This window comes from Panthera onca, chromosome D1, assembly GCF_046562875.1.
Source record: "Panthera onca isolate mPanOnc1 chromosome D1, mPanOnc1 haplotype 2, whole genome shotgun sequence".
NCBI lineage: Eukaryota > Metazoa > Chordata > Mammalia > Carnivora > Felidae > Panthera > Panthera onca.
This window is the reverse complement of record NC_138348.1, coordinates 110,272,907-110,394,675: the sequence shown is the minus strand read 5'-3', so window position 1 is coordinate 110,394,675 and position 121,769 is coordinate 110,272,907. Positions and strand designations below refer to the sequence as shown.

Below are 121,769 nucleotides of genomic sequence, written 5' to 3'. Positions count from 1 at the left end.
GTCAGTATATTAATGGGAAAAACAGGGGCTTTGAAGATATGCAGACCTTCTCTCCTCCTCTAAGAATATACCTCCATACCTGTCCTGACTCAAGACTCAAGAGGTCTTGACTCAAGAGGTCATCCAACTTTCTACAGGCCAAAATCCCATTCTTCTTACCTGTATCTGCTCCTTCCTTTCAGAAGGAATTTAGAAACACAATTTTAGAACAAAGGGTTTAATATCAAAGTGAGTTCAAAAATCCACTCACAAGCCACATGACCTTGGGCAGTTTACTTAAGCTCTCTAAGATTCCTCATGTGTACATTATTTTTATGGAGATTAATTGAAATAAAGCAAAGTCTTCAGTGCACAGTAGATACATAATAAATGATAGTTACAATGATACTCGGCTGTAAAACATGGCTTCTACCCTCAATAGTCTCATAATCTAGTGGAGGGGCACAAGATTTAAGTCGCACCACCCAGCCCAAGAGTGTGATGTTTTGAGATCCTTACCACCTAAAAATTCAATACAGCTCCTACTACTGTTAATCATAAGAGGGTGCTGATTCCAGTAGACAAAGGAAACAACAGAAAAATGGCAGTTTCATTTCCAATGAAAACTTCATATCAGTCCAGAGATGGTTATAGAAGCAGAATTCTGAAAATTAAGATTGAGGATAGTCCTAGAAAGCAGGCTTACAAGTGGGAAGGACACTGAAGCCCCATAGTTGAGATCAAGACCTGAGGCCTTAAGATTTACAAAGAATAAGAAACCATGAATCTCCTTCCTAGGACACAAAGAATGGGCAACAGGAGAACCAGTTGGCCTAATCATTTTATAGCCAAATGCTGAAGGATCGGAGAGACAAGGGTGGGGGAAAAGATGAAATCCAGTATTCCTATCATAAAAACAACAACAACAATAAAAGAGGTCTATGATTCTTCTGTGCTTACCCCAAGCTAAGATAGAGATAGGAGCCTCTCATTGTTCCTGTTCAACCCCAAGAAGCAATGGCTAAGAACATAGAGCTGGAGACACAAGGCAGCCATCTGGGTCCTGCACACAGATCATCTGGGGCAGACAGAAGGTACTCAATGGCTGCCATCACATGGCCACAAGATCTCCTTCATCTCCTGTCTCATGAAATGCTTCACTCTGCTTCGCCAGCAGTACTGACCCTTGCACACTAAATGTTATGCTCACTTAAGGTCATGGGATCCAAACATTCAGCCATGAAACAGTCCCAACAGAGCCAGAGAAGTGGTCCCCGAGGAGTGGGAGGAAGCAGTTCCCAGAAGCTGGCCCTGCAGAAGCTGCAACGCAGTCCCTGCCATGGACATCTGCACCAGATGGGATCAAGGTAGGAGGCAGGGAAGCAAGACATGCGTGTGTGTGCCCATGAAACACACTCATCATCATATAAAGCACATGCTCACCTCGATTTTACAGATCAAGAAGTTGAGGCTCAGATTGGTTCAGTAAAGAACCCAAGATCACAAAGGTAGGAAGTGAATAAGCCACTAAAAGCCAGGACTGGCTTCAAAGTGTACCCCTCTTTCTACGAGATGCCTTGAGGGTCCCTCTCATCTTTAACATTCTGGGGTTTATATATTGTTTGCTAATATTGACAGCACTTCATCCTTCCAAAAACAAACAAAACTTCATAGCTAATTTTAGTTTTTTAATGTTTATTTATTTTTGAGAGAGAGAGAGAGACAGAGACAGAGACAGAGCATGAGTGGGGCAGGGGCAGAGAGAGGCATAAACAGAATAGGAAGCTGGTTCTAGGCTCTGAGCTGTCAGCACCGAGTCTGACAGGGGGCTCAAACTCACAAACCGTGAGACCACGACCTGAGCCGAAGTAGGACACTTAACCACCTGAGCCACCCAGGTGACCTTGATAATTTTAAAACAAGCTTCTCATTTCTGCTTTATGGCACACACCCATAGGCTACAGAATTAATGGAAACCCTAGGCCGCCCTTTAAAGAAATGTCTGTAAATAGCCATGTCATTTTATTTACTTAAATATGAGGAAATTACATATCAATGTCAGCAATTAAATGATAGAGATATACACTTAATTACTAACTCTCTAGGCCAGTGGTTTTCTATTCTGTCTGTACATTAAAATCACCTTGGGGGGGGGGGGCGCCTGGGTGGCTCAGTCGGTTAAGCGGCCGACTTCGGCTCAGGTCATGATCTCGCGGTCCGTGAGTTCGAGCCCCACGTCGGACTCTGTGCTGACAGCTCGGAGCCTGGAGCCTGTTTCAGATTCTGTGTCTCCCTCTCTCTGACCCTCCCCCATTCATGCTCTGTCTCTCTCTGTCTCAAAAATAAATAAACATTAAAAAAATAAATAAATAAAATCACCTTGGGGAACTCTAAAAATACCAATGCCTGAGTTCCACCTCCAAATTTTCCAACTCAAATGGTCTGGGAGATCCAGTTGCTTCTAATGTGCAGTCATGGGTTGCATACCTGTAGTTTAAGGTATAAACATGATGATCAAGACCAATAACACTCTACAAACCTTATCTTAACTGAGTAAGTCCACATTAATGAGAACACATTCTTTATTCAAATATCAAGAGAAGTAAGCTTCTGAGAGGTGTTCATACATAACTGCCAAGTTTAACACAGTTCCATTTATTAACTATCACTAATGACTTATACTTAATGTGAATTTCTTAGATAAATAAAGAGCTATATTGCTTGAGGCATAAATAAAGGATGTTTAAAATTTCCATACAACTCAGTCCCGGGCACTTATGTCAGCAATGCTGGGACACATACATACAACATAACAGCTAGTATGACACTCCCTCTATGAGAGGCACTGCTGTAAGCTCCCTGCACACGAACTCCCTTGTTCGTCACATCAACAGCATGATGTAGACATGGGTGTTATTATTTTACAGGTAAGAGAACGGAGACACACAAAATTGAAGCTGCCCTATGTCACACAGGTAAAAAGAGGCAAAACCCGTACTGAAGAGTAGGTAATCTGCCCAGAGTCCAGGCACAAAGCCTCCAACCTACACTGCACATTACACTTAAGACTTTGGATCTGGTTGTACACTTTACAGTTCACGTTTTGTAACGCGTGCCGTGCCAGCGGATCTTCCACCAGTCACAGGGGCCTCCAGGGAAACAGTCAGGCTGGTGTTATTGTCACCATTTGACTGAAAAAGAACCAAAGTTAGAGATGTTGCAAGTGCTCTTTTGCAAACAGAGCATCTCTCCCCTTAGAAAGTGTTTCCAGTAAGAATTTTTTTTAACGTCAACACACAATTAAAGAATCACATGGATTCAAATTGTCGGCTTCTTGAGGACACATTTAAAAATCTTGACACCAAACCTGTATAGACAAAGAAAGACATAGGCAAAATCAGGAATAAAGTCTTGCCTTGGACACACGTTTCCACTCCTCCTCTCTCAACTCTTTGTCCTCCTCTGGCTCACCCCTTCCTTACACCCTGGGCATCTAATATCTTCATGCTGCATTCTGATAGGCTCAATCGCTACCATCATCATGTAAACTTCCTAAACAGGTCTCCAGTAATCATCATTGCATAATCTACTTCCTTTCCTCATCAAAATTTTAAATACCTTTAGTGCTCTTATCTCAGGTGGTGCTCAGAAGGAGTCATACCTCCATTTCCTCAAAAACTCGATCCCTGGTCCTAAGGTAGAGGATGATAAAAAAGGAGCTTCCCTACATTATAAAATATGGTCTGACCAGTAATAGTGGAATTGTGGTAAATAGGCTTATCAGTGAGAGACAAACTGGGGGCAGAAACCACTTCTCATCTAAATCACACCACAGGGACCTCCATGTTCTCCACAAAATTATTTCACATAGTAGTACATGATATGCCAAATTCCATCATTTAACATGACCAAAATCATAACGTGAGATACCCTATCTTTACGGCTAAGCCTGTAGACACCAATGGATCAAGTGAGATGATTGGTGTTATTAATAAAACTAGTCAAAACAATAAGTCACTTCTGACAAACAGCTTAACTGCTTCTGAAAGATATGTGATTGCAGTAATCATCAATCTTGCTAAATATGCAGACAAAATATTCACTTTTCCAGCCTCTGACTAAAGTTATTACATATATCGCCCCAGAGAGAGAGAGAGAGAGAGAGAGAGAGAGAGAGAGAGAGAGAGAATAGTGGCAAATTATGTATAAAACATTGAGTCAAGACCTCTGTATTTCAAGCCCAGCTGTGCTACTGATTTTTTATAAAATTAGCCAACATCTCTTCACCTGGGAGAAGGAAACTTTGAGGAAAAAAATGCTTCCATGTTCCCATGTGAAAAACACTTGCAAGAAGTTCCTAGTTCTCAGGGTCATTTGAAGTAAAGCATTGTCAAGTTAACCACTTGAAAACAGAGGGTCAGATCACACTGAAAACTCAACCATCTCTCAGGAAGCTTGGCAGTACCTTCATCGGCTATGTGGTGGGAACCACCTGACCCCTTTCATCAGCGACTTGGGGTGAGTCGCCTGTACCCCTCATCATTGTCCTGCACCCCTTCATTGGCGACATGGGAGTATACCACATGCCCCCTTCATCGGCGATGTGGGGGTGGGGGGGCCGCCTAATGCAACTGATTTCTGTGCATTGATTTTATATCCTGCAACTTTGCTGAATTAATGAATCAATTCTAGCAGTTTTTTGGTGGAATCTTTAGGGTTTTCCATATAGAATATCATGTCATCTGTGAGAAGTAAAAGTTTGACCTCCTGGCTGATTTGGATGCCTTTTATTTCTTTGTATTATCTGATTGCAGAGGCTAAGACTTCCAGTATTATGTTGAATAACAGTGGTGGGTGTGGATGGACATCCCTGTCTTATTCCTGACCTTAGGGGGAAAGCTCTCAGTTTTTCCACATTGGGGATGATATTAATGTTGGGTCATTCATTTATGGCTTTTATGATCTCCAGGTGTGCTCCTTCTATCCCTACTTTCTTGAGGGTTTTTATCAAGAAAGGATGCTGTATTTTGTCAAATGCTTTCTCTGCATCTATTGAGAGGATCACATGGTTCTTGTCCTTTCTTTTATTGATGTGATGAATCACGTTAATTATTTTGCGGATATTGAACCAGCCCTGCATCCCAGGTATAAATCCCACTTGGTCGTGGTGAATAATTTTTTAATGTATTGTTGGAGCTGGTTGGCTAATATCTTGTTGAGGATTTTTGCATCCATGTTCATCAGGGAAATTGGTCTATAGTTCTCCTTTTTCTTGGGGTCTCTGTGTGGTTTTGGAATCAAGGTAATGCTGGCTTCATAGAAAGAGTGTGGAAGTTTCCTTCCATTTCTATTTTTTGGAACAGCGTCAGGAGAATAGGTGTTAACTCTTCCATAAATGTTTGGTAGAACTCCCCTGGAAAGCCATCTGGCCCTGGACTCTTGGTTTTTGGCAGATTTTTGATTACTAATTCAATTTCCTTACTGATTATGGGTCTGTTCAAATTTTCTATTTCTTCCTGTTTCAGTTTTGGTAGTGTATATATTTCTAGGAATTGGTCCATTTCTTCCAGATTGCCCATTTTATTGGCATATAATTGCTCACAATATTCTCTTATTATTGTTTTTATTTCTGCTGTGTTGGTTGTGATCTCTCCTCTTTCATTCTTGATTTTATTTATTTGGGTCCTTTCCTTTTTCTTTTTGATCAGACTGGCTAGTGGTCTATCAATTTTGTTAGTTCCTTCAAAGAACCAGCTTCTGGTTTCATTGATCTGTTCTACTGGTTTTTTGTTTGTTTGTTTGTTTGTTTGTTTGTTTTTTGTTTTGGTTTCAATGGCATTAATTTCTGCTCTAATCTTTATTATTTCCTGCCTTCTTCTGGTTTTGGGTTTTATTTGCTGTTCTTTTTCCAGCTCCTTAAGGTGTAAAGTTAGGCTGTGTATGTGAGATCTTTATTCTTTGTTTAGGAAGGCCTGGATTGCTATATACTTTCCTCTTATGACTGCCTTTGCTGCATCCCAGATGTTTTGGGTTGTGGTGTTATCATTTTCATTGACTTCCATTCATTCTTTAGTAGGATGTTTTTCAGTCTCCTAGTATTTGTTACCTTTCCAAATTTTTTCTTGTGGTTGATTTTGAGTTTCATAGCGTTGTAGTCTGAAAATATGCATGGTATGATCTTGATCTTTTTGTACTTACTTAGGGCTGATTTGTGTCCCAGTATATGGTCTATTCTGGAGAACATTCCATGTGCACTGGAGAAGAATGTATATTCTGCTGCTTTAGGATGAATTGTTCTGAATATATCTGTTAAGTCCATCTGGTCCAGTGTGTCATTCAAAGCCATTGTTTTCTTGTTGATTTTTTGATTAGATGATCTGTCCATTGCTGTGAGTGGGGTGTTGAAGTCTCCTACTATGATGGTATTACTATCGATGAGTTTCTTTATGTTTGTGATTAATTGATTTATATATTTGGGTGCTATCACATTTGGAACATGAATGTTTACAATTGTTAGGTCTTCTTGGTGGATAGACCCCTTGATTTTGATATAATGCCCTTCTGCATCTCTTGATACAGTCTTTATTTTAAAGTCTAGATTGTCTGATATAAGTATGGCTACTCCAGCTTTCTTTTGTTGACCTTAGCATGATAGATGGTTCTCCATCCCCTTATTTTCAATCGGAAGGTGTCTTTAGGTCTAAAGTGGGTCTCTTGTAAACAGCATATAGACGGATCTTGTTTTCTTACCCATTATGTTACCCTATGTCTTTTGATTGGAGCATTGAGTCCATTGATGTTTAGAGTGAGTACTGAAAGATACGAATTTATTGCCATTATGATGCTTGTAGAGTTGGAGTTTCTGGGGGTGTTCTCTGGTCTTTTCTAATCTTTGTTGCTTTTAGAATGTATGTATGTATGTATGTATGTATGTATGTATGTATTTCTCTATCTATATATATTTTTTAATCTTCTCTCCCCTCACAGAGTCCCCCTTAAAATTTCTTGCAGGGATGGCTTACTGGTCACAAACTCCTTTAATTTTTGTTTGGGAAACTTTTTATCTCTCCTTCTATTTTGAATGACATCCTTGCTGGATAAAGAATTCTTGCCTGCATATTTTTATGATTCAGCACACCGAATATATCCCACCACTCCTTTCTGGCCTGCCAAGTTTCTGTGGATAGGTTTGCTGCAAACCTGATCTGTCTTCTCTTGTAGATTAGGGACTTTTTTTCCCTTGCTGCTTTCATGATTCTCTCCTTGTCTGAATATTTTGTGAATTTGACTATGATATGCCTTGTTGATGGTCAGTTTTTGTTGAATTTAATGGGGGTCCTCTGTGCTTCCTCGATTTTGATGTCTGTGTCTTTCCCCAGGTTAGGAAAGTTTTCTGCTATGATTTGCTCACAGAACCCTTTTACCCCTATCTCTCTCTCTTCCTCTTCTGGGACCCTGATGATTCTGATGTTTGTCCTTTTTAATGAGTCACTGATTTCTCTAATTCTTAAATGATGCTTTTTTGCCTTAATTTCCCTCTTTTATTCTGCTTCATTATTCTCTATAAGTTTGCCCTCTATATCACTGATTCTCTGTTCTGCCTCATCCATCCTTGCTGCCGCTGCATCCATCTGTGATTGCAGCTCAGTTATAGCATTTTTAATTTCATTCTTGCTATTTTTTACTTCTTTTATCTCTGCAGAAAGGGATTCTGATCTATTTTTGACTCTAGCTAGTATTCGTATTATTGTGATTCTAAATTCTGGTTCAGACATCTTGCTTGTATGTGTGTTGGTTAAATCCCTGGCTGTCATTTCTTTGTGTTCTTTTTTTTTGGGGGGTGAATTCCTTCATTCATCATCATGAAGGGAGAAAAGGAAGTAACGAGGTAGAAAAATTGAAATTAAAAAAAATTAAAATTAAAAAAATATTAAGATTAAAAAATTAAACACACACACACACACAAATTTAATAAATGATGTTAGATCCTAGGTGTGTTTTGGTGTGTGTGTTGAAGGTGGTTTGATAGATAAGAGAAAAAAAGTGGTGGAAAAAGAAAAAAAAAGTAAATTATTTGAGAATTTGAAAAAATGAATACACTGAAGTAGACTAAAATGAGATGATGGATGTAAACTAGAATTTGAAAAAATATACACAGAAGTAAAGAATATAGTAGAAAAAGCTAAAGAAAAATATTTTTATTAAAAATTAAAAATAAAAATGAATTTTTTCTTTTTCTATATTCAAGAAAAAGAAAAGAAATGAAAAAGAGAAAAAAGAAAAAAGAAAAAATGAGAAAAAGAAATCATTTGAAAATTTGAAAAACTGAATACACTGTATTAGATTAAAATAATATGGAAGTAAAATAGAATTTGAAAAAAATTATATAAAAGCGAAAAATATAGTAAAAAATTTAAAGAAAAATATTTTTAATGGAAATTGAAGGTAAAAATCAGTTTTTTCTTTCTGCATTAAAGCAAAAGAAAAGAAACAACAAAGAGAAAAAAAGAAAAAGAGAAAAGAAGAAAAAAAGGAAATCGTATGAAAATTTGAAAACGTGAATACACTCAAGTAGACCAAAATAAAATGATGTAAGTAAAATAGAATTTGAAAAAATTTACACAAAAGTGAATAATATAGTAATAAAAAATAAAGAAAAATACTTTTAATAAAAATTGAAAATAAAAATGAATTTTTTCTCTATCTGTATTCCAGAAAAAGAAGAAAAAAAAAAAAAAAAAGAAAGAAACTGAATAGATGGACCTGCTAACAGATTGAAGTAGGACTGAAATTACTTTGTTTTCCCATAGAAGTCAGCCTACATAGTGCTTTATAGTCCATAAACGAAGCGGGCAGTGAGACTCGCGTTCTTGAAGAGCGAAGTTGGCCCAGTTGGGCAGAACTCAGTGTAACAGCTCTGCTCTCCACTAGATGGCGCTGCTAGCCTACTGGGGTGGATTGTTGCGGTGGTTGTAGGTGCGTATGCGCATGCGCAGGAGCGGTGAAAATGAGCCACCCAGCTACCCTGTCCTCCCGGATCAGCAATCGTGCACCTGTCCTCTGTCTTCAGCTTTCGTCCACTCCCCGCTTTTTCACTCTCCATGACCAGGCCCCAGGCAGTACCTCTCTCCCGAGTTTTGTCTCAGATGCGGCTATTTTCCCTGGCCCCCTACTTCTGAAGACTGCGGCGTGGACCTGTTCCGCCCCTCTGTGGAACAGCCTCACTGAACAATGGCCGAATAAGCTATGGCCGAATATGGCTGCACCCAGAAACGCTTGCTGGACCGTGCTGCTGCCAGTGCCCTGAGACTACGGCCAGGTGCCAGCCCGCCACAGAAAAAGTTCGGAAGATAATATAGCAACAGCATTTCAGGGATTATGGAAGATCACATCACATCACACATCTGAAACCAGGCTTCACCTGTAACGACCTTGTTCCAGCACCAGCGAATGTGGCTGTTTTCTGGGGTCTGCTGGGACCAGGTGGCTTCAACAGTCTCTACCAAATGTCCTTCCAGCAGTGGAACCGCTTTCACCCTGTGGCTCAAGATCCTCCCGGACCCCACTCTGTTCCTGGGGATTCACCCTTCCCACCAGACCACCAGCAGGTATCGAACTGCAGAGTTGCAGACTGCGCTCTCCTTGTTTGCAGTCTTAATGGAATTTAAACTCTCTCCTTTCTCCCTTTTTAGGTTAGTCCCTGCAGCTGTTTCCAACTTTCCACTTTCTCTCCAGCTGCTTTTGGGGAGGGGTGCTTTTCCTGTATTCTCCCCCCTCCCCCAGTCTCTGTCCTCTCTCTACTTGCAAAAGCACCTCCCTTCCTGCACCTTCTCGCTCCCCAAGTTCACTTCTCCGCGCCACGTACCTGCTGAATTCTGTGGTTCAGGTTGTGCAGATTGTTGTGTTAATCCTCCAGTCGGTTTTCTGGGTGTGTAGGATGGTTTAGTGTTGGCCTGGCTGTATTTCATGGACGGGAGACACACAAAAAACTTCCATGCTGTTCCGCCATCTTGGCTCCACCCCTGTAATTTTTTTATTGGCTTAACTCTACATCTCCTGTTCATTAGTCTGCATCCGTGGCTTAACTGGTGCTGAATTCCTGACCAGACGTAACAATGTCCAAATAACCCTGGGGAATTTGTCATCCGACTTGGCACCTCAGCCTCAGGTTATCGGTTCTGCCTGTGGCTCCTCCCCTCATCTAAAGAGCTGCTACCATAACGTGAGCCTCACATCTTCATAGGATTGGGTCTAAAAGGCAGGAAATGTCTCGTTGTCATCCGTGAAGAGAACTTCCCAACAGACCCCACAATGTTTCCCGCAGCTTCTGTTGACTCAGATCAGACCTCTGACATTAACAGCCTCTGTGAGGAGTAGACCCATGGTAGGCAGCCTGACGAGGGTGGGGACGTGCCATTGAGGGTGCCCGGCCACTTGCCATCACAGGTCCGCATCATGTGCACCCCTTCCCATGCTGGACATTGTGACCGTGTGCACTGTTTACTATGAACACTGATGCAGTGAGTGTGCTCATGACCACATGTTGAGGCGCATGCTTATTCTCATCCTTAAGAGCATTTCTAGAAGTGGTTCACAAAGCTTAAACAGTTCTAGAGCTTTGAGAAGAAAAGGCCATGCGGTTTCCACCTCCAGCTAGTGTTACATGTGTGACCACCCGTACGCCCGCTACCTATGTTCTTCCTGGTCAACTGTACCTATTCTTCCCTTTTTTTTTTTTAATTTAATCTTTGAGAATATAAGTGAAAAATGATGTGTTGTTTTTAAATTTGTATCTCTTTTATTGCAGATGAGAATGATACATCGGTGTTGTTATTGGCTGTTTTTATTCCTTTCTTCTGAACCACTTGTTAATCGTCTTTGCCTGTTTTCCTTCACTAAATTAGCACTTAAAGTGGTAGCATAATATATAAGATGCCAAGACCATCACATCGATGACACAATCTGTTACACAGCTGTAGTGCATATCTTGGGGAGTTAAAGTCGTATTATTGTGGGATATCAAGAAGTGAAAGGATTTTATTATTTTTGTTACTAAAATTAATAATTGTAAATTGCGTAAAATTAGATACTTTTCTTAGTAAACAACACAATTGGAGTGTTTTGTAATTTTTTATTTTATGAAGCATGCCAAAATACTCCAAGCAGAGTAAATAATGTGTTTTTAAATGATCAAGTAATGTATAAAATAGGAAACCTTGTTGTCCCCTAGCATGAATGTAATAGTGATATGAAAACCTGTCATCTGTCTTGTCATGATAATAAAGCAAATAATGTTAGTGAATTTTTATGAGCCAGGCACTGCACTAGATTTCATGTTTTGTTTTTCTGTTTCTCAAAGTTACACATGGTTTACAGAGTCTAAAGGACATATAGGCTCGTTTTTCTGAGTGAGAAATACCACCCCTTGACCTCATTCTTCCATTTCCTATCCCCCAGAGCAAGCTCTTTTTGTTATCCATTACCATATCTTCGAATAACATGCTTCTGTTTTACTTGATTTTGCAATCATGGGCATTCTTTTAATTTCTAGTTTCAAAAGCTTGTTCTGTTTCCAGTCCATTATATATTCCCTTCCTGCCTCCTCTTCCTAGCATAATCACATTGTGATTCAGTTCTTACATTGTTGACTGATTCACAACTTTTACATTATTAAGATGTAAAGCTGTGCCCGCGGAGCGATGGCTGTTCTTGACCTAGACAGCAGTTTTCTTTCCTTGACAATTGACTTCGTTTGCATAGGTTTGTAGGCACTTCTTGCTAATGCTGCCCAAAACTCTACGAGATGCATGTTCACACATATCCGTGCTGTCCACTTTATCCTTTTTCTGGAAGACACCGTGTCTGGAGCAGTCTGTTTTGTCCGGTCAGGACTTTGTGCCTTCTGTGGCTGGTGCCCAGCTGGTGTTCCTGGAATCTCCTCTTACTGTCCCCCCAAGACATCCCTTGCCTCTCCCTCTGTTAGACTCCCTGGTTTCCCATTTCCTCCACCTCTTGCTTTGTAGCATATGCTGGTGTAGGGGACATCGGAGATGTATTTTCTGAGACTTTATGTGAGAAAGGGGCAATCCCCTTATGCAGGTGGTGTAAGGGATTCAGCTGCTGCTTACACAGATTACTCCATTCCCTGCCACTGAAGCCCAGTGTTTGGTCCTGACGATTGTTAAATCCTGGGCTGGGCTGCACAACAGTGCTGTTGCTTCATAGCCTTGTTTTGCTGAGTCCAAAATCATTATTTGCATTACACCATATACTGCTCAAGACAGCTTCATTGGTTTCTATGAATAGAAACTCATTCCCTGCATAGGAACTGACAGGTTGATTTGAAAAATGGATCGACATATGTATGTGTGCATATTCATATACCCATTGCAGTTTAGAGCTCAGGAATCAGATATATATTTTTTTCAATTAAATTTTAAACTATCCTTACTACTCAGTATCAAACTCAGAAACCCATAATATTTGGGTAACTCAGTAGGCCCTCACTGACTGAACTATTGTCATCTGAACTTGATAACAAAATAGGTTTATACATGAATACGTGGGTACATACATCCTTGGTCAAAAATATGCCTGAAACAATTCCATCTGCCAGTATTCAATCAAAGGGAATATAAAGGGAGCTAGTTTCATTTTATGGGGCAAATAAATATGCTATCATAGTGTCTGTGAATTAGCAAAGTCTTTGGACATACGTCCAATTAAGATCAAGTGGCTTCTTTGTCTTAGAGTATCTCTATTAGAATAGCTATCTTCCTTTGCAAGCACCTCACAAGTATCAAGCTATTCAATCCTCATAATGTTATAGAGTAGGTTATAGTATCATCCCCATTTTACTGCTGGGGCAAGAAGGGCACTGTGGTATTGAACAACTTGTTAAAAATAATGCATCCATTGAATAGTGGACTCAATATTTCAAACCATATAGGCTAGATTCAGAGTCTGAACTCCACTCTGCAAAACTCATTGGTAGGCTGATGAAAGTTTTAACAGCAAGCCATCCTGGGGCAGGGATGATGTGGTCTGGGAGCCTTTATATTGGTAGCTTTTGGTGATTTTGTGAAATAATGCCACATGTGTAACTCAGCTTCTAGGTTTAACTGCTATTTTGCCGTATTAATTTCAAATTGCCCCTCCTGCATGCATATACAGGTGTAGCTGAAGACCTTCCACCCCTGTCACCCCTTTGCCTTCCCTCTCCAGTGACAACCTCTGTCACTTGTAATTTTATTCACGTAACTACTTAAGTATGCATCCATCCTGGATGTGTGGTGTCGTGTACTTCTATCCTAGATTTTCCTATTGGGACTGAAACATCAGTTTGGGGTCTCTGTGTGTTATTTAAAGTGGCAAGGGTGTCGAATGAGGAGCTCACTGACTTCTCAGTGAGAAGACTTCTCAGACTTCTCAAAGGAGATAATAGATACCCTGAGGGGTAGGTGGTGCTAACAGTTACACCTGCACACCTTCTGGAGGCATTCATTTCATCTAAAGTTTGGGAAAGGCTCTTAGATAAAAGCAATACAGATCTAGTAAGAAGTGAACAAACTTTCCTACATTTTAAGACAGAAGGCAGAGGAGGGCTTCAGATGATTTTCCTTGCCTACAAGTATACAGTCACTGTTCTTCTAGGGTCTTTTTTTTTTTTTTTTTTTTTTTTTTTTGTGGAAAAGTTGGAAAGGAACCAACATGACAAAGAAGGAAGAGAACATTTCTGGGACATGGAAGCAGAAGTCGAGCTTAATACTCAGTGTGCTGTCCCTCAGGAGAGTGCCCAACGTGCTGGGAGTGAGGCCAGTCTTGCGGCCTTGACCTGGAGCCCCTGGGCTCAGAACCTGGGTGATCCTGGCCGGCCCCCACCTTTTTCTGTTGATACTTTGCACCCTTCCTGTGTTCTTGTTAGTGTTGGAGGGGCAGGGAACCTGTCCATCTGGCTACTCTTTCCCCCTTCTAACTCCATTCTCCACCTGCTCAGGACACCAGAAGCATGTTCACTATAGACGCTATCTTAATCAGAATCCCTTTTCCTTGTTGGTGTTGGCAAGTGCGAGGAAGACTGGGTGGGAAGGGAACTCTGTCAGGGTGTTGATTCCCTGCTGGACAGTGGTTTGGAGATGAGGCAGCAGGCCTTCTGTGCACTTCCCTGTGGCTCCTCTTCCTTAGGAAACCAGTGACCCTCCTGATGAATCCTCAGGAGGTCAGTAGGAGCCTCATTATGTCACAGTGCTCACCTCCCGTCAGATCCTGCTGTGGGCATTTTATCATCTCACATCCTGACAAGTGGAAAGTGAGTCTGATACAAGAAGTTCTGAGAAGGAGATCACATTCCCAGAACTTGTATCACCGTATCTTGTTTTAATTGTCCTATTTGATTGTTAGCTACTCTTATTGTTAGATTATTAGTTATTATTAGAAATGATTATTGTTCGTTTCTCACCATGCTTAATTTATAAATCCAACTTTAGCATAGGTATGCTTGTATAGGAAAAAACATAGTATTAAATTATCAAATTAAATTGTTATTAAATTCATTAGGTATTAATAGAGATTATTATCTCTAATTTATCAATCAAACTTTACATATGCATGTATAGGAACAAACATGGTGTCTATAGTCTTTGTACTATCTGTGGTTTCAGGCACCCACCTGGGGACTCTGGACATATCCCCATGGATAATGGGAGGCTACTGTAGTCGTATTCTGCTGCATCACAGCTCCACACATGACCCTCGTCTCCAGATAAATCTTATGGGATCAGGAACCACTTTCCTTGCACTTAATTCTTAGTGGAAACATCTTGCCTTTGCTTAGCGCGGCCGCTTTGCCCTCTCTACCATCTCCTGGAGGTTCCCTTAGCCTTCCAGCGATCTTCACTCACTGCTTGAGCTCCTTGAAGTAGCGAGTTAATGCGGTTCTGGCTAAATTTTCAAATGACAGCCAGTTGTGCTGAAAATGAAATCTGATGTAGCTGGAGGACCTGTGGATTCTGCACCTCTTCCTACCTGTCCAGTGCCTGCTTCTTCCCACTCCCTTGGTCCAGACACGTTGTTCTTCCTGTAGCACTGCAAACATGTGCACGCTCGTGCCTCTGGGCATTTGCACCCACTGTACCCCCTGCCTGGCCTGTCTTTACCCCAGATCTCCTGGCTGATGGGTATTCAGATGGTAGCTCCTCAGAGAAACTCCCCAAGTACGCTTGGTAAAGTCTATCAAATCGTGGTAAGAGGGATTAATGCTACTGGAAATTACTGTGTATTGGCTTAGCTGCCAGCTTCCTTCCCGCTCAATGGTAAGTGTCAATGAGGGAAGGGGTTTTTTAATGCCTGTTTCTCTGGCACCTACTAGGTGCTCAACTAACATGTTTTCCATATAAATGCCTCTTTCATGGCTCTGATGACAAGCCTTGATGTTGTCTTTGACTTCTCCCTCTCTCATTCCACTTCAGGAATTCTCCTCAAGAAATCCTGTTGGCCATTCCTTCTAAGAGCATCAGAAATTCAATTCTTGCCACCCTGTCCAAGCCACCACTTTGTCTGAATTACTCAGCAGCCTAACTGGGCTCCTTCTGCTTTCTTTCTGCACTCCAGTCTCTAGCAAGCCCTGACCATGCTTGGGGCTGGGTTGTCCTCTGCTATGGGGCTGTCCTGTGCATCACAGGACCTGGGGCAGCAGCCCCAGCCTCATAGAAGCTGGTAGCATCTCTGGCCATTGTCAGATGTCCCATGGTGGGGGGTCCTATCGCCTTTGGCTAAGCAGCCCTCCCACCAGAGAGCCTATCAGAGCATTTGCTCAGGACTCTTCAGAGACTTACATTAGCATCCTGAGCCTGCATCTGACTTTATTTTCACCCCCAATCACTCCTGTTTGTCCCTTGTTGGGTCACAAAGTCACAAGGTATCCCCTGGAACGTCCTTCTCTGGCTGACCCTCCACTCTCTGCTGTTACCTCTCTGGAGAGGCCTTCCTTAAGGTCCCATCTCCACTAGCTCCCCTTGTTCCATTGTGTGAAATCCATGGAAGTGGACTGTGACTGGTGCCTGATGAACCACACACCCAGGGCCAACCTCCCAGTCTCCCACTCCCCAAACTTCAGGCTTTGTGAGCCTGGCTTTTGCTCAGATGATCGTAAAGCATGCCTGGCACATTAACAACCAGGACCTGCCATCATCCTCGTCTGTCTGATCCCCACTCCATCTTTCCATTACAGACCCTTGCCTTCTCTGACAAGACCAAATCAGTCTATTAAAATCTCACTGCTCTTGTTTCTCATGTAGATTATGATGCAACTTTGTGTAGTTCTTGATCCTATCTCACCATGTTCATCAGCATGTGTTTGGCTTTGTTGCAGCAACTCCCTCTCATCTCCGTGGTTGGCATACAAAAGCCTAGCCCTCACACCACATGGGGAGGCTCGCTTGTCCTCCATCTGGTGGCTTGGGATCCAGGATGGTTCCACCAGTCAGTACCTGACTTCCAAGGAGAGTTTGTGTTGTGCCCAACTCCTGAGTGCTTCTGCCTAGAGAGGACCCCCTCACTGCCACTGAGGGCTTATAGGCTGAAACAACTGTGTATGCCCCAGCCACCTGAATCTGGAGGGGCTGGCTAAATCATGGGGGAGGGAGGTGATCATGGAAATCTGGCATCCATAAAAGACATTGAAACAGTCCCCACCTGGTGGCCTGAACCCCCTGGGACCATGCATCATGTTGGCCCTATTCTTTTCTGGGTCCTGTGTGCGTCGTCAGTGCTAGACCCATAGGTGGCTGGAAAATGATGTTTGCCTGGAGAAAGCCCCTCCCACTTTGGGCGGTGGTTCTGTACCCTGACTGCCATTTACTTTGTCATCTCAGATGGGTCTCTTCACCTTTTGTACCTTAGTTTTCTGTGGGCTGTGGGCGGTGTTACCCAGTCTGCAGACCTGTTAAGAGACTCAGATGTGAAATCCATGTGAATGCTTTGCAGACAGCTGGTGCACAGTGGGTGCCCAATAACCCACCCCCGACATGCTGGCCTTCAAAATGGCTCATTGCTTGTAGAATACACCGAAAACTAATGTGAATGCTTTCATTTGACAAAGTATAGGTCTTACTCGCCTGTGACCGCACACCACTGAGATCAGTATGTGATCATGTCAGAGGTGTGGACTGAGGTATAGGGAACTCCGTGCCCCCCCACCCTGGTAGTCTTGCATGCACACAGCACCAGTCACCTGGGGAGAACATGGGACACATGTACCACACTGAAATCCTGGCCCTCCTGCTTGCTTCTTGCCCTTGGACAAGTCTCTTCTCTGTAAAATGGTAGAAATGACCATCCCTAGTTCAGAGGTTGCTGTCAGCATTGTCTGTGCAGAGGGCTTCGCTGTGCCTAACACCTAGTAGGTTCTCACGTGGTGGTTTTCTTCTTTATTTGGGCCTAATGCTATTCTGGAAAAAAGTAGTGCCCCAGAGGGCATCCCGGTGTCCCTGATCCTGCATGGAGAGCTGGGAGCCCCTGTTGGTGACTGGGGGAGAGAGCTTGAATGCTGAACAGGGAACAGCCTGGGAAGGGTTTGGGAACCATTAGCTCTGGTTGCAACAGCAGGTGGCTCCACTAGTACTGAGGTTTTTCCAGCATGACCTGTACACGTTGCTTTCCTGGGTCAGTTTCCTGTCTGTAAACTGGAAGGGTGCGGATTGATGATGAATAGAAAGGATTTTGTACCATGGACCGCTCAGTAGATGGAACCTATCAGTTTGTATTCTTATCCTTCCTATTGCCATCATTTTTTCCTGTTTATAGCATGAGAACTGAAGATGTGCCCACCAACTAAGGACTGGACTGGGGGACCCCTGGAAAACTGTCCCTGCAGGAACAGAAAAGGACGATGGGATGGATCTGTTCACGGAGTGGAAGGTACCTCTGTGGGAGGGCAGGAGGGGGAAGTCTTGCATTATTTATGGTGATCGGATTCCCTGTGTAGCATTTCAGGAGGCTGAATGAAGAGCCGCCTTTTCCTACTGCCAGGACAGGAAGCTAGTTGGACAGATTTTCTACAGAGCGATGTCCTCTAGTAAGGTACCCACCAGCATGCCTCGTTTTCAGGCACTTGAAATGTGGCTAGTGGGACTGAGGAATAGTTTGAATTTTGATTAATCTAGAATTAATTTTAAAACCTGACACTCAATCTAGTTACTGGAAGACTTAAATATATTTGGGACAAAATGGGTATGTGAATCTTTTTCTACAGAAAATCATAGGAAACACAAAACCTTTCCATCAAAAGTTTAGCATCTGGATTGAGAGATGCTGTAAGTCTGAAGTACTAAATTTCAAAGAAGGAGTACTTTTCCAAAAAGAAAAAAAAAAAGGAGGTGGGGACATAAAAATCTTAATTTCATAGTGAGTTAAAATAACACTTTTGGTATATTGGGTTAAAGATATTAAAATTTTACTTGGTTATTTTTGCTTTTAACATGGTTCCTGGAAAGTGTTAAATCCCATATCTGGATGGCAGGTGTCTCCTGGGATGGCATTACTGTAGGCATCTGTCTTGCTTGATTTTGGGGCAGTATTAAGTATTACTGGTATTTTGACTTTGGTAGGTAAAAAAAAGTATCCAATTTGTTCTTTTCTTGATTTTTCACTTTCCATATTTTTGGACTTTATTGGCTTAGAATTCTGGCAACTCTTTTTCTGTTAGAGAATTTGTTTCTCACATTGGTGTGTGGAAGTCCTTTCTGTACTAAATATGCTGTCTGTTGCTTTTGAGGTTTGTTGTTGGCCTTATTTTGCCTCTATTACTTGATGTAAAGAAGATACTGTTTGGATTTGTATCTTTTTATTGTTTCATGTTTAGTGCTTGATTATTTCATCTGTGCTTTCTTTTAGAAAATGGTGTGAGGTATTGAACTCCTGGGAAATTTTAGGGAGAAAACTATTTTAACTATGTCTTTAATTACTCAGTGGGTATATACATTATCCTGGTGTGTGTTTGGGAGGGAGTCAACTGTTCTCTGTGTTGTTTTTTATAGCTTTCAGGGAACTTCTGCTCATGTTGTGTCTGACTCAAAGTGACCATAAAGGAGACAGGGTGGTGGGGAATGACCTTCCTAATGTATATAGTAATGATAGACTCGGCGATATAAATGGCTCACCCAGAGATCACCTGTTTAGAAGTGGGACTTGAATATGGGATTCTGATTTTTGTAACCAGACACCTGCTGTGTCACTGGGGACAAGAAGAAATGACACTTTCTTAGATCATGACCTTGAAAAAGAAGCATGTTTTACTCCTGACCTTGCTTTACTGGACTTAAACAGACCCAACCTCCCACATCTCCAAGTCCACTTCCCTGCTCCCATCCCTTGCCCATTCTTCTAGGGCACAAGCAGATACTTTTTTTTTTTAAATATAATTTATTGTCAAGTTAGCTAACAGTGTATACAGTGTGCTCTTGGCTTCAGGAGTAGATTCCCATGATTCAGTGCTTACATACAACACCCCGTGTTCATCCCAACAAGTGCCATCCTCAATGCTCATGGCCCACTTTCTCCTCTCCCCCACTCCTCCCATAAAGCCCAGTTTGTTCTCTGTACTTAAGAGTGTCTTTTGGTTTGCCTCCCCATCTGTTGGAAACTTTTTGCCCTTTCCTTCCCGCATGGTCTTCTGTTAGGTTTCTCAAATTCCACGTAGGAGTAAAAACATGTGATCTCTGTCTTTCTCTGACTACTTATTTCACTTAGCATAATACCTTCCAGGTCCATCCACATTGTTGCAAATGGCAAGATTTCATTTTTGTCGAGTAGTATTCCATTGTATGTATAAAACATATTTTCTTTATCCACTTCATCAGTTGATGGACATTTGGGCTTTTTCCATAATTGTGGCTGTTGTTGACAGCACTGCTATAAACATTGGGGTACCTGTGTCCCTGTGAATCAGCACTCCTGTATCCTTTAGATAAATTCCTAGTAGAACAGCATATATTTCTGAAGATCCCTGTCAAGATCTTAAACCTCCTGAGCAAGTGTGAGTTTTGAATCCTTTTTGACAACTACATTCTTTACAACCTGGATGTTCTAAAGTTCTCTTGGAACCAAAGTCCTCTCTGACCACTAGCCACCATCCAGACCTCCCATGTTTCCTTTCTCTTTTACTGGTTAAGTGTGTGGCTTTCCAGACATCTTTGTGTGGGCAAAAATCCACAGGATCCTGTTGTCAACAGTACCATCCTGAATGTATTGTTAAATTTCTTTCAACACTTATATCTGAGGTATACCAGTATACCAGTATGCTTAATTTCCTTCTTTGCAACTGCTGTGCTGTGGATAATGGTACAGATACACCAAGGTTTATCCAGCCATTCACCCAGCCCTGGACATTTGGGTTGTCCTCTAACTCACTTTTATACATGATGCGATGAACAGTGTGTTTCAGGCTTTCTGGCTGATGCAGGCTAATGTCCTTCCAGGGGAGACCCTGAAAAATAGAATGACTCCATCCTAGGTGGGCACACAACATTACTGCTGACGTGATCTCCAGTGTGGCTCTAGCAATTGACGACCAGCCATGCATGAAACTACTGTATTTCAGGGTTTAGCAATTTAATAGGTAGAAATGTTATTTCATTTAAATTTGTGTTTTCTGATAGCTAAGTAGGTTGAATGCCTTTTCATGTGATGGTTGGACACTTGCATTTGCTCTTTGAACTGCTTGCTTATCACTACTTTACACTTCTCTATTGGCTCATTTTTTGTACTTTTAATTTTTTAAATATTTAATTCCAAACATCTAGTGTAGTAATGGCCTCAGGAGTAGAACTTAGTGACTCATCCCTCATTAGTGCTCATCCCAACAAGTGCCCTCCTTAATGCCCATGCCCACACCCATTATCCCTCCAGCAACCCTCAGTTTGCTCTATTGAAAGAGTCACTTATGTGCATGCCTGGGTGGCTCAGTTGGTTGAGCGATCGACTTTGGCTCAGGTCATGATTTCATGGTTTGTGAGTTTGAGCCCCACATCGGGCTCACTCCTGTCAGTGCACAAGCTGCTTTGAATCCTCTGGCCCCATCTCTCTGGCCCCCTTCTCTCTGCCCCTCCCCTGCTAGTGCACTCTCAAAACCAAATAATTTTTTTTTTAAATTTACATCCAAGTTAGCATATAGTGCAACAGTGATTTCAGTATTAGATTCTGTAATGTCCCTTACCCATTTAGCCTGTCCGCCCCCCCACAACCCCTCCAGTAACCCTGTTTGTTCTCCATATTTAAGAGTCTCTTATGTTTTGTCCCCATCCCCCCTGTTTTTATGTTATTTTTTGCTTCGCTTCGCTTATGTTCATCTGTTTTGTATGTTAAAGTCCTCATATGAGTGAAGTCCTATGATATTTGTCTTTCTCTGACTAATTTCGCTTAGCATAATACCTTCCAGCTCCATCCATGTAGTTGCAAATGGCAAGATTTCATTCTTTTTTATTACTGAGTAATCATACACACACACACACACACACACACACACACACACACACACACCATATCTTCTTTATCCATTCATTCTTTGATGGACATTTGGGCTCTTTCCATACTTTGGCTATTGTAGATAGTGTTGCTGTAAACATTAGGGTGCATGTGTCTCTTTGAAACAGGACACCTGTATCCCTTGGATAAATACCTAGTAGTACAATTGATGGGTCATAGAGTAGTTCTGTTTTTAATTTTCTGAAGAATCTCCATAATATTTCCCAGAGTGGCTGCACCAGTTTACATTCCCACCGTCAGTGCAAAAGAGATACTCTCTTTCCACATCCTCACCAACATCTGTTGTTGCCTATTTTTAATATTAGCCATTGTTACAGGTGTGAGGTGGTATCTCATTGTGGTTTTGATTTGTATTTCCCTGATTATGAGTGATGTTGAGCATGTTTTCATGTGTCGGTTGCCTATCTGGATGTCTTCTTTGGGGAAGTGTCTATTCATGTCTTTTCCCCATTTCTTCACTGGAAATTTGTTTGTTTTGGGTGTTGAGTTTGATAAGTCCTTGATAGATTTTTGGATACTAACCCTTTATCTGATACGTCATTGGCAAATATCTTCTCCCAATTTACCAGTTGCCTTTTAGTTTTGCTGATTATTTCCTTCACTGCAGAAGCTTTTAATTTTGATGAGGTCCCAATATTCATTTTTGCTTTCATTTCCCTTGCCTCTGGAGATGTGTTGAGTGAGAAGTTGCTGCGGCCATGGTCAAAGAGGTATTTGCCTGTTTTCTCCTTGAGGATTTTGTTGGCTTCCTGTCTTACATTTAAGTCTTTCATCCATTTTGAGTTTATTTTTGTGTATGGTGTAAGAAAGTGGTCCAGGTTCATTTTTCTGCATTTCACTTCCCGCTTTTCTCAGCACCACGTTCTGAAGAGACAGTCTTTATTCCATTGGATATTCTTTCCTACTTTGTCAAAGATTAGTTGGTCACACGTATGTGGGTCCATTTCTGGGTTCTCTATTCTGTTCCATTGATCTCAGTGTCTGTTTTTGTCCCAGTACCATACTGTCTTGATGATTACACCTTTGTAATACAGCTTGAGGTCTGGGATTGCGATACTTCCTGCTTTGGTTTCTTTTTCAAGATGGCTTTGGCTATTTGGGGTCTTTTCTGATTCCATACAAATTTTAGGATTGTTTGTTCTAGCTCTGAAAAGAATGCTGGTGTTAGTTTGATAGGTATTGCATTGAATATGTAGACTTATTTGGGTAGTACTTACATTTTAACAATATTTCTTCTTCCTATCTTGGAGCATGGAATATTTTTCCAATTTTTGTGTCTTCTTCAATTTCTTTTGTAAGCTTTCTATACTTTTCAGTGTATAGCTTTTTCACCTTTTTGGTTAGATTTATTCCTAGGTATTTTATGGGTTTTGAAGCTATTGTAAATGGGATCGATTTCTTGATTTCTCTTTCTGTTGCTTCATTGCTGATGAATAGGAATGCAACTGACTTCTGTGCATTGATTTTATATCCTGCCACTTTGCTGAATTCATGGATCAGATCTAGCAGTTTTTTGGTGGAATCTTTCGGGTTTTCCATATAGAGTATCATGTCATCTGGGAAGAGTGAAAGTTTGACCTGGCCAATTTGGATGCCTTTTATTTCTTTGTATTGTCTGATTGCAGAGGATAAGACTTCCAATACTATGTTGAATAACAGTGGCGAGAGTAGACATCCCTGTCTTGTTCCTGACCTTAGGGGTAAAGCTCTCAGTTTTTCCCCATTGAGGATGATATTGGCATTGGGTCTTTCATATATGGCTTTCATGATCTCAAGGTATGCTCCTTCTATCCCTACTTTCTTGAGGGTTTTTATCAAGAAAGGATGCTGTATTTTGTCAAATGCTTTCTCTGCATCTATTGAGAGGATCATGTGGTTCTTGTCCTTTGTTTTATTGACGTGATGAATCACATTGTTTTGCAGATATTGAAACAGCCCTGCCTCCCTGGTATAAATCCCACTCAGTCATGGTGAATAATTTTTTAATATATTGTTGGAGCCGGTTGGCTAATATCTTGTTGAGGATTTTTGCATCCATGTTCCTCAGGGAAAATGGTCTATAGTTCTCCTTTTTTGTGGGGTCTCTGTGTGGTTTTGGAATCAAGGTAATGCTGGCTTCATAGAAAGAGTTTGGAAGTTTTCCTTCGATTTCTATTTTTTGAAACAGCTTCAAGAGAATAGGTGTTAACTCTTCCATAAATGTTTGGTAGAATTACTTTGGAAAGCGATCCAGCCCTGGACTCCTGTTGTTTGGGAGATTTTTGATTACTAATTCGATTTATTTGCTAGTTATGGGTCTGTTCAGTTTTTTATTTCATCCTGTTTCAGTTTTGATAGTTTATATGTTTCTAGGAATTTGTCCATTTCTTCCAGATTGCTCATTTTATTGGCACATAATATCCTCTTATTATTTGTATTTCTGCTGTGTTGGTTGTGATCTCTCCTCTTTCATTCTTGATTTTATTTATTTGGGTCCTTTCCTTTTTCTTTTTGATGAAACTGACTAGTGGTTTATCAATTTTGTTAATTCCTTCAAAGAACCAGGTTCTGGTTTCATTGATCTCTTCTACTGCTTTTTTTTTTTATTTCGTTTTGATTTCGATAGCATTGATTTCTGCTCTAATCTTTATTATTTCCTGTCTTCTGCTGGTTTTGGGTTTCATTTGCTGTTATTTTTCCAGCTCTTTAAGGTGTAAGGTTAGGTTTTGTATCTGAGACCTTTGTTTCTTCTTCAGGAACGCCTGGAGTGTGTGGTGCCTGGGTGGCTCAGTTGGTTGGGCGACTGACTTTGGCTCAGGTCATGATCTCACAGTTTGTGAGTTTGAGACCCGCATTGGGCTCTGTGCGGATGGCTCAGAGCCTGGAGCCTGCTTCAGATTCTGTATCTCCCCCTCTGTCTACCCCTCCCCTGCTCATGCTCTGTGTCTCTCTTTCTTTTAGTAATAATAAATGTTAAAAAGAGTAATAAAAAAAAAGGAAGGCCTGGATTGCTATATCCTTTCCTCTTATGACAGCCTTTGCTGCATCCTAGAGGTTTTGGGCTGTGGTGTCATCATTTCATTTCCATGTCCTTTTTAATTTCCTCTTGAACTTCTTGGTTAGCCCATTCATTCTTTAGTAGGATGTTCTTTAGTCTACAAGTATTTGTTACCTTTCCAAACTTTTACTTTAAAAAAAATTTAAAAAAATTTTTTTAACGTTTATTTATTTTTGAGGCAGAGAGAGACAGAGCATGAACAGGGGAGGGGCAGAGAGAAAGGGAGACACAGAATCTGAAACAGACTCCAGGCTCTGAGCTGTCAGCACAGAGCCCGACGCGGGGCTCGAACTCACGGATCGTGAGATCATGACCTGAGCCGAAGTCGGACGCTTAACCGACCAAGCCACACAGGCGCCCCTAAAAAATTTTTTTTAATGTTTATTATTGAGAGACAGAGAGACACAGAAAATGAGCATGGGAGGGGTTGAGAGAGGAGAAGACCCAGAATCTGAAGCAGGCTCCAGGCTCTGAGCTGTCAGCACAGAGCCCAACACGGGGCTCAAACTCACAAACTGTGAGATCATGACCTGATCTGTAGTCAGTCGCCTAAACAACTGAGCAATCCAGGCACCCCTCCAAACTTTTTCTTGTGGTTGATTTTGAGTTCCATAGCATTGTGGTCTGAAAATATGCACGGTATGATCTCGATCTTTTTGTACTTGGTGAGGCATGATTTCTGTCCCAGAATGTGATCTATTCTGGAGAATGTTCCATGTGTATTGGAGAAGAATGTATATTCTACTGCTTTTGGATGACATGTTCTGAATATATATGTTAAGTACATCCGGTCTGGTGTGTCATTCAAAGCCATTGTTTCCTTGTTGATTTTATGTTTAGATGATCTGTCCATTGTTGTAAGTGGGGTGTTGAAATCCCCTACTATTATGGTATTATTATCAATGGGTTTCCTTATGTTTTGTGATTAATTGATTTATATATTTGGGTACTTCCACATTTGGCGCATAAATGTTTACAATTGTTAGGTCTTCTTGGTGGATAGACCCCTTGATTATGATATAATGCCCTTATTCATCTCTTGTTACAGTCTTTATGTTGAAGTCTAGATTGTTTGATATAAGTATGGCAACCTCCGCTTTCTTTTGTCGACCAATTGCATGATAGATGGTTCTCCATCCCCTTATTTTCAATCTGAAGGTGTCTTTAGGTCTAAAGGGGTCTCTTGCAAATAGCATATAGATGGATCTTGTTTTCTTGTCTATTCTGTTACCCTATGTCATTTGAATGGAACATTAAGTCCATTGACATTTAGAATGAGTACTGAAAGATATGAATTTATTGACATTATGTTTCTTGTAGAGCTGGAGTTTCTGATGGTGTTCTCTGGTCCTTTCTAGTCTTTTTTGCTTTTGGTCTTTTCTTTTTTTTTCTTTTCAACTTTTCTCCTGTCAGCATTTTTGAAGGGCTCATTTAGTGGTCAGGAACTTCTTTAATTTTTGTTTATCTGGGAAACTTAATCTCTCCTTCTACTTTGAATGACAGCCTTGCTAGATACAGAATTCTTGGCTGAATATTTTTCTGATTCAGCACATTGAATATATCTTGGCACTCATTTCTGGCCTGCCAAGTTTCTGTGGATAGGTCTGCTGCAAACCTGACCTGTCTTCTCTTGTAGGTTAGGGATTTTTTTTTTTTTCCCTTGCTCCTTTCATGATTCTCCCCTTGCCTGAATATTTTGTGAATATGACTCTGATATGCCTTGTTTATGGTCAGTTTTTGTTGCATCTAATGGGAGTCCTCTCTGCTTGGATTTTGATGTCTGTCTTTCCCCAGCTCAGGCGAGTTTTTTGCTATGATTTGCTCACATAACCCTTCTACATCTTTTTCTTTCTCTTCCTCTTCTGGGACCCCTATGATTCTGATGTTGTTCCTTTTTAGTAATTCACTGATTTCTCTAATTCTTAAATCATCCTCTTTTGCCTTAGTCTCCCTCTTTTTTTTCTGCTTCATTATTCTCCATAAGTTTGTCCTCTATAATGCTAATTCACTGCTCTGCCTCATCCATCCTTCTGCCGTGGCATCCATTCGAGATTGCAGCTCAGTTATAGCAATTTTTATTTCATCCTGACTAGCTTTAACTTCTTTTATCTCTACAGAAAGGGATTCTAAACTATTTTTGGCCCCAGCTAGTATTCTTATTTTGTGATTCTAAATCTGTTTCTGATATCTTGCTTATATATGTTGATTAAGTCCCTGGCTGTTGTTTCTTCCTGCTCTTTCTTTTAGGGTGAATTCCTTTGTTTTATTATTTTGAAGGAAGAAAAAGAATTAATAAAGTAAAAAAAAATTAAGAAATTAACACACACACACACACACACACAAAATCAAATAAATGATGCTATATCCTAGGTGTGTTGTGGTCTGGGTGTTGAAAGGAGTTTGACAGATTAGAGAAAAAAGGGGGAAAAAGGAAAATGTTTGAAAATTTGAAAGAAATGCATACAATGAAATAGAATAAAATGAAATGGAAGTGAAATAGAATTTGAAAAATCTACAAAAAAGTAAAATATAGTAGAAAAATTAAAGAAAAATATTTTTAATAAAAATTGAAAATAAAAATACATTTTTTCTCTTTCTGTATTCAAGAGCAAGAAAAGAAATTAAAACTAAAAAATAAAAGAAAATTGAGTAGATGGACAGTGAACAGACTGAAATACGATTGAAATTACATTGTTTTCCCCTAGAAGTCCAACCCTGAAGTATTTTGTAGTCCGTGTACTAAGCAGGTGGAGAGACTCGTGTTCCTGAAGAGCGAGGTTGGCCCAGTTGGGTGGGCTTAGTGTAATGGCTCTGTTCTCCACTAGATGACACTGCTTAGCTTACTGGGGTGGATTGTTGTGGCACTTGTAGGTGTGTATGTGCATGCGTGGGAGGGGTTAAAATGGTGTCACCCAGCCACCCAGTCTCTGGTATTTGAACTCTGTGCTCTCCTGTACCAGTAATCGAGCACCTGTCTTTTGTTTCTGGCTTCTGTCCTCTCCCCACTTTCACACTGTCCATGACCAAGCCATCAGGTTGCCAAGTGACACTTCCCTCCTGAGATTTGTCTCAAATGCAGTTGTGTTTTTCAACCCCTCACTTTTGAGGGACCAGGGCTTTTATCCACTCAGACCTTCTGTGGGAGTGTGTCACTGAGCAATGGCCAGGTGACGACCACACCCAGGAATGTTTCTGGGACCATGCTGCTGCTGATGCCCAGAGACTGTGGCTGAATACCAGCCTACCTCAGAAAAAGTTCAGGCAATCGTGTAGCAGCAGCATTTCAGGGATTATGGGAAATCACAACACTCATCTGGCACCAGGCTTCACCCTTAATGACCTTGTTCCAGCACCAGTAAATGTGGTTGTTCTCTGGGGTCCACTGGCATCTTTGCTTGTGAGGGTGCCACACTGCCTCTCCTAACAGGGGAATAGCCTCTTCCAGTGTGTCCCAAAGACCCCCAGACTTCACTCTGCTCCTGAGGATTCACCCTTCTCACCAGAGCACCACCAGCTACCGAACTGCAGAGTTTCAGACTCTGCGCTCCCTCTTTATAGAGTCTTAATGGAATTTAAACTCTCTCCTTTCTCCTTTATCCCATTTTTAGTTCAGTCCCTGTGGATGTTTCTACTTTTCCCCTTTATCTCCAAATACTTTTGTGGGGGGTGCTTTTCCCATACTCTCCCCCTATCTCTGTCCTCCGTCTGCAAGCAAAAACAGCTCCCTGCCCTCTGTGGCTTCTCTCTCCCCCAGTTCACCTCTCTGTGCCACGTACCTGGTGAATTCTGTGGTTCAGGTATGCAGATTGTTGTGTTAATTATCAAATCAGTTTTCTAGGTTTGCAGGATGGTTTAGTGTTGGCTGTAATTCATGGATATGAGACTCAAAAAAAAAAAAAAAAAAAAGCCCCATGCTGTTGAGCCATCTTGGCTCCTCTCCCCAAAGCAAATGTTTTTTAAAAAACAAAGTGTCTTATCATTTGCCTCCCTCTCTTTTTATCTTCTTTTTCCCTCTCTTCCCCTATGTTCATCTGTTTTTTGTCTTAAATTCCATATATGTGTGAAATCATTTAAGAATGTTTTTTAATGTTTGTTTTTGAGACTAAGCAAGAGAGAACACAAACAAGGAGGGACAGAGAGAGGGGGACAGACGATTCAAAGAGGGCTCTCTACTGACATCAGAGACCCTGATGTGGGGCTCAAGCTCACAAACCGTGAGATAATAACCTGAGCCAAAATCAAAAGTTGGGATGCTCAATCAATGGAACCACTGAGGTACACCTAGGTGAAATAATTTTTCAACATAAGAGGCTTTCTCCCCTCCCCACCCTCAAATGAATGTGTGTGTGTGTGTGTGTGTGTGTGTGTGTGTGTGTGTGTGTATGTGTACGTGTGTGTGTGTGTATATAATGATTTTGGATAACTTGTCACATGTGTTAATAATTTCTGGGGAATGTTCCTTGCCTTTGAAAGTTTTTTAAAACTTTTTAAAGATTTTACTTTTAAGTAATCTCTCCACCCAACATGGTGCTTGAACCCAAAACCCTGAGATCAAGATTCATACATTGCATTGACTGAGCCAGGCAGGGACCCTTGAACTGCGCTTTTCTTCCATGGAACCCTAATGTCTTCATATGCTCACATATACCAGTCTTCTCTTCTGTGGCTTTTAAAACCTTTTATTTGTAAAGTCCTTTAAAACCCTAAAGTCTTAAACATTTGTTCATTTTATCGTAATAGTTTTAGTTTTTACTAAAACTTAGTTCTGTGGGTCATGACGTAGGGCTCCAACCTTTTTTTTTTTTTTTTTTTTTTTTTTTTTTTTTTTTTTTAAATAAGTACACCCAAATGTTTCTACACAAGTTATGGAAAAGTCTTTCTCTACTTCTGTGAAATCCCCCTTTAAAACAATACTCTCCATCTCCCCGGTCCACCTGGGTCTGTGTTGTCTTTCATAGTTATATATATTTCTCCTTTGTCATCTCTTTTTTGTATCTGGTGAGACCAGTCTCATTTGTTTCTGTTTTCCCAAAATTGGTCCTGGCTCTTGTTTTGAATTTCAGAATAATCTTGTCAAACTCCATGAAAAGTCTTACTGGGACTTTGACAGGGACTGTATTACATTTATGAAATGACTTGGGAAGAAAGGAATTCCATGTTTGTAATTATCTCCTTCATGAACACATAACATCCATTAATGAGGCTTCTTTTTTTTTTTTTAATTTTTTTTTTCAACGTTTTTTATTTATTTTTGGGACAGGGAGAGACAGAGCATGAACGGGGGAGGGGAAGAGAGAGAGGGAGACACAGAATCGGAAACAGGCTCCAGGCTCCGAGCCATCAGCCCAGAGCCCGACGCGGGGCTCGAACTCACGGACCGCGAGATCGTGACCTGGCTGAAGTCGGACGCTTAACCGACTGCGCCACCCAGGCGCCCCTAATGAGGCTTCTTTTAACCAGGAAAGATTGATCCTGATCTCTTTAGCCTCTTTTTTTTAAGTTTTATTGCTATGTAATTCTTAGATTTCCTATTGCGTCTTTTTTGGGTGTGTCTACCATCTTCCTACTTTGCTCTCATTTATAAATGGTACATAAATCTCTTCTTAGAATTGTCTAGGTTGCATCATATTCAATGTTGTATACTTTGTGTCTGTTTCTGATCCTTGTAGTTCTTTTTATGTGTGTTACAACCTCCAGTACAAGCCTGAAAAATAGTGATCCCATGAATCTCTGTATGGAACTTGTACAAATTTCTACCTGGGGCCCATTTTAAAGCTATTCAGTTCCATTGATTGGAGAGTTAATTCTTAGTTTGACTTCCCACTGCTCTATCAATTGCAGCTTTATATTGTGTTTTAATATGATGGTTTAGACCCCACTTGTTATTGTTTTTCTTTACTATTGCCTTAATCTTCCAATAATGTCTTTTCCTCTGTTTTACACACAAATTACAGCTTGGCTGGGTGAAAATTGTTAACTAAGGGCTTCTGCTCTCAAAATCCTTCAGATTTTGTATTATTCTTAATTTTTCTTTGAGAAAAATCTGTGGCCTATTGTGGTTAACCTTTATTTTATCTTCATGGATGTTTCCAGAATTTAGCCTTCTAACCTGGAAACTTGAAGAATACTTTCAATGCCAAATAATTGCCTCAACTAGGAGTTTTTTTAGTTTCTTGGGAAAACCATTCATTCTAGGACCCATTCTAATTTCTTCCCTTCCTTGTTTGTTATCTCCTTTGCTTTCTGGCCTTTGACCCTTTTCTCTTTGTTGGATAAATGAACTAACACCAACTCTGATGGTGACCACCATGCTATGGGTTCACTGAACCCCTTCAGTTCCCCTCTGCTGTAATGAGGGACTCTCCAGGCATGGCTCTATTTAGGCAAGAAAGATTTAAGGTTTTCTTCAGTGCCACGAACCTCTAAAAACTAAGATTGAGGGCTGTGGAATCTATTTGCATATCTTTAATGGTTTGAGGGCTCTGTGCTATATCTGCTGAGTCACCATGGTCCTGCATTGAAGGAGTCCCCTCCCTGTTTACACAAGGTGAACTAAGGATCATGTGTAGCATCTGGAGGTGTGACAACTTCAAGGTGAAGGCAGAGGATAGGCTTCTTAACTCTTGTTCTCAACTTGGCTGATAATTTAGGGAGATGCCCAGACAATTCAAAATATCCTTACCAGAGAATGGTCCTCCAGTGTGCTTACTGGTACCCAGGAAAGGCCGGATTACTTGGTGGTCAGGAGCACAGGTTCTGGACCCTGAGTGCTCACTGTATACCTCGAGCCTCCATTTCCATGTCTGTGAGATATAAAATAATAGTACCTCCTCACGAGATGGTAAGGAGTGGATGAATCCATGTGCTGTGGACTGAACAGTCCTCCCACAATATAAATTCCTAACCCCAGTGTGACCACTTTTGGACACAGGCCTTTAAGGAGGTACTTAAAGTTACATGATGTCCTGAAGGTGTGGCTCCAATCAATACAACTGGTGTTCCTTTAAGAAGAGACTAGGACCACACTGCACAAGGGAAGGGCCGTGTGGGCACAGTGCTTCTCTAGGAAGCAGCTATCTAACACCTTGATCTTGGACTTGCAGTCTCCAGGAAAATGAGAACCTGAATACTGGATGTGCCCAATACATTTGGGCCACTTTTAGTTATTCTAGCTATTGTCATTATTTATTCCATCTTTTGGGCCAGAAATAAGTAAATCACATTTGGACCACTTACCCCCTTTTGCAAGTATTTCTCCATTGAGTATCTAGGTATCTCCTGTTGGATAACCTCCAACATGGATTGTGAAGTTACTTGTGTGTGTTAGATAACTTGGGTTGTTGAAGATGAAGACCATGGTCATGGACTGTTTTCTGCTGGAAGGAGACAAAGTTGGCCAGGAAATGTGAATGGTGTCCCTGAGATACTGGGGCTCACACATCCACAGATACCAGTCCACACTAACATGCTTGAAATTTCAGAATCTGGGTTCTCCCACATCTGTGGCTACAGACTGGTATTTCACAATCATACCACAACCCACGGGTGTGCCCCAGAAGAAAACTGCTGAGTGTGGCTGCACCTTTGCTCCTGAGGCACCACAATGCTTTGAAGTCTCTCTGTGTATTGCATACACCAGACACAGAGGCCACAGGAAGGTTTCTGAAGAGCCAGCGGTGGTGTGGGGTGTAGGAAGAACCTAAGGAAGGATCCTGTCTGTCTGTCCTTGAGGTCAAGGGCACCGAGACCCAAGTGTGCACTACGTTACAGAACTAACCCCTCCTGGTCTACACTGTTCCTCTTGGGAGAATGACATTCCTGGCTTCCTGCCTCTCTGGCTTCCCTTGATCTTCACCAAAAGGCCCCAAAGCGATCTTGCCTCTCTGGCTCGAGGGTGATGTTCATCTAAGGTACACCTTGTATTCTAATTACCAAATCTCAAGGTTAAGAGACTTGAACCTCATGCGCCATCTAGCCAATGACTTTTGGGGGATCTCCTTGGGTCTGTCTGTTCCCACCTCCACTATAGCAGCCCCCTTGTCAACTTCAAATATTGCAGTGTGGACCCTGAAGTCAGCTGGAGGGCTTCTTGCCCTTTATGATCTAGACAAGATGCATTTTTTCAAAACCCCTGTTCTACATTTGGAAGTTAAAATACCTTACAAAGTAAAAAAAAAAAAAAAAAAAAAAAAAAAAAAAAAAAAAGAGCTGGAGTAGCCATACTTAGACTAGATTTTAATCTAAAGTCTGTAACAAGAAGTGAAGAAAGGCATTATATAATAATTGCAGGATCTATCCATCAAGAAGAGCTAACAATCATAAATGTTATGCACCAAATTTGAAAGCACCCAAATACATAAAACAATCACAGACAAAAGCAATCTTATTGGTAAGAATACAGTAATTGCAGGGGACTTTAATACTCCACTTACGGCAATGGACAGATCATTTAGACAGAAAATCAATAAAGAAACAATGGCCCTGAATGATACACTGGACCAGATGGACTTGACAGATATATTTAGAACTTTTCATCCTAAAACTGCAGAATACACATTCTTCTTGAGTGCACAGGGAACATTCTTCAAGATAGATCACATACTGGGTCACAAAACAGCCCTCAATGAATATAAAAGAATTGAGATCATACCATACACACTTTCAGATCACAATGCTATGAAACTTGAAATCAACCACAGGAAAAAGTTTGGAAAACCTACAAATACAGGGAGGTTAAAGAACATCCTAGTAAAGAATGAATGGGTCAACCAGGCAATTAAAGAAGAAATTAAAAAATATATGGAAACAAATGAAAATGAAAACACAACAATCCAAACCCTTTGGGATGCAGCAAAGGCAGTTCTTAGAGGAAAATACATTGCAATCCAGGCCTATCTCAAGAAATAAGAAAAATCCCAAATACAAAATCTAACTGCACACCTAAAGGAACTAGAAGTAGAACAGCAAAGAAACCCCAAATCCAGCAAAAGAAGAGAAATAATAAAGATCAGAGCAGAAGTAAACAATGTAGAATCAAACAACAACAACAACAACAAACAAATAAACAAAAAAACCCCACAAAAAACAAAAAAGACCAGAACACATCAATGAAACTAAGAGCTGGTTTTTTGAAAAAAATAAAATAAAATAAACAAAATTGATAACCCCCTAGCCAGACTTCTCAAAAAGAAAAGAGAGAGGGCCCAAATAGGTAATATCATGAATTAAAAAGGATTTATCACAACCAGTTCCTCAGAAATACAAGCAATTATCAGAGAATACTATGAAAAATTATATGCCAACAAATTGGACAACCTGGAACGAATGGACAAATTCCTAGGCATCCACACACTACCAAAACTCAAATGGGAAGAATTACAAAATTTGAACAGACCCATAATAAGTGTAGGAATTGAATCCATTATCAAAAATCTCCCAACAAATAAGAGTTCTGTACCAGATGGCTTCCCTGGGGAATTCTACCAGACATTTAAAGCAGAGTTAATACCAATCTGTCTCAAGCTGTTCCAAAAAATAGAAATGGAAGGAAAACTTCCAGACTCATTCTATGAAGCCAGCATTCCCTTGATTCCTAAACCACACAAAGACCCCACAAAAAAAGGAGAATTAGAAACCAATATCCCTGATGAACATGGATGCAAAAATTCTCAACAAGGTACTAGCAAATCGAATTCAACAGCATATAAAAAGAAGTATTCACCATGATCAAGTGGGATTCATTCCTGGGATGCAGGGCTGGGTCAATATTCACAAATCAGTCAATGTGATACATCACATTAATAAAAGAATGAAGAACCATATGATCTTGTCAGTCGATGCAGAAAAAGTATTTTACAAAATACAGCATCCTTTCTTAATAAAAACCATCAAGAAAGTTGGGATAGAAGGAACATACTTAAACATCATAAAAGCCATATATGGAAAGTCCACCATAATACCATCCTCAGTGGGGAACAACTGAGAGCTTTCCTCTGAGATCAAGAACATGACAGGGATGTCCACTCTCACCTCTGTTGTTTAATAAAGTGTTGGAAGTTCTAGCATCAGCAATAAGACAACAAAATGAAATAAAAGGCATCACAATTGGCAATGATGAAGTCAAACTTTCCTTTTTGCAGATGATATGATACTCTACATGGAAAACCCCTAAGAGTCCACCAAGATAGTGCTAGAACTGATACATGAATTCAGCAAAGTCACAGGGTACAAAATCAGTGTACAGAAATCGGTTGCATTTTTATACACCAATAATGAAGCAACTGAAAGAGAAAGAAACTGATCCCACTTACAATTGTACTAAGAATCATAAAATACTTAGTAATAAACCTAATCAAAGAGGTGAAAAGATCTGTAGGCTGAAAACTATAGAAAGCTTATGAAGGAAATTGAAGAAAGACACAAAGAAATGGAAAAAACATTCCATGCTCATGGATTGCAAGAATAAACATTGCTAAAATGTCAACACTCCCCAAAGCAAGCTACACATTCAATGCAATCCCAATATAAATTGCACCAGCATTCTTCTCAAATATAAAACAAACAATCCTAAAATTTGTAAGGAACCGCAAAAGACCTCAAATAGCCAAAGTAATATTGAAGAAGAAACCAAAGTGGGAAGCATCACTATCCCAGACTTTAGCCTCTACTACAAAGCTGTCATCATCAAGACAGCATGGTATTGGCACAAAAACAGACACATAGATCACTGGAATAGAATAGAGAGCCCAAAATTGGACCCACAAATGTATGGCCAACTAATCATTAACAAAGCAGCGAAGAGTATCCAATGGAAAAAAGACAGTCTCTTTAGCAAATGATGCTGGGAGAACTGGACAGCAACATGCATAAGAAGGAAGGTAGACCACTTTCTTACACCATTCACAAAAATAAACTCAAAATGGATGAAGGACCTGAATGGGAGACAGAAAACCATCAAAACCCTAGAGGAGAAAACAGGCAACAACCTCTTTGGCCTCAGCCGCAGCAATTTCTTACTTGACACATCTCCAAAGACAAGGGGGTTAAAAGCAAAAATGAACTATTGGGATGTCATGAAGGTAAAAAGCTTCTGCACTGCAAAGGAAACAATCAACAAAACTAAAAGGCAACCGACTGAATAGGAGAAGATATTTGCAAATGACATATCAGACAAAGAGCTAGTATCCAAAATCTATAAAGAACTTACTAAACTCAACACCCAAAAAGCCGCTCAGTGAGCAGGCCAAATGTGGCTCTTCCAGGCCCATGCCCTTACAAGCTGACAGTGTAAGGGCATTGCCAAGGACACTGGGATCCCTTAAGCTCCATCCTCGAGACTGCTCATCTTCCAACTAAATCGGGGTCACCAAGTCCATGTCCTCATCCTTGTCCTGCCCCTTCCCCCAAAGCACCAGAGCAGATGGTGGTCATTTTCTCCCTCACCTGTGCTCCTCATAATTAACATACCTCTTCCCTCACTGGTGCCTCACTCTGCAGATGGTAAATGACAACCCCTGTGCCCTGTCACATGTGCCTCTAGGGACAGGGATATGCAGCAGCTTTAAGGAGTATAGAACAGCTTTTAAGAGACTCTGGGTATGACCAGGTGAAGCAACTATGGTAAAAGGGATGTGCCAAGAACCTTAAACAAGACCCCACCTGCCCCTTTCATTCCTCTGCCAACCCAAAGCCCTTGTGAGCAGCTACCACAACTGTCCCCTTGGTCTGTCTGTGAGTCTCGTCCTCTGCCGACATCTGTACTGGCCTGTACCCTTCTGCTTGGATGCTGTGGTGGCCTCCTCTGTGGTCTGTCTGCTGCCAGCATCCCCTCCATCTGCTCCCTGCAGTGCAGCCAGGGTGGGCTCCCCAAGGCAGATTTGAGGACCCTGAGGATGACCTGGCTAACCCCCTACCCACTCCCTACTGACTGGGAACAAGGTCCAAGGCCCTCAGTGTGGCTGCCACAGTGCCTCAGACCTGCTTCTGTTTCCAGCTGCAGCGAACCCACAGCCCACCTTTCTCCTGGTGCCGTGTGGTGGCTTGGCTGGCAGTGGACCTCTGACAGCCAGTCTCTCCTGTTGCTGGCATCCAACACTGCTGGCTCCAGGAAGTCCCCCTGCTGCTCCCCTGCCATCTCCATCACGCTGTCTGGGATCTCCTGTTCCCATAGCATCCAGCACCAGGGAGCCTAGGAAGGTTCTGGGTGCAGTCATGTCCTGTTGCTGCTGGAATATAGTACCACCTTCATAGCAGCTTAAAAACTCCACAAACTTCTCTTCCAGCTCTGTTGGTCACAAGCTTGAAATGAGGTCCCTCTGCGCTAAAAGTGAAGGTGTTCACAGGGTCACATTCTTTTCTCAAGGCTCTAGGGGGTGATTCATTTCCTGGCCTTTCCCTGCTTCTAGAAGCCACCTGTATTTTTTGGCATGTGGCCTTTCCTCCTCCGAAGCCTGCAGGTACCCGCAGGTAGAATCTTCACTGGGCCTCTCTGTCCCCTTCAGTCTTCCCCTTCTGTTCTACAGGACCCTGGGATTATGGTGGGCACAGTAATTCCATCTGTGCACTTCCTTCCTCCTCACCACATGCAGGACCTACTCCCACCCCTCCGTTTGGGGATGAAGACATGGGTATCTTGAGGAACCGGTTTTACACCTATCGTAATTTGTTATTTGACTTAATTTTTGCCAGCCTGGCATGCATGAAGTGGATCCTCTTAACTTGGATTTGCTGGAGGCATGTTTTGGGTTTAGAGGCAGCAATACCACACTTAAGTGTTGTTAACATTTGGGGCATCTTCCTGGCTTGGATCCCATGCAGGGGGAATATGTGGGAAGAACACAGATGTGCAGTTGAAAGCCCTGTATTTGAGTTTGGATCGATGAGCTGCGTGGCCACAGACCTATGTGTACTGAGTCTCTCTTGTCCCCTCAGATTTATTTTAAGAAGTGTGTCTTTAACTGAGTTAGCCGAACCAGGGAACATGAGCAGGATCAAATTGGAGTCTTGTGCGTGAGAATGAGGGCAGAAGGTGACTGAGCTAATCCATCGCACTTCTGAGAACCCCACAAAACCAAGGCCCAGCCCTCTGCCTGGGCTTGGTGTTACCTTGATCTTCCACACGAAGGGATGAAGTGTTGTGACCCTTGGAGCTGAGACAGTTACACATCAGTAATGTCCTCCACACAGCAACAACCCCTTAACCGTTAGCTGGGGGTGGATTTTTGTTGTCTGAATAGGGTTTTCATCCAAAGCACAGTTTCAAAGAGGCTTGCTTGCCATAGCCAAGCTCTACATGGAAGACTGAATTCTGATGTCTCTTATTAGCTCCCCTCGGGTGGAAATCTGTGGCCTCTGTAAAGGCTGTCACGTGTGGTTGGGAAACTGACCTGCAGCTCTAGGATGCCTTGTCAGTGCAACAGGTGGGAGATGGAATCCAAGCTCTTTTCCACTCGCCAGGCCAGTGCACAGGTGTATGGGGCTTCCTCTGCCCAGGGGAAGGAATCCTTCCTTCTCCTTTGCACAAAGGCATATTATGGGCAACTGAAGCTCTCCATGCATGTATGATAGCACAGCAAGTTTTCCCCCAATCTCCAGCAGAAACCTAGAAAGCAATCCTGTCCTACATCTACACAGGCAGGGACCCTAAATCATTGTGGTTCTTAATTTTGGTCACATGTAGCAATGGACACAGACATTGATATGCTTAAAAATAATGGACTCTCATGGGGCGCCTCGGTGTCTCAGTCAGTTGAGTGTCCAACTTTGGCTCAGGTCATGATCTCACAGCTCCTGGGTTCAAGCTCTGCATTGGGATCTGTGCTGACAGCTCAGAGCCTGGAGCCTGCTTCGGATTTTGTGTCTCCCTCTCTCTCTCTCTCTGCCCCTCCCCTGCTGGCGCTCTCTCTCTCTCTCTCTCTCTCTCTCTCAAAAATAAATAAACATTAAAAAAATGAGTTCTGTCCATAATTGATTTCCAAAGAGAAATGGGAAATTTACATACCAATGTTCCCAGACATGAGGGTTCTCCTGAATTCCTTCCATGACAGCCTGCTGTGTAGGGTTTGTGCCTCACGGGGCTGGGTGGGGTTGTGGGAGAACTCGTTATGGCCTGAACATGTCCTGTGGGGTCCCCAGGCAAGGAGGAACCTTCCTCACCAAGCAAGTGATCCCGCCACGTCCCTCTCCCTAGGGGATCCACACAGCACGGGCTCCACAAAACCTGTGTTTCACTCTGGGCTTGATCAGCTGTAAGTCCATAGCCTTCATTCAGGAACCTGATGTATAATACAAAGCGTGACATCACCCTGCCAGTGGCAAAGCCATGTCCTGCGAGTAACTACGATCACTGTCACTAACTGAATGCCTTCATTAAGGGACTCCTAGGTGAGGCCCTCAGTGTGAATGTGTGGGTCAGCTTTCTTCATCTGTAAAAGGAAAGTGAATGTTACAGAGACTATTTATCAATATTGGGTGGTTAATCTACCTGAGGCACTTAGAATAGTGCCTGGTACATAGTGCTCAGTAAGGGTGACTTGCTGTGACGAGGAGCCTAGGATCTGGTGCACTCTCTGCATAGGAATCTCTGCTCAAGACGACCTGAAATCTTACAAGTGGGAACAGCATGTTTTTTTCCACTTAAAAGTTTATTTTGAGGGTAAGCGAGCACAAGTGGGGGAGGGGCAGAGAGAGAATCCCAAGCAGATTTCTTGCTGTCAGAGCAGAGTCTGATGCAGGGCTCAATCTCAGGAGATCATGACCTGAGCCAAAACCAGGAGTCAGATGCTCAACTCACTGAGCCACCCAGGCTCCTGCTCTAATTGCCAAAGGGTATTTCAGTCTGTGAACATAATTTATTTACCACTTCTTGGACATTTGAGTTGTTCTCAGCTTTGAGCTATTTCTTATACAAGACTGGTTTTGGATACAGATCTTCATTTTCGAGTGACTCTCTGGTCCTACAGAAGGTTACTGCTGTTCATTTTCCACACATCCACTGGTGATGTGAGAGGTGAATGGCTCCACATGTCTGCCCACATATGATGTTGATGGTCCTAGATCTTCCTTTGCGAAGTGGCCTTCAGGTCTTTTGTTCATTTCTTTTTTTGTCTTCTTATTCTTATGTGCTATTTGTTTATATACCATAGATGTAAGTCCTTTGTCAGGTATATGTGCTATGACTTTCTTTTCCAGTTAATGCCTTACCCTTTTATTTTTTTACTGGTGTCCTTTAATGCATAGATAGGTGTATATGTTATAGTTTTTTGATGAGGTATATTTTAACATTTTACAACTTTAGTGATTATGTCTCTTTGCCTCTTGGCTAAGAAATCTTTTTCTCAAGATCATGGAGTTATGTTCCTATGTTTTCTAGAATCTCTGTGGATGGTCTTTGATCCATCTTGGTCTAACTCTTGTGTAGGAAGTAATCTATGAATTCAAAGTTCACTTCTGTTCTATAGAAATACCTAGTTGTTCCTGCATCGCTTGTTAATTGTCCTTTCCACATTAAATTGTCTGGCAACTTCTTTTTGGAACTTTATTTTGTATGTGTGGGTCTACTTCATGGCTTGTTATTCTGTTGGTCTATTGATCGTTATGTCAAAACTATGATTTCCAAAACTGTTTTGGCTGCTTTAGGTCACCTGTCTCTCCCTATAAAACTTAAATTCATCTTGTCATTTTCTTTTTTTTTAAATTTTTTTATATATACATATATTTTTTTAACGTTTATTTATTTTTGAGACAGAGAGAGACAGAGCATGAACGGGGGAGGGTCACAGAGAGAAGGAGACACAGAATCTGAAACAGCCTCCAGGCTCTGAGCTGTCAGCACAGAGCCCAACGCGGGGCTCGAACCCACGGACCGTGAGATCATGGCCTGAGCCGAAGTCGGGCGCTTAACCGACTGAGCCACCCAGGCGCCCCTCATCTTGTCATTTTCTACAATAAAATCTTGCTGTACTTTTTGAGATTGTTTTAGATCTGCAGGTCAATTGGAGAAGAAACTGACCTCTTAACATTGAATCCTCCAATCCATGAGCAGAAGAGATCTCTTCATTTAGATCTTCTCTAGTGATGGGATATAATTTTCAGTGAAGCTTCTTCTACCTCTTGAAATTTTTCTGAGTGTTTTCTTTTTTTGATGCTATTTTAAATGATATTAAGTTTCATTTTTCAACTATTGATTGCTGATATTATAGAAAAAATGGATTTTTCTCTGTTGACCTTCTATCCTGCAGTGTTGCTAAATTTGATTATTAGATCTAGTCAGGTTTTGTTCTGTTTCTGGTAAATTGCTTAGGAGTTTTTGCATAAACAGTTATCATAACTTATAAATAAAGTTTTAGCTCTTGCTAACTTTTGTGACTTGGATGTACTTCTCTTTTTATTGCATTAGCTACGACCTCTAGTGAGATGTTAAATACAACTGGCCAGAACAGACCTCTTTTCCTTGTTCCCAATTTTAGGGGGCACAGACTTTTCACCATTATGATAGCTGTAGGGTTTTTTTGTGGGTACACTTTAACAGGTTTTCTGAGAGTTGTCCTAAGTGTGTGTTGATATTTTTTGAAGTTTTTATGCATCTACTGAAATCATTCTGTGGTCTTACTCCTTTATCTCTTAATGTGGTGAACTGAGTTAATTTTTAGATGTTAAACCAATATTGCATTCCAGGATCAAACTTCACCTGATTGCGAGATTTAACTTTCTGAATATTTTGTTGAGAATGTTTGTGTATATGTTCCTCAGCAGTAGTGGTCTATAGTGTCTGTTTCTTGTAATGTCTTTGCTTGGTTTTGTGTTGGAATGATGCTGCCATCTTAAAATGAGTTGGGAATATTCTTTCATGAATGAGTTCGTGTAGCATCCTTTTTGTCTGATCAAATTCCTTAAATTATGGCCAAAATTCACCAGTAAAATCCTCTTGGCATGGAGTTTTCTTTGTGGGATGCTTTTAAATTATGGATTCAGTTACTTTAATACATAAAAAAATCTCTTCAGACTTTACATTTATTCCTGGTCAGTTTTGGTAATTTGTTTCATTCCAGGAATGTATTGACCTAAAAAAAAAAACTTGTCAAACTTATTAAACAACTGTTCATAAAATTATTTTTAATGTCTATGGACTGTAGTGATGTGTTTTAGTTTGTAATATTCCCTTTAGACTGCTAACTTTCTAAGCTGGTGGCATATTAGTGTAAACTTTTTCAAAGAATCAACTTAAACATCTTTCCCTATTGTGTTTGCTGTTTAATTGACTTCCATTATAGTTTCCTTCTTTCTGCTGGCTTTGGCTTTACTTCACTCTTTTTGTTAAACTTAAAATGAAGACTTAAATCATTTCACAAATTTCATCTCAACGTATAGGTCTCCATCTGAGCCCTGTTTTTGAATGGAAGCTGCCTGCATCTTTGTTCTCCTGATGCTCCCATTGACGTATGTTAGATCGCTTGATACTCTCTCACGGGTCACCGAGGTGGTTTTTTTCTCTCTGCTTCAGTTTGTATCATTTCTGTTTTTTTATTCAAGTGTAATTTACTTAGTGTTAGATTAGTGTCAGGTGTACAGTGATTCAGCATTGCTATATATTACTCGGTGCTCACTATGGTAAGTGTTCTCTTAATTCCCTTCACTTAATTCCCTTCACCTCCCCCTATCCACCTCCCCTCTGGCGACCACACTCTCTGTTTTGTTTCTCTTCTCATCTATGTTCATTTATTTTGTTTCTTAAATTCCATGTATGAGTGAAATCCTATGGTATTTCTTTCTCTGACTTCTTTCACTTAACTTTATGCCCTATGGGTCCATCCGTGTTGCAAATGGCAAGATTTCATTTTTTTATGGCTGAGTGATATTCCATCCTATACTTTATCCATTTGTCTACAGATGGATACTTGGGTTGTTTCCATATCTTGGCTATTTTAAATAATGCTGCAATAAACATAAGGGTGCATATATCTTTTTGAATTAGTGTTTTTGTATTCTTTGGGCACTCGATAGTGGGATTATTGGATCATAGGGTACTTTTATTTGTACCTTTTTGAGGAAACTCCATACTGTCTTACACGGTGGCTGTGCCAGTTTGCATTCCTAACAGTGAGTGTGTAACGAGGGATCCTTTTTCTCCACATCCTCCCCAACAATTACTTGTCTTTTTAAAAATGTTTTTATTAAAAAAAATGTTTTTATTACTTATTTATTTTGAGAGAGAGTGAGAACAAGAAGGGGAAGGGGTAGTGAGAGAGGGAGAGAGAATCCTAAGCAGGCTCCATGGAGCCCAGTGCAGGGCTTCATTCCATAACCATGAGACCATGACATGAACTGATATCAAGAGTTGGATGCTTAACCAACTGAACCACCCAGGCGACACTTTGATTTTGTTTTTGTTTTGTTTTGTTTTTTGTTTTGTTTTTGATAATAGCCATTTTGACAGGTGTCAGGTAAATCTGTTGAAATGACCATACAGTTTTATTTTTATCCTTTCTCTTACTGACGTGATGTATCACATTGATTTGTGAATACTGAATCACCCTTGCATCCTTGGAAGAAATCCCACTCAATCATGGTGAATGATGTTTTTAAATGTTGTTTTGGTTTGGTTTGCTAATATTTTGTTGAGGGTTTTCCCATCTGTGTTCATCAAAGATATGGGCCTGTAGTTCTCCTTTTGTGTAGTGTCCTTACTGGTCTTGTTATCAGGGTAATGGTGGTCTCCTATAATGAATTTGAAAGCTTAGTTTCCTCTGTTCTGGAATAGTTTGAGACTAATGGCATTAGGTGTCACGCTTGCACCTCTTCATCGGCAATGCATTGGTGTCACACTAGCACCCCTTCATCGGCGATGCAGGGGTGTAAAGCTTGCACCCTTTCATCTGCGATGCACAGTGTCACAATTGCACCCATTCATTGGTGATGCAGGGGTGTCACACTTGCACCCCTCATGGGTGATGGAGGGGTGTCGCTGTTGCACCCTATTGGTGATGCAGGGGTGTCACATTGGCACCCCCATCAGCGATGGAGTAGTGATGGCACTGTTAAATCTGATATTATCTGAATGGCTCTTTTCACTTTCACAGCTGAGGAAGCAGACATCTGTTAAGGGTAAGGGTTAGGATTAGGATAAGGGGTAGGGGTAGGGGTAGGTCATCTTGCACTCCCCAGCGGTGATGGAGTGGTGTCACGCTTACACCCCCCCCCCCCCCATCGGCAATGGAGTAGTGATGTCGCTAATTAAATCAGAAGTTTCCTGAATGCCTTTTTAAACTTTCACAGCATAAGAACCAGGCATCTGTTAGGGTTAGGGTTAGGGTAGGGATAGGTCATGCTTGCACCCCCCCCCCATTCAAGGATGGAGGGGTATCATCCTACATACCCGCATCGGCGATGGAGGGGTGTCATGCTTGCACCCCCCAACTGTGATGGAGGAGTGTTGCCACTCTTATTATTTTTTTATTATTTTATTTGTGTGTGTGTGTGTGTTGCCACTCTTAAATCAGATGTTTCCTGAATGGCTCTTTTCACTTTGACTGCTGAAGGAGCAGGCTTCTGTCTAGTCCATTTTTCTTTTGTTATCTTTGGGATAGTTTAACACATACACCAGATTTCCCCAGCCATTATTACAGACATGCAGAATTTCTTCTACCAGCTGACACCTCTCATCCACTGAGACACTGGATTCCTATAGCACATCCCACAAGCTCCCAGAAACTGGGCTGTAACTGTGGACAGCAGCACTGTCCCATTGTCTTCTGATGGTATTTCAATGGGCTCGTCATTATCATCTTGGGTTACCCGAGTATCTTCTGACACCTTCTCTTATTTTTCCAGTAGGCCACTGCTAGGAAGCCTGACAGGGAACCCGAAGCAGGGAGGGATCCCAGGAGAAGCCCAGCTACCACTTGGCTCCCACAAAATGGTCACCTTGAGACTCTTTATAGAAGAGGAGAAAATACCACCACCACCACCACCACCACCACCATTTAATAACCCTGCCCTAAATGTGGAGAAAGCAACCACCCACCCCCAAAGGAAACTCCGACAGGGTACATGTATACTACATACAGCATTGATCAAGTAATTTGCATCAATAAGTGATGTTGTACTTTTGACTGGTAAGTCTAAATCTAAATCACTCAGAGGTGATTTTATTCTCTGAAGTCACCCCAATCTATATTGTTGGCCCAGGGAAGATTTGTTGTCCCTATTGGTTGTATTGGTGTAGTCTCTTCGGGCCTCTTCATGGGAAGGTCCATTTCACCGATTGGAAGAGACAGTAAAACCCTCATGTGGCCATTCATAGGAGTCACTATTTAGGGAACAAGTGATTATGCTACCTTTGCAAGGTCAGGATATCACAGCTGTTTAATGAATGTCACTGGGCAGGCAGTGCCTCTAATACTAGAAATGCTAGAGGTGATGATTTTGGTAAACAGTCAGGATTGTGTTTGTTGAGTCCCTTTTGCTTCTTTTAATATTTCCTTGATTGTATACCTGTGTTGGGTCAAAAATTGGTTTGATATTTAGTTCATAGGTTATTTTTATCCTAGTGTTAACTATCAGGTTGTCTGCTCTGATATAACCTTGTGCAAGGAGAACAATTTCTTGTTACTCATACTAGCATTATTGCTTCTATTGTTAAATTAACCCAGTATTAAGTTAGGAGTTGGTTGCATAGTTTTGGTATTAAGATCTTAAGATCGTATGCCAATGGCTGAGCCCTACTAATAACTGTCATCACCACATCCCTAACAGCTCTTACAGTCCATGAATCATATTCTTGTCCTTTCTAACAGCCTCATTTCAATTCCTTACACCCTTCCATTGGCGATGGATGCTCTTGCACTCCCCCATCAGCGATGGAGGGGTGTCACACTTGCAATCCCTCCATCTGTGATGAAGTGGTGTCATGCTTGCATTCCCACCATTGGCCATGTAAGGGTGTCCCACTTGTGCCCCGTCATGGGCCATGGAGGGGTAAGCCACCTGAGCCCCTTCATGGGCTATGTAGTGATGTCACACCTACATGGGCCATGGAGGAGTGAGCCGTCTCTGCCCCTTCATGGGCTATGTGGGGGAGAGCCACCAGCACCCCTTCATCAGCAATGAAGGGATTTTCTGCCTGCACCCCCACATCGGTGTCTTGTATCTTTCCATCGGCGTAGTGGGGTGAGCTGACTGCAACTGCGTATGGGCATCCTGCACCCCTTCATCGGCGATGTGGGAGTATGCTGCCTGCCCCCTTAATCGGCAACTTGTACCCCTTCATCAGTGTTGTGGGAGCATGCTGCCTGCACCCCTCATGGCCACTACAGTATTTGTACTATCTGTAGTTTCAGGTACCCACCTGGGGTCTCTGGACATATCCCCATGGATAACAGGGTTGGGTGGGGTGCTATTGTAGTCTTTTTCCTTTGTATCACATCTCCCCACATGACCCTCGTCTCTAGATAAATCTCACAGGATCAGGAACCACTTTTCCTTGCACTTTCTTCTTGGTGGAAACATCTTGCCTTTGCTTAGCATGGCCACTTTGCCCTCTCCGCCATCTCCTGGAGGTTCCCTTACCCTTGCAGTGCTCTCCACTCACTGCTTTAGGGTGTGCAGTCTGTCTCCTGTCGCAGTTATGCACAAATGGTAATTTGTACCTGGAGTGGCCTCAGGAAACTGCCTCAAGATGGGACTCTCAGACTGGACTACTCTGCTCTCTGGTGGACATACAAATAAGTAGCTTCCTTGTTGGCAGAAGAGAATATTGATCATTGGTGGCAAGAGGCGATTTCACATTTGCTCATGTTACCACTGGTGCTGGTGTGGAGTGATGGAGGACAGCACGCTGGAGGATTGCAGGTGGAGTCGTCACTGTGGCCATGGGGGGCAGTTACAGAGATTGTTCAGGGTCAGTTTTGGGTATCTGGGGTATATGCAGGAAATAGGATAGATTGAAAGCAAGGGCGAAACATAGGGCCTCATGAGTGGATTATCTTGTGTTTTGTTGCCAGGAGAAGCAGCTCCCCCACCGTCTGAGGGAAATAGTCTTACCCCACCCCCAGGACCACTCAAGAAAAGGTTTCAATGGCTTCACCTAAGACAATACCATCGTGACAGAGAGCAGTGATCTTCAGCCTCCACGTCTGCTATCTGTGTTACTTCCTGGAAAATAACGGAATGCCAGTGTACTCCAAATGGAAGTATGGGATCAGGTCCATACAGGATTAGGTGCCCATGCAGGGGAGTAGCAGGGTATTACCACTTCACACTGGTAGGAGACTGGGGAACAAGTATGGGTGTGGATTTACAGAGTATTAAACAAAAGAGAGTGGCGTACGATAGGCCAGACATGGATACAGGGTTCCTCCTGCAGGAAATGTGATTTAACATGTTGCCTTGAGAACTGAGAATGGTCATAATAATGACTCAGTGGCTGCCTTCAGTCAACTAGGTTGAAATGCCAGAGCTTCCCTGACTTTCTCAGGGAAGGAAGACTCCAAGGTCCGAGGGAGATGGGAATGGGGACCTGTTGTGCGCACACCTGCTCGTTTACCACAAAGTTGGTGGCTTATGAGAACAAAATCGTGTTCTCTCACGGTTCTGGAGGCCAGGAACCCAAAATTCATTTCACGGAGACTAAGGTGTCAGCAGGGCTGTACTCCCTCTGGAGATCCCAGGGCTCCAGGGGACAGTGTATCCCTTCCCTCTGGTAGCTCCCGGTGGCCACCAACCTCCCTTGGCTTGTGCCCACATCACCCCAGTCTGTCTCCATGGACACAGTGCCTCCTCTTTTGTCAAGTCTTTCTAAGACTTTAGAAAAGTCTTTGTCTTTCTAAGGATGCTCGTGATTCCATCTAGGGCTCACTCAGACAACCCAGGACTCAAGATCCTCAACTAGATCCCATTGATGGGAGTTAGATCCCAGGTATCAGGGCTTGATTTCTTTGAGGGCCATTGTCCAGCCTAGTACAACGTGTCCTTCCATAGGGAGACAGCCAAACCATGCTAGCCCCGTGCGGTGGGGTGCTCACCGGTGAGCAGTGCCAGGGCACGCAGTGCTGATAGACACTGCAGCAGGACCGAATCTCCAGGGAATTATGCCCAGATGGGAGAAAGCGAATCCTGAAAGGGTCACACGCTTTTCGATTCCACTTGTGTAATACTCTCGAGGGGACAAAATCATAGAAATGGAGAGCAGATGAGGGATTGCCAGGCATCACGAAGATGACGGGGGCAAGAAGGAGGTGGGAATGTCTGCTCTAAGAGGACAACACGGGGGTCCCTGTGGAGGGCCCGATGCTCTGTTTCTCATGTGCATCGCTTTTGAAATCCCGGCCGTGATCGCGTCCTACAGGCAGAGAGAACGTAGGGCATCTTCACGGTGTTTGCCAATCACACACAGTCCCAGCAACCCCACAGCCGCCCACCTTGCTACATCTGTCCCCACGGCTCTGGCTGGTGTCCCGTTGCCACAGTTGAGCCGTGGTCCTAAGGGAGGAAGCCATCTCGCTAACGCGGCTCCCGCACCGTTTCACTCTCTCCTGCACACCTGGGGGTTTCCTCGCGACCGGCCATCCTGTGCACCTGCGGCTGTTTCTCCCGGCCCACGGGGGGCAATCGCTTCCCATCCACCACCACCTGTTTGTCTTCCTACGTCCTAGCGTTGCACGTGCCAGCACCTGCAGATCTTCCCTCTGTCAGCTGAGCCTGAGCCGGCTTCCTCTCCCACTGGGCTCTAGTTCTCATCTCATTAATGAACGACACTCACCTCGCTGAAGCTCACGGTGAAGTCTCAACGCCCAGTTTGCAGACTATGTGGCACCATTTTACAGACACACGTAATTACTCCCTTTGTTTAAAAATTCCTTCCTTCCTCCTCCCACCACCCAAGCTGCTGCTCACCAGTGTCTGTGTTGGTCTGTTCTCATCTTCTTCCCACCTCCCATCAGCTTTCGCCCGTCCTCACTCTGGGGCGATCTCAGCCAGCCTCAGGCTTCTATCTACAAGCAGCTGGGGCCTCCAAGTCTTTAAGCTCTGCCCCCAGCTCTTCATGTCTCCAGACGCCTGACTCTGTCTGTGCACCACACAGGTGCTACCCTCCCCAGCCTCTGCTACCTCCCTGAAGGCTTCTCCTCTTCCCCTCCCCTTGTTTACTGGGCTGCGGCCACACCGGCCCCCTCTCTGCTCCCTGAGCATGTCAGGCACACACTCCTGCTTCAGGCCTCGCGCTGGCTTTGCCTCTCTCTGTCTGGAATGTTCTCCCATGTGCCCAGATGACATACTCCTCATTTCTGTCATATCTTTGCTCTGACGTCACCTGCTCAGTGGAGCCTCTGCTAGCTCTCTATCTAAAACAATACTGCTCCTTCTCCAACCCAAACACCTGATCTCCCTTCCCCGCATTCTTTTTCTTCCTGGCCGTGGACATCGTCTGTTTTTCTTACTTCCTTGCTGTCTGTTGCCTACTGCAGTCCCTGCCAGAATGTCAGCTCTATGGGGTCCAAATACCAAACTAGCTTTGTTTAGGGCTGTTTCCTTATGCCTCTACAACAGTGCCTAACTCCTACAAAGGCTCAGACACCACTTGCTGAGTAAGTGTTGGGATTTCGTATTAGTTTGTTGGGTCTGCCATCACAGAGTACCACAGACTGGGTGGCTTAAGCAACAGAAATTGATTTATTTATTTTCTCATACTTTAGATCAAGGTGTGGGCAGGGTGGGTCTCCTCTCTCCGTGGCTGGTGGATGACCTCCTTCCCACTGTCTTGACGTAGTCTTCCTTCTGTGTATGTAGGTGTCCACTCTCTTCTTATGGGACACCAGTTATCAGATTAGGGTCCCTCCCCCCAAATGAGCTCACTCAACCTCCAGTTTACCTTTCAAGAGCTGGTATCCAAGTACAGTCACATGGGTAGTTAGGACTTCAAAGTATGGATATGGGGGGAAAATCCATTCAATAACAGGTTTCTGTCTGTAGTACCTAGTCACTACTCACATGGGTTTTTTTTTCTTTCCTGTATGTCCTTGTCCCATTATTTGCTCACCCAGTGCTAATCCCAGTTTGCCCTTAGCCCAAGTTATAACTCTATTTATTTATTGGTATAGGCTTGCATCTGCCCTCTACCTCTATACTCCATGTTCCTGGCTGGCACTGGAATTACATCCTTAGCATCATGCACATCATAACCTCCAGGTGAGGTAAGTATGCTTACTCTCATTTGAAAAATCTGAGGCTCAAAAGAGAGTGGGTCATGTTTCTGAGATCACAGTACTAGTAAGTGCTGTCATTTTGATAACTTGGTTCCCATGGGCTCCAAAGCCCACTTACTTTCATCTAACACACTGTCCCCAAGATGAGTGGGGAAAAGCCATACTCAGCCTGACATATTATAAGTAATGTTACCTGTAAAGCTGGTGTCACATTTCAGGAACAGTTTGAATTTGAATGTCATGTCCTTTTTTTTTTTTCCTGCTGCAATTTCTTAGATAATCCTTAGATTTCTTAGATTTATCTAAATGTATTTTTCCCTTTGCAAAATTTAGCCACTAAGAATACTAAGAAAGTTTGTTTCCTTTTTAAGAGGTCAGAATTATACAATGAATTCATCATGTCAAGGCAATAGCCATTATTTTATCCTAAAATATAGAGGAAAAGGTCTTTGCCTTTGTTGTAAGACTTTACCATGTGTTCTTGATAACACGCCTGAGCTCTATTGGTGAAAAACTATCGTAGACTTTGAAAGTCAGTTACTTATAGTTAGGAGAATATCATTCCCTCTTTGAGTGCAGCTGATTGTTTAAAATGGAAATTAGAATTTTTCTCCATAGATTTTATATTTTAGAATGAGCTGTGCTTTAAAGAGTATGTTGTATTTGCATTCATGCAAGTTGTGCAGTCATTAAATTGATAGGAAAGTAGCTGTTAATAGTTGTCATTTGGACATGTAGATGGAAATACTGATAGGTCACGGTGTGACCACTTAAACGTGTTGAGCTCTGGTTTCATTTGGCATTTCCAAACCACTGCCCTGAGCTTATGGATGTTGATCAAGTGGCCATGTAATTGTTGTTTTAAATTGGCATCAGGTTCTTAAGTTGTGTATGAGGAAGCTGTTGGTTCTCTACTTCTATGTAGCTCCTGAAAACAGAAGACTAGAGCATTTTATCAAAATAAATTTTGTTTAAAATAAATGTACCTTGTGAATGAGATAAAGGCTTACATAATAATTAGTACTTTTGGAGTCTGATATTAATTTGCAAGTTTAAAATAAGTCTAGGGGTATCTGGGGGGCTCAGTTTGTTCTGACTTTGGCTCGGGTCATGATCTCACTGCTTGTGAGTTCAAGCCCCATATCAGCCTCTGTGCTGACAGCTGGGAGCCTGGGGCTGGCTTCAGATTTTTTGTCTCCCTCTCTCTGCCCTTCCCCTACTCATGCTCTGTCTCTCTCTCTCAAATATAGTGTAAAACATAAAAAAATAATATAAAAAATAAAAAAACAAAAAATATTCTAGAATAAATCAATAGACAGTAACATGCTTATAACGACTGGTGATTAAAACAAAGAAATATCCTGAATATCCAAGCATCAATTACTGTTCTTTCCCTAGGAACCCATCATATATCATGTTGACCATTAAGCTGAATGAAAGCATTAATCTTTTAGTATCTTGGAAGAGATAAGCTTACTATCTTAGCTAGTAAAGTTTGGTATATATCATTCTTGTAGACCTATTTTCTTTAATGATCAAAGAATTACTGTGTGGTGTCTTTTATTTGGGTATTCAGGACTAAGATAAGTAACCTGAGACAAATGAATTAAGACCATTTTAGAACTGAGCTGGACTACAAAAGTCAGATCCTGGAGTCATGATAAAGATAGTTTGAACATTCCTTTTCATCAGTAAAAAAAGAAGTACAGTTCCCAGATGACAATCACCATGTTGAAGGAGAGTTTCTGGGGTTCCCTCCAACAATGGTACATGATTTTGAGTCAAGGATACAGCCTCCGTGACTCTACTTTCACTGAAATGATGGTTCAGATATCAACAATGTTGTCTCATGGAATTTGCAAAACTGATATCCTTTCAGTTTTCGGCATGATTAATTTGCCAAAGAGAAAAAAAATGTTTCCCTCTTTCTGAACCATAATCACATTTGTATTTAGAGTTATCATTAAAAATAGTATTTCTAAAAATGTTAATAAATACATGTCAACATAAATTTGCTTGCAAAGTTATCAAATGGAAAACTGTTCCCAAAGCAGTTATTTTCTATTTTACAGGAAAATTAAACTTTTATGTCCCTAGTGCATTTATGTTATATCCTATTCACTTTCATGCTGTGTGTGTGTGTGTGTGTGTGTTTGTACACGTGTGTGTATGTGAATAAGTGAAATGTGCAGTATTTGGTCATTTAAAAGGCTTCGCTAATTTAGGCAAAGTCAGCCAGAAACAAATGCAATACATTATGTCCAAAATAATCATGCAGATTTTCCATCATGAGAAATAGTTGGTTTATCTCAAATGAATTTTCTTTGCTCTTTTCTTTTTAACAAGCAAAGTCATAGGAGAATATTTTCTTTCTGCTAACCTTGAGGCAGGGCAAGAGCAGATTTGTGCCAGAACACGTGGTCTATATTTATGAGAAACTAGGAAAATTAAGAAAGCCATTTAGTTACAAAGTTTAGTGGGGCCTCATGACTGACGTGGAGTTTTCAACAATATTCTGTTGGGAAATCTTTTATTTACTGGGTTAGTTTTACAGAGCAAACTATATATTTTCTTGGTTGTAAGGAGGAGTTTTAGATACCACAAAACCCATGTCTCCACTAAAAACTTTTAGCCCATCATGTTCTTACCGACCAGAATTTTCTCTCTAACAAGCCACGTTAAATTATGCCACTGCCCTGCTTGACAAACAGGATTAGCTTCCCTTTATCTTGTAGGTTGGAGTATAAAATCCTTACCAGGGTTTTCATACTGTTCACCAAACCCTCCGACTCTTCACTCTCTGCCTCTTCCTTCCCCGCCTTTTCCAGCTGCTTGGTCTCATTGAAATCCCTAAGTGCTAATATTAAATGGGTAGTAGTGCCACCCTGCCATCCTACTGTATTTCCTGGTCCACTCCCCTACATGACTGCTCCATAGCTTTCCTTCACTCCTCAAGTCTCTAATACATCAGTCTTGATCCTTCAACTCAGCAGATTCCTTTGTTCCCTATTGCACGAAAAAGCAGAATTAGTTAGCAGATATATCTTGCTGCTCCTAGAGAGGAATTGTCCATGCTCCTGCCTGAAGCCAGCTCCCCCAGCCTTACATTAGATCCCATTAGATTCACTAGATTCAGTTCCTTCCCCCTTCCTTAGGATGCTGGCAACGCTCACCTCCTTGGCATATCAATTTCCCCCTCTTGACTGCATCATCCCCCAAAGCATATAAACATGTTATTGCTTTTCCCCTAAGAAAAATATACCTCTCTTGATCCCATTCCTCATTCTTAGATACCATTCCATGTTTCTGTTCCCTTTTCTGCCGAAACCGGGGATACATTCATTATTTCCAGTTTCTCTCATCCATGACCTCCAGAAGCTACTCAAATCAGGCTTCTTTTTTTCAAGCTCACCTAACACCTACATATTGCTAAGCCCCTTGGGCAATACTAGACTTCTTTCTTTATTCTTTGTCTTCATCTTACTTGACCTATGAATAATATTTAGATCAGTGCAAATGTTCACTGTTGGGGAGTAAATGTTTGTATCATGCCCTAAATTTATACGTTAAAACTCTACTCCCCATTATGATGGTTTTAGGAGGTGGGACACTCGGGAAGTAGTTAGGATTAGATGCGATCATGAGGATGATATCCTGAGGGATGGGATTAGTGCCCTTGTAATGAGTCATGAGAGAGCCTGCTTCCTTTTTCTGCTTCTGCCACAAGAGAATACAAAGAAAAATCTGCACCCCAGAAGAGAGTTCTCACCAGAACCTGACCATAATGCTCCCTGATCTTGGACTTGCAGACTCCAGAACTTTGAGAAATAAATTTGTATTGTTTATAAGCCACTCATGTGTGGTATTCTGTTATACTAACCAGAACTAAGACACTTTCCTTGATACATCTTCTTCACTTAGTTTGCAATATACCACATCGATCAAGTCTCTTCTTCCTCAGTGTTTTCTTGCTGGTTTCTGTTGTCTCCCCAAACCCTAAATATTGGAGGCTCCATGTCTCAATCCTTACATCTCTTCTTTTTGCCCTTATCACTCTCCTAAATACCTTTTCCCCTGATGATCCTCAAATTTAAATCACCAGCCCAGACCTCCCCCTGAATTCCTGTCTCCTATTTCTCCACTTGATGCCTTTGCTGGTATGTCTAAGAAACGTCTCAAACACATTATATTCAAAACCAAAATTGTGATCCTCTTACAACCTTCTCATTCCACAGTCCTCTTCCCATAATAAATATAAATTCTATTTTTTCAGGTCTTGGGTTTTAAAATTTTGGAGTGTTTTTTGAGTCCCCACTTTGTTTTATACCCTACCCTCATATCAAGTATGTCAGCAGGTACTGTTGGCCTTGCCTTTAAAATATATCTAAATCAGACTCCTTTTCATCCTCTCTGAAATTACCACCCAGGTCCAAGATACCATCATTCTTCATCTGGAACATTGTAGCCACCTTCTCATTGGTATCCTGCTTTCTCCCTCTTTAACTCATAATTTTATTATTATTATTATTATTATTATTATTATTTTAATACAGAAGCCAAAATCGTCCTTTAAAAACTGAAGTATGACTTTGTGACTCTTTGAGTCACAATTATGCTTGTCTTCCAGCTCTCTCAGAGTAAAACCTAAAGTCATTACCCCATGGCTAATGAGATCTTATATTATCTGCCCCCATCCTTGCTAGTCTTTAACCTTATCTTCTACCAGTTTCTCCTTCTCTTACTCTGCTCCACCTATATTGACCTCTTTGCAGTTTTTCAAACACACCAAGTTTTTATCTCACAAACTTTGCAAGCAACTTGGAAATATTTCCTCAGCTATACGCATGGATTGTAGCCTTCCCTCCTTCTGGTCCTGGAGCAAATACTATCTTGTCAATAAGGCTTTCGCAACCACCCTAACTAAATTACACCTTCTTTCCTAACTTTGAATTATCATGCCCATTTATTTTTTTCCATAATACTCATCCCGAGGTCATATATTATATCATTTTGCTTATGTTTTTGGTAAATTATCTGTTCCCCAATTCCCCCATTGAGTATTAGCTCCACGAGGGCAGAGATTGTGGTCTGTTTGTGAGTGACTGTATCCCTGTTTTGTTTTATTTTTTATTTTTTTATTTTTATTTTTTTTAACATTTATTTATTTTTGAGACAGAGAGAGACAAAGCATGAACAGGGGAGGGTCAGAGAGAGAGGGAGACACAGAATCTGAAACAGGCTCCAGGCTCTGAGCAGTCAGCCCAGAGCCCGACGCGGGGCTCGAACTCACGGACCGTGAGATCGTGACCTGAGCCAAAGTCGGACGCTTAACCGACTGAGCCACCCAGGCGCCCCTTGTTTTTTTTTTAAACAGGGCTTCAATAAGTACATGTTGGAAGTTCAAATACATTCATATCTTTATATTAACTCTTTCCTCTGAGATGTCTTGAATGTTGTTTGTTTTTCAATTTTTTAATCTTTTTTGTAATACAGCATCCTATCAGACAGTTTTCCCTCTCTTATGAAAACAGCTTCTAGTTGCTCTTACTAAAATAATAATAATCACTAGCAGTTATATTATGCTGACTCTGATCTAAATGCTTTATCTATTTTGTAGGTACCAAAACAACCCCATGAAGCAGGAGCTGTTGTAACATCTATTTTCCAAATGAGTTGGCACAGGACATTTAAATTTACACAGGTAGTAAGTGGTGGAGCCAGAATATTGTAAACTCAAGGAATATGGCTCTAAAGGAAGCACTTTCAACCATTGTGTTATGCTGCTTAGAGACAGAAGTTGTGTTAAGGAGGTCTGCAGAAAAGGTGAATAGAGACTTTCATTTGACTTATGGAAGCCAGTTTCTCTTAGTGATGGCATCCAAGTGTTCTTGAAAGTGATTGGATAAATTTGCATAAAAGAATCTGTGGTTATTTCAGGAAGAAAGGTTGAATTATGATTTCATTTCTGGTGCATAATGGTACTGGAGAAGGTGACAACTCTTATTGCCATAGTGAGACATGGGATCAGAAATAGTTCTGAGTTGTGGCAAGAAGCAATGAGAGTGCTCTGTTCCTGTGACGTGGCAAACCCTGGAACTAGTCCTAATGCAGCTAGCTAGCTCTCCTGTAAGCAACTGGGCAGGTGAACTGAAAAGCTGGCTCAGGGAAGCTTGAAAACTGGGCCCATTAGGGCAAGACATCATCTCAACTGAACCCTAAGCTGTCCTCATAGGGCCTTTGGGAAAAGTTTCCTCTGCAGGAGCACAGCCCCCTACAGTCTTCTGGTCAGTTTTTGCTATTATTCCTAAAAAGGTTCCCTTCACAGCGAGAACTCCATAATCACTAACCCCTCAGGTGACAGGAACTCTGTAAAAACCTGCCTTGACCTCACCACTCTGGGACTGCCTTATGCCTTATGAATATGCATAGGTGAGGGAATGACAGAGCATTGATCCTCAGAGACCTGGCCCCTTCTCTGAGCATAATGCTGGGGAGTGTGTTCTTCCATCCTCAGAATCTTTATGGCTGTGAATAGATGCTGCCTTACTCCTTGAGATAACTTCTGAACCCCCAGTACCATGCTTCCAACACAGCCTGCTGATGCTAGGTTTTAAATCTCCACTTGGAAACAGGGTTAGGGGAAAGCTGAAACTCACTGCTGTTTTGATGTATGAAAGAGAAGAGAATCTGAGAGATTCAGAATGAGTGAACTTTCTGTTACAGTACCTGACGGTTGGTAACTCCAAGCATAGCAGAGATAGTGTCCCATTAATTGCACTCATACCTTAAAGAAAGATGACCAGGTGTACTTCCAAATCCATCACAAATGTTATCTTATTGACTTCCTTCAGGCTAAATGTTAAACCACTGTTTCCACATTTCCTTGCCTTGATCCTAATTTGTATGCTGTTAGCCATTAGTTGATATCTCTGTCTCTCCCCACTAGCCAGTAAATTCCTCAAGGGTAGGATCCATCTCTGGTTGATCTACTTACCCTTAGACTTAGTTGTGCCTGACATGGTAAGACTCTTGCTATATACTTGATAATTGATTGGACAAATGAATGAGTCATGGGTGGACAAAGAATTTCTCTTTTCAGATTATGTTATTGCTACTGGATATACATTTTGTTTTAACAAAAACTTTATCAAGAGATGGTGTCATATTGAAGTAGAGATTTGTGGCAGATATTTTGGGACAATTGTTCTTTACAAACATTATGCTTCAAAAGATGTTTCCTTTATACAAAGTTGGTATCTAATATTCATGTGTTAAATAAACTGAATTTGATTTATGGAACAGTAGGAAGAGCAGATCTGCTTATAGTCCCATTTTTGCCACTGACCTTGAACAAGGAGGTTGACTTAAGTCCCTTCTTGCTCTTTGGTTATACGGCTTTGTGAATTTATATGTGGAAGTAAACTATACATTTATTTCCTAGTAAAATTAGTGAAAAGGCAGATAAAAACACCCAGCCCCCCTCAAAGCAGAGCCTACTTCTCTGATAAGAAAATAATGTAAGGAATTTTCTGTTAGGCTGCATTGGTTATGGATTATTTTGCAGTTGTGGCACTAATCTCAGAAAAGGCTATTGTTTGAACATTTGACTCATGATAGATATAAATCGAAACCCATATACTTTCTGTTGTTCAAATGGATGTAATTTTAACACCTTCAGAATACTTCATAGATTGTTGGAAAAGTTCCATGAGACCAAAAATAAAATTGTACCATAATCTATTGTCTGATTTGGAGGGCTTTATTTTTTTTTTATTTTTTTTCCAATATATGAAGTTTATTGTCCAATTGGTTTCCATTCAACACCCAGTGCTCATCCCAAAAGGTGCCCTCCTCAATACCATCACCCACCCTCCCCTCCCTCCCACCCCCATCAACCCTCAGTTTGTTCTCAGTTTTTAACAGTCTCTTATGCTTTGGCTCTCTCCCACTCTAACCTCTTTTTTTTTTTCTTCCCCTCCCCCATGGGTTTCTGTTAAGTTTCTCAGGATCCACATAAGAGTGAACACATATGGTATCTGTCTTTCTCTGTATGGCTTATTTCACTTAGCATCACACTCTCCAGTTCCATCCATGTTGCTACAAAAGGCCATATTTCATTCTTTCTCATTGCCACGTAGTATTCCATTGTGTATATAAACCACAATTTCTTTATCCATTCATCAGTTGATGGACATTTAGGCTCTTTCCATAATTTGGCTATTGTGGAGAGTGCTGCTATAAACATTGGGGTACAAGTGCCCCTATGCATCAGTACTCCTGTATCCCTTGGGTAAATTCCTAGCAGTGCTATTGCTGGGTCATAGGGTAGGTCTATTTTTAATTTTCTGAGGAACCTCCACACTGCTTTCCAGAGCGGCTGCACCAGTTTGCATTCCCACCAACAGTGCAAGAGGGTTCCCGTTTCTCCACGTCCTCGCCAGCATCTATAGTCTCCTGATTTGTTCATTTTGGCCACTCTGACTGGCGTGAGGTGATATCTGAGTGTGGTTTTGATTTGTATTTCCCTGATAAGGAGCGACGTTGAACATCTTTTCATGTTCCTGTTGGCCATCCGGATGTCTTCTTTAGAGAAGTGTGTATTCATGTTTTCTGCCCATTTCTTTACTGGGTTATTTGTTTTTCGGGTGTGGAGTTTGGTGAGCTCTTTATAGATTTTGGATACTAGCCCTTTGTCCGATATGTCATTTGCAAATATCTTTTCCTATTCCGTTGGTTGCCTTTTAGTTATGTTGATTGTTTCCTTTGCTGTGCAGAACCTTTTTATCTTCATGAGGTCCCAATAGTTCATTTTTGCTTTGAATTCCCTTGCCTTTGGGGATGTGTCAAGTAAGAGATTGCTATGGCTGAGGTCAGAGAGGTCTTTTCCTGCTTTCTCCTCTAATATTTGATGGTTTCTTGTCTCACATTCAGGTCCTTTATCCATTTTGAATTTATTTTTGTGAATGGTGTGAGAAAGTGGTCTAGTTTCAACCTTCTGCATGTTTCTGTCCAGTTCTCCCAGCACCATTTGTTAAAGAGACTGTCTTTTTTCCATTGGATGTTCTTTCCTGCTTTGTCAAAGATGAGTTGGCCATATGTTTGTGGGTCTAGTTCTGGGGTTTCTATTCTATTGATTTGGAGGGCTTTATAGCTCCATTGCTAAGAGAATAAAATAATATCTTGGTAAACTGGAATCTATGAGGATCACTAATTGTTAATTAACCTCTACATTGTTATAAACTTTCCAAAAATACAATAGTATTGCTTTGATTTATAGGAAAAATTCTCCCACATCCAGTAGGTACTACATATAACTTACTACCACAAAATCTTATATTGATCCACTTACTGTTATTAATGACCAGATAATGACATACATGTATATTTTCTGCAACTCTGCTGTTAGGTTTGAGCAGATTCAAGCCCACAGATCTGTGCCTTGAAGCAAATTGGATGCTGCTAGTGCAGAGGGAAAATGACAGGTGTGATGTAATCAGAAGGCTTAGATCTTAATCAGATAAACTGGTCAATGTTTGGGTTATCTGCCACTTTGAAGTAATTTTCGAAGCAAAAATGTACTTTGCAATAATAAGATTTGGGGTTCAGAAAGTCATGTATAATTGGGCCATTAGGTTTGCATCAGAGGAGAAAATCTCCAGTTCTAAGAACGGTCAGGAAAGAGGGGAAAAGAACCCCAGCCCCCAGGAGTAGAACCTTCACCTCCAACAATAAACCAGGGGTAGAGAAGCCATGGTCAAATGTCAGGACACATCTGGGAACATTGTAAAAGTTGCACCTGCTCAGAGACTTAGATCCAGTAGGGCTTGCTTGGCATGGGCTTTAGGAATCTGAGTTTTTAATGAGCACCCTACTAAATGGAGAATTCCTTAAAAGTGAGGAGTTATTCCCATGTAAAACATATAAGTCATCTGTGTAAAGAGTTATTTTTCACAAGAGAATAAAGAGATTTTTTTTGTTGTGTTCATTGCCTCAGACTTTAAGGGCATTACATATGTAGGCATAGTGACCTCAGGATATGTTACAAACAGTGTTTCCCTCTTGGTTTTTAAAAAAAGTTATACCTTGTTGTCAGCTCAAATAGAATTTTAAAGCATGCTTGAGAAGTTTGAGCCAAATTTCCTAGATCAATTTTTTTTTCAGTTTGAATATTTATTGGAGAAGCAAAGTTTATTTATTCACTTCCCATTTATAATCTAATTTTTCCCACTTATAATCTAATTATGTCAAGCTGTATTTTAGTCACAATAGGTGTAGAGATGAATAAAATAGTCCCTGTCCTGAAAGAGCTTATAATCTCTTGGTGGATGATAGGCATACAAGTAAATAGGGGTAATAAAATGTTATCAGGGTTATTATTAGAACATATGCATAGTACGGTTGGAACAGCAGAACTGAGTCAACTCTCACTGGGTGTGAAAAGCATCCCAGAAAGGCTGTATAAGGAAGTAGATGCTTGACCTGAGTTTTCTTTCTTGCTTTATTGAGATATAATTGACAAATAACATTATGTAAGTTCAAGATGTACAATGTGATGATTTGGTACACATATGTATTGTGAAATAATTACCACAGTAAGGTTGGTCAACACATCGAACACCTCTCATTGTTACCTGTTTGTGTATGTGGGGTGGGGGGTGGTGGAAAAAATACTCTCTTAGCAACTCTCAGGTACACAGTATGGTATTGTTAACCATGGTCACAATGCTGCACAAACCCCAGAATTAGTCATCTTATAATTGAAGGTTTGTCTGCTTTGGGCAACATCTTCCCATCCTTAGCCTTTGACAATCACCAATTTACTCTTGGTTTCTATGAGTGAATTTGACTTTTTTTAGATTCATAAATAAGTGATATTATACAAGAATTGTCTTTCTCTCTCTGACTTATTTCACTAAGCATAATGCTCTCAAGGTCTATCCATGTTGTCACATATGGTAGGATTTTCTTTGTTATGGCTAAATAATAACTCATTGTATTATATATATATATATATATATAATATTCATATGGTATATATCCATATATATCCATATATATATCATATGATATATATCCATATATATATCTGTATCCATATATATATCGCATCTTCTTTATCGTTTCATCTGTTGGTGGATACTTTGTTTTTTTCCATGTCTTGGCTATTTTGCATAATGCTGAAATGAACATGTAGGGGCAGATAATCTCTTTGAGGTAGGGATTTTGTTTCCTTTGTACAACCAGAGTGGGTTTGCTCCATCATATTGTAGTTGTATTTCTTTATAAGTTTGTTTGTTTGTCTGTTTGTTTATGCCATCTCTACACCCAACGTGGGACTTGACTCATGACTCTGAGATTAAGAGTCAGATGCTCCACTGATTGAGTCAGCCAAGTGCTCTGGCAGTTCTATTTTCAATATTTGGAATATCCTCCATACTATTTGCCATAGTGGGCATATTAATTTTTATTCTTAGCAGCAGTGCACAAAGCTTCCCTTTTCTGTGCATTGTCACCAACACTTGTTATTACTTGTCTTTTTTATGATAAAAATCCTAACAGGTATGAGGCGGAATCTCATTAAAATTTTGATTTTTTTTAAATATGAAATTTATTGTCAAATTGGTTTCCATTAAACACCCAGTGCTCATCCCAAAAGGTGCCCTCCTCAATACCATCACCCACTCTCCCCTCCCTCCCACCCCCATCAACCCTCAGTTTGTTCTCAGTTCTTAAGAGTCTCTTATGCATTGACTCTCTCCCACTCTAACCTCTTTTTTTTCTTCCCCTCCCCCATGGTCTTCTGTTAAGTTTCTCAGGATCCACATAAGAGTGAAAACATATGGTATCTGTCTTTCTCTGTATGACTTATTTCACTTAGCATCACACTCTCCAATTCCATCCACATTGCTACAAAAGGCCATATTTCATTCTTTCTCATTGCCACATACTATTCCATTGTGTATATAAATCACAATTTCTTTATCCATTCATCAGTTGATGGACATTTAGGCTCTTTCCATAGTTTGGTTATTGTTGAGAGTGCTGCTATAAACATTGGGGCACAAGTGCCCCCATGCAGCAGCACTCCTATATCCCTTGGGTAAATTCCTAGCAGTACTATTGCTGGGTCATAGGGGAGATCTATTTTTAATATTTTGAGGAAACTCCACACTGTTTTCCAGAGCGGCTGCACCAGTTTGCATTCCCACCAACAGTGCAAGAGGGTTCCCGTTTCTCCACGTCCTCGCCAGCATCTATAGTCTCCTGATTTGTTCATTTTAGCCCCTCTGACTGGCATGAGGTGATATCTGAGTGTGGTTTTAATTTGTATTTCCCTGATGAGGAGTGACGCTGAGCATCTTGTCATGTGCCTGTTGGCCATCTGGTTGTCTTCTTTAGAGAAGTGTCTATTCTCGTTTTCTGCCCATTTCTTCACTGGATTATTTGCTTTCCAGGTGTGGAATTTGGTGAGTTCTTTATACATTTTGGACACTAGCCCTTTGTCCAATATGTCATTTGCAAATATCTTTTCCTATTCCGTTGGTTGCCTTTTAGTTATGTTGATTGTTTCCTTTGCTGTGCAGAACCTTTTTATCTTCATGAGGTCCCAATAGTTCATTTTTGCTTTGAATTTCCTTGCCTTTGGGGATTTGTCAAGTAAGAAATTGCTGTGGCCGAGGTCAGAGAGGTCTTTTCCTGCTTTCCCCTCTAGGATTTTGATGGTTTTCTGTCTCAAATTCAGGTCCTTTATCCATTTTGAGTTTATTTTTGTGAATGGTGTAAGAAAGTGGTCTAGTTTCATCCTTCTGCATGTTGCTGTCCAGTTCTCCCAGCACCATTTGTTAAAGAGACTGTCTTTTTTCCATTGGATATTCTTCCCTGCTTTGTCAAAGATTGGTTGGCCATATTTTTGTGGGTCTAATTCTGGGGTTTCTATTCTATTCCATTGGTCTATGTGTCTGTTTTTGTGCCAATACCATGCTGCCTTGATGATGACAGCTTTGTAGTAGAGGCTAAAGCCTTGGATTGTGATGCCTCCTGCTTTGGTCTTCTTCAAAATTACTTTGGTTATTCGGGGCCTTTTGTGGTTCCATATGAATTTTAGGATTGCTTGTTCTAGCTTCGAGAAGAATGCTGCTGCAATTTTGATTAGGATTACATTGAATATGTAGATAGCTTTGGGTAGTATTGACTTTTTAACAATATTTATTCTTCCAATCCATGAGCTTGGAATGTTTTTCCATTTCTTTATATCTTCTTCAATTTCCTTCATAAGCTTTCTATAGTTTTCAGCATACAGATCTTTTACATCTTTGGTTAGGTTTATTCCTAGGTATTTTATGCTTCCTGGTGTAATTGTAAATGGGATCAGTTTCTTTATTTGTCTTTCTGTTGCTTCATTATTAGTATATAAGAATGCAACTGATTTCTGTACATTGATTTTGGATCCTGCAACTTTGCTGAATTCATGTATTAGTTATAGCAGACTTTTGGTGGAGTTTATCAGGTTTTCCATGTATAATATCATGTCATCTGCAAAAAGTGAAAGCTTGACTTCATCTTTGCCAGTTTTGATGCCTTTGATTTCCTTTTGTTGTCTGATTGCTGATGCTAGCACTTCCAACACTATGTTAAACAACAGCGGTGAGAGTGGACATCCCTGTCATGTTCCTGATCTCAGGGAGAAAGCTCTCTGTTTTTCCCCATTGAGGGTGATATTAGCTGTGGGCCTTTCATAAATGGCTTTTATGATGTTTAAGTATATTCCTTCTATTCCGACTTTCTCGAGGGTTTTTATTAAGAAAGGATGTAGATATTTGTCAAATCCTTTTTCTGCATCGATTGACAGGATCATATCTTTCTTTTCTTTTCTTTTATTAATGTGATGTATCACATTGATTGATTTGCAAATGTTGAACCAGCCCTGTAGCCCAGGAATGAATCCCACTTGATCATGGTGTATAATTATTTTATATGCTGTTGAATTAGATTTGCTAGTATCTTCTTGAGAATTTTTGCATCCCTATTCATCAGGGATATTGTCCTGTAGTTCTCTCTTTTTGCTGGGTCTCTGTCTGGTTTAGGAACCAAAGTAATGCTGGCTTCATGAAAGGAGTCTGGAAGTTTTCCTTCCCTTTCTATTTTTTGGAATAGCTTGAGAAGGATAGGTATTATCTCTGCTTAAAATGTCTTGTAGAAATCCCCTGAGAAGCCATCTGATCCTGGACTCTTATTTGTTGGGAGGTTGTTGATAACTGATTCAATTTCTTCGCTGGTTATGTGTCTGTTCAAGTTTTCTGTTTCTTCCTGTTTGAGTTTTGGAAGTGTGTGGGTGTTTAGGAATTTGTCCATTACTTCCAGGTTGTCTAGTTTGTTGGCATATAATTTTTCATAGTATTCTCTGATAATTGCTTGTATTTCTGAGGGGTTGGTTGTAATAATTCCATTTTCATTCATGATTTTATCTATTTGGGTCATTTCCCTTTTCTTTTTGAGAAGTCTGGCTAGAGGTTTATGAATTCTGTTTATTTTTTCAAAAAACCAACTCTTGGTTTCATTGATCTGCTCTACAGTTTTTTTTTTAGATTCTATATTGTTTATTTCTGCTCTGATCTTTATTATTTCTCTTCTTCTGCTGGGCTTGGGGTGTCTTTGCTGTTCAGCTTCTATTTCCTTAGGTGTGCTGTTAGATTTTGTATTTGGGGTTTTTCTTGTTTCTTGAGATTGGCCTGGATTGCAATGTATTTTCCTGTCAGGACTGCCTTTGCTGAATCCCAAAGCGTTTGGATTATTGTGTTTTCATTTTCATTTGTTTCCATATATTTTTTAATTTCTTCTCTAATTGACTGGTTGACCCATTCATTCTTTAGTAGGGTGTTCTTTAACCTCCATGCTTTTGGAGGTTTTCCAGACTTTTTCCTGTGGTTGATTTCAAGCTTCATAGCATTGTGGTGTGAAAGTGCATGGTATGATCTTAATTCTTTTATACTTATGAAGGGCTGTTTTGTGACCCAGTACGTAATATACCTTGGAGAATGTTCCATGTGTACTCGAGAAGAAAGTGTATTTGTTGTTTTGGGGTACAGAGTTCTAAATATATCTGTCAAGTCCTTCTGATCTAATGTATCATTCAGGGCCCTTGTTTCTTTATTTATCCTGTGTCTAGATGATTTATCCATTGTTGTAAGTGGAGACTTAAAGTCCCCTGCAATTACCACATTCTTATCAATAAGGTTGCTTATGTTTGTGATGACTTGTTTTATATATTTGGGGTCTCCCGTATTCGGCACATAGACATATATAATTGTTAGCTCTTCCTGATGGATAGACCCTGTAATTATTTATAATTCCCTTCTTTATCTCTTGTTACAGCCTTTAATTTAAAGTCTAGTTTGTCTAAGTATGGCTACTCCAGCTTTCTTTTGAGTTCCAGTAGCATGATAAATGGTTCTCCATCCCCTCAATTTCAATCTGAAGGTGTCCTCAGGTGTAAAATGAGTCTCTTATAGACAGTAAATAGATGAGTATTTTTTTAATCCATTCTGATACCCTGTGTCTTTTGGTTGGAGCATTTAGTCCATTTACACTCAGTGTTATTATGCAAAGATATGGGTTTTCAAGTCATTGTGATGTCTGTAGGTTTCATGCTTGTAGTGATGTCTCTGGTACTTTGTGGTCCTTGCAACATTTCACTCATAGAATCACCCTTAGGATCTCTTGTAGGGCTGGTTTAGTGGTGATGAATTCCTTCAGTTTTTGTTTGTTTGGGAAGACCTTTATCTCTCCTTCTATTCTAAATGACAGACTTGCTGGATAAAGGATTCTCATCTGCCTGTTTTTTTCTTTTCATCACATTGAAGATATCCTGCCATTCCTTTCTGGCCTGTCAAGTTTCAGTGGATAGATCCATCACTAGTCTTATTGGTCTCCCTTTATATGTTAGAGCATGTTTTTCCCAAGCTGCTTTCAGAATTTTCTCTTTATCCTTCTATTTTGCCAGTTTTACTATGATATGTCATGCAGAAGATTGATTCAATTTACGTCTGAAGGGAGTTCTCTGTGCCTCTTGGATTTCAGTGCCTCTTTCCTTCCCCAGATCAGAGAAGTTCTCAGCTATGATTTGTTCAAGTACACCTTCAGTACCTTTCCCTCTCTCTTCCTCCTCTGGAATCCCAATTATGCGTATATTATTGCTTTAATTGTGTCACTTAGTTCTCTAATTCTCCCCTCATACTTCTGGATTTTTTTTTATCTCTCTTTTTCTCAGCTTCCTCTTTTTCCATCATTTTATCTTCTAATTCACCTATTCTCTCCTCTGCCTCTTCAATCCGAGTTGTGGTCACCTCCATTTTATTTTGCAGCTCATTTATAGAATTTTTTAGCTCCTCCTGACTGTTTCTTAGTCCCTTGATCTCTGTTGTAATATATTCTCTGCTGTCCTCTCTATTTTTTTCAAGCCCAGTGATTAATTTTATGACTATTATTCTAAATTCTTTTTCCGTTACATTGCTTAAATCATTTTTGATGAGTTCGTTAGCTGTCGGTACTTCCTGGAGTTTGTTTTGAGGAGAATTCTTCCATTTCATCACTTTGGGTAGTCCCTAGAGTGGGGTGGAACTGCCAGGATCTTCCCCTGTGCTGTCTGGAGTAACTTGTGTTGGTGGGTGGGGCTGCAGTCAGACATGATGTCTGCCCCCAGCCCACTGCTGGGGCCATAGTCAGCGTGGTGTGTACCTTACCTTCCCCTCTCCCAGGGGCAGGATTCACTGTGGAGTGGTGTGGCCCCTGTCTGGACTACTTGCACACTTCCAGGCTTGTGGTGCTGCTTGGATAGGATCTGGTGTATTAGCCTGGTGGATCCGCAAGGTGCACCAGGGTAGGAGGGGCAGACTCAGCTCGCTTTGCCTTCAGTAGTCTGCTTTGGGAAGGGCCCTGTGGCACCAGAATGGAGGCAGGCCCGTTGGAGGGATGGACACACAGAAGCACAGTGTTGGGTGTTTGCGTGATGCAAGCAAGTTCGGTGACAGAAACTGGTTCCTTCTGGGATTTTGGCAGAGGGATGGTGAGAGAGATGGTGCTGGCCAGTGCCTTTGTTTCCTGCTGAGCTGAACTCTGTCTTCCGGGGTTTAACACCTCTCCCTCCCATTGTCCTCTCGCCCTCCCGCTCTTGGAGCAGAGATGTTGACTTATAACATTCCAGATGTTAAGTCCCGCTGGCTGTCAGAACTCATGCAGTCCAGCCCCTCCAGGTTTTGCAAGCCAGATTTTGGGGGCTCTGCCTTGCCCAGTGGGCTGCCCCTCCACTGCCCCGGCTCCCTGCCACCAGTCTGTGTACTGCACACCACCCCTTAGCCCATCCTATCCTCTTCTGTGGGCCTTTTGTCTACTCTTGACTCCGGAGAGTCCATTCTGCTAGTCTTCTGGTGGTTTGCTCATTATGATTTTGATTTACACCTTCCTGATGTTAGTAATATTGAGCACCTTTCGTGTACCTGTAGGCCATTGTGGCTCTTTGGAAAAATCTTTGGAAAAATGTCTATTTAAGTTCTTTGCCCATTTTTAAATTGGATTATTTGTGGGTCCTGCTATTGAGTGATATGAGTTCTTTATATATCTTGGATATTAACCCCTTAGCAGGTATATGATTTACAAATGTTTTCTCTCATTCTGTAGGTTCACATTTGATTTTGTTAACAATTTCCTTTGCTGTGAGATGCTTCTTAATTTCATGTAGTTCCACTTGTTTATTTAATTTTTAATGCCTGTGCTTTTGGTGTAATATCCAAATATGTTGTCAAGTCCAATGTTAAGGGGATTTTCCTGTTGGTTTTCTTCTAGGAGTTTTACAGTTTCATGTACATCTAAGTCTTTATTCTGAGTTAATTTTTGTGACTAGTAAAAACTATGAATTCATTATCATTTTTCTGCATGTAGCTACTCAGTTTTTCCAGCACCATTTATGGAAAAGACTGTCCTTTACCCATTGTATATTCTCACATTGTTTGTTATAAATTAATTGACCACACATGCATGGGTTTATTTTTGGGTTCTTTATTCTGTTGGCCTATGTGTCTTTTTTTTTATGCCAGTACCATAATGTTTTGATTGCTATAACTTTGCGATATAATATGAATCAGGACATATGATTCCTCTAGCTTTATATACTTCCTCAGATTGCTTTGGCTATTTGGAATCCTTTGTGGTTCCATACAAATTTTAGGGTTGTTTTTTTCTACTTCTGTGAAAATGCCATTGGAATCTTGATAGAGATTGCATTGGCCTATAGATAGCTTTAGGTAATATGGGAGTTTCAATGATATTAATTCTTCTGATCCATGAACATAGGATATCTTTTCATTTGTTTCTGTTTTCTTTAATTTTTCATCAAAGTTTATAATTTGCCATGTACAGCTCATTGTATCCAGAAATGTAGGTGCAAATGGGTCCTATAGAATATGTAGATCCTTCAAATGCCCCCACTTTTATCCGTGTTATGGCCTCTGCGGCCTATAGAGGAAATGGGGAAAAATTCCCTCTGATGCCTAATATACACATGGGTCTAGTTGGGGAAACCCAACACAGAGGAACTCAAGTTGCTATTTAGCCCAATACTGGTGCCATCTGGATGGAAACAGGAATAAGCTAAGCAGCCACTGGGCTGAACTCAGAGCAATTTCACTGGTGATCACTCATGAGCTCTAGCCATTAACCCTTTGCACTGACAGGTGGGCTGTTCTAAAGAGATTAACCTAGAATTTAGACACTGGGACACCAAAGGGCAGATTAACATAATTAAGCCCTGTGGTATCAGGATATTGTATCAGGACATTTGGGCTCACCTGCAAGAGCCTGAGGTGATCATCACTGTTTTCCATGTCCTGGATCATAAAGCACTGATTTGTAGAAAGGAAAAATGGAATATTAAAGCAGCAGATTAAATTATTAACAGGGAAAACCACCTTGGCCAGGTGTACTAATGTGCTGTCACAGGCTTTAATGCATTTTAATGATCAAGTAGTAGGGTCTCTGGCCCCAGATGCCAGACTGGGGACCCCTGCTGAGGCACCCAATGCTATAAAGGTACAGAATTATAGGGAGATCCATATGGCCCCAACTCTCACTGTGGATGAATATGCTATGCTGCTGGGAGCACCAAAGGTGTTGTCTACTGGAATTTGCCATGGGATGTCCCATAGGATAGGTGAGTTACTTTGTACCCTTGGGTGAGGGGGATCTACAATTTCTACTGGGATCCTGTTGTTCTGCTTAAAGTCAGACCTGTTGAAATCCATTATACCTGGAATGGAGCACACCCCATCAAAAGAGGGGAGAACATAGGGGTCCTGGTCTGGCATATTCTGCTCCAGTCTATCTCCTCATGCCTGACAGTGCTGCTTCTCCTGCCAACATATATGACATGCACAATCAGGTGAAGTTCCTAAAGTTGCTGGTCTACCTCTCCTTCAAGGCTATAAGGCATTGATACCCCCCTGGCAATCAGGAGGCTGATCCCTAGCCCAGGTATAAGCCTTAGCAACTGACTCTGCAGTAGATACAGCAGATTAAGTGCAGCTACTGTAGATCCTTGGAATGGATGGAATGGTATATTGCCAGGATTTTCCCTGAAAATACTTGGTATTTTACTTGGTAAATATAGTAACAGCATGTCCTATGATTGGTTCTTTTTCTCTTCTTTCTTTTCTTTCTTTTCTTCTTCTTCTTTTTTTTTTTTTTTTTTTTTTTTTGGTGGAGTCTTTTGGGTTTTCTCTATACAATAAGATCATGTTATTTGCAAATGGGTGATTTTACTTCTTCCTTCTTGATTAGGAAGATTTTTATTCCTGTTTCTTGCCTGATTCCTCTGGTAGGACTTCTAATACTATGTTGAATAGATGTGGTGAGAGTGGACACCCTTGTCTTGCTCCTTATCTTACAGCAAAAGCTTTCAGCTTTGACTACTGAATGTGATATTCACTGTGGTTTTGTCATATATGGTTTTTATTATGTTGAAATCAATTCCTTTTATACCAAATTTATTGAGAGTTTTGAATGTTATTTTGCATCTATTGAGATAATTCTATGATTTTTATCTTTCATTTTTTATGATGTATCACATTTATTGATTTGTTATGTTGAACCATCTTTGCATCCCTGGAACAGATCTCTACTTAATCGTGGTGTACGGTCCTTTTAATGTGTTGTTAAATTCAATTTATATATATATATATATATATATATATATATATATATATATATATATATATATATACATATACATGTATATATATGTATGTAAATTTTTATTTCCTTTAATTTAGCGAGAGAGAGAGAGAGAGAGAGAGAGAGAGAGAGAGAGAGAGGAAGCATTAGTAGGAGAGGGGCAGAGGGAGAGAGAATCTCCAGCAGGCTCCACACTCGCACGGAGCCCAATGTGGGGCTCAATCCCATGACCCTAGAATCATGACCAGAGCCAGAATCGAGAGTTGGACCCTCATCTGACTGAGCCACCCTGGTGTCCCAGTTCATATTTCAGTTAGAATTTTCGCATCTTTGTTCATTAAGGATGTTAGCCTATAATTTTATTTTCATACAGAGGCCTTGTTTGTTTTTGGTGGTGTAAGGGTAATGCTGGCTTTATAAAATGAATTTGAGTGTGTCCTCTCCTTTTCTCTCTTTCCTTTTTTTTTTTTTTTTTTTTTTGGAAGAGGTCAAGAAGGGTTGATACTAATTCTTCTTTAAATGTTTGGTAGAATTAACCAGTGAAGCCATCTGGTCCTGGGCTTTTCTTTATTGGTAGATTTTTGATTAGTGATTCAGTTTCCTTACTCATTATTGACCTGCTCAGATTTTCAGTTTTCCATGGAGCATTCACTGTCTGTGTTGGTTGTAGGTGGATTAGGTGGAAGAATAATAGTTTCTAAGGTTCACAGGTTGGCCGCAAGGAGGGCCACAATGGGATGTGAGTGTGGGTAGGGGTGTTCAGCAATAATTTATTATGGAAGTGATTTGAATTTTATTCTATACATTATTAGAAGCTGTTGGGAAGGATTTTAGCAGTGAATGACTTTGATGTTTAATAAACAGTGTATTATTACTTAAAAGCCCCCCCCTTTCAAAATTTGCATGAGTCTCCTATGAGTCAAAAGGGAGATTTAATGGAACCGTTCAATCAGATACTTCCTCCTTCTGATGTGTTTGTTTATTATCAGCAGCTAGGCAAATTTAAAAATAGCAGATATCTTAAAAAAGAGGATGGGCTTATTTATTGACACTTTCACTCTCTCATTGTCAGATTTTATGGAAGGACAGAGTTACCTGTTTATTGTTTTCCCTAAATTTGGGATTGAATGTTCCTTGGGCCCCTCTGTGGCTCAATAAAAACCTTTGGAAGTATTGACAGAGCTCATAAATCTTATCAAGGCTGCCTTGAGAGATGAAAAAAGTTCAAATAAAATATATGAAAATGAAAAGCTGTCTGCCTGCCCAAAGATTAATTCTAATCCAAACAATGCATCCAGTTCAGCTTTATGGAGGCACAAAGAACATATAAAGACATTGGATATACATTAGTGCACAAACTTCAGGACTTTTTATGTTTGTTTAATCTATCTAATTAATTAATTGAGTGATTGATTTTGTCTTGAGCATTAAAAACGCAGTGTGAAGTATAAAGACCTTATGAAATTAGATACAGCCAAGTGTAGTTTTATCTGATTTGTATTATATTCATTTACTTGGTTTATTTTTGTACAGCGTTTAAAATTTTTTTTTTTATTTTGAGAGGGAGAGTGTGTGCACTAATGGGGGTGGGACAGAGGGAGAGGAAGATAGAATCTTAAGTAGGTCTGCACTCAGTGTGGAACCCAGTGTGGGGCTTGATCCCATGACTCTGGGATCATGACCTGAGCCAAAATCAAGAGCTGGACCCTCAACCAACTGAGCCACCCAGGTGTCCCTATGTACATTTTTGTAAAGCTAGCCCAGCATTCATTAGCTCTATTTACAATTACTCTATGAGAAATTATTCAATAGTCATTTCTCCTGTGATGGATTCAGTGCTTAAAATACCAAGCATAGCTGAAACTGTTTAACAAAATATATGCCTCAAAGAGAAATTCAGTATTTGCAAAGCCTGAGGATGTAAAGTTAAAGGTAAACCTGAGCTAAGCCTAAGTGCTGTCTCCTAGACTAAGTCCTGTGCCAGAAAGACATACTGAGAGCATTCCTGGGGCTGAGGCTTGGGTCCCTTCTGCAGCTGCAGAGGGGAGGATTTGAGAAGTAAAAATACAGTCTGATGTTAGGATGGTAGGAAGAGAAATAGACATCACTCAATAAATGGAGTATTTATTTGGTGATGCAAAGATGCCCCAGGCATGGTCAGCAACTCTTGGGCTGGTGGCTGTGCTCTTCAGCCTATTATATAATAGAATATAAAGCCCTGCTCAAATAGTTGACTAATGATTAAATGAGTAAGTTACCTGAAATGGAGGAACAAGTACAAATGAACGACCTGTAAATTCTAGTTTATTTGCTTAATGACCGTTGACACTTTAGGTGAGATACTAGCAAAATCAGGATAAAGAGAGTCTCAAAATCTGAACTGTACACTCCAAGAAAACTAAAAATATGAGGATTAGAAGTTTTATGTGTTTTTGAGTAAACATCTGAATGTTTGCTTTGAAAACATAGGAGAAATATACTTTGGGTAAGATTTCTATGCTTGTTCCATTAAACAGAATGCTTTGCATACATGTGAAAGAGATGATTCAAAAGTTACATGTTTTGCATATATTGTTGGATTTGTTGGTATGTAGAAACTATCCTGTGCCTCCCTAATATTCACCAAAGATAAACTGGTGAAAACTCCATGAGTTTGGCAGTCATATTAATTAAGATTCTTTCATTTCTAAGTGTTAGAAACCTAACTCTGTCTAGATAATGCAGAGAGGAAAAAATTATCTCATGTATCTGGGAAGGTGGTGAGAGTTAACTTTAGTTTTGTACCTACTATGTGTCTGGGAAAAGCCTGTACTCTAGAATCCAATGGTCTGGGCCCCAATCCTGGCTTTAATCCAGTGGTCTGGGTCCCAGCAAACCTGGCTTTACTTCTTCCTAGAACTATGAATTTAGTTGAGTTATTTTTTCTTTGTGCCTCAATTTCTTTACTTATGAAAGGAAGATAATAATAGTATATACTCCATAGTGTTGTGGCAAGGATTTAGTGAAGTATTATGTGTAATGTGCTTAAACAATGTTACCATTTCCTTAATCCTGACAACACCCCAATAAGGAAGGAATCATTTTACAGAGGAATGAACAGAGTCAGAAAACTAAGCTATTTGCCCAGGCTCACACAGCCAGTTGAGATGGCCCTGTCTTTTTACCTCTCTCTGTTGGCTTCTGATCAGTGATAAATGTGCTTTGAGATTAATCTGGTGCAGGATTATCAAATGAATTAGAATGGAGGGTCGAAAACATCCCATTAAGAGGCGACAGCAAAGATCCATCTCAGAAGTCATTAAGATTGGAGTTTGGATAGCAGAATCTGGAACACATAGGACAGGATGGATTTGGAAGATATTATGAATTGGTTGGACCTAGCGATGGGTTGCATGATCAAGGAAAAAGGCATTAAAGGTGACTGTGCCAAGACCGGATGCCCAGCAGCTGTCCCAGTCCCCAGTGCCTGGTGCACGACAGATGCTTGAGTGGGTTTTTGTTTTTCACTGAATGAGTAAATAACAATTAGACCTTGAGTAGGAGTGTCTGGGAGAAGTGTGTTGTAGGGGAACTCAGGAGAAAAAACAGGTTTGGGAGGGAGGTAGATGAGTTTCATTTTTGGGGCACTCACTTGGAGAAGCCAGCCAAAATTAGGAGACCCCTAAACAACCGGAAAGGGAAGATTAGGTGACATTTCAGTAACAAAAGATAGAGATTTCAGAGTCTACTGGGTGAATATGGAGTTTGAAGCCATATGATAAAATGAGATTTCTAATGGAGAAAATACCCAGAAGAGAAGAGACACAAAGGCAAGTCAGTTGGGTAAGACTGGTGAGGTGGGCTTCTCAGGAGCGGCCAGAGAGAGTGGAGGTGAGCCAGACACCATCCAGAGGGCAGACACACAAGAGCACCTGGCAGCCATGGCTGAGAGCCAAGCAGCATGAGATAGAGTCCATATGAGTTGAAGATGGAGCCCATTAACCAGAGCTGTTTCCATAAAATAATGGGAAAGGAAGCTAGATGCCATTGGGCAGATGCGAGGGGAGATGAGGTTTCCCAGCTGGTGGGGTTCTCTCCTTCCAGCTGTGCCTGGTGTTGATAATGGCCCTGTCTCGTCAGACTGCACATACTCAGAGGTAAGCCTACCTAGTGGTGCAGCCAGACACACACTTTGTTTCTGAGGAGAGCTTGGCTCAAATTCGTATTTTCCCTTTCACTCTTCCACTGGCCCAAGTCAGTCCCCTGGGCCCATCCTGGCTCTCTCAAACCCCACACCTAAAAATCCCTCCCAAATAAATTGCTTATGTGTTATCTTTCTATCTGAAAGGGGCCAGACAGAAACCAAGAGAAGCCCACAAGACAGGCAGCAGGGAGATGTTTATAATTTTTGTCTCTCCCATCAAACATTCATGTTTCTGTTTTGTCTTTGACCAAACTCAGAAAGACCGACTAAAGAACGAGACCCCGGGTTTGCCAGAGAAGTGGTGTCAGAGAATGTTTATTAGGAGTGTGGAGATTTTCACAAAGCCACACACCGTGTGGAAGACCCAAGTAGAAAAGATTGTAAGTCCTGGTGGACCATGAGGACTTTGAGTTCTGAAAGGTGCCTGTGTGTTAGGTCCATCCATGCACTGGAATGAGGGTCTGGTTCAGGCAAGGACAGAGGCAATGATAGCCATTAGATTTCCAGTCCTCTTGTTCCTCCTTCCATGACCAGTCCTTGCTGAACAACCCAGTCTCCCTTACCACATCCCATTCCATGCCCCTGTTACTCTTTCTGAGCCTCTTAAGCGACAGATGCCTTCCCTCCCAGCCTCTCCTTTCTTCCTTTTTTTTTACACACTGCTCTCAGATTAACCTTCTGGAAACTCAGGTTTATAGGACTCCCCACGTTAGTGGCTCTGGAGCACAATTATAAGTATTAAAAAAAACACCTTTATATAATGATAAAGTCCTACTTTCCATCTTGTCCCATCCAAATCCTGCAATCCACAATCATCAAAGCAGCAGGGGAGGCAAGAAAGAATGGCTTTTCCCTTTATTTCTAGTGCAATCCATTTTTTCCCTTTATACATAAAAACCTATATTCTATACATTAAGACATTTTATCCTATAGAATGTTATTGAGGTCATATATAATATATATTCATTTTGTTGGAGATGCGTACATATGTTTCTATGCATCACAGTTTAGTGTAACTGCTCCACAAAGAAAGAAAACATAACCCACCATCCTTATTGCTAGTTTAACAAAATGTTTTAAATTGTATTTCTTCCAGTTAATGGTGTAGAAAGCAAAATGGGGAAAGTACATGCATTTTCCTAGAATGAGCCATCAGAGACCTAAATAAATGGACCGAATGAGTTTGTTTGAATGTTCCCATTCACATAGGATTACACATTCAAATAAAGCTGTGTACATTTATTTGAATATGTAATCAAGGAGCTGAGCAGAAGTGGCACCTGCTTCCAAGTGTAACATCCCTGGTTTACACATGTGGGTACCTCGGTGTGTTGTTAAAAAGCAGAAAATAGTTCTTTCTATATGCATTTTATGCAAATTTCACAGCTCTTGCTATTGTTTATCAGCTTTGTTGTTTCTCATGCACAAGGCACCTGTCTGTATTAGCAGTAATGGTGCTACCCAGAGGAAAGCTATATTTAAGTTTCTCAAGTTTCCTGGCCCTTTGAGAAAGTTTGGGCTCACCCACTCCTTCCTTTTTCATTCAACAAGTATTTGATGGTTGCTGGGTTACAAAGGTATTTGAGTGAACCATCTAGGCATTTTACAGTGCCTGTTCCTACCAGTCTCAGTACTGTTCGTTGGGATGAACCTGTCGTGGTCCATGACTGAAAGCCTTTTGGGCCATTGATGTTTGTAGGCTCCCACATGGTTCTTAAGGAGTGGAGGTGGAGGTGGACAAATGATCGTGCTGTCATGTGCATGATGTGGCACAAGAGTACAAATGAGGACCCATGTGTGTAAATATTTAAAAATTGATTAACCAAACTAAATGTTTTAAATGCTGTCTACCCTATTTCTATCTTCATGATGGCTGGAAGGCCAAGTTTGAGCTGAGAATTGTTGGCTTCCTCAGAGATCTGTGCTGGAATGTGGCAGCAATGGGGAGTTAGCCCATAGCCCCTGGCCAAGGCCTGTAGCTTGCTCCATTCTCTGCATGCCCTTGGTTATGTCATGCACCGCATGGAGGTTTGCATTCCCAGAGGCGGACACTGTGGCCCACACATCCAAGCTCTGTCCATGCTGCATAAATAGCTGTGCCAGACCTCCTGAGGAGAACTGAGCAGGCCCTGGAAGCAGACTGGAGACACTTGGAAGGGAAAATGTGTGGTCCCACATACCTGGCAAGGGGCCTAGGAGAGGGGATGTGTGAGTTTGGGCCTTGCTAATGGAACCACTAAGTAGTTCTCCTGATTGGAGGCACACTGCTGGACAGCTTGTGAGCGTGATACCTTTCCCTTACTTCTTAATCACATGAGTATTCTTGCCTTTCCTGTGGGTGACTCTCTGGTCCTTCTTGGCTTTTTTTTGCACCACCATACTATGTGGAAGCATGAGAAAGAGGAGGCCACACAGACAAAGATGACTCTAACCTTCCTTCCTCCTTGTACCCAACTTCATCTCCATTATGGTGGCACAGACCTCACGGGAGTGCACCATGCTAGGAGGGCAGCGATAGTGTTGGCCTAAATGCTGTCTGTGGGTTTTGTATTAGGACAGAACTCTTTTGGGATCCAGGAATTTTTATGACTTCTGCCTAATCTGTTGTATTAATTCTGAACAAAGTGTGGGAAGGGGAGAGAGACAGAAGTAGATGGAAAAATGCTGCTGAAGAAGTACAACTACTGAGGGGTTTTGGGGATTAAAAAAAGAGGTATTTTCATGTGTATATTGTTATATTGTTTAAAAATAATATTAGTTATTATTAAGAAAGAAAAATAATTGACCAAGATATTGTATTGAATAACTGAGTGCTAGTAAGAAATGCATATACCATGTGATTCAAAGCTATGTAAATGCATCTGCATAAAAACTTGTATGTGTAGATATCTTGCATTCGCAAGATGATGATGATGATATTGATGATGGTGACGATGATAGTGTTGATGGTGATGATGATGGTGACGATGATGATAGTGGTAATGATGGTAATGATGATGATGATAATGATGATAGGGGTGGTGGTAATGATGATGATCATTAGCATTTATTGGATTCTTACTTTGTTCCAGGCACTTTGTAAGGGTGTACATTAACTCGTTTAATGTTTACAAGACCCTGAAGGCAGATACAATTAGTGACCCCATTTTGCAAACGAAAAATAAGGTATAGAGCTGTCCAGAAATTTGGACAAATAATACAGGTTGTATTTTGGATGTGACTCCAGAGACTGTATGTCTAACCACTACACATAGACACTGAAGTGTCATCATCACTGAATTAGAGTGTCCTTTTTTATTTTGTTTTGGTCTATTTTTATTTTTATCCACTACATTAATAAAAGAATGGTGACCTACTTAATAAACATACTTACCAATTTTCTAGCATACCCATGATAGTACATTTTTTTCTCCCACAAGTTTGGGGCCACCATGGTTACTCATCCATTCCTCTATCACCTTTGTGACTCCTTGTGATGCTAGTTTTGTCTCTTCTGGGTCTCCATTTTGTTCTTGACCCTTACTAGATCTTGGGCTGTATCAGTGATTGAGACCCCTGTGCTCTTCCTAGTGGTTACAGTATATGATCAGATTAATTACTAAAAAATACAATTTGATTATAAACAGTGTCTATTTGAGGGGTGATTAGAATCTGCGACTGAAATACTGATGCAATGGGAAGAAAAGAGATTGTCTCATGAAAAACTATGGCCTTGCTTATTTGGTGCACCATTTAAAGAAACTGCCTGGGAAAGACAGTTTTGATGTTTCTTCTTCACTGAAGCAGATGACAACAATTCTGAAGGTCTAGTCCTTCCTGTAATTCTCTTTAATCTTCCTGAAATAGAGCTTTTGGTGTGTCATTCTGGAGCTCTGAGTACTTCAGTAGGTCACTCTTGCTTCTGGAATTAATTGCAAGCATTTGCAACTCTCAGCGAAATATTCCTTAAACTCCTTTGTCCTGTGAGTTTTCCTACTTCCTTTTGGTGCTTTTATACGTCAACCAAATGAAACTTGTTTCTTCTTGTTCATTATGATCGCATTATTTCCCCCCGTTGGAGTACCTCTCTTACTCCCATACTTACTTTTATATGTCCAAATCTTACTCACTTTGAAGGTCCAGCTCATGTCTTCTTTAGAGAAGTGTCTATTCATGTTTTCTGCCCATTTCTTCACTGGATTATTTGTTTTTTGGGTGTGGAGTTTGGTGAGCTCTTAATAGATTTTGGATACTAGCCCTTTGTCCAATATGTCATTTGCAAATATCTTTTCTCATTCTGTCGGTTGCCTTTTAATTTTGTTGATTGTTTCCTTTGCTGTGCATAAGCTTTTTGTCTTCATGAGGTCCAAAGTTCATTTTTTCTTTTAATTCCCTTGCCTTTGGAGATGTGTCAAGTAAGAAATTGCTGCGGCTGAGGTTAGAGAGGTTTTTTTTTTTTACTGCTTTCTCCTCCAGGGTTTTGATGGTTTCTTGTCTTACATTCAGGTCCTTCATCCATTTTGAGTTTACTTTTGTGAATGGTGTAAGAAAGTGGTCTAGTTTCATCCTTCTCCATGTTGCTGTCCAGTTCTCCCAGCACCATTTGTTAAAGAGACTGTCTTTTTTCCATTGGATATTCTTTCCTGCTTTGTCAAAGATTAGTTGGCCATACTTTTGTGGGTCTACTTCTGGGGTTTCTATTCTATTCCATTGGTCTATGTGTCTGTTTTTGTTCCAATACCATGCTGTCTTGATGATGACAGCTTTGTAGTAGAGGCTGATGTCTGGGATTGTGATGCCTCCTGCTTTGGTCTTCTTCAAAATTACTTTGGCTATTCGGGGTCTTTTGTGGTTCCATACAAATTTTAGAATTGTTTGTTCTTGCTTTGAGAATAATGCTGGTGCAATTTTGATTGGTATTGCATTGAATGTGTAGATAGCTTTGGGTAGTACTGACATTTTATCAAGGTTTATTCTTCCAATCCATGAGCATGGAAATTTTTTCCATTTCCTTATATCTTCTTCAATTTCCTTCACAAGCTTTCTATAGTTTTCAGCATACAGATCTTTTACGTTTTTGGTTAGGTTTATTCCTAGATATTTTATGTTTCTTGGTGCAGTTGTGAATAGGATCAGTTTCTTTGTCTTTCTGTTGGTTCATTATTAGTGTATAAGAATGCTACTGATTTCTGTACATTGATTTTGTATCCTGCAACATTGCTGAATTCATGTATCACTTCTAGTGGACTTTTGGTAGAGTCTATAGGGTTTTCCATGAATGATATCATGTCATCTGCAAAAAGTGAAAGCTTGACTTCATCTTTGCCAATTTTGATACCTTTGATTTCCTTTTGTTGTCTGATTGCTGTTGGTAGCACTAACAACACTATGCTAAACAACAGGGGTGAGAGTGGACATCCCTGTTTTGTGCCTGATCTCAGGGAAAAGGCTCTTAATTTTTCCCTATTGAGGATGATACTAGCTGTGGGCTTTTCATAAATGGTTTCTATGATGTTTAAGCATGTTCCTTCTATCCCGACTTTCTTAACGGTTTTTATTTAGAAAGGATGCTGAATTTTGTGAAATGATTTTTCTGCATTGATTGACAGGATCATATGGTCCTTATCTTTTCTTTTATTAATGTGATGTATCACATCGATTTGGGAATGTTGAATGAGCCCTGCATCCTAGGAATGAATCCCACTTGATCATGGTGTATAATTCTTTTTATATGCTGTTTAATACGATTTCCTAGTATATTGTTGAGAATTTTTGCACCCATATTCATCAGGGATATTGTCCTGTAGTTCTCTTTTTTTGCTGGGTCTCTGTCTGGTTTAGGAACCAATGTAATGCTGGATTCATGAAAGGAGTCTGGAAGTTTTCCTTCCCTTTCTATTTTTTGGAACAGCTTGAGAAGGATAGGTATTATCTCTGCTTTAAATGTCTGAGAGAATTCCCCAGGGAAGCCATCTGGACCTGAACTCTTATTTGTTGGGAGATTTTTGATAACTGATTCAATTTCTTCTCTGGTTAGGGGCGTTCAAGTTTTCTGTTTCTTCCTGTTTGAGTTTTGGAAGTGTGTGGTGCTTAGGAATTTTCCCATTTCTTCCAGGTTGTCCAGTTTGTTGGCATGTATTTTTCCATAGTATTCCCTGATAATTGATTTTATTTCTGAGAGATTGGTTGTAACAATTCCATTTTCATTCATGATTTTATCTATTTGGGTCATCTCCCTTTTCTTTTTGAGAAGCCTGGCTAGAGGTTTATCAATTTTGTTTGTTTCAAAAAACCAACTCTTGGTTTCACTGATCTGCTCTACAGTTTTTTTAGATTTTATATTGTTTATTTCTGTTGTGATCTTTATTAGTTCTCTTCTTCTGCAGGGTTTAGGGTGTCTTTGCTGTTCTGCTTCTATTTCCTTTAGGTGTGCTGTTAGATTTTGTATTTGAGGTTTTTCTTGTTTCTTGAGATTGGCCTGGATTGCAATGTATTTTCCTGTCAGGACTGCCTTTGCTGAATCCCAAAGCATTTGGATTGTTGTATTTTCATTTTCATTTGTTTCTATATGTTTCTTAATTTCTTCTCTAATTGCCTGGTTGACCCATTTATTGTTTAGTAGGTTTTTCTTTAACCTTCATGCTTTTGGAGGTTTTCCAGTCTTTTTCCTGTGGTTGATTTCAAGCTTCATCGCATTGTGATCTGAAAGTGTGCATGGTATGATCTTAATTCTTTTATACTTATGAAGGGCTGTTTTGTGACCCAGTATGTGATCTATCTTGGAGAATGTTCCATGTGCACTCGAGAAGAAAGTATATTCTGTTGCTTTGGTATGCAGAGTTCTAAATATATCTGTCAAGTCCATCTGATCCAATATATCATTCAGGGTCCTTGTTTCTTTATTGACCATGTGTCTAGATGATCTATCCATTGTTGTCAGTGGGGTATTAAAGTCCCCTGCTATTACCACATTCTTATCAGTAAGGTTGCTTATGTTTGTGATCAATTGTTTTATATATTTGGGGGCTTCTGTATTTGGCGCATAGACATTTATAATTGTTACCTCTTCCTGATGGATAGCCCCTGTAATTATTATATAATGCCCTTCTTCATCTCTTGTTACAGCTTTTAATTTAACATCTAGTTTGTCAGATATAAGCTTGGCTACTCCAGCTTTCTTTTGAGTTCCAGTAGCATGATAGATAGTTCTCCATTCCCTCACTTTCAATCTGAAGGTGTCCTCAAGTCTAAAATGTGTCTCTTGTAGACAGCAAATAGATGGGTCTTGTTTTTTTATCCATTCTGATACCCTATGTTTTTTGGTTGGAGCATTTAGTCCATTTACATTCAGTGTTATTATGGAAAGATATGGGTTTTCAAGTCATTGTGATGTCTGTAGGTTTCATGCTTGTAGCGATGTCTCTGGTACTTTGTGGTCCTTGCAACATTTCACTCATAGAATCATCCTTAGGGTCTCTTGTAGGGCTGGTTTAGTGGTGATGAATTCCTTCAGTTTTTGTTTATTTGGGAAGACCTTTATCTCTCCTTCTATTCTAAATGACAGACTTGCTTGATAAAGGATTCTTGTCTGCCTATTTTTTCTTTTCATTACCTTGAAGATTTCCTGCCATTCCTTTCTGGCCTGCCAAGTTTCAGTAGATAGATCCATCACTAGTCTTATTGGTCTCCCTTTATATGTTAGAGCACGTTTATCCCAAGCTGCTTTCAGAATTTTCTCTTTATCCTTGTATTTTGCCAGTTTCACTGTGATATGTTGTCCAGAAGATCAATTCAAGTTATATCTGAAGGGAGTTCTCTGTGCCTCTTGGATTTCAATGCCTTTTTCCTTCCCCTTATCAGGAAAGTTCTCATCTATGATTTGTTCAAGTACACCTTCAGCACCTTTCCCTCTCTTTTCCTCCTCTGGAATCCCAATTATGCGTATATTATTGCTTTAATTGTTTCAGTTAGTTCTCTAATTCTCCCCTCATACTCCTGGATTTTTTTAATCTTTTTCTCAGCTTCTTCTTTTTCCATAATGTTATCTTCTAATTCACCTATTCTCTCCTCTGCCTCTTCAATCGGAGCTGTGGTCATTTCCATTTTATTTTGCAGCTCATTTATAGCATTTTTTAGCTCCTCCTGACTGTTTCTTAGTCCTGTGATCTCTGTAGTAATAGATTCTCTGCTGTCCTCTCTACTTTTTTCAAGCCCAGTGATTAATTTTATGACTATTATTCTAAATTCTTTTTCTGTTATATCGTTTTTGATCAATTTGTTAGCTGTTGCTATTTCCTAAGTTTCTTGTGAGAATTCTTCCATTTCATCATTACCACAGTCCCTGTGGTAGCTCCAAACTGCAGGGCACTTCCCCTGCACTGTCTGGAGAAACTTGTGTTGGTTGGCGGAACCGCAGTCAGACCTCATGTCTGTCCCCAGCCCACCGCTGGGGCCACAGACTGGTGTGTACCTTATCTTCCCCTCTGCTAGGGGCAGGACTCACTATGGAGTGGTGTGTCCCCTGTCTGGGCTACTTGCACTCTGTGAAGCTTGTGGTGCTGCTCGATGGGATCTGGCCAAGGGTGTATTATCCAGGGTGGATCCACAAAGAGCACATGGGCAGGATGGGCAGGTTCTGCTCACTTTGCCCTCAATGGTCCCCTTCAGGAGGTGCCCTGCAGCACCAGCATGGAGGCCAACCTGTCAGAGGGATGGATCCACTGAAGCACAACATTGTGTGTGTGCGCAGTGCAAGCAAGTTCAGTGATGGGAACTGGTTCCCGTTGGGGTTTTGTCTGGGGAATGGGAGAGGGAGATGGAGCTGGCCAGCACCTTTGTTCCCCGAAGAGCTGATCTCTGTCTTCCTGGGCTCTACACCTCTCCCTCCCATTGTCATCTCGCCCTCCCCACTCTCCGAAAGCAGAGCTATTGACTCTTAACATTCCAAATGTTAAGTCCTGCTGCCTGTCAGAACTCATGCAGTCCAGCCTCTCTGCTTTTACAAGCCAGACTCGGGGGCTATGACTTGTTGGGTGGGCTGCCCCTCCACTGCCATGGCTCCCTCCTGCCAGTCTGTGTAGCGCGCACCACCTGTCCGCCCTTCCTACCCTTTTCTGTGGGCCTCTTTTCTACACTTGGCTCTGGAGGGTCCGTTTTGCTAGTCTTCTGGCAGTGTTCTGGGTTATTTAGGCAGATGTGGGGGGAATCTAAGTGATCAGCAGGACGTGGTGAGCCCAGTCCTCCTACGTCACCATCTTTCCTGAAGCTTCTCTCTGTTTTTATTTATTTTTGAGACAGAGAGACAGAGCATAAGCAGGGGAGGGGCAGAGAGAGAGGGGGAGTCACAGTATCTGAGGCAGGCTCCAGGCTCGGAGCTGTCAGCACAGAGCCCAATGCAGGGCTCAAACTCGTAGACTGTGAGATCATGACCTGAGCTGAAGTCGGACACTTAACCAACTGAGCCACCCAGGTGTCCCTAGAATTTAAATTAAAATTTGAGAAAAAAAAACCCCAAAACATTGCACTAACCTCATAAAAAGAATTGGGCATCTTTTTTTCTCAATTTTTTCTGAAATAATTTATATAAAATAATAAAGAATTATTCCTTGAAAAATTGGTAGAATTGTCCTGCAAAGCCAAGATAGCTTGGATTTGGGGGGAGAAATAGTCTTTAATACCATTTTAATTTCTTTGATTCTTACTGCCCTATAAAACTTCTCTTTGTTTTTCTTAAGTTCATTTATTTTTTATTTTGAGAAAGAGAAAGAGTGGGAGAGCATGTGGAAAGGGCAGAGAGAGAAGGGAGACAGAGAGAATCCCAAGCAGGCTCAGTAATGTCAGCACAGAGCCTGATGTGGGGCTCGAATTCACAAACTGTGCAATCATGACCTTGAACTGAAATCAAGAGTCAGATGCTCAATTGACAGAGCCACCCAGGGGCCCTTCCCATTCTCTTTCTTGCATCAATGTTTGTGTTTTGTACATTTCTAGAACTTTTTTCATTTTGTCTGTTTTCAAATTTATTAGTGTAAGCTGTTTAGAGTAACTTTTTAAATCATTTTTAAATAACTGATATCTTTTTTTATTTTCCTTTTTAAATTAAATTTGATTTGTGCTCACCTCGGCAGCACATATACTAAAATTGGAACGATACAGAGAAGATTAGCATGGCCCCTGCGCAAGGATGACACGCAAATTTGTGAAGCGTTCCATTAAAAAAAAAAAAAAAATTTGATTTAACCATATCCTTCTCCCTTTTTCTCTTGCTTAATCTTACTGTAGGTATTTCTTGCTTATTATATTCATCTTTTCAAAGAACTAGAATTAATTTTGCTAATCTTCTTCTCTTTATTATTTCCTTCCTTCTTTTTTCTTCTTTTTGGAGGAAAGGGGTTTATGATTGGTTGTTCTAAGTCCCAATTTTTGAGATGAATACTAGTCATTAAAAAAACTTTTATCTTGCAACTTTCATACATGTTTTTATATACATTATTATTTTATATTTATATGTTTAATATTATTTTATATGGCAATATATATTGTACGTAATTTTATATTTTATATAATAAAATACATGAAATATATCATATACTATAAAATATGGAATATAAAATAGTATATAAAATATATGTATGTGTGTGTGTGTATTTATTTATTTAAGTAGAGAGGATACAACAGTGATGTTGCATATGCCTGCACACAGCTTTAGCAGGTACGGTCTGGACCATCTCATCCCCTCTCTACCTTGCCCACTTGTCTCCCCCTCCAGATCATTATGCAGCAAATCCATACATCATAGAATTTAACCTATGAATATCCACACTGTAAAATCCAAATATATGGATTCTTTTTTGAAATATAACCACAATGCCATTATCCTACCTAAAATGTTAAAAACTGAGTGATATCTTTTATATTGTATTGTATTGTATTGTATTATTTCACTTCAGAAAAGATACTTGGCATGAAATTTACCCAATTAATATGCTTATAAATAACATCGCCTTGTTGTTTTGATTTGTATATCTCTGATGGTTAGTGATATTGAGCATTTTATCTTCTATCTGTTGGTATAGCAGAAGATTCATCCTAAGCCATTTGTATGTCTTTTTTAGAAATGTTTATTCAAAGTGCTTTGCCTATTTTAATTGTTATTTTTTTCCTAGTGAGTTGTAGGAGTTCCCTATATATTTTAGAAATTAACCCTTTATCAAATATATAGTTTGCAAATATTTTCTTGCATCCCATGGGTTGCCTTTTCCTTATGTTGATTGTTGCCTTGGCTGTGCAGAAGCTTTTTAGTTTGATGTAGTGTTACTTGTTCATTTTTCTTTTGTTGCCTATGCTTCTGTTGTTATATCCATGAAATCATTGCCAAGACCAATGTCATGTGATTTTTTCCTATTTTTTTTTAGGAGTTTTACAGTTTCAGGTGTTACATCAAAGTCTTTAATCAATTTTGATTTGATTTTGTGTATGATATAGGATAAGAATCCCATTTCATTTTTTTGCATGTGGATATCCAGTTTTCACAACACCATTTCTTTTTTAAAATTTTTAAATGTTTTTATTTATATTTGAAGGAGAGAGAGAGAGAGACAGAGCATGAGCAGGAGAAGAGCAGAGAGGGAGGGAGACACAGAGTCTGAAGCAGGCTTCAGGCTCTGAACTGTCAGTGCAGAGCCCAATGCAGGGCTCGAACTCACAAACTGTGAGATCATGACCTGGGCCAAAGTTGGACACTTAACCAACTGAGCCACCCAGGCACCCCACAACACCATTTCTTGAAGACATCACCCTTTCTTCATTGTGTATTCTTGGCACCCCTGTTTGAAGATTAGTTGTCTAAATATGATGGGTTTATTTCTAGGTTCTCTAGTGTGTTCACTTTGTCTATGTGTTTGTCTTTATAACAGTACCATATTTTTTTTTTAGTACCATAGCTTTGTAATATATTGTGAAATCAGGAAATGTGAAGTCTCCAGCTTTGTTCTTTCTCAAGGTTGTTTTGGCTGTTTGAGGTCCTTTGGGGTTCCATATGAATTTTAGGATGCTTTTTGTATTTCAGATAAAAATATTGAAATTTTAATAGGTATTGCATCAGATCTAGAATCTGGGTAGTTTGGACATTTTAACAATATAAAGTCTTCTAGTCTATGAATATTGGATATCTTTCCATTTATTTGTGTCTTTAATTTATTTCATCATTGTCTTGTAATTTTTCAATATGCAAGTCTTTGACCTCTTAAGTTAGTATTTCTAAGTATTTTGTTGTTTTGATGAATGATCCATCAGATTGTTTTCTTAATTTCTTTTTTTTTGGATAATATATTATTAGAGTCTAAAAAACTGGTTATGGGGAGCCTGGGTGGCTCAGTCGGTTGAGCATCTGACTTCAGCTCAGGTCATGATCTCACAGTTCATGGGTTCGGGCCAGTGTTGGGTCCTGTGCTGACGGCTCAGAGCCTGGAGCCTGCTTTGGATTCTGTGTCTCCTCTCTCTCTGCCCCCTCCCCTGCCCACTCTCTGTCTCTCAGAAATAAAGACATGTTAAAAAAATAACAAAAAACATAACTGGTTGTTTTCATGTAGATTTGTATCTTGCAATTTTATGGAATTTATTTATTCTAACAGTCCTTTGGTGTAATCTTTAGAGTTTTCTACATATAAGATCATGTCATTTGTAAACAAAGGTAGTTTTACTTTTTCCTTTCCTATTGTTTGATTTTATTTCATTTTCTTGCTCAATTTCTGTGGCTAGGACTTCCAATACTATGATGAATAGGAATGGTGACAGTGGACGTCCTTGTTTTGTTCCTGATCCAAGGGGGAAAAGCTTTCCATTTTTTTACCATTGAGTATTATCATGTTTACTGTAGGTTTTCATATATACTCTTCCTTATGTTGATGCAATTTCCTTTCATTCCAAGTTTATTGAGAGTTTTTATCTTCAAAGATGTTTAATTTTGTCAAATAATTTTTCTATTGAGATGATCATGTGATTTTCATCTGTCACTCTGTTAAGTGGCATATCAGATAGAATGGTTTCCATATTCCTTGCATTCCCAAGAATAAAACCCTACTTGGTCCTGCTATATTGTTTTTTTTTAATGTGCTCTTGAATTTGGTTTGCTACTATTTTGTTGAGGATATTTGCATCTCTGCTCATCAAGGATATTGATGAGGAGTTTTCTTTTCTTCTAGCCCTTTTATGCCTTTGCTAATATGGTAATGCTGATATCATAAAATGAGTTTGGGAATATATTTTGCTCTTTAATTTTTGGAAGCTTTTGGGAAAGGTTGTTGTTAATTCTTCTTTACATGTTTGGATTTTTTGTTTCTTCATGGTTCAGTCTTTGTAGCTTGTATGTGTCTAGGAATTTGTCTATTTCTTCTAAGTTATCAAATTTGTTGACATATAATTATTCACAGTAATCTCTTATGATCCCTTTTATTTCTGTGGCATCAAAACTAAATATCTTAATATTAGATTTCTGCATTTGGATGAGGAAGTTTTTGGTACAGTTGATTTTTCTGAATCAGTATTGAAAAAATGTTCCCTACACCACAATTTGTGAGCTATCTTTTAAGTTACTATTGTCTAAACATTTCTCTTTGATTTTTTTCTTGCAAATGCTTGTTGAAGAAATTGAGTAGTCCCTATGGTTTAAATTGCCTTGTAGGTTAATTTGTTCATTCTTGCTTTCAAATTGTGGGCATTCATCTTTAAATTTAACTTTGCTTTTAATTATGAAAATTAATAGTTGCAAAGAGTCAATTCTACAAATTGACTGGGTGGCTCAGTCAGTTAAATGTCCGACTTTGGCTTGCTTCACGATCCTCCAGTTCATGGGTTCAAGCCCCATGTTGGGCTCTGTGCTGACCACCCAGAGCCTGGAGCCTGCTTCAGATTCTGTGTCTCCCTCTCTCTGTGCTCCTCCCCTGCTCTCACTCTGTCTCTCTGTCTCTCAAAAATAAATAAAAATTTAAAAAATGTTCTTGTTTTATCCTTCCATTTACGTATATATTTATAAGCACTGTCTAGCTTTTGCTGATTATATCCCTGTGGTGTTATTTAATATGACCCTCTGTGTGCTTCAATTCCTGTAAATTGGTAGATTATTTAGGATGTGCATTCTCAACACGGGTGATATCACCCCTAAAAGGGTGAAAATTGGCTCTTTGTGAGGTAAGACATCTTACTTTTTAGTTCTGTCCCCCCAATTTTAATACATTGCTTTTATAATCATTAACATGAGCATCAGAATGTGTATCATTTTACTTGTTACTCCCTGACTTTTTAGATATTACAAATAAACAAATTTAAGTAAACATCAAAAAAACCCGAACAAACCCATAATCATTAACATCAACATATTGAATTTCCTATACGGTTTCCTTTTTATTTTTAATTTTTTTAGAAATATTCTATTTAGTTTTTTCAAATATATAAATTTTAAGCTCTACTTTGTTTTTATTTTTCAATTTTATCGCATTATGGTTGGTGTATATAGTCTACATAATATTAATACTTTGGCTTTTATTGGTGATTTCTTTCTTTTCTTAACATACGGTCTATTTTTTAAATGTTCCATGAGCATCTTACTTTGTTAGGTATAGATTTCTTTTTTTTTTAAATTAAGTTTTACATTTTAATTCAATTATAGTTAACACACAGTGTTTTATTAGCTTCAGGTATACATTATAGTGATTGAATAATTCTATACATTACTCAGTGCTCTTATGGTAGGTGTACTCTTTATGTTAGGTATAGATTTCTTTCTCTTTGTGTGTGCGTGTGTGTGTGTGTGTGTGTTTGTCTATGTGTGTGTGCCTGAGTGTGTGTTTTTTCTATGTGCGTGTGCCTGTGTGTGTGTGTGTTAGCACCCGCATACTTATAATACTGTTCAAATCCTGATGTTTATTTTTTGTCTCTTCCATCTATCATTTGCAGAAATGGGTGTGCTAAATCTCCAATTACTATTATTCATTTATATGTGTATGTATATGTGTGTGTGTGTGTACATATATATATATATATATATATATATATTAATTTACTTATGTCAGTTGCTGCTTGACATATTTTCAAGCACCATTCTTAGGTGCAATGATGTTAATAAGGGCTATATCATCTTGCTCTATTGTTCCTTTTGCCAGCATGTAATATTCTTTTGTGCCACTTTTTGTCTTCCTTATATCTTGTCAGATAACAATATTGCTTTCAAAATTGTTTCATATTTGCCTAATAATTAAATTTTTTTTTCATATTCAACGTTTAAAATTTTTCCAAGTACATAATGTTTTATTGACTTTCTTTCTTTCTATTTATTTATTTATTTATTTATTTATTTATTTATTTATTTTAATATATGAAATTTATTGTCAAATTGGTTTCCATACAACACCCAGTGCTCATCCCAAAAGATGCCCTCTTCAATGCCCATCACCTACACTCTCCTCCCTCCCACCCCCATCACCCCTCAGTTTGTTCTCAGTTTTTTAGAGTCTCTTATGCTTTGGCTCTCTCCCACTCTAAACTCTTTTTTTTTCCTTCCCCTCCCCCATGCGTTTCTGTTAAGATTTTCAGGATCCACATAAGAGTGAAAACATACGGTACCTGTCTTTCCCTGTATGACTTATTTCACTTAACATCACACTCTCCAGTTCCATCCGCGTTGCTACAAAGGGCCATATTCCATTCTTTCTCATTGCCACATAGTACTCCACTGTGTATTAAACCACAATTTCTTTATCCATTCATCAGTTGATGGACATTTAGGCTGTTTCCACAATTTGGCTATTGTTGAGAGTGCTGCTATAAACATTGGGATACAAGTGCCCCTATGCATCAATACTCCTGTATCCCTTGGGTAAATTCCTACCAGTGCTACTGCTGGGTCATAGGGTAGGTCTATTTTTAATTTTTGGAGGAAACTCCACAGTGTTTTGCAGAGCGGCTGCACCAGTTTGCCTTCCCACCAACAGGGCAAGAGGGTTCCCATTTCTCCATATCCTCTCCAGCATCTATAGTCTCCTGATTTGTTCATTTTGGCCACTCTGACTGGTGTGAGGTGATATCTGAGTGTGGTTTTGACTTGTATTTCCCTGATGAGGAGCGATGTTGAGCATCTTTAATGTGCCTATTGGCCATCTGGATGTCTTCTTTAGAGAAGTATCTATTTATGTTTTCTGCCCATTTCTTCATTGGATTATTTGTTATTTGGGTGTGGAGTTTGGTGAGCTCTTTATAGATTTTGGATACTAGCCCTTTGTCCGATATGTCATTTGCAAATATCTTATCCCATTCCATTGGTTGCCTTTTAGTTTTGTTGATTGTTTCCTTTGCTGTGCAGAAGCTTTTTGTCTTCATGAGGTCCCAATAGTTCATTTTTGCTTTTAATTCCCTTGCCTTTGGGGATGTGTCAAGTAAGAAATTGCTACGGCTGGGGTCAGAGAGGTCTTTTCCTGCTTTCTCCTCTAGGGTTTTGACGGTTTCCTGTCTCACATTCAGGTCCTTTATGTATTTTGAGTTTATTTTTGTGAATGGTGTAAGAAAGTGGTCTAGTTTCAACCTTCTGCATGTTGCTGTCCAGTTCTCCCAGCACCATTTGTTAAAGAGACTGTCTTTTTTCCATTGGATGTTCTTTCTTGCTTTGTCAAAGATTAGTTGGCCATACGTTTGTGGGTCTAGTTCTGGGGTTTCTATTCTATTCCATTGGTCTATGTGTCTGATTTTGTGCCAATACCATGCTGTCTTGATGATGACAGCTTTGTAGTAGAGGCTAAAGTCTGGGATTGTGATGCCTCCTGCTTTGGTCTTCTTCAAAATTACTTTGGTTATTTGGGGCCTTTTGTGGTTCCATATGAATTTTAGGATTGCTTGTTCTAGCTTCGAGAAGAATGCTGGTGCAATTTTGATTGGGATTGCATTGAATGTGTAGACAGCTTTGGGTAGTATTGACATTTTAACAAGGTTTATTCTTCCAATCCATGAGCATGGAATGTTTTTCCATTTCTTTCTATCTTCTTCAATTTCCTTCACAAGCTTTGTATAGTTTTCAGCATACAGATCTTGTACATCTTTGGTTAGGTTTTTCCTAGGTATTTTATGCTTCTTTGTACAATTGTGAATGGGATCAGTTTCTTTATTTGCTTTCTGTTGCTTCATTATTAGTGTACAAGAATGCAACTGATTTCTGTACATTGATTTTGGATCCTGCAACTTTGCTGAATTCATGTATCAGTTCTAGCAGACTTTTGGTGGAGTCTATTGGATTTTCCATGTATAAGATCATGTCATCTGCAAAAAGTGAAAGCTTGACTTCATCTTTGCCAGTTTTGATGCCTTTGATTTCCTTTTGTTGTCTGATTGCTGATGCTAGCACTTCCAACACTATGTTAAACAACAGCGGTGAGAGTGGGGATCCCTGTTGTGTTCCTGATCTCAGGGAGAAAGCTCTCTGTGTTTCCCCATCGATGATGATATTAGCTGTGGGCTTTTCATAAATGGCTTTTATGATGTTTTAAGTATGTTCCTTCTATCCTGACTTCCTCGAGGGTTTTTATTAAGAAAGGATGCTGAATTTTGTCAAATGCTTTTTCTGCATCAATTGACAGGACCATATGGTTCTTATCTTTTTTTTTTTTTATTGATGTGATATATCACGTTGATTGATTTGTTACTGTTGAACCAGCCCTGCATCCCAGGAATGAATCCCACTTGATCATGGTGAATTATTCTTTTTATATGCTGTTGAATTCGATTTGCTAGTATCTTATTGAGAATTTTTGCTTCCATATTCATCAGGGATATTGTCCTGTAGTTCTCTTTTTTTGCTGGGTCTCTGTCTGGTTCAGGAACCAAATTAATGCTGGCTTCATGAAAGGAGTCTGGAAGTTTCCTTCCCTTTATATTTTTTGGAATAGCTTGAGAAGGATAGGTATTATCTCTGCTTTAGAACTCCCCAGGGAAGCCATCTGCTCCTGAACTCTATTTGTTGGGAGATTTTTGATAACTGATTCTATTTCTTCACTGGTTATGGGTCTAGTCAAGTTTTCTCTTTCTTCCTGTTTGAGTTTTGGAAGTGTGTGGGTTCTTAGGAATTTGTTTATTTCTTCCAGGTTGTCCAGTTTGTTGGCATATAATTTTTCATAGTATTCCCTGTAATTGCTTGTGTTTCTGAGGGATTGATTGTAATATTTCCATTTTCATTCATGATTTTATCTATTTGGGTCATCTCCCTTTTGTTTTTGAGAAGCCTGGCTAGAAGTTTATCAATTTTGTTTATTTTTTCAAAAAACCAACTCTCGGTTTCATTGATATGCTCTACAGTTTTTTTAGCTTCTAAATTGTTTATTTCTGCTCTGATCTTTTTTATGTTTCTTCTGCTGGGTTTGAGGTGTCCTTGCTGCTCTGCTTCTATTTCCTTTAGGTGTGCTGTTACATTTTGTATTTGGGGTTTTTCTTCTTTCTTGAGATAGGCCTGGATTGCAATGTATTTTCCTCTCAGAACTGCCTTAGCTGCATCCCAAAGTGTTTGTATTGTTGTATTTTCATTTTCGTTTCTTTCTATACATTTTTTAATTTCTTCTCTAATTGCCTGTTTGACCCATTCATTCTTTAGTAGGGTGTTCTTTAACCCCCATGCTTTTGGAGGTTTTCCAGACTTTTTCCTGTGGTTGATTTCAAGCTTCATAGCATTGTGGTCTGAAAGTATGCATGTATGATCTCAATTCTTGTATACTTATGAAGGGCTGTGTTGTGACCCAGTATGTGTTCTATCTTGGAGAATGTTCCATGTGCCCTCGAGAAGAAAGTGTATTCTGTTGCTTTTGGATACAGAGTTCTAAATATATCTGTCAAGTCCATCTGATCCAATGTATCATTCAGGGCCTTTGTATTCTTTATTGATCATGTGTCTAGATGATCAATCCATTGTTGTAAGTGGGGTATTAAAGTCCCCTGCAATTACCACATTCTTATCAATAAGGTTGCTTATGTTGTGATGATTTGGTTTATATATTTGTGGTCTCCTGTATTTGGTGCATAGACATTTATAATTGTTAGTTCTTCCTGATGGATAGACCCTGTAATTATTATATAATTCCCATCTTCATCTCTTGTTAAAGCCTTTAATTTAAAGTCTAGTTTGTCTGATATAAGTATGGCAACTCCAGCTTTCTTTTGACTTCCAGTAGCATGATAAATAGTTCTCCATCCCCTCACTGTCAATATGAAAGTGTCCTCAGGCCTAAAATTAGTCTCTTGTAGACAGCAAATAGATGGGTCTTGTTTTTTTATCAATTCAGATACCCTATGTCTTTTGGTTGGAGCATTTAGTCCATTTACATTCAGTGTTATTATGGAAAGATATGGGCTTTCTAGTCATTGTGATGTCTGTAGGTTTCATGCTTGTAGCTATGTCTCTGGTACTTTGTCTCACAGGATTCCCCTTAGGATCTCTTGTAGGGCTGGTTTAGTGGTGATGAATTCCTTCAGTTTTTGTTTGTTTGGGAAGACCTTTATCTCTCCTATTCTAAATGACAGATTTGCTGGATTGAGGATTCTTGGCTGCATATTTTTACTGTTCATCACTTTGAAGATTTCCTGCCATTCCTTTCTGGCCTGCCAAGTTTCAAAAGAGAGATCAGTCATGAGTCTTATTGGTCTCCCTTTGTTTTTAGAGCATGTTTATCCCTAACGGCTTTCAGAATTTCCTCTTTATCCTTGTATTTTGCCAGTTTCACTATGATATGTTGTGCAGAAGATTGATTCAAGTTATGTGTGTAGGGAGTTCTTTGTGCCTCTTGGATTTCAATGCCTTTTTTCTTCCCCAGATCAGGGAAGTTCTCAGCTATGATTTGTTCAAGTACATCTTCAGCGCCTTTCCCTCTCTCTTCCTCCTCTGGAATACCAATTATGCATCTATTATTTCTCTTTAGTGCATCACTTAGTTCTCTAATTTTCCCCTCATACTCCTGGATTTTTTTATCTCTCTTTTTCTCAGCTTCCTCTTTTTCCATAATTTTATCTTCTAGTTCACCCATTCTCTCCTCTGCATCTTCAATCCAACCTGTGGTCATCTACATTTTATTTTGCAGCTCATTAATAGCATTTTTTAGCTCCTCCTGGCTGTTCCTTAGTCCCTTGATCTCTATAGCAATAGATTCCCTGCTGTCCTTTATACTTTTTTTCAAGCTCAGCAATTAATTTTATGACTATTATTCTAAATTCACTCTGTTATATTGTTTAAATCGTTTTTGATCCGTTCGTTAGCTGTCGTTATTTTCTGAACGGTTTTTTGAGGGGAATTCTTCCTATTTGTCATTTTGGATAGTCCCTGGAGTGGTGCGGAACTGCAGGGCCGTTCCCCTATGCTGTCTTGAATAACTTGCATTGGTGGGCGGGGCTGCAGTCAGACCTTATGTGTGTCCCCAGCCCACCACTGGGGCCACAGTCAGACTGGTTTGTACCTTCTCTTCCCCTCTACTAGGGGCGGGATTCACTGTGGGATGGTATGGCCCATCTGGGCTACTTGCACACTGCCAGGCTTTTGGTGCTGGGGATCTGGTGTATTAGCTGGGGTGGATCGGCAAGGTGCACAGGGGCGGGGGAGGGGGGGCAGGCTCAGCTCACTTTTCCTTTGGAAATCTGCTTTGGGAAATTTCCCCAAAGCAGATCTGCAGCACTGGGCGGGAGTCAGACCTGCGGGAGGGATGGATCCGCAGAAGCACAGAGTTGGGTGTTTGCGTGGTGCAAGCAAGTTCCCTGACAGGAACTGGTTCCCTTTGGGATTTTGGCTCAGGGATGGGCGAGGGAGATGGCACTGGTGAGCACCTTTGTTCCCTGCCATGCTGCTCTCTGTTGTCCGGGGCTCAACAACTCTCCCTCCCGTTGTCCTCCAGCCCTCCTGTTCTCCAAGCAGAGCTGTTAACTTATAACCTTCCAGATGTTAAGTCCTGCTTGCTGTCAGAACACACTCCATCCAGCCTCTCCATTTTTGCCAGCCAGACTCGGGGTTTCTGCTTGGCCGGTGGGCTGCCCCTCCACCCAGGCTCCCTCCTGCCAGTCTGTGTAGCACGCACTGCCTCTCCACCCTTCCTACCCTCTTCCGTGGACCTCTTGTCTATGCTTGGCTCTGGAGAAGCCGTTCTGCTAGTCTTCTGGCGATTTTCTGAGTTATTTAGGCAGGTGTGGGTTGAATCTAAGTGATCCGCAGGACTCAGTGAGCCCAGCTTCCTCCTACGCCGCCATCTTCCCAGAAGCTCTCCTGACTTTCTTTATTTTCCTAATCTGAGTCCTTCTGTCAATTGAAAAATCACACCCATTTATATTTATTGTTATTATTGATATAGTAGGCCTTATTCTTGCTACCTAATGTCATATCTTACATCTCCTGCAGTTTCTTATTTCTCTTCTCTATTTCCTATTAAACACATTAAATTTCTTCTACAGATATAAAAATATTTATTTTATCTTTGTTGTTGCCATTAATACCATACAATACATTTTTAATATAGCAACAAAAGGAATCCTTTCAAAACTTAAGTAAAATCTTGCTAGTTCTCTGCTCCAAAATCTTCAACGTCTTTATTGTTCACCACGGTAACTGTGGAGTACTACAGTAGTATTCTGTCAGGCGCTACATGATCTGGTCCCTCATTACTTTTCTGATCTTACCTCTTGACACTGTGGTTTGCTTGCATCGGTCAAATGCATTAGGCATTTTCTAGCATCAAGTTCTTCATACTTGCTGTTATCTCTGCTTGGGATGTTTCTTCCTCATATGTCATATGACATGCTCGCTCACCTCTTCCAGGTGTTTGCTCAAATATCATCTTTTCAGTGAGGTTTCATTAATCTGTTTAATTTTACAACTTTACCCATATACATACACTATCTTTTTTTCCCCTTTTTTTTTCATTGCATTTTTTGCCCTTGAATAGTATATCTATTTAATGCATCTCTTCTCCCACTAGGAAATAAATCTCTATGCAGGCAGGGACTTTTTTCTGCTTACAGTAGCCTCTCCAGAGGCTGGAACAGAGTGTTCCAGCCTCTAGTTCCTGGAACACTGAAAGTAATAAATCAATATATATTGAGCAAATGAATGAGTGGATTCAAAGTCTTCACGTCGTTTTGGTCTGCAGCTGGGAGACTGAGGGATGGAAGAACTGACAAGTAGTACAAAATCTGGGTCAAGAGCCAGGCATAGGAGTAAATGTAAATTTGGATGTCAGTCATACCCTGTGAACCTAGGGTGGTCTGTCATATCCATGATCTTATATGGGAGAATGAGTTCTTTTTTTCTCCTTGACACAGCATATTTTGAAAACTCAGTTTTTTGAAATATTTGTATGGTCAAGTATAATTATTGTAATAAGGTATTCTTTTTAAAAATTTCTGATGTTTATTTATTTTTGAGAGAGAAATAGCATGAGCAGGCGAGGGGCAGAGAGAGAGAGGGAGACACAGAATCTGAAGCAGGCTGCGGGCTTTAAGCTGTCAGCACAGAATCCAACACCGGGCTTGAACCCACAAACTGTGAGATCAGGACCTGAGCCACATATGGACTCTTAACACACTGAGCCACCCAGGTGTCCCATAAGAAGGTATTCTTGATCACAAGAAAGGAACATGATCTATGTGGAGAAAAGAAGATCAGATTAATTTGCAGGCCAGTTACAGGATAGTTAATTAGGACATGAGTTAATTAGATCCATCTTAAATGGAAGGGGAAATCTTGTTAAGCCAAGTTGTAAAAGCATCAGGTTAGGTTGTTGTATTTGTTTTAAGTATGGAATCACTGATTGGATTCCTCTGACCCTTTTAAAAAGTATTAAAGCTGTCATCTTGTAAAATGCCTTAAAATAAGTCAGATAGGCACATGTCGTGGAAAGAATACAAGCTTTATAATTAGATCTGAGTCTCAGTCTTCGCATCACCACTTACTGGTTATCATTGGACAATGAATTTGAATTCTCTGCATGCCAATTTTCTCATCTGTGTAATTGAGTAACTATTACAATGGGTGATGGAAAGGTCAAAAGTGAATGTATTCAAAAGCACTTAGTATGGTAGTTGATGTGGAATACCTAATGGCAACAGTTCATATTTAGTGAGGGCTATATCATGTGTTTACTTGTTTATTTCTCTTATTGATCCTAAGGATCTGTTATCACTCCATTACACAGGTAAGGAAACTGAGACACAGTTAAGTATTTTACTCAAGGCCATAGAGCCAGTAAGTGGTAGTATTGGGATTTGAACCCAGTGTGGACTGGACTGGAAGCCGATATCCTTAACTACTATACAATACTTCCTCTTGCTAGGGATAAATGTTAGCTTTTTCTCCTTCTCTCTTTTACCTACAAACTATAAAATTCAGAAAGTAGATTAGGGACCATGTCTTGTCTTCTTTTATATTAATTTTAGTTTCTGACAGTGTTTGTCTATTAACTGACACATACCAGTAAACTAGGGAGAGAAGATAAGAAAGCAGGGCAAGAAGAATTCAGGTGTGAGGCTGATCTTTAGGTCTTCTTTGTCTTTCTTGTTGTGGACCCAGGGTCTGAGATCTAAATTTCCTTTCTAATAGTCACTGTCTTTAAACATGTATAGTTTGGCTTATATGAAGTCTTGGCACATTTTTAAATAGTGAAGGAATAACTTCCTTTTATTAATATGGAGCTGGATGAAGAGAGTTTAACTTTCTGGCTTCCAATAATACCATGTATTCATTTAGTAGAAATATGGATTTGCTATTTTTTAATTAGTCTTAACTGATTGGGGAGCTGTTAAAACGGTGGCTAATGTTGCATATTGTCTCTTGAGACTTTCATTTTGCATTGATTCTCAGACTTGTTGCAAATATGAGATCCATTGTTTTTATTTTACCATTTTCATTTCCAGAGCACATTTTCTAATTTCAGGAGCTTTCATTTTAAAGTGTTTTGAGTCAGTTTAATAAGAACCTAAACTAAATTGCACTTGCACATGAGCTGTGGAGTTTCAACTAGATGGGGCAATGTGTCAATTTGAAATAAAATGGTAGGCTTTTCATAGAGCCTACAACATTTGGTGACCTTGGTCCTCTGAAGACATTAGATTTCCTCAACTGATACATTTGTGTTTGGCACTGGGGAAATGAACACATTTGGAAATGAATCTTTTCTGATATATTTTTTCCAGTTATTTCTACATAGCTTTGCAGGCTCAGATCTGATTTTATTGACATTATATAAGTTCCCCCAAAAGACAGAAGAAACGATGAAAATTTTATTTACTTGGTTATTACTCTGATGACCATGGTTTGGAAGACTTAAATTAGGATACAGATAAGTTCTAAAATATTGATTCTGGTAAATCATCACTAGCAGTAATTAAGTGTTCTGGGCTTCCTGGTAGTTTGGTTTTATAATACAAGCCTTCCAGGTGAGAAGGCAAGAAGAAATGAGGGTCCAGAGCAACTGGGTGGCTCAGTTGGTTAAGCATCTGAGTTTGGCTAAGGTCATGATTTCAGGGTTCATGGGTTTGAGCCCTGCATCTGGCTCCATTGTGCGGGTACAGAGCCTGCTTGGTATTTTCGATGTCTCTTCTCTCTTTGCCCTCACGACTTTGTGCTCTCTCTCTCAAAATAAATAAATAAGCTTAAAAAAAAAGAAATGAGGGGCCTCTCACTTTTATTAAGTTCACTTAGCTCATATTACTGTGATCAAAATAGACAAGAGATAGCGAAAAACAAAACAAAACAAAAAGAAAGACATTGGCTCTTCTGAGCTAAGGACTGCTACTAATTACCCTGTTAAGTCCCCCAAATAAAATGGCATTAATGTTGTTCATTATGTACATGGACGTTTGCATTGTGTTTAGGCAAACAAAACTTTTTTGCCCATAGGACAAATTAACGAAATGGCTTCCTGATGAGCAGAAGAAAAAACAAGTGAGTGTAGGGATTTCAGAGGATCACAAGACACTAGTGAATATATTGAGACTCTGGAAAGCCATATTTCTCCCATTTGTTCAGGCATTTAGCAGAAGTGATAGGTGCAATGAAGACAGAAGCAGGTGTAAACATGAGTATAATGGATAGCTATTTACAAATGTCTTCCATTTATAAATTAGCTTGACATGAGACATGCATGATATGACTTACTGAATTAAGTCATATTATCTTCCATGGGAATCAGATAAAATCAGCTCAAATAAAATTTTTAAAAAATGTGAAGCATATTAATATATCAATGTTTAAGCAAAATGCATAAACAGGAATAGGAGTCAAATTACTAGTGTTGTACATTGAATTAATGCAGTATGTAGCTATAGTGGTATAAAAGAGAGGAAGTGTAATACAGTGGAAAGGGTATTAGGTTTAAAGTCTGTTATTCTGGGTCCAATTCAAATTCTTTCTCTCCTTATCTTTCTAATCTTTGGAGACATTCCTGAATATATCTGAGTCTATGTTTCCTCATATTAAAAATGTGAACATAATAATATACTTAAAAAAATAATAAATATCATATAGTGTTATTTAGTTGTATATTAGATGAGTTAATATATGAGAGTCTTTGTAGTAATGATCTTTAATAAATAGCAGTTCTCTTTTTCTCCTTCCCACTGGTTAGAATGGATAGCATTAGGTATGGGGGGATTCATTTTGTAATGAAAATGGTGTGTTGATAAGGGTAGAACCTCAATCATGATCTTGCCTATGCTATTATTAGAAATCACATCTGAGAAAAAACAATAAATTATGATGAATCTTCTTAGTGCTATCATCGGTTTTAGCATAATTGCTCATTAAGCCTTTAAAATTATTAGACCTTGTTCATTAAAAAGCCTTTCCTGAAGTGCAATGAGGCTGCTTATTCATGTCAAATGATTTACAGTGATATTCTTTGTAATTACAGATGTTACAGCTTCATTTGCATAGTTGAGATCATTAGCTGCAATATACAGCCAGGGTTCACTGTGTCATGAAGTGGATCCAGCGTATCCCTGGGAATTAAATGTGCTTTTGGAACCAGTGTTAGAACTGGCAAAGAGAACAATGTTGGGTTAGCCTTATATTAAATCTTAGCTATATATAAGAAATATTAGTGTTTAAACAGAGCATAGGTCTCAGAATCAAGCATTTTTGATTTTGTGACTGGGGCACTATGGTATCTTCCTGCTCAGAAAGAGAGAAGAGGGTGCATAAGAGAACCAGTGTTTAGTTAAGGCAAATGCTATAGTAAGTACTATGTTAAATAATTTTCTCCTTTACAGTGTAAAAACCATAGCAGCTGATCGCTTAGCTATTTATCTGATCCTGTTATTCAGTGATGCTTTTAAGAGACTTTATATCCTCATTTATAATTTTTAATGAAAACTGCCATGGTAAATGGGGCAGAACATACACTGACTATTGAGAACCTCTCTGAATCACAGAGTGGGGAAATAAATCAAACTTGGGTCAAATAAAAATATAAACCATACTTTTTTGTATATAAGGAAAGTATAAAAAGAAAAAATCAGTTTCTAGTATAATAAATGTTAATAACATACTATTTGCCATACTGCATAAAACGATATTTTCAGGATAATGTATATCGAAATAAATATCTGTTTCTTCTATGCAATATGTAACCATCTAGAATATATATATATATATATATATATTTCTACTGTATAGAGATGAATCAATACCAGAAAAAGCGCCTCACTATTTGGGAAAAACAAAGGATTTTATCAGGAAAAAGATGTGATCTGAACCTGAGAATATGAATAATTACACGGTATTTAAATCTAAATATATGTTATAAACAATGAGTTACTTTATTATATGCCTTCTGATATATACACTGAAGGATCACAGAATCTTTTTGTAGTTTTCCTGACAAGAGTGTGTGATCTTAATGTAGTAATGAAGAAATGATTAGACAAACCATTTGAACATCAATTTTAAAACAACTGTTCTATTCTTTTGAAAAACAAGGAAATACTTCTCTAGATTAAAAAAATTATATGACAGTTTCTATTTCTGCCATGAAGGAGTAAAAGGACTGGATTTAATTTCCTGTCTTAAACAATTAGCAAACTTGACAAAATCTATGAACCAACTCTTTTCAGACATTAAACAACAGAACTCATTGGATCATGATCCCTGAAGGGAAGCAAATGAGTTGAGCCTGATGACCATGCTGGCTTTTTGCCCAGGGGCACATCCCCAAACAGACAGCAGAGAGAGATGTTCCAAGTGTTTCATAATGTTCTAGTGGGTTGATGAGATGGAGATCAGGGGTCAGGGACTTCGAAGCTGCTGGAAGTTACAGAGTAGAATTCTGGAAAGGAGGAATTTATACAGGAAAAGAGCTCCACAAATCTGAAGATGGATTTCTATAAATTTTGCTGAGTATGGGGAAATCAGTCCATCAAATGAAAGCTCCAAGAATTTGGAAAATTGAGTAACTGGGAAACTCTGAGCTGAATGGAACCCAGAACTCCTCCAGGAATGGAAATCATTTGATTTTTCCACCAGCCAGAAGAAAGAGCCCTTGTTGATGGTTTGCAGACATTCAGTAAAAACCCCATATGAGCTCTGCTTCAATAGTGGGAATAATCTACTCCTAAAGAATACTGTATAAGTACCTTCAAAAACTTAAGACAATCTTTGAGCCCTTCAGACTAAATTGCAAATAACTTGATTGCCTATCAGAAAAGCCCAAACTCTTTAAATAAAAACAACACAATCCATGAACTAATAACATAAAATTTATTGTCTAGCATCTAATGAAAATATCAGTGGACATACTAAAAAGCAGGGAAAAATTAATCAGGAGAAAAGTCAGTTAATAGGAACAGACTCAGAAATAATGCAGACAGTAGAATTCGAATGCATGTTAAAAGAGAAATTATAAACATTTTCAAGAATTTAAAAGAAAACATGAATAGAGGAAGGATAGTAAAGGTACACACACACAGAGACATCAAATAAAATGAAAAGTCAACAGTAGATTAGACTCTGCAGAAAAAAAAAATCTGCACTTCACAGAATAGACACTTCAGAACAAATCATCAATAAACCTAAAGACAGAAATATAAACTTCCCAAAATTAAGCCCATAGAAAGAGACCACAAGAGAATAATATCAGTGAGTTCTTAGATAAATAATCTAAATATATGTAATTTGATTCCACAAATGATACAAGAGAAAGAAACATGAAAAATATTTGGAGAAATAATAAAAAAAATCTTTGCAAATTTGATGAACACTGTAAACTCACAGGTGTAAGATATTCAATAAGCTTCAAGCAGGATAAACATGATGAAAACCACATCTTGACACATTTAAAAAATTATCAGAAAATCTTAAAAATAGCAAGAGAAAAGGACACATTACATACAAAGGGACAAAGAATTACAACAGACATTGTATAAGATACTGTACAAACCAGAAGACAATAAACCCCATGAAAATATCTTTCTTTCTTTCTTTCTTTCTTTCTTTCTTTCTTTCTTTCTTTCTTCCTTTCTTCTATTTTATTTTCCAAGTAATACTGGTTAAACGCACCTACTTTGAAGCCCACAGTTTAGCACTCTTATTTGTATGGTTTTAAAAGTTATAGCACAAGATCTTTACATTAGGATCAGAGAAAAAGATTCATTCAAAACAAAACCTGACATATACATATTTTTCTTTGTACTTTATTTTAAATGTATTAATTTTTAAATGATGCTCCTCTTTTCTACATATGGTGGTAAAATACTAATGCAACTTTTTACCAAAAAAAGTTGAAGACAGATATAAAGGAATTTTCCCATTTGGAAATGGCCCTTCAGTTGCCATTAAATAAAATTTCTCAATCTAACTTACCAAGAAAAATAATCAGTAGTTGCCACTATAAGCAAAAACATAAAGTACTAGAGTATCACCTACATTGCTCCTTACAACACATACTTTGAAAGAATAAGAGACACGTTATAGAAGTTTAGTTGGTTTTGAAAAGGTACAAGGGTGTGCTTTTTTTTATGTTCTTGAAATGTCACCACCTCTGTTTCTGTTGCTGAGATGACATCTGTGACTATCAGTATAGACAAGAAGTTTGTTCGAACTAAAGAAGGACAGGGACGTCTGGGTGGCTCAGTCACTTAAGCATCTGACTTCCACACAGGTCACAATCTTGGGGTTCATGAGTTCATACCCCATGTCAGGCTCTGTGCTGACAGCTCAGGGCCTGGAGCCTGCTTCAGAGTCTGTCTCCCTCTCTCTCTGCTTTGTCCCCACTTGTACTCTCTCTCTCTCTCTCTCTCAAAAATAAATAAAACATTTAAAAAAAGTAAAGAGGGCCAGAAACCAACATCTAACTGCACAGTAACAATGTATTTTTCTTCATGCAGCCTTGTGTTTACTATACATTCAATGTTCTAACATGATTTAGAATACATAAACTTGTCTTCTAATGATTTCAGGTTTGATTTTATAACATGGAAAACATCTGAGAAAGAACATGACCTGGGAAAGAGAGAAGGGAGAAACCATTATCACGATGAAAATACATTCATACCCAGCTGTACCATAAGAATATAATCCATTGAAGTTTCCAGAAATAATACTTCTCAAAGCTTCCCATGCACTTATGGGAAAGATCCCTCCTGTGTGGCATTAAATGGGGGAGGGGTCAGTTTGTTTCAATAGAAACAGTTCACAACAGAAAAGATTTTAACATTGGTCCATTTGTCTGTTAGCTTAAGGACAGTCACATTGCTCATCATCAATTCAAAAACCCAACACATAAATTAAAAAAAAATATTCATTTGTTATTTCATTCTAAAACAGGCACAGGTACTCTGTTTTCATTCTCTGCCCTTTCAACTTGGGAATCGACTCTTGGTTTGGTCTCTAAACCATCAGCATCTTTGAAGGCTTCTCTGGCAGCCTCAACAGCATCTGCTTGGATGGGCTCTCTCTCCTCCTGGTTCATGATTTCAGGGGTCACTTGTTCCAAATTAGCTTCTAGAAGTTCAGTTTGTACTTCCTCTGGCATCTGATTTACCCATTCATTCAGCTGCTCCACAGATACTTCAGTACGTTCTTCAGTCTGAATTTGACCCGGTTCTAGATAACCCACCTGGACCTGCCCTGGAAGTTCACTCATCTGTGAATCATGCACTTGGCTGTCCTGGAGCAGATCGGGATGGACCTGTTCCACAGTGACTTGTGCTGAATCCACACATTGAAAGCAATGGTAACATATTCCCCTTCCCAACTTGTTCTATAATAGTCATTAATCATGGGGTTCAGTTTGCATGCGTGTTTCTACTGAAATAACTTTGGTTACTAGACACTCTGAAATACTGTGAGTATTACCCAGATGCCTCCTTAATTCATTTCCTTGCATAAACCACAAGTCACATAGACTGCAATGGTGGGGTTTATCTCCAGTGTGTATTACAAAATGATCTTTGAACTGGTCCCTGTTGTTAAACACATTGTTACGGACCTGACATTGTTAAAGCATTTTCTTCCCTTTTTGTGTCCCCACTCCAGTTTGGCACACAGTCAGGTGACATTTGAGGATGCCATTTCTGGCAGATCGTTCATGACAATTTGGACATTCACAAGGTGTTTCACCTGCATGTTTTCAGAGACGTTCTTTAAAATGTCCAAAGTGGTCACATTGTTTCTCATAGTATTGACACATGTGAAATTTTCCCCCAGTCCTTTGCTGCATACTGACTCCACCTTCTCTGAGGTGTTAACAGTTGAGTTGCTGTCTCCACATGCTCTCCCAGCGATACCTTTTATTGCATATTTCACACTTGAGGCTCTCAGTGGAGTGTGGTTTCAGTGTTCATTAAAATGGTAAAATGATTGTTGGGTCTGGGTAGCTCAGTCGGTTAAGCATCCGACTTCAGTTCAGGTTATGATCTCATAGTTTGTGCATTTGAGCCCCGCATCTGGCTCTGTGCTGACAGCTCAGAGCCTGGAGCCTGCTTCGTATTCTGTTCTCCCTCTCTCTCTGTTTCTCCCCCTGCTCATGCCTTGTCTCTCTCTCTTTCCTTCAAAAATAAATAAAAACATTAAAAAAATTTAAAAATGGTAAAGTGGTTTAAATGAACAATTACATTTCTCCCAAGGGATCGAGTCTTTCACATGTGACAGCTGAAATTCCACAATTTACATACCTTCTACTGGTTTGCTTGTGGGGTCAGATGTACAACCCTCTTCTTTAATCTGCTCTTTTCTATCACCCAGATGGTACTTTCATCATAATATCTGCCAACAGAGCTAGGGTGGAATCATCAGAAGAAGCTGTGCTCTGATGTACTTTATAGACTGCTTGGCACAAGCCACTTCCTCCAACATTTCAATGCCTTCATGTTCCACCTCGATTGTGCCTTCAGCAACCTCCAATTTCAATAGGTTCTGACTCTGCAGATGGCAATGACTCAGTGATAACATTTGAAGTTTCTGCAATCTCTCTCTCTCTCTCTCTCTCTCTCTCTCTCTCTCTCTCTCTCTCTTTTGCCTCACTTTTTCCTGTGGTATTTTCCTTTAGGGGAGCTTAGTTTTCTTTGTTCCTGACTTCAAAGGCTTTGATAGCTTCTAGTGTTTGTAGAAACTCTGCTGCTTTCTATACATCATTGGTCTCCTCTTCTCTTTGTATCATCAATTTTTCTGTATATGTGAACTCAATTAAATGATGGAGGCCATTTTACTAACAAGTTTAACTTCCACTAAAGGTTCCTGAGTAAACTCCTGAAAGAATTTGTAGAAGAACTTACTGTAAGTAGCCAAAACGGCCTTGTGGGCCTTAAAATCATGTCTGTCGGCAATCAGGGTGATGTTAGTAAACTGATCTTTGTCTCATTGTTCATTCAATTGGCCCATGATCATTTTTTGATGTTCTGGAAACTCCTGAAGGTGTTGCATCATCTCTTGGGCCTCCATGGCCATCAGGTTGCTCTAGATCTTAATCTGCCCTCTCACCTCTAGGGCCCTCAGAGCTTTTTCCCTGCTCTCCCCTCTCTGGGTGAATCTAAATCTTACTGTTCCCTACCCCTAAACAGCTCCTTGCCCTCCATCACCTCCCAAGTGCCTGGGCCCTGCCTCTGCTGATCTGGCTGGGGCTGAAAATGTCTTTTAAAAATAACAGCCAAGTATTTTTTTCAGAGGTGAGATAATTAAATGCCAGCGGAATTACACTAAAAGTTGTTAAAGAAAGTTTTTTAAATGCAAAAATACATATATAACAAATGAACTTGGAATTATGGAATGAAAAGAATCAGAAATAGTAATCTATTGGTAAATATGTTTTCACCTATTTGTTATATTTACATGTATAATTCACTGAATTGTTAGCTTCACAAAATATGTAGAAATAAACTTTATTATAGCAATCATACAGAGAATGAGATCCAACATTAAATGCGAAAATATTTACAAACACACACACACACACACACACACATATATATATATATATTCCAATTAGAGCCAAAATTCCAAAGGGAACCAGTTCCCATCATGGAACTTGCTTGCACCATGCAAATGCCCAATGCTGTGCTTCTGTGGATCCATCCCTCAAATGGGCCTGCCTCCATCCCAGTGCTGCAGGCACCTCCTGAAGGGGACCACCAAGGGCAAAGATAGCTAAGCCTACCCCTCCTGCCCCTGTTCACCTTGTGGATCCACCCTGGATAATATGCCCTTGGCCAGATCCCATCAAAGCAGCACTACAAGCCTGTCAGTGTGCAAGGAGCCCAGACAGGGCCACATGACTCCACAGTGATGCTGCCCCTGGGAGAGGGGAAGATAAGGTACACACCAGTCTGACTGTGGCTCCACTGATGGGCTGGGGGCACACATTGGGTCTGACTGTGGCCCTGCCCACCAACACAAGTTTCTCCAGACAGCACAGGGGAAGTGCCCTGCAGTTTGGAGCTACCACAGGCACTACCCAAAATGATGAAATGGAAGAATTCTCCTCAAAAGAAACTCCAGGAAGTGGCAACAGCTAACAAATTGATCAAAAATGACTTAAGCAATGTAATGGAACAAGAATTTAGAATTATAGTCATAAAATTAATCGCTGGACTTGAAAAATGCACACAGGACAGCAGAGAATCTATTGCTACAGAGATCAAGGGACTAAAAAATAGTCACGAGGAGCTAAAAAATGCTATAAATGAGGTGCAAAATAAACTGGAGGTGGCCATAGCACGGATTGAAGAGGCAGAGGAGACAATAGATGAGTTAGAAGATAAAGTTATGGAAAAAGAGGAAGAAGAGAAAAAGAGATAAAAAAAATCCAGGTGTATGAGGGGAGAATTAGAGAACTCAGTGATGCAATCAAACTGAACAATATCCATATCATAGGAATTCCAGAAGAAGAAGAGAGAGAAAAGGGCTGAAGGTGTACTTTAACAAATCATAGCTGAGAACTTCCTTGATCTGGGGAAGGAAACAGGCATTGAAATCCAAGAGGCACAGAGAACTCCCTTCAGATATAACTTGAATCGATCTTCAGCATGACATATCATAGTGAAACTGGCAAAATAGAAGGATAAAGAGAAAACTATGAAAGCAGTTAGGGATAAACATACTCTAACATATAAAGGGAGACCGATAAGACTAGTGACATCTATCTACTGAAACTTGGCAGGCCATAAAGGAATGGCAGGAAATATTCAATGGGATGAACAGAAAAAATATGCAACTGAGAATTCTTTATCCAGCAAGTCTGTCATTCAGAATAGAAGGAGAGATAAAGGTCTTACCACACAAACAAAAACTGAAGGAATTCATCACCACTAAACCAGACCTATAAGAGATCCTAACGGGGAATCTGTGAGTGAAATGTTACAAGGACCACAAAGTACTAGAAATATCAGTACAAGCATGTAACCTACAGACATCACAATGACTCTAACCCCATATCTTTCTATAATAACACTGAATGTAATTGCACTAAATACTCCAACCAAAAGAAATAGGGTATCTGAATGGATAAAAAAAACAAGACCCATCTATTTTCTGTCTACAAGAGACTCATTTTAGACCTGAGGACACCTTCAGATTGAAAGTGAGGGGATGGAGAACTATCTATCATGCTACTGGAAGTAAAAAGAAAGCTGGAGTAGCCATACTTGTATCAGACAAACTAGACTTTAAATTAAAGGCTTTAACAAGAGATGAAGAAGGGCATTATATAATAATTACAGGGTCTATCCATCAGGAAGAGCTAACAATTACAAATGTCTATGTGCCGAATACAGGAGCCCCCAAATATATAAAACAATCACAAACATAAGCAACCTTATTGATAAGAATGTGGTAATTGCAGGGGACTTCAATACCCCACTAACAACAATGGATAGATCACCTAGACACAGGATCAAAAAAGAAACAAGGGCCCTGAATGATACATTGGATCAGATGGACTTGACAGATATATTTAGAACTCTGCATCCCAAAGCAACAGAATATACTTTCTTCTCAAGTGCACATGGAACATTCTCCAGGATAGATCACATACTGGGTCACAAAACAACCTTTCATAAGTATAAAAGAATTGAGATCATACCATGCACACTTTCAGACCACAATGCTATGAAACTTTAAATCAACCACAGGAAAAAGTCTGGAAAACCTCCAAAAGCATGGAGGTTAAAGAACACCCTACTAAAGAATGAATGGGTAAACCAGACAATTAGAGAAGAAATTAAGAAACATATGGAAACAAATGAAAATGAAAATACAACAATCCAAACGCTTTGGGATGCAGTGAAGGCAGTCCTGAGAGGAAAATACATTGCAATCCAGGCCTATCTCAAGAAACAAGAAAAATCCCAAATACAAAATCTAACAGCACACCTAAAGGAAATAGAAGCAGAACAGCAAAGACACCCATACCCAGCATAAGAAGATAAATAATAAGGATCAGAAATAAACAATATAGAATCTAAAAAACGTGTAGAGCAGATCAATGAAACCAAGAGTTGGTTTTTTGAAAAAATAAACAAAATTGGTAAACCAGGCTTCTCAGAAAGAAAAGGGAGATGACCCAAATAGATCACATCATGAATGAAAATGGAATCATTACAACCAGTCTCTGAGCAATACAAGCAGTTATCAGGGAATACTGTGAAAAATTATATGCCAACAAACTGGACAACCTGGAAGAAATGGACAAATTCCTAAGCACCCACACACTTCTAAACTCAAACAGGAAGAAAGAGAAAATTAGAACAGACCCCAAACCAGCAAAGAAATGGAATCCGTTATCAAAAATCTCCCAACAAATAAGAGTCCAGGACCAGATGGCTTCCCTGGGTAATTCTACCAGACATTTAAAGCAGAGATAATACCTATCCTTCTCAAGCTATTCCAAAAAATAGAAAGGGAAGGAAAACTTCCAGACTCATTCTATGAAGCCAGCATTACTTTGGTTCCTAAACCAGACTGACACCCAGTAAAAAAAGAGATCTACAGGCCAATATCCCTGATGATTATGGATGCAAAAATTCTCAATAAGATACTAGCAAATCGAATTCAACAGCTTATAAAAAGAATTCTTCACCATGATCAAGTGGGATTCATTCCTGGCCTGCAGGGCTGGTTCAATAGTTGCAAATCAATCAATGTGATACATCACATTAATAAAAGAAAAGATAAGGGCCATTGATCCTGTCAATCGAAGCAGAAAAAGCATTTGACAAAACTCAGCATCCTTTCTAAATAAAAACCCTCGAGAAAGTTGGGATAGAAGGAACACACTTAAACATCATAAAAGCCATTTATGAAAAGCCCACCGCTAATATCATCCTCAATGGGGAAAAACTGAGAGCTTTCTCCCTGAGGTCAGGAACACGACAGGGATGTCCACCCTCATTGCTGTTATTTAACGTAGTGTTGGAAGTGCTAGCATCAGCAATCAGACAACAAAAGGAAATCAAAGGCATCAAAGTTGGCAAAGATGAAGTCAAGCTTTCACTTTTTGCAGACACATGATATTATACATGGAAAACCCGATAGATTCCACCAAAAGTCTGCTAGAAGTGATACATGAATTCAGCAAAGTTGCAGGATACAAAATCAATGTGCAGAAATCAGTTGCATTCTTATACACTAATAATGAACCAACAGACAAATAAAGAAACTGATCCCATTCACAATTGCACGAGGAAGCATAAAATACCTAGGAATAAATCTAACCAAAGATATACAAGATCTGTATGCTGAAAAACATAGAAAGCTTATGAAGGAAATTGAAGAAGATGGAAAGAAATGGAAAAACATTCCATGCTCAGGGATTGGAAGAATAAACCTTGTTAAAATGTCAATACTACCCAAAGCTGTCTACACATTCAATGCAATCCCAATCAAAATTGCACCAGCATTCTTCTCAAAGCTAGAAAAAGCAATCCTAAAAATTGTATGGAATCACAAAAGGCCTGAATAGCCAAAGTAATTTTGAAGAAGACCAAAGCAGGAGGCATCACAATCCCAGACGTCAGCCTCTACTACAAAGCTGTAATCATCAAGATAGCATGGTATTGGCACAAAAACAGACACATAGACCAATGGAATGGAATAGAGACTCCAGAATTGGACCCATAGAAGTATGGCCAACTAATCTTTGACAAAGCAGGAAAGAATATCCAATGGAAAAAAGACAGTCTCTTTAACAAATGGTGCTGGGAGAACTGGACAGCAACATGCAGAAGGATGAAACTAGACCACTTTCTTACACCATTCACAAAAATAAACTCAAAATACATAAAGGACCTGAATGTGAGACAGAAAACCGTCAAAACCCTAGAGGAGAAAGCAGGAAAAAACCTCTGTGACCTCAGGCATAGCAATTTCTTACTTGACACATCTCCAAAGGCAAGGGAATTAAAAGCAAAAATGAACCATTGGGACCTCCTGAAGATAAAAAGCTTCTGCACAGTAAAGGAAACAATCAACAAAACTAAAAGGCAACCAATGGAATGGGATAAGATATTTGCAAATGACACATTGGACAAAGGGCTAGTATCCAAAATCTATAAAGCGCTCACCAAACTCCACACCCAAAAAATAAATAATCCAGTGAAGAAACGGGAGAAGACATGAATAGACACTTCTCTAAAGAAGACATCCAGATGGCCAACAGGCACGTGAAAAGATGCTCAGCGTTGCTCCTCATCAGGGAAATACAAATCAAAACCACACTCAGATACCACCTCACGCCAGTCAGAGGGGCTAAAATGAACAAATCAGGAGACTATAGATGCTGGAGAGGATGTGGAGAAACGGGAACTCTCTTGCCCTGTTGGTGGGAAGGCAAACTGGTGCAGCTGCTCTGCAATACAGTGTCGTTTCCTCAAAAAATTAGAAATAGATCTCCCCTACGACCCAGCAATAGAACTGTTAGGAATTTACCCAAGGGATACAGGAGTACTGATGCATTGGGGCACTTGTACCCCAATGTTTATAGCAGCACTCTCAACCATAGCCAAACTATGGAAAGAGCCTAAATGTCCATCAACTGATGAATGGATAAAGAAATTGTGGTTTGTATACACAATGGAACACCACGTGGCAATGAGAAAGAATGAAATATGGCCTTTTGTAGCAACGTGGATGGAACTGGAGAGTGTTATGCTAAGTGAAATAAGTCATACAGAGAAAGACAGATACCATATGTTTTCACTCTTATATGGATCCTGAGAAACTTAATGGAAGACCAAGGAGGAGGGGAAGGAGGGGGGGGGAAAGTTACAGAGAGGGAAGGAGGCAAACCATAAGAGATTCTTAAAAACTGAGAATAAACTGAGGGTTGATGGGGGTGGGAGTGGGATAGAGGGGAAAGTGGGTGATGGGCATTGAGGAGAGCACCTGTTCGGATGAGCACTGGGTTTTGTGTGGAAACCAATTCTACAATAAATTTCATATTAAAAAAAATAAAAGGTAGAGATTGTTAGTTTGCAGAAACAAATAAAACCCAGCTTAAATAATATACAGATAAATAGGTGGCACCTGGGTGTCTCAGTGTGTCAAGTGTTCGATTATTGATTTCCGCTCATGTCATTATCTCACATTGGTGAGATGAAGCCTCAGGTCAGGCTCTGCTCTGAGAATGGAGCCTGCTTAGGATTCTTCACCCCCCACTCCCACCCCACCCTCCCCCCAAAAAAGACAGAGATTGAGGCGCCTGAGTGGCTCAGTTGGTTAAGTCTCTGACTTGGTCTCAGGTCATGATCTCACAGTTCATGGGTTCAGTCCCTATGTCAGGTTCTGTGCTGACAGTTCTGAACCTGGAGTTTGCTTCAGAGTCTGAGTCTCGCTCTCTCTCGGCCCCTCCCCTGCTCACTCTCTGTCTGTCTGTCTCTCTCAAAAATAAAAAAAAAAAGAAACATTTTTAAAAAGATACAGATAAAAAAAGTTTGTAAAAGATACATTATGCAAATACTGATTATAAAACAGGCACAGTGGATATATTAATTTCAGACCATGTAAACTTTAGAATAAGGCACAAGAGATCGAGATGTTTTATAATGACAACAGTTTCAATTTATAAAAAGTATAACCACATATAACAGTATGAACTGAATTACAGGTTTAACAACATATGAAGAAAAACTATCAGAGAAAGTGGAAAGCAATATGGATAAGTTTATGATTATATTTGAAGGTGGCAGTGATCCTTTTTAATAAATGATAGAACAAGTAGAAAGACCGCCAGTAGGAATATGGAAGACCTGAACAGGACAATCAGTATACTCAGCCTAAGTGACAGTTACATAGAATGCTATAGCAACAACTGCACTGCATAGTCCTTTCAGATCCACACAGAAAATTGATCAAGATGGACCATCTCTTGGTGTATCAAACAAGTCTCATTAAATTTAAAAAGACTGAGATCACAAAGATTATATTCCCTGACCACAATAAAACAATAAAACACACCATTTGGTTTGTAACACCAAATATTTATAAATCAAAGAATATGCAGCCAAGTAACCCATAGGTCACAAAAGAAATTAAAAGAAAAATTAGAAATATTTCATATTGAATGAAAATGAAAACACTACATATCAGAATTCCTAGGATGCAGCTAAATTGTGCTGTATGGAAATTCATGTCTTTAAATGTGTTTATTAGGAAACAGTTCCAAAATCCATTCTCTATATTTTCCTCATAGGGACTTTGGGAAATAATACAGTTAGTATAATCCACCATATTAACCATCTAAAGAAAAACCACATGCTCATATCAAGTGCTGAAGGAATGTAACTTGAAAAAATTCAACATCACTTAATAATTTTCAGCATGCTAGTAATAGAAGGGAACTTCCTCAGTCTGATAAAGAGCATCTAAGAAAAGACCACAACTAACATCATGCCTAATGGCAATAACCTCATGCTTTCCCACAGGTGAATGTCTACCCTTACCATGCTTCTTCAACATCCTACTAGAAGTCCTACCCATCAAAATAAGGAAAAACAAAGAAACAGACAGACATACAAAACCCCAATCCAGATTGGAAAATAAATAAATAAAACTGCTCCTATTCACAGACAAGATGATTATTTATGTAGAATATCCCAATCTACAAAAATATTCCTAGAACTAACAAGTGAGTTCAGTAATATTGTAGGGTACAAGGTGAATACATTAAAAAGTTGTACATTTGTTCAAAAAAAAAAGCAATGAAAACCTTGAACCCAAAATTTGCCAAGGATGCCATTGACAATAGTTATAAAAAAAAGATAAGGAAGGGACCTTTTTGCTAAAACCTACAAAACAGAGATGAAAGAAATAAAAGATCTAAAGAACTGCAGAGATATACCATGTAAATGGATTGGAAGTTTCAACATATATGTCATATTTTTCCAAATTGATCTGTCATTATCAGTATCATCTCATAGATACAGACCTATGATCTATCCAGATGATTCCAACATTTTATGAAAAAGAGATGGAATCTGAATAGCCAGATCTATTTTAAAACGGATAAAGTTGGAGAAATCACAGTACTCAGTATTTTTTTCCTTTTTATTTATTAAAAATAATTTTTTAGAGTTTATTTTTGAGAGAGTATGTTGGGGGAGGGACAGAGAGACTAGAGCTGGTGGGGGGGATAGAGAATCCAAAGTGGTCTCCGCCCTTACAGCATTGAGCCTGATGTGGGGCTTGAACTCACAAACTGTGAAATCATGACCTGAGACAGAGTCAGATGCTCAACTGACTGGGCCACCTAAGAGCCTCCATAGTACTCAATATTAAGTCTTTCTAAAAAAAAATTTAATGTTTATTTTTGAGAGAGAGAGAGAGAGTGAGCGCGAGCAGGGGATGGGCAGAGAGAGACACACACACAGTATCTGAAGCAGGTTCCAGTCTCTGAGTTGTGAGTACAAAGCCCCACCAGGGCTAGAATTCATGAACCGTGAGATCGTGACCTAAGGCAAAGTCAGTCAGTCAACTGACTGAGCCATCCAGGTGTCCCCCATAGTACTCATTATTAAGTCTTAATATAAAGCTATAGCAATCAATACAGAGTGATATTGATAGTGGGCAGACACAAAGGTCAGTGGATACAGAAGATTTCAGAAATAGACCCACAAAAATATGACTCATTTTTTTTGACAATGGTACAAAGGCAATTCAATGGAGAAAAAATAGTGGTTTTCAACAAATGGTTTTGGAACAACTGGATATTCATAACAACAACAACAACAACAAAGAAAACAAAAGTAGAGAGACCTTTGACCTATACCTGAGATATACAAAAATTAAGTTAAAATGGACCATAGATCTAAACATAAAATGTAAACTATAATGGTTTTATTTTTATTTTAATTCCAAAAGAAATTATAGGAGAAAATCATTGTGATCTGAGGTTGGGCAAAGATTTTTTAGATATGGGACCAAAATCACAATCCATAAAAGAAAAAAAAAAGTGCTGAATTAAATTTATTAAATTAAAATATTTTGCTCTGGGAAATACATTGGTAAGAAGATGAAAAATCAAGCTACAAACTGGGAGAAAATATTTGTGAATCACATGTCTGGTAAGGGACTTGGATCTAGAATATATAGAGTCTCAAACCCCCAAAATAAGAAAGTAACATACAAGTGAAGAAAACAGGCTAAAGACTTGAAAAGACCCTTTGCCCCACAGAGGATATATGGATGACAATAAGCTTTAAAAAAATATGGCTTAACTTCACTAGGCGGGAAAATGCAAACACCAAATTTGGTTGCTAGAAGTGGGATTCAGCTAAACAAATAATTGACTCTGGGATCCGGAAATGGGTAGCACGGAAACCCATTGGAGGCCCAAAAGATGTTTCCACTGTGTTCTTCAGTGGAAAATTATTTGATAAAAATGTTGTGATAACATACAAGCAGATAATGTGCCTGATGTGCATGTGGTTTTAAGTGAACAGGTTAGGAACAGAATGTCACTTATGCACCTTGGTTCTTTTTAGCTTCCTTTGGCCAAGGTTCTACCGGGAAGAAAGGATCTTAGAAAAGAACCAGGAAGTTTGCAAGAAGGAATGGAAGAGAACAGAAGGAATCGAGAAATTCTAGGACTTGAATGGTTGAAAGGTGAAGTTGTGTTTTTTCTCCAACTAGTTAAAAAAGAGGAGAAACAGAAATGCTTTAAGCAATAAGGGCTCATTGGAGTTCAGCCTTGGGACAAAGACCAGATCAAGAGTGTGCCATGTTATATATTGTTAAAACCTCTACGTGGACAAAGTGTACTGCAGGGGGAAGTTTATTCTTTTAGTTTTATAAAATCAGCTGGTGGACAAAGATTAAGGGACTGGTCTAGTAGAATCCTGATAAACTAAAACTACCAGTTGTGAATGTAGAAAGATGTATATCACAAAAATAATGGTGGTGTGATTACTGACACATGAAGCTGGTTATAACATAGTAATAAAAAGTTTTTAAATAACTGTTGATGCCAAAAGAGTTGCCAACTTGGATTAAAAGCAGCTGTGATTCCCAAAGCTATTTCTGGCAGTGGGTAGACTGAGAAAGCTGCCCAGCCCCAAAGAGCTGCATATTCTCCTACACCTTCTTCATGTGTGGCCAAGGAAGATATTGGAAAAGGGAGCACCTCTGAGGAGTAACCAAGGACTATGGGAAAACATAGGTTGGGGAGCTAATCCCAAATAACAAAACCTGGCCTTAAACAAGAATGTGTCTATTCCCCAAGATACAGGTTTATTGCAACATTAGTCCCATAAGCCTTCAGCATTGCTATCAACCAATGACTGCTGTGCCTTCCAGTTATTCTCTTTGTTGAATAGCAACATCTATCATCATTATCCTGTCCCCATCCCACCATTGTATGTTGGATGTGTGTAGGGAAGATATCATCTGTTTTATTTTGTTGTTGTTTATAGGTGTCTGAGTCAGGAAGGCTTAAATCTGGTATAGAGGCTAGAACAAGATCCTGGATTTCCAACCTGGTTGGAAAAACATTTAGAGTCTCATTCATTTTGTGTGAATAAAAGAGGTATGCAAATATTTGTGATCAGAAAGGTGATTGTGCTAGACTGAATCATTTGGATAAAGGAAATATGTGTTGTCTTCTTTGAAGACCTTGGGAATGGCCATGTGACTTGCTTTGGCCAATGGTGTATGAGTTGATGTTTATGTTAATACTTGCTTCCTGAACCTATCTTGTTTTTTCTTTCTGTTTACAGAGCATCATGTTTCAGACAGGGTCTCTTTCAGGTTGGGTCCTCGAATGAGAAAATTTGTGGTAGTTGACCTATAACCAATGATATGTAATGCAAGCATAGAATAAATTGTTCCCATAGCACATTGATACTTTGAGGTTGTTTGTTGCCATGGTCTAAACTAGTGAAAACTGACTAGTGTCCTCTCTTAATTAACAATGCCATCATACACCAGATCTTGCAAGCAAGAAATCTCTTATTTCACTTGACTCCTTTCTCTGTCTTACAATTTCCCCCCTTGCTTCAAATCCATTCCATCTAATTTTAATTTCTTTAAAATTTTAGAGTCTAATTCTCTACTCTCCATACTAGTAATAGTAATATTTATCCCGGCTAAAAGGTGGAAATGTCAACTTTTGCCCTCAACATTAAGTGTAACTCTCTTGAATTGGTTTATACTATTTCTTTCTCCTTCTCCTTCTCCTTAGCTATCCAATCTAAACTTTTACCTCTCCCTCATGGTCTTCCAAGTTCTATCATATTTTATCAAATGCATACTTCTTTTATTTATTTTATGCTTTCTGCTCTGGACACCCCCACTGGTTCCAAATGTTATCCCATCCCACTCATATGTGATTAACTCATTTACTTATTCTCTCTCCTCTTAGATATCACTTGCTCTGAGCCCCCTTCCTTGACCTAGTACTAAAGCTTGGTTTCTTGCTCTCCTCTGATGTGGAATTATCTCTGTATGCTTACTTCATCTTCATGGGAATACCCATAATAATGTGCTGGAAAAATGTCCTATAATATACTGAGTTTTCTTTAGTTTTCTTTTTCTTTCTTTCTCTTTCTTTCTTTCTCTCTCTCTCTCTCTCTCTCTCTCTCTCTTGAGAGGGAGAGGGGCAGAGAGAAAGGGAGAGAGATTCCCAAGTAGGCTCTGTGCTGTCAGTGCAGAGCCCCACATGGGGTTTGAACTCACAAACCATAAGCCCAAACCAAGAGTCGGAAGCTTTACTGACTGAGCCACCCAGGCACCCCAAGGAACTCAGTTTTCTAATTGTCTCTACTCTTGACTATATAAACCCCTTGATCTCAAAGACTTTTGTTTGCCAACACTCAGTATGACTTGGCCTCCTAAATATTTGCAAGATGAACACATTATCAGGCTGAATTCTGTTAAGAAAGATATCTGAGACAGAAGGAATAAAACCTTGATATTTTAAAATTTTAATTTCATGTTCCACATGTGAATTATTTACATACTTTGTGAATCTTTTGCAACAAAAATTTAAATCTAGGCTCGCTTTACACCAGCACCTACCAATGCTTAGGTGCCATTTTGTTCTACTGTCATTGTAGATTTAGATATCATAGAGATGAACAGACCTTGGAAACACCATGGAGTATAAGACTCTCATTGTTAATATGAGGCAATTACTAACACAGTGGATAAAATGAGACAAAAATGCTTTGTACTATATACTATGCTTTTGAAATATCATATTGTTAAATGCAAAATTAGTTTGTATCAGATGAATTCCAAAATCATATTAATCAAATTTGTGTTACATGAACCATATTTCCTTCTATTTTTGCAATAATTAATAATAATGAGGTCTCCTTCCACTTGTATAGTACTTATAATTTATGGAACACTTTTAAGGACACAAGTTTGCCTAGTGACCCTTTGTAATAGGCAAGGATCATTACAGATAAGAAAATTTAGGCTCAAAGAGAAATCATAGAATGTTAGTAAGTAATGATGTAGGAAAACTCTCGTAGGTTGTTTTATACTTAATTCCAGGCTCCTTTTGCTGTATTCTTAAACATGTCTATAATCAAGAATTGACTCTTTGATAAAAGTTACATAAAAATGTATATTAGAGTCCACTGCTTAAACAGGTCATGATGTTAATTTTGAGATTTCTGTTAACATTGTAGCTTATTAAGGCAATGAACTAGAAGTTTTAATGGGTTTAGCAGTTCTCAAACCAATTTTGTTGTACCAGCTCAGGGACCTATGTTTGCCTTACTTATGTAGGGTGAAACGTGGGACTTTAAAAAAAAGTTTATTTATTTGTTTTGGAGGGAGAGCGAGAGTGATCATGAGCAGGGGAGGGGCAGAGAGAGAGGGAGACACAGAATCCGAAGCAGGTTCCAGGCTCTGAGCTGTCAGCACAGCTGACAGCTGTTTATGTGCTGTTTATGTGCAGTTGGAGATACCTATACTAACCAGTTATTTATATGAAATGGAAGATACACTAAGAGTTATTCATTATTTACCTACCATTCTAATTTAAATGAGCATCCTGTATTTCATCTGGCAACCTGGGCATAGCTTAAGTGCTCAGTAAATGTTAGATAAAGTTGCTGATGCTACTACCAACTTGAAACTTGAATTTTATTCCCAACACACTGCAGAACTGAAGTGGTAAGAGATTCCTGCCCTTTTTCAGACCCTGTGAAGCAATTATCTTTGAACTACCTGGAGCCTCTGATCCTACTTCCCACTCTCCCTTGAAGTTCTCTGTCGCTGTGGCTTTTGTGACAGCACATTGTTTTGATTCTCTTTTGAGGCTCTTCTAGTCTCTAAGATACTCACGGTTCTTCTGTGTCATTGTTTTTTCTTTTCCCCAGTAACTGCTAACTGTAGGCATCGCCTGAGGCTTGAGCTTTGTTCTTTCCTTGTTTCCTTGCACCCCTTTCTCTTTGAGGAGCACAGCTTCCTGTCTTGTTTTAGTCATCTTTCTTATGTCATCTTGGGAGCTGTGTGTCCCCTAAGCTCCAGCGCTGACCTCTTCCCTCTACTCTGTGCCCACATGTCCTGCGCACAACTGGACACATCCGTGTGCTCAACGCCAGGGACTTCTGACCCCGAGCTTCCCAAACCAAAGAGTCCATCCTGCATCTCGACACCTTCTCCTTCCAATTTCCTGAGTTTAGGGATATGTCATTTTTTACTTCTCTTCGCTCTTTAATATTCAAAAGTAATCAGCCTCAGTCTGTATTGTTTCTTTGAGTAGTGGGATGAACAAAAAATGCAATGTAAAGATATAATGTAACTGTAACTGCCTCTGCTTTCTCAGGTTTACATGTGAGTTTAGGGAGAGACTGTGGGGGAGGGTTGGTCCTTCTGTAAATATCTATACTGTGCCCTTTTATTTACAGAGATTTTTGGGTATGGACAGACAGAAATGAAGCTGTCGTCTCTGAAAGTTGGTGTGTCTGAAGGGTGAGACCCAGAAAGATGGGCCTTGATGTGAATGGGCCTTATTAATGGATGTGCTGGTGCAAATACAGGTCCAGGGCTTAGGAGCAAGTGACAATTGACATTTTCTGAAAAATCGTAAAGGTATTGGAGATAATAGAGACTTAAGGGGGAAAGGAGTCTGAGCTCTGTGGTGGGAAGCTGGCGTCTCCAGAAAGAGGCTCTTAGGGAGAAGCTGCTGGTGTCAGTTTGCTGAAGAACTTTCCAGACTGTGGATGTCCACTCATCAATGTAAATGCTTATGTATCAGCAATGTATAGCATCCTTACTGCAAGCCTTTTGCAAAGTTTGTAAAACACAAAAATATGTGTATCTGTCAGTTGGAACAGGCATAGAAAGGAGCCAAGGGTTCTGAGGAGGGGAAGAGATTTCCCCAAGAACAGCAGTGGAGCCAGACTTGGAAGCCTGTCTTCCCTTCCTTCTACCCACAGACCTCTTCGGTTTGGCTTCTGTGGACTCTGAGTCTGCAGTTCTCTTCTCAGCGAGCTGCGTGACTCTGCCTTGCATCCTTTGGTTTCTTTTACTACCACACAGAGACATTGATACAGTCGATTCCTGCTTTTCAATATTACGAGTTTCTGTAAGTTATGTGAGTCCAAGAACAGCTACCTGGTGAAAACTATTTTCCTTCATTGTAGCCTTGACTTTACTTTTTATCACCAGCAGATGGGGCCCGGGAAAGGATTTTGCTAAGGTCCAAATGCTTAGTGAGGTTTCTTAAAGCCAGCTGCTTCATCCCAGGTTCTCATCTAATCCTTACAACAGCCCTGTTAAGTAGGAATTAAGTTCCCCATTTTATGGATGGGAAAATTGAGGGTTAGTGGGTTAAGCAATGTGACCATGACTGCTAAGTAGCAGAACCAAGATTAGATCAGAAGTCTTTCTGACTCTAGCTGTCAGGCTCTTCTCTTGTGTTTCTTCCCAGGAGAAGAAAAATGCTTATTTCAGCTATGTTCCCTAGATACAAAGTTCTGGAGGTTTTTTGGAAATTGCAGGTGAGGTGATGATTAAGCAAATGAATCAGCAAAACACAAAGTGAAAGGATTTTTGGTGGAGTTGGGTAAGCACATGGGTGAATTGCAAAGCAGCAAAAAGCAGGGACTCTCTGTAAGCCCTTGCCTCTCTTAGCTCACAGAATTATTGTGAGAATCAAAAAAGAAATGGGCAAGTATAATGTGCTAAGTATGAGGTTTTATGGCTTTATTATTGTTTTTGAGATTATTCTCTGGGTTCCCATTTGTGTGGTGATTTCTTTTATAATTGAGCTTTTGAAAACAGTGATTAGCTTTCCCAGGGGAAGCATTGACTAACTTTCCAAACCTGACAGTTGCAGGCAGGTGCAATGCTCTGCTCTTAGGGCAGTGGCTGGAATGCTTGGAGGAGGTTCTGTGGAGACAGATGCCATGGAGTGCTGACAGGACACGTGGGGCAAGTTCCCACGGCAAGGTGCATGCATGTAGGTCTGCATTGTAGGCAGCATGTCTGTTTTTGAGATAATGACATTTGTGGTAATAGCAGGGGAAATGGTCACCACTGAGTTCCATCCTTGTCAAAATCCTGCAGCGTAGGCAGAACAAAATTGGGCAGCTTTGGGCATCACTGGATATTGTGCAAAGAGGCGCAGTTTGAAAGCATTAACCTTTTTTTTGTAAGTGATATTTATTTTTTAAAAACAAGGAAATTCATACCTATCAA

At 39.8% G+C, this 121,769-nt stretch overlaps 2 long non-coding RNA genes, 1 other non-coding gene and 1 pseudogene across 3 annotated transcripts; 3 read left to right on the top strand and 1 right to left on the bottom strand.

Annotated features, from left to right (window-relative positions):
• Positions 1–17,787: 17,787 nt before the first annotated feature.
• On the top strand, positions 17,788–47,371 carry LOC144613022 (uncharacterized). Its single transcript, XR_013550330.2, has 3 exons — positions 17,788–17,895; positions 44,384–44,667; positions 46,555–47,371. It is a non-coding gene; the product is annotated as an uncharacterized LOC144613022 (long non-coding RNA).
• An 86-nt stretch (positions 47,372–47,457) lies between these two features.
• LOC144613023 (uncharacterized) lies at positions 47,458–115,801 on the top strand. The gene is made up of 3 exons (XR_013550331.2): positions 47,458–48,381; positions 49,648–49,740; positions 115,598–115,801. It is a non-coding gene; the product is annotated as an uncharacterized LOC144613023 (long non-coding RNA).
• Positions 84,246–84,352, top strand: LOC132662700 (U6 spliceosomal RNA). The gene has a single exon (XR_009602700.1). It is a non-coding gene; the product is annotated as a U6 spliceosomal RNA (small nuclear RNA).
• On the bottom strand, positions 103,939–106,067 carry LOC132660792 (zinc finger protein 131-like; annotated as a pseudogene).
• Positions 115,802–121,769: the final 5,968 nt, after the last annotated feature.